This window comes from Elgaria multicarinata, chromosome 8, assembly GCF_023053635.1.
Source record: "Elgaria multicarinata webbii isolate HBS135686 ecotype San Diego chromosome 8, rElgMul1.1.pri, whole genome shotgun sequence".
NCBI classification, from domain to species: Eukaryota; Metazoa; Chordata; class Lepidosauria; order Squamata; family Anguidae; genus Elgaria; species Elgaria multicarinata.
Window position 1 is genome coordinate 71,599,466 of NC_086178.1, and position 112,911 is coordinate 71,712,376.

General features: G+C 39.7%; 2 protein-coding genes across 5 annotated transcripts; both read right to left on the reverse strand.

Annotated features, from left to right (window-relative positions):
- Window positions 1–1,586: 1,586 nt before the first annotated feature.
- On the reverse strand, window positions 1,587–88,581 carry ATE1 (arginyltransferase 1). 4 transcript variants are annotated; one of them, XM_063132759.1, is made up of 12 exons: window positions 88,377–88,581; window positions 86,773–86,836; window positions 84,629–84,691; window positions 83,543–83,646; window positions 81,674–81,928; window positions 80,021–80,244; window positions 75,388–75,516; window positions 63,259–63,291; window positions 56,573–56,754; window positions 51,405–51,504; window positions 17,177–17,297; window positions 1,587–2,683 (listed from the first exon to the last, which is right to left on the reverse strand). In XM_063132759.1, the coding sequence occupies exons 1-12, from the start codon at window positions 88,480–88,482 to the stop codon at window positions 2,505–2,507; spliced, it is 1,560 nt and encodes a 519-aa protein (XP_062988829.1). In that variant the 5' UTR covers window positions 88,483–88,581; the 3' UTR covers window positions 1,587–2,504. The 4 variants fall into 4 exon arrangements, with proteins under 4 accessions (XP_062988829.1, XP_062988827.1, XP_062988828.1 ...); XM_063132757.1 differs by having other exon boundaries at window positions 81,674–81,931; XM_063132758.1 differs by lacking the exon at window positions 75,388–75,516 and adding an exon at window positions 77,415–77,543 and having other exon boundaries at window positions 81,674–81,931.
- An 8,476-nt stretch (window positions 88,582–97,057) lies between these two features.
- On the reverse strand, window positions 97,058–111,540 carry NSMCE4A (NSE4 homolog A, SMC5-SMC6 complex component). Its single transcript, XM_063133259.1, has 10 exons — window positions 111,258–111,540; window positions 110,104–110,184; window positions 107,723–107,853; window positions 106,195–106,346; window positions 105,104–105,203; window positions 104,344–104,434; window positions 99,714–99,808; window positions 98,493–98,541; window positions 98,254–98,342; window positions 97,058–97,259 (listed from the first exon to the last, which is right to left on the reverse strand). Exons 1-10 carry the CDS (start codon window positions 111,538–111,540, stop codon window positions 97,182–97,184), a joined length of 1,149 nt encoding a protein of 382 aa, XP_062989329.1. The 3' UTR covers window positions 97,058–97,181.
- Window positions 111,541–112,911: the final 1,371 nt, after the last annotated feature.

Sequence of the window (112,911 nt, forward strand, 5' to 3'; positions counted from 1 at the left end):
ACAGGAGAAACTCCTCCGGCTTGTGTTCAGTACCCATAATGACATCATCACATTTTACACTGACAAGAATAAATCCAAAATATGGAAATAGTGAATGGATCTTCATCCTGCAAGATGAACAGAATGGAAAGGCAATGTGGACTTCAGAACAATGTGTTTGTTTAGGTTTTAATATGCAATTCCACATTAAGTGCCAGCTGCGTTCTCATGGTCCTCTGTCAGGCAGATTTTCACATTAGGAAGTTAGAAGACAAAAATCTGAAGGGTCTAAACATCACCTCTATCTTATCACACTGTTTAAAAGTTATTGGTATGTTAATACCATGAGTTAGATCCAGGCTTAATCATACTTAACTAGACCTATTGAAATTAATGAGACTTAAGCTAGTCATGACTAACTTAAGCCACATTGGGTCTACTAAGTCTGGTTCCAACTGATATGGGATGATCGGCTGTGAAATAATTACCTCTTTGGAAATGTCTGGAAAATCAAGATATTAAAATCTCGGAGAGAGCCTCCATAGACTGAGGTGTCTCTATTCTGCAGACAGTCAGCCTCCAAGTCTAGGACGTAGTAAGAACAGCAAGTTGGGGGGGGGGGAGGGAGAGAACTAGCACATTCTTCCCTGCTCTCCCTTCTCACATGTACAGCTTATGTAAATGGCACTTTGCAGAAAGAAAAAAAGCTGCTTCCAAAAGCAGGAACTTGATGTACAGTGCACCTGTATTACCCATAGACTGCCAAAGAGATTGTTAACACTGTCTGCTATGATCATGCCAACCACCCTCACTGGGGGACAGGACACAGATTATAGTATTTCTTTCCCACTTCCTACGTAACAGTCATCAGTACCTGTTTCGGGAACATGTTTAGTAAAGCAGATATTCATTGCAACAAACACGAACAGAACCCACAATACTATGCACGAAAATCTCTGAAACACGGTTCATGTCTCGAAGTGAGCTGAATACAAAGCATTGTTCCATCCAGAAATGTACGCAAATTTCAAATACTTTACTAGATTCTTATGGCATGTTCTAGCAGACAGTGCCATGGATAAAGGCTATCTATGAAAATTGGTTTACAACACAATTCATATCAAATAATCCTGTTAAATGTTTTTATATAGTGTCATGTGCATTGATGGTGGTGCAACAACAACAATAATAATAATGCCACCACCGGCTATTGAAGTTAAAGAACTAATGGCAACAGGAAAAGGTCACAATTATTCCATTACTCACATCAGTCACTGGCATCACATCAAAAAAGTATACAGAAAACCTCCAGAAACTGGGCCTACCAAAATACATCTACACCAACATCCAGAAAGCAGTCATACTTAAAACAGGTTCAATAGTCAGGTAATTCCTGAATCAGTAAAAGCCTGTCATGTCTGTCTAGAAAAACTGCCATGAGCAAGAAGAGAGAGATAATAATTTAGTTAAACATTTTAATGAAATTCAGAAGGCTAACATGAGTTTTGGATATCCAGCTAAAATAGCAGTAGTAGGTAAAATCCATTCTATTGATAGATTTGTGTTTTGTGTGTGTCTGTGTGTCTGTGTGTTTTAAATAGCATCCCTCAATGTCAAACTGTTTATTGGGTTTTTTGCTGGAAAATTCCACAATTTTTGCAATGAACACAAATAGACATTAAGACTACAAAACAACAATCAAAACTGGGATGTACATCAAGATGTATCCTGCTGTCTTATTTAAAGTAATCTCTTTGGTAAATTAACCATAAACCTATCCTTGACTTCAATTCTAATATTTCCCCAAGTACCAACTGAATTACAAAAATCAATTCAAATCTCCAAGTTCCTTAGTATTTTGAGACAGGTATAAACAGTATTTAAAGCAAACATAATTCTTTTTGCAGTGAATGTCTAAAATGTACAGTGCATAGATTATTAGATGGCTTTATGGTATGTCATATAGCATAGATTCTATAAGCCAGATCCACAATACAAAAGAATTTGGTTTTTGCCATTGAATGGAATAGAACAAACACATTCTTAACTCCAAGCACCCTAGTTTAACTGGGTTCTGGAATAATATTAACATGCAACTGCACATTTAATTCTCCTATAACAGTGAAAGAAGATATTAAATTTGTGGAATTACATACATTTAATGACAGCTTTCATACATTTCAGCACCCAAATGACTTTAAATCTTCTCCCTAATAGGTATCTACACAACCAAACAGAAAAAAAATGTTCCCATCACTTATGCACTTCACACCATGCACATTTCTCAGAAAGCAAGGAGGGAATTAGGATTATGAAATAAAACAAAAGATCATTATATTGACATAAATTGTCAAAAATGGTATTTCCTTTAAAGATATGGCAAAGCATTCATTTCCTATAAGCATAAAGAAGTACTTAATGTGCCTCTACTTCCAACAGGATGTCAATGTCAAACTGCAGGGCTACACAATCCAGCAGTAGTGCAATAAGATATTGTTCCAAAGAACACCCACAGAATGAACACTTCAACTTCTAAAAAGCAACATCCGCTCTGAACATGCCTGCCCCACCAAAGTTGCATATTGGCGAACACTTTCTTCATCACTTGGTCCCTTCCGTCTTCTCTTATACACACTGTAACGCATGGCTGTTCTCTTGTGGAGGATCCAAACTCGATCTAGTTCCTTCACATACCCTTCATCATCTGTAAATGGAAAAAGACATTAACCCAAGTGGCCAAAAGAACAGGAAACATATTTTGTTGTTTATTTATTATTTATGTAGTTATTTCGCATTTATATTGCCCAACAGCCAAGGCTCTCTGGGCAGTTTGGAAATAAAATCTGTTTTCCTAGGGAAGTCATTCAGAAACTTTTTTTGTTTGTAATCAGCCATCTGGTTGAAATGGTTCAGGGAAGAATGAATTCCTATTGCAATGCTACATGTTTTTTGAGAATTCTTTCAAAACTACAATAGAAAAGATTTATTACTGTCAGCTTAGGGTGCACAGGAAAGAAACCCAGAGTCGCAAAAATGTCTACTATAAATCCATTAATAATGACTGAAAAATAAGCTCACCTAGAGTGGTGTCTACATGCAGTTTCCACGACACATTAAAACCTAACATTTGAAGCTGGTATTATCTTAAACATTGGCTGAAAACTCACACCAGTGTCATACACTTTTATTTGAAGTCACTCTCCATTATTGCTGAATAAAGTGATATTTCTAGTGTTGCGTTTGGGCAATGTTTCAAAAACCATCCTGATTTTATTTATTTATTTATTTATTTATTTATTACATTTTTATACCGCCCAATAGCCGAAGCTCTCTGGGCGGTTCACAAAAATTTTAGGGCTTCTTTATTTATTTTTGGGGAGCCATCTTTGATTTTATCTTGACTTAGAATGAGCCAAGAAAACTCAAAATGCTCTGCCTTTTAATGTCATCTTGGCAGCAGCTGCTTCCTAACATCAACATACAGATCCAGTAACTTGTGTGGCCATTAGGGGAGAAAGTACATGCATGAGAGCCAGATCTAAGGCCTAGCTTAGGAGAGAGTTAAAAATCTTGATTCCACCTTGGACTCAGGATAGGCTGATACCTAAACACCTAGAGCAGAATGCTATATTATCACTGTGCTCCCCCTGTTTTTTGTTTTTTTTGCACCAGTGGGAGCAAGTTCTTGCACAACTATGAATTAGCAGTTCTACTAACCAGGATTGTTAGGGTCATTCCACAACTACATTAGAAGGCAGTACCCATATTTATTTATTTATTTATTTATTACGAGTACATGCAAAATTGCAAAGCATGAATCTGTGAGACCCTGTTAGTAAAGGCATGTTTTTATACAAAGCAGACTTATCAGGAAGGAGGAATAAGCCAAACACGTGATAATTTATTGAACACTGTCAGGCAAGTGCAGTCATTTTCTGGCAATGGGAAAACGGCTGTGTGATAAAAAAACAAAACAAAAACTGCATCTGTCAGTATGAAGAGCTCAGACTCAAAAAGATGCTGCTATCTTCCCAAACCTTTATTTGTAATGTAGAATGTTACAAATACTTGAAAATCCTTTCCATTTGTGAACATTTCCAAACTGTTTCAGTGCAGATATCTATAAAAACAGATTGACTGAGATTTATTAATTTTGTCTAGATATGTATGTTAAAACAGGAGACTGGAACGCCAAGGTGGGTAGTCAAATGACATCTGGAATTACAGGTAAGCATGGTCTAGGAGAACAAAATGAAGCGGGACATAGGCTGATAGAATTTTGCCAGGACATCTCACTGTGCATAACAAACACTCTCTTCCAACAACCGAAGACAGCTTTATACATGGACTTCACCAGATGGCCGACACCGAAATCTAACAGACCTAACAGAAACAGAAGAGATCAAGAAAAGGTGGCAAGAATATATGGAAGATCTGTATAGGAAGGATAATAATATCGGGGATAGCTCAGACGGTGTGGTCAGTGAGTTAGAGCCAGACATCCTGAAGAGTGAGGTTGAATGGGCCTTAAGAAGCATTGCTAATAACAAGGCAGCAGGAGACGACGGTATCCCAGCTGAACTGTCTAAAATATTGCAAGATGATGCTGTCAAGGTAATGCATGCCATATGCCAGCAAATTTGGAAAACACAAGAATGGCCATGAGACTGGAAAAAATCAACTTATATCCCAATACCAAAAAAGGGAAACACTAAAGAATGTTCAAACTATCAGACAGTGGCACTTATTTCACATGCCAGCAAGGTAATGCTCAAGATCCTGCAAGGTAGACTCCAGCAATTCATGGAGCGAGAATTGCCAGATGTACAAGCTGGGTTTAGAAAAGGCAGAGGAACTAGAGACCAAATTGCCAATATCCGCTAGATAATGGAGAAAGCCAGGGAGTTCCAGAAAAACATCTATTTCTGTTTTACTGACTATGCTAAAGCATATCATCTTGTCTGCCTCTTGAGGAATCTGTATAATGAACAAGTAGCAAAGGTAAGAACAGACCACGGAACAACGGACTGGTTTAAGATTGGGAAAGGAGTACAGCAGGGTTCTATACTCTCACCTTACCAATTTAGCTTGTATGCAGAACACATCATGCGACGTGCTGGGCTTGACGAATCCAAGGCTGAAGTTAAAATCGCAGGAAGAAACATTAACAATCTCAGATATGCAGATGACACCACTTTGATGGCTGAAAGTGAGGAGGAGCTGAGGAGCCTTATGACAAAGGTGAAAGAAGAAAGTGCAAAAACTGGGTTGCAGTTAAACCTAAAAAAACCCACCAAGATTATGGCAACCAGCTTGATTGATAACTGGCAAATGGAGGGAGAAAACGTGGAGGCAGTGACAGACTTTGTATTTCTGGGTGCAAAGATTACTGCAGACGCTGACTGCAGCCAGGAAATCAGAAGACGTTTACTTCTTGGGAGGAGAGCAATGACAAATCTTGATAAAATAGTTAAGAGCAGAGACACCACACTGACAACAAAGGTCCGCATAGTTAAAGCAATGGTATTCCCCGTAGTAACCTATGGCTGCGAGAGCTGGACCATAAGGAAAGCTGAGCAAAGGAAGATAGATGCTTTTGAACTGTGGTGTTGGAGGAAAATTCTGAGAGTGCCTTGGACTGCAAGAAGATCAAACCAGTCCATACTCCAGGAAATAAAGCCAGACTGCTCACTTGAGGGAATGGTATTAAAGGCAAAACTGAAGTACTTTGGCCACATAATGAGAAGACAGGATACCCTGGAGAAGAGGCTGATGCTAGGGAAAGTAGAAGGCAAAAGGAAGAGGGGCCGACCAAGGGCAAGATGGATGGATGATATTCTGGAGGTGACAGACTTGACCTTGGGGGAGCTAGGGGTGGCGACAGCCGACAGAAAGCTCTGGTGTGGGCTGGTCCATGAAGTCACGAAGAGTCGGAAGCGACTGAACGTATAAACAACAACAAAAGTGGTGCATAGTATGCTGAAATTTATTTCTCCATTAACAGTCACTGGCAGTCTTTTTACATACAACCAAGTCACAGAACTTGGATTCGGCTTGTTTACTGTTTTTGAAACCTATTAGCCTTTTGAAATGTAGCCAATTTTTCCTCCAGTGTTCTATCAGGATTGTGTTTTTTCTTTTACCAGCTCTACCATTCATTTGTACCATTTCCATTCTTTAGGGAAATTTTGCAAAAGATGTTTTCAAGTTCAACTCCAAGATGGGATATAATCATAAAATGAGTTTAGTTTCTTAAAAGGAAGCGGAAGACTTATATTTACAACACCTTTAGGCAAAATATTAGTTGCAACCTGAACAGTTCTGGCGCCAGTTCTTATCTTTAAACAAACACCCACACACAGACCTTATTTCATGGCTGCTCATTACTTTTCATTTTCATTCTTTTTATTGAACATTGAAACCTGATACTGGAAGAACATTCTTTTCTACAATACATTCCTGGATTAATGTTTTATTTGCTGTACTAGATGCTGCTGTACATCAAAGTTATTTTACTTCGATTTTGTGCCTCTGATTGAACATGAAACTATGCATACATTTTCCTCTCATCAGAGATAGGATAATTCATACCTGTGCTGGAATCAAAACCTTCTTAGCTAATTAGAACCTTCTTAGCTATAGTTTGCAAATTAACTAACCACAGGCTTTTCACTTAGATACCCAAGTCACAGATTTGTCTCTAGCTGGGTTCTGGATACATCTCTAAGTATAAAAAGTAAAAGATTCTCCCCTCTCCAATCAAACACATCAGAAGAAAGCAAAGATGGAATGCCCAGTTCAATATCGATATGAATTGACTCTACTGCAGGACAATTGTTTTCTAGTCCCTAAGGAACTGGGTTTGGTTGGGGACAGGTGCAATCTCTAAGGAAAAGGTTCCATCGTTATGTCATGGCAGAATGCCAGAATTCATATATGAGCAAGACAGTATATAAATATAAGCAACAGTCCGAGGTGCCAAAGCTCCAGTCAAGCGAACAGGATGGGTTTAGAGAATAAAAAAATGACACTAAAAATTCAGAATGCACTTTGTCCATGTGTATGAACGCACACACGAATGTGAGTGAATGGGGGGACAAACACATGGGAAATGCAGATCACTTGTCGCTGTGACCCCACGCACTGCTGGCATGCAGGCCTCAACATACTTCTCTAGAGTTAATTTGGCCCTTGGGCCAAAAAATGTTCCCCTGTTAAAAACATTAGGGGTGTGTGCTTTCCCAGCAAGTGCAAGTGTGTGTATGTGTGTGTGTAACACAGTTATACATTTTTGTAAAGTAATGGTTTACAGAATTATCAGTTGTTCCTGTGAACCCAACTCTATCAACTTTGCAAATAACTTCAGAAAAAACTACTAGTCTACTAAAGTGATCAATGCATGTTTTAATGTAAAAACATACTTTCTAATAATGAACTAAATTCAGACTTTAGAATACACAGCTATCCTGGGATTACAGTTTTTTGTTTCTTTTTAAAGAGCAGAAAATCCAAAAAGACAATATTTTGGGTTTGGGGTTTTTTTTTATACCACCTTGATGTAACTTCAAAGAATCATGAAAGCACATATAGAAAATCATAGTCACACTATCATACAGACTTTGGCTGGTTCCCCTTCACAGAATATAACTAATCAAAGACAAAACAAAAAATATTTCCCTTGAAACCAGAACCTCTTTACAACAAAATGGTGCAGGGTTTCGCAGGTGAGCATCTCTACCCTCCCTCCCACTTAAATTGGAGCCTGTGTTTGCTGGAACTCCAGCCAGGACTACTCTTTACTGCCAGAGCTCAACCCAAGAAAACGTGAAGTAATAAATATCCTCTGAGTGTTAGCAAAGTGCCTATTTTTACTAACGGTACACAAACGCCATACAAAAGCCATTGCCAGGCTATTTCCTTGTTAAGACACCTGCAATAAATGCAACAAGTTAATTAGAGTTCACTGCACCCTTCCTCCATGACTCAACTTCAGGTCAGGGCAAGGAAATTGATTTTAAAGGCTATTTGGGGCTCTCTAAGAACCTCTGGGCAATTTCTAGTAACCAATGGTGATATTTTATTCACAAGCCTGACGTATTAGCTGTGTGTTCTCTTTCTGTGTGTGTTCTTCCTATCCCACCACACAGAGAAATCTACTATGCATCATATCCTCCTTTCTCTACAGTTGACCATACTAAGAGACATTGTGATATAATCTTCCAGTGCAATGTGAGAAATGCAGCCATTTCAGTGTTACAGGCCATGTTTCTTATTTTGCAGAAGAAAAGACAGAAGCCATAATAACAGTAATTCTCCAAATATATAAGACATTGGTGGTCATTTGGTATGAAAAATTATAAGTTGACGTTCTATTTGAACCATAACAATAATCAACACCAGAGAATGTAAAGGTCACATTGATTTTGAAAATAAGTTCAAAGATATGTAAGATACACAGATATGCATAAGTTCAAAGATATGTAAGACACAAAGAAAGTTAAAGTATGCAACTTTGAAGTTCAGTACTTTAAAAAGTAATAGATTAGATTACTTTTAAGAAGTCCAGACTTCTTAAGACTTATGCAATAGTTTTCCATATAAATGTAAATTTAGGAATAAACTGTATGATCAGAAACCTGCTATAAAAAACTGATTTTCAAGCATGATTTATGCTGTCTGTCAAACAGAGCCTTTTCAGTGTGGTTTAATACACCAAAAAGAGATGTTATTTTCGTTACAGGAGACTGGAACACTAAGGTGGGCAGTCAAATGACATCTGGAATTACAGGTAAGCATGGTCTAGGAGAACAAAATGAAGCGGGACATAGGCTGATAGAATTCTGCCAGGACAACTCATTGTGCATAACAAACACTCTCTTCCAACAACCAAAAAGACGGCTTTATACATGGACTTCACCAGATGGCCGACACCGAAATCAGATTGACTACATCCTTTGCAGCCAAAGGTGGCGGACATCTATACAGACAGTAAAAACAAGACCTGGAGCTGACTGTAGTTCAGAGCACGAACTTCTTATTGCACAATTTAGAATCAAACTAAAGAGAATAGGGAAGACCCACAGATCAGTTAGATATGAGCTCACTAATATTCCTAATGAATATGCAGTGGAAGTGAAGAACAGATTTAAGGGACTAGATTTAGTAGATAGGGTCCCGGAAGAACTATGGACAGAAGTTCGCAACATTGTCCAAGAGGTGGCAACAAAAAAATCCCAAAGAAAAAGAAAACCAAGAAGGCAAGATGGCTGTCTGCTGAGACACTGGAAGTAGCCCAAGAAAGAAGGAAAGCAAAAGGCAACAGTGATAGGGGGAGATATGCCCAATTAAATGCAAAATTCCAGAGGTTAGCCAGAAGAGATAAGGAATTATTTTTAAACAAGCAATGTGCGGAAGTGAAAGAAGACAATAGAATAGGAAGGACAAGAGACCTCTTCCAGAAAATTAGAAACATTGGAGGTAAATTCCAGGCAAAAATGGGTATGATCAAAAACAAAGATGGCAAGGACCTAACAGAAACAGAAGAGATCAAGAAAAGGTTGCAAGAATATACGGAAGATCTGTATAGGAAGGATAATAATATCGGGGATAGCTCAGACGTTGTGGTCAGTGAGTTAGAGCCAGACATCCTGAAGAGTGAGGTCGAATGGGCCTTAAGAAGCATTGCTAATAACAAGGCAGCAGGAGACGACGGTATCCCAGCTGAACTGTTTAAAATATTGCAAGATGATGCTGTCAAGGTGATGCATGCCATATGCCAGCAAATCTGGAAAACACAAGAATGGCCATCAGACTGAAAAAAATCAACTTATATCCCCATACCAAAAAAGGGAAACACTAAAGAATGTTCAAACTATCGGACAGTGGCACTTATTTCACATGCCAGCAAGGTAATGCTCAAGATCCTGCAAGGTAGACTCCAGGAATTCATGGAGCGAGAATTGCCAGATGTACAAGCTGGGTTTAGAAAAGGCAGAGGAACGAGAGACCAAATTGCCAATATCCGCTGGATAATGGAGAAAGCCAGGGAGTTCCAGAAAAACATCTATTTCTGTTTTATCGACTATTCTAAAGCCTTTGACTATGCCAAGTTCTTGGTGGTATGGGGAGAATTGCCAGATGTACAAGCTGGGTTTAGAAAAGGCAGAGGAACTAGAGACCAAATTGCCAATATCCGCTGGATAATGGAGAAAGCCAGGGAGTTCCAGGCTGATGCTAGGGAAAGTGGAAGGCAAAAGGAAGAGGGGCCGACCAAGGGCAAGATGGATGGATGATATTCTGGAGGTGACAGACTTGACCTTGGGGGAGCTAGGGGTGGCGACAGCCGACAGAAAGCTCTGGCGTGGGCTGGTCCATGAAGTCACGAAGAGTCGGAAACGACTGAATGAACAAACAACAACAAAAGTAATCTCAGATATATCATCAAGTTTTTACAAAGAGCAAGTAAGGACCTCTGTCACCAACCACAATAGCACATGCAATTTAAGTCAGTTTGAAGCTGGCTATTGTTTTAATGCCAAGAGTCAACCAGAGGAGAAAAGTGTTCACTTTATTAATTTAACCCTTAAGTAGGCGGGGAAATCCACTTCCACCAGTCCAGTTTCACATGACTAAATCTGGATGAAACTCATTTGACTTGTTTTCCTTTACCTGGCTGAAGTGGAGAGGTGGGTAAGAAATAAATTATTATTATTATTATTATTATTATTATTATTATTATTATTATTATTATTACCCTAGACTATGATTTCCACCACCACCACCCTCCATTTTGTATACATTGGCTGAGGAAAGAAACTTTGACTCCATCCTATTTGGGGAAATGTACCACAATAAAGGAAACAGAGACACTTGCCTCTCCATCTCAGAACAAGTTACCCCAAGTAACTGGACAAGGATAGGATTGTGTTTCTCCTCGTGTATTCTCTTAGACTTGGACCTCTGGAATTCTGTCACCCCAAGCACTGCTTATTGGATTGGGTAAGCCCTATTATTAGCGTGAAGGACGCACAGAGAGTAGCATAACTTCCACTTCTATGTCAATAGAGAAAAAAGATAAGGAATGGAAAAGACATTAATTTGGTTTGTGTTTCAATATGAACTTACCAAATTTGCCGTTCCCAAACTTAAACACAAATTGGAACACAGTTCTCTGCCTATGGCAAAATAATGTTAAGTAACCTCATAAAAACACACAACTGTACCACCCCAATAGCACAAAAGTGCTGATGAATACCCTTCTACCACCAGCATGGCTAGCCTGCTACCAGTGCCAAGGGACAAGCTGTTTTATCACATGCTGACTCCATAATGCTTATGGTCCAGCCCTATGCATCACTGCCTTAGTACAGCAGCTGAAAAAGACTGCAGCCTAAAAGTTAAAGTCCTCTTAAAACATGTTAAAATTTAGTATTTTGCACCTTGTCCTGTGCAAACAATTAAGTTTCATCCTGTCTTGCTTTCCTTTCTTTAGAGGTGCAGAAATTAATTCTCGATTGCTTAAGTTATTTCTAGGCATAATCCAATAATTTTCTTTCTCTCATGTTCAATTTCATGGCCAATAAGACAAAATCACTCTCCTTTTCCCCATTCCCGTTGCAAAATTTTAAAAGCAGCAATGTTGCTTCTGGCACTCCCTGGAAGCCACTGTATTCAATTATGTTGTGTTGACTGGTGTTTAGTGGTTTGCTGTAAGTTCTGGGGCCAGTTTTTACTGCTAGTATAAGCAACAGGTCTTTCCACCATGCATAGGTTTGTGAAAGAATGATTAAATGTAAGATGGAAGCTCAATCTGATAAAATATAGAATCAGTCAAAGAGCAGGTTTTAAAAAGCAGAACATTTATATTCACAAATCAAATTATTCTGATTCAGGACCCAGGCAGGTAAAGAAGTAAACAGCACATTAGCTCCAGAAATTGGATGTTATACATTTTCATTCAAATTTATTCTGGATGTGGCCAATGCCAGCCAAGTGTTGTGTTTAAAGAGATATGGCTAAGGCTACTGATTCCTGAGGAATGGCTAAGGGCAGTGCTTCCTCAGGTAACAAACAAACAAACCCAGCATGATTGTATGTGCACTTTTGTTTTAGGTGTACATCCTTACATGAAAAAAACATGCGTTGCATTCTTGAGTGTGGCCTCCTGGTAGCAGATTCCCAGATTCATGTCAACTCAGCGCTGAACCAACTACAGGAAGCCACAGGGACCTCCTTCCCACAAAAAAACACAAAGTATCTATAAGAATGCCTTAGAATTACCCCTGTGCAGGCATACATTAGAAGCATTAGGTTGAAATCAGTTAGTCAGTCATCTTTCATCCTGGTGGAATGTACAACTCTGTAATTTTAAAGTGATCTTTAGACCTTTCCACATAGTTTGTTTCCCAAGAAATGCTTTAGAAGCAATTCCTGTGAAAGCGTACACATTGAACACATTACACTGATACTGGTTTCCATGTGATATTTTTTTTCAAAATAGATCTAAGAAGAGAAGCTAGCAGGAATTTGAAATCTTATGAAGTTACTACTAACATATTTACTTTTGCACACGCACACACACACACACACACACTTTATTTGGAGGAGGACCAGTTATTTGCAAACATTAACATATCTGTGCTTGAAGAACAAACATTCATTGTTTAGATAATGATGTTCTCTTCTGTCTACCATAGCTAAGGGCATAACTAAAATTATTTAACAAGGTCAGTGACTCAAAATTTCACCTACCTATTAGCATTTTCCTTCACATCCTTGAAGTGGAGTTGACAAATTTGTTTGGATTCAGCTCATTAGCACTATCTCTACTGTTTAAACATATTTTATGATCGAGGATCATGCTGGATTATGAACTTCAATTGCCTTCAAGTGTTTATAAAGTTAATTAAAAACAGATGCAAGTTCCAAAATGTACAAAGTGAAGCAGTTGCTGGGAATAATCAACACAGTTTCCCTCTTCGTAACATGTAGAGCAAGAACCTTCAGTCATGATAACTATGAGGACATAAGCCTGTTTCACAGCATTTATTTCTTGCATTCAATTTTTGCTTCCTATATACACCCATAAAAAGGAAACAAGCAATACACACTGAAATTGTCTATCAGAAATAAATCTACAAGTGTCCTACTGAAAACCAATGTATTCTTAAATACAATCCAGCCCCATTAAAATACATGGACTTTTCCTGACGAACAGGTATAGGCATGTATCTTTGGTTTATATTTTAAACTATTTTTATAGTTTGTATTTGAGTACACATACTCACCCATAGCTACATATTCCTTCTCTCAATTCCCAAATGACATTGATTGTTTTATGGTAGTGGGGATAAAATGTAGAAAATCATAAAATTGGGGCTTCTCTGGTTTTCTACAAAACCACAGAATAGTTTAGTCACTGGATCTTATTGACTTGTTTCAACATTTGAGAATTATGGCAATAGATTGTGTAATAGCTACACAATCTTCAAAGGAGTACATATCACTGTGCAGTAATTCTTTTTCATCTTGAAGATATGAATGAGGTTTCCTGGGCTTTTTACAGATCGTTGAGATTGCAATGCATCTCTCCTCCTACAGGATCTAATGTGAATTTAAAAGTTCAAGAACATCAGAATATAAAAGATCTCTGGGATCAGACCAATGGGGTCCATCTAGCTGAGCATCCTAGTACCCACAGTAACCAGTTAGATGCCTCCAGGTAGCCAACAAACAGGGCTGTAAGGTGATAGCCATTTTCCCCACTGATGCTCTCCAGTAACTGGCATTCAATGGCATACTACCTCTAATTTCTCAGGGAACACCTTTGCCATTTAAACCTCTGCAAAATTTAAGATCAGCTAACAAGGCCTTACTTCAAGTTTCAACTTATGGAGAAACCAGCCTGGCTTTCTCAAGCACCAAGGCCTTTTCTGTCCCAGCTCCAGAGATCTGGAAAGCCCTTCCATGGCCTGTTCATGCATCTACATTGTTCATGACCTTAGGAAGGCAATTTTGTTTTACTGTGCTTTTGTGGATTTTTTTTAATGCTGCTTGGCTCTTGATCTCTTTATGGTTTTATTGTTAGCATTTAGGTTTTTGATGTTGATGTTTTAATGATCAGTACACTGCTGCAAAATTCTTCCTCAATTTCACTCCTAACATTCAGTAGTGAATAATCATTAGAAGTAAAAATACTTTGGGAAGGAATCCCTATTGCTTGCTTTTAGCAAAAGTAAGACGGACAACAAGAAGGGAATCCACAGTATTTTATTTCAGTTTCCTGAAAGTCATCGTAAGAAGAACTCAGGCTTTCCAGCTCTGCCATGATCTTATTGAGCTCACTGAAAGCACAGCCAATGGTCCTTTTCCTAAAAATAACTGTTTTACACTTTACTCCTAGAGTTACAGATTAGAGGTTAGGCTCCTTCACCTTAGCCTTAAAAGGAACAGATTAATCTATCTTAAAGGACTTTGTTTGCCAAGCTCTCTATACTATTACAAGAAATTATTATCAGTAGGGATCAACTGCTGCAAGCCTGAGGTTACTGAAACTGGTATAGGAAGGATAGCTGATAGCCTGTCCACATGACACAGAAAAATTTGAAACCCCTGTTTCCGAATACCACTAGGTTGGCCCCACCATTAGGCAGAGTGAGGTGTGGCCACCTCTGGCAGCTAATTTGGGGTATCATGAAAGGCCATCCAATTGTTATTTACCTATTATCTCTTTCTCGCTCGTAGTGTTTTTTCTAAATGGACATGACGGGCTTTCCCAAGTCATGCTGTCTTTTACAGATTCAGTAATTTCTTGACAATTGAGCATGTTTTAATTATGATTGCTTTCTGAATGTTGGTATGGATGTATTTTGATAGGCCCAGTTTCTGAAGGTTTTCTGTATAGTTTCTTGATGTGATGCCGGTGACTGATGTGACTTACAGAATGTGATGATGATGATGTATTTTTACTGCTGGGGGGTTGGGGTGGGATGGGGAAGAGAGAGAGAGAGAGGGAGGGAGGGAGGATTTGGGGCAGAGAATGACCCTAGTGCCCAAGAAGTTGTCTAAACCTGCCTTAAGATTTTGCCTCCTAAAGACATTTTTGTACTCCAAAAAACCTTAGGTTAACCCTCAAGTCAGCTGATATCTCCACTGTGTGGGTCCTGCTATTTTGATTATATCTGCATGAGCAAGGTAAGACTTGAATTAGAAATAGAGGTAATTATGATTGCAGTGTACACCAGTTATACTAGAGTGATTTCATTACTCTCAATTCTGAAAAACTATTTCCCCTCCTTTACTGGTTGCTTGGTTTTTAGAATTCTTTAGCTGGCTGTTTAAATTACGTTTTTTTAAACACTGAGAATGGAAAACTGATTGTACAGTTTAAATCCATTACAGGAAAAGAATGTTCATCAGTTGCAGCTATAATGAAACACACACACCACCGCACCATTCTGGAGGGATGGCTTATGGGGTAGCCTGAAGAACTCATCTTAAAAGTATCACTTCTAATGAGGAAAGATGAAGAAGACCAAAAAAAATTTAAATAAAATAAATTCAAGCCAATAGAATAAGTAGCTCCTCTATCCAACCCACCTCTGCTAATGTGATGAAAAAAGTCATTATTTTTGAAACATTTTCTTGCTGTAAAAAATTTAAGACAAGCTAGAGAGTTGTAGTGGTATTTCACAGGTATAAATGAGAGAAAAATAAAATTCTATCCTCTTATCTGCTCAACTCTGGTGAATACTTCATAAACTGAGAGGTCTATCATGATAAATTATGAACTATTGCAGTATGATACCTACAGGCCTTGTTATGGATAACCATTTCATGTGAAACAGAACATACCATTGTCTGTCTAACCCGGTGTTTATACTCACTGTATTTTAATTAAAGGACTTATTTTACTGACAACTGTAAGGAGGTGTTCTGCAGGAAACTGGCCCTGGAATGGAGCATTGCTTCCTTAAAGCCAGCAGCAACACAAACCTCAAATGACTACAGCTCACAGCAGGGCTTCAGCATGTAGCTATGTTTTAATTTCCTTAAACCACAGGATACAAGACTGAATTCAGATTGTGTCTGGGCTGATGTATTCAGTATGGATGGAAATGCAGATTTTTATAGTTTATCATTTCAACTACGTATACTTATGAGATTTCATTTCTTTAGGCTACTGTTGCCTCTTTCCAAGATTATAGAGCTGCCATCTTGGGCACTAGCTTACTCATTCTGGCAGTGTTCTCTAGACCATTTATTAAAAGCAGCACAATTTATTTCTTTTTGATAAGCAAGGGCAAGTTTCAACAATTTCTTACTTTCAACCCATTCATTCCTTTTTCAAATTATGATGCCTTTTACACTTCCTATAATGTCCCCTCAAGTTCTATAATACTGTGCTGCCATTATTTTCATTTAAGAATAGATTCAGATTTTACAAGTCAACCAAAGTAATACACCTCATGAACACTGGTGCTACTCAAGATAAATTTCATGATATACAGTTCTTTGATTGACTCTGGAAGCTCAGCAAATTCATATTTTTATGGAGAAATTCTTCAGGGTCAAACAAGCATCTTATCGTTTGCATGAGGAACCATTTACTTTCACACCAAAATAATCTAGAAATCAGTACTGTCAGTACTGTGTTTACACACAGAAATTAATGTTTTGTCCAAAGAACAGTGGCTAGAATGATCTCAAATTTAAAAACAAAACCTTATATGGTACAAGTATGGCTTTTTCATATGGCATTGCTATTGTTTGATATTTTAAGATTGTGGCTTGGTTCATATAGTCCTCAGGGATAGATGCTGAAATAGTGCAGTGGCAGAGTGGTACAGGCTTCTTCTCCTGCATCCACACAGAAACTCCCAAGGTGCCCACCCCTCCACAGCAATGCCACATTGTGAAGATGATTGGTTGTATGATTTGGGAGATAAAAATTACTCCAAAGTCCATTTGCATGGAGGGATCAGTTCATATGGGAGATTATCTGTGTGCATGTGTGGAGGAGGGGGGAAGGGAGGGGCTATCACCACTTTAACACTGGTCTCTGGTGAATCTATGAACTGGACATTGAGTCTGTAGGATGAGTTAGAAATAGATTGGGTACTTAAACACTATTTGTAATGAAACAGACTCCACCTACATCATACTAGAAGGAGCCAACAAATGAAAGTTATATACCTACCTGCTTTTAAATCCTGATTGAAGCGAGAATATTTTGAATGCTCAAGAGAAGGCAGGCACTGCTCAATGGGTACCCAAGCATATGTCTCTGGACAGAGCAGCTCAGAAGGTCTATACTGGCCCTAGAAAAAGTGGAGAAAGAAATAGCATGCCAATTGTTAAAAATCAAAACCAAACAACTCCAAATGTTTTTTGCTCTACATCAACAGGATTAGAAAATCCTAAACAAAATAATCCAGCCACACACGATGGCAGACACACAATTTCTCTGAAATATACATATGACTTTTCTGTTGGTGTCTCTCTTCCCCCTCCTTAAAAAAAAGCTTTATAGTTTTATCACTAATTTCCTTGATCACTGATATTTTCCTATTTTGCTGAATTGGTACAAGCATTCACACACACACTGCACAGCTTTTTCTCTTAAGCAAATAGCTCAAAAATCTTTCAAACAGAACAGCCTTACTTGCTGTTAAATTTAATGCAATTGAGAAGAAACAAACATATCATTTTATTTCACCTGGCTTAATCATAAAAGCGAAGTTTTGAGCTGAAAGGAGTTAAGAATAGAAATAAAAGTTTTTTCTAAAAACTTAGAAATGTTGAGAGATGCTAGGACACTTACATCTCAAGAAAATAGCCATCAAGTACATAATACTGTTTAATGTTAGGGTGAAACTCTACTTCCTGATCACATTTAGAGGATTATTTGCAGAGTCAATGAAACTGGTACCCCCACTGATATATGAACATTGTTCCCCAAAGTAAAACTTAATCTCTTCTTCAAGCTTCTTGACATACTAAAACTTTGCTATATGAGATTACCTCCACATACAAATACACTGTTTAGCACAAAGGCTGCAAGATTGTTTCAGGTCATAGGTTCACCACACACAACTCATCACTTTTAGTGTTAAGTACCCAAATCATGATTCTCTGTACAAGAAAATGTGAAATAGCCCTTATTTTTTACTACATTCAGGTCAGCCACCCAAATCCAGAGAAGACAATTTGACTGCGGAACATATTTCTATATGATGTCCTGTTCATCTGTCCAGTGAAAGGTTGCTTTTTGAAGAAAAACTGGCCACAGCTAACAATGGCAAAAATACATGCATTACTGCACATGCAGCCCTGTACTTCATACTCATAAGAACATAAGATCGATCCTAGATCTGACCTAAGGTCCATCTAGTCCAGCATTTTGTTTATACAGTGGCCAACCAGTTTCCCACAGAAAACCTACAAATAGGACATGAGTGCAATACCATGTTCCCCAGCAACTGTTGTACATAGGCTTACCGCCTCTGATACTAGAGGTAGTAAATAGCCATCACGACTAGTAGCGATTGATAGCCTTATCCTCCACGAATTTGACTAACCCCTCTTTAAAGCCAACCAAATTGATGGCCATCACAACATCTTGTGGTAGTGAATTCTATGTGAAGAAGTACTTCCTTTTATCTGTCATGAAGCTCCCATCAATATGTTTCATGAGATGACCCGGGTTCTAGTACTATGAGAGAGGGAGAACCACTTTCTCCACACCATGCATTATTTGTACACCTCTATCATGTCTCATGTTGCTCATCTTTTTTCTAAACTCAACAATAGATGTTCTAACCTTTCCTTATAGGGGAGTTGTCCAGCTCTTTGATCATTTTAGTTGCCCTTTTCTGTACTTTTTCCAGCTCTACAATGTCCTTTTTTAGGTGTGGTGACCACAACTGTACAGCGTATTCTAAGTGTGGTCACCACTTATATTCTAAGGGGAGTATGATCTTGGTAGTTTTATTTTCGATTCCTTTCCTTATTATGCCTAACACCTGGATTAAGACAGGTACATTTAATAACAAAAATCTGTATTAAGGACAAATCTAGTTTATTTTCTATCAGTTTTCATTTAACTTTCGCTACATCAAGCTTTATATTTTCACACAAATGTAAATACATATTAAACAATAATCTAACATATGTATTTGAGTCATCAGCATGTACATGAAAAAAACCCTTCTTCTATTACCATACACAGAATGTCTTACATACTAATCTTTGACAGTTCATTATTTCATCAAACAGAATACTCAGGGATAAATTAATCTTCTTTCTTTGACTGTTTATATCTATGTTCACCGCTCTGAAAACTGTGTTAGATAATTGAGTGGTACATAAATATTGTAAATAAATAAATAAAATATTATTACTCTTTTATCCCATCACCAACATTCCATTTTGTATATTGCATACAAATTTGTTTTAAGCTGGATTCAAGTCACCAATGGTGAATTTACATATTGGCTGTGTCTGCTAACAGCACTACTATGAGTTATGAGGATGAGTTACAACAAACACTCATCTCTCTCTAAATGGTCATGAGGAATTTGGAAACTTTTGTTTCTGTTTCTGATTAATGTTGTCTACTATGACGTCCAAAACCAGACGATCTGTGATGGCTTGTTGAAACCAGCCAACTTCATGAGTTGGACATTGCAATGGATTTGGATGTCCCAATGAACTGCAGTTGTCAAAGACAAAAGCAAAATCTTTCAATCTTCTTCTCATGGGCATAATAGAGGGGTGGGGGGGACTTACTATGGCTCCACCTCATAATGCTAAAGGAGCATTCCACAGAAACAGGGACAAAACACATGAAATTTCAAAATGAAAAATTAGTTAATATTTTGTATTGTATTAGTTATATATAATGGAAAGAGGGTATTTTGATGATGAAATATATATTTTTTGCTATTATTATTGCACAACCTGGTTTTCGAAATGGCTACCATTGTCAAGATCAGTCACATGCTAAATGAGGTTACATCTGATTAAGTGTTAGCATTGTATTGTACAGTGAATTAAGTGTTGTTTTCATTCTGATAGCAAAGGTAAGGTCCTAAAGTAGCGGCCTACATGTTAAAATATTAGAAACTGTGTGTTTATTAGCAGATATATAGCTAATTATGCATATAGTTTTGCTGTCCCATACGTGACATGAAAAAGTGCACTTTTTAGGTTATATATGTTATTTGTAGCATTTAAAATGTAGTAAAGCAGATTTAAAACAAAGATAATGTTGTCCACAATGAAATACTTTCTTAATGTTAATTTTGTATTTTAAACAGTTTATACGTCCCTTTATTTATTGTCCCATACGTGACACTTATTATGCAGATAATGCACAATGAATGTGTCAACTGAAAATACAAAGAGCACCAGTGCTGAAAGAATGAAGAAAATGAGACTAAAGAAGAAGATAGAGGATCCAGAATTTCAAAAAAAAAAGGAGAATGAATGGTTAAAAGAACCGAGAAGAAAGAAAAATATGTCTATGAGTAGCAGAGAGAAGTTGCAGAGAAAGAAGTATGAAAGAGTTCAAAAGAGGTTGCAGAGAGCACGCAAGAAAAAAACCTAAATACATATGAAAAATGTTCCAGTGGAAAAAATATTCCATTTCCTGAATTGCCAGCAAAGCATGTCACATGGAAGCAGTGGGAAAAGGATGCTGATGGAAGACTAGTGTTAAGCATGAAAGATGGTTGTGCTGGTGAATTACACAAAGATATTGTTTCAAATTATGAAAACTTTCTGGGTCATGTTCACATAAAAAGAATAAAAGCAAATGCTTTCTTAAGTGATCAAAAACTGGAAAATGTAAGAGTGCTGCAAATTGATTTTGCTATGTCTTATAGCTGTGAGTATCGGAACGAGATTCAGAGTGCCCTTTGGTCTCGAGCAAGTGTAACACTTTTCACTGCAGCTGTCTTATTAAATGGATCTTGTAGAACCTTCCTCTTGTGCTCAGATATAACACAGAAGGACAAACACACTGTGTATGTAATGCTGATGAAACTCTATGAGATAATGAGTGAAGAAACTGGTGTTACTCAGGACATCATTTGGAGCGATGGACCTGCATCCGAGTTCAAGAACAAATACATGGTGCACGTGCTGAAGCTTCTAGCAAAAAAATACCAAAGAAAGTTCAGTTGGAAATATTTTGCCACCTCACATGACAAACGAATATTTGATGGTGTGGGAGGCAATGTGAAAAGGCTTGTACGACAAAAGACCATGAGCCAAGGCAATGTCAGTGTCGTACAGAATGCAGTGGAGTTTGCACAGTTAGCAAATGAACTTGCTCCCTCAACATGCACTCTGTACATTTCACAGAGTGAAATACATTCCCAAGTAGAGAAAGACAAGCCTTGGGAAGGAACTATCACTGTGCCTGGGATAGCATCATATCATATTGTGCAGGCTAAACCAAACAGTCTAATTTCTTTCAAACACCATGACCTGGAGAGTGAAGAATCTGTTCCTGTTACTAGGCTTACTTCAAATGTGAAACTCAATATAGGTGCTTGGTGCTTCTTTAGTTATAATAAGGTGACCTACCCAGGCAGTGTTATGGAAGTCTGTGGCATGGATGGAGTTAAAGTGAGTGTAATGGTTCCGGCCAACAAACATCATTATAAGTGGCCCACACTCCTGATTGTATTACATACTCCTTTAAGGACCCACCAACTGTGGCTTTGAACTCTCGTCACTGCACCATGTATAAATTTTCAGAATTATTCTAATGTAAAGGAACTTTTCAAATATCAATGCTTAAATGCTCTAACTACATTATTTGTTGATGCTAGTGTCTTAAATCAATTAATAATTCATATTTAGTAGTCCTAAGTGAGTTTTTTTATATTGTAGTGCAGACAGTGTCCCATACGTGACAGCGAATGTCCCATACGTGACATCAAAAAAACATTTTTTTGACTGAGCTAAAATGAAAAAAATTAGTCTAACATAGATATAAATTTGAGGTGATATCTCAGGAATTGTCAGAAAAAAGTTGAATTAGTTTCAAGTTCACAGTTCACAGAAATATTTAATTGAAGATAACCATGTGCACGAAGATGGAAATTCTTGTGTCCCATACATGAAACAGTATTAATAGTATCTAAGATAATTGTTTCTTCCTGAATTTAAAGTTACTAACCCTGTTTTGCTAGTAATGACCATTGTATTCATATGCTACAAAATAAATTGTTTCACTTTAAACATTAGTAGTATATGCAAAAGATTCTTTGTCCTGAACTTGAGTATAAATGTCCCATACGTGACAATGGAATGCTCCTAAAACATGGTCTACCCATCCATACTTTCTTCATTTTATGAGAGCCTAAAGAAGAACTCCCTGCTCAGGGGGCCTGTTCATATGTCACAACAGCCCACCATGGGTTATATGAGGATTGCCTTACCCTCAAACAGCCCCTGCATTCACACAACATGACAAGCGACAGCAAGTCAGATGCCTCTGGGTGTCTTGCAAAAATGGTGTTCATGGGCACTCAGCATGACACAACAGCCCACCTTGGTAAATTAGCCATGGTGAGTTGCTGTGTTGTGTGAACCAGGGTCTAGTTTCACAACAACTTCAGGTATGTGATTACTGTCAGAAAAATCCTACTTATGTTAGAGTCCCACCCCGTTTTCCCAACTTAAGGAGATCACTGTGATGCACAAAAATCTCAGTCCTGTACTTGGCTGTAGGAGGACCTCTACATGTGTTAAGTCCTAACATGGCCCGGGTTTCCCCCATAATGAAAAGAAGAATGAAAACAGAACATCATAGTTCCAAATACTACTTCCAAACAGTAACACAACTACATGCTTATTTGGCACAATGTGACTCCCACTATTCATGGAATATGCCACCATAAAGTAGCTCCCTCCTAAAGAGTTCTCTTAAGTATCCTAAGTATTTGCACAACTATTTCTTGTTTCAGCATTTCATCAGTATGAGAGGAAAAAGTAGGAAAGTCTATCTGAAGGCCAGAATACATTCTGGATGGAAACCCTGGAAGGATCTGTAGTTTGGATTGCACAGTACCCAATGTGTACACAAACCACAAACACTAACCATGACACTAGTCCATTGTAGATTTGTACGGGAGTTATATTATAGCCAAGGCCAGATAAGTGGCCATTTCTTCTCTCACTTGTTTCCATTTCTTCTCCTCCTGCCAAAAAGAAATTCAAGCAATCTCACTTGTCACTAGTTCACTCTTACAAAAAATACACTGAAAGAAAAATCGATACATATGACATTCATTCAGACCAATGTAAAGCATGGCTGGATTTTTAATTGGAAACTTCTGGAGGAATGTTTGACAGTTCTGCCTTAAGGTTCTCTAATTGAAGTATTCTCACTCTGCCTTGCTTTGAGTTCCACTTTCTGTGCTAAAACCAATCAAAAGTATCTCTGGACTTCTGTTCCAAGGCAAGGCCAAAGGTTTTAATGAAAGATTTACTTTTTAAATATTTTGGAAAATCTAAGGGATTTGGTGAGTATTTGAGATGAAGGTGCATCAGCAGAGTTTGTTTTCACAAACTAAGCCCAGTATGAAAAGTAAAAGCTCCAAGGAAAGATAATAGTTTCAAAAAAACAAAGAAGGTCAAGTACCAGTAGCATAGAACAAACAGAAAAGGTTAAACACACATTTAATTCTTTTATCAGGTAAAGCATACATCTGTGTTCTATTTTTCCACAATAAACCCATTGATCTTTTATTAAAAGTGAATTAAGGCAGCCTTCATCTCGGTTTCCAGCCAGCTGCTTAAAAGAGGAGCCCTAACATTACATAAACAAAATAACCCCAAATTATCTACAGCAATGCATTAAGGCAAAGGCAGCCCTGCCATGAGAAAAAAATGAGCCAGTCTAAAAGTTTATTAAATTCAGCCTTCTTCTTGAAAGGGAATACCAACGGAATCCTATCAGTAAAGTACTACAGCAGACCCTTTGCTCCTTGATTTCATTATATAAACAGATAGGCTTTACAAGGGAGTGCTTTACAAGTAAGTTCAGCTACTCTGTTTTCACAAACTCTGTTTAGACTACACAGAGCTGAATCAGAACCCAAGAAGGCCATAGCCCCCTTCATGCATACAACATGCGGAAAGGAATCTCATGTAAAATGGTACTGGAGTGATGGCCCAGCCCCCAATGCATTCTGGAATCCTACAAGATCGGGGTTCATGATGTGGGGAAAGTTCACATGTGTAGGTTGTCTGTTGTAAAGGTCAACATCTAATACATTGATATTGAAGGTTGGGGCCAGCAGTGCATTGCAACCTCAGGGGCAGGATAGCCACATGGTCCTACAGCCTCATTGTATGTACGATATGCCTCTTCATGTGTGAGTGAAGGGGACCAAAAAGCTAAGCATTTCCTCCACCGAACTGCCCCTTTCCCATCCCCCACCCATTAATATTCCAGAATTTACTTTTGCCGAGAATTCTGCCAGACCTAACTTGTGCCTGAAAGATTGTAAAACGTCCATTATTTTTGTTCTGGTAATATTGTTTAGGATATTTCCATTGTTACAAAATGTCAATCAGAAGTAAAATACTTATTTCTGAGCAGTCATGATGTGGGAAACTTAGCTTTATATTTTTCCAATAATGTGCCTCATTAGCCTATAGAAGGACCTCTGTGTATTAGTTATTGTAAGACAACACAGCTACAGTACTAATTTATTTATTTTTATTTTAAAATTGTGATTTGGTAGTTCCATCATACACACAGCTGCAGTTGTACACACTCCATTTCAAATGGCTACGCCTCACAAGACCAGCTAATTTAATTCACCCCAATTCCTCAGAAGAATCACAAAAGATATAACAAGTTTTCATATTTATTTATTTATTTATTACATTTTTATACCCCCCAATAGCCGAAGCTCTCTGGGCGGTTCACAAAATATTCTTTGATATGAGATGTTACTGGCCGGCAACACATTCTCAAGAGCATATTGTGGAACCCATATATTTGGAATAATTTGAATTTCCTTCCCATGGAGAATGTAGCCTTTGTAATAAAATTAAAGAACGTGAAAATGAAAACAACAACCCCTCCCATTCTGTTAATAATATTGGTCATGTTAACCAAGCAGGAGCACCACTAGGCTTGCATGCATACTCTTCCCTCACCCCCCAAGGTTCATGTGCTCCTCCCCATTCCCATCTCTGGCCACCATTTTCTGTGGTTTAGCATAATGTCTGAGCTGAGGTAATCAATTATTGTTAACCATTGAAAAGAGGAGGGAATGTATGGACGTGAGGACAACAGATGGGGAGGAGCATGGAACCCTCTAGTATACTCGTGATAGACAAACTAGGCCACCTCTTCCTCTTCAGGTCATTCTGCAAGCTCCTGCTTCACAAACATTTAATATTTTAAGTGGCAAGTTTTCTTTCAAACAATAATTTGAGCTGTCAGGTTTCTCCCAGTACAGAGTTTATACTGGGAGGGGGGAGGGGGGGAGATTAAAAGTGGCAGAGAAAACATTTAGCACATTTCCCCCTTATGCCTCTCCTTGACTAAATTTTATTTCACACCTCCAATACTCCACATAGTGAATAAAAGGGCTTAGATTGTACTTGTGGTAAATTGCCTGCTGTGATCTGTTGGGAGTCTGCATCCATGCAGCTGTAACAATGATCTAACTTTGTAATAGCAAATCCAAAACCTGATATACTAAGATGCAGGTATTTTTCTATACAAGTTGGAGTAATAACTGTACAAAGAACATTTTTCACCCATTAACATTCTTTAGGAACAGGGATTTCATTAAAAAAAGACAAAAAGGAAACTGCAAACATGCAGAAGGAAGGAAGGACTGATTCCCTATCGTTTTGAAGAAGATGCTATTAATTCTATTTCTGTCAAACTGACCTCTTCTTGAGAGAAATCTGATAGTGTAGAAATTCTCATTTCCTTTTCTCTGCAGCAAGAGTAGACACCACTGGACTATTCAATTTTCACTAGCTCTCCGGAGAACCCTAACAAGCTTTGCCCAAGAAAAAGAAGGGAAATCAGCTTATTATATGTGGAGCATGTTGACTTGAAAATATTGAACTGCTCACTAGAGACAAAATAACAGGCTTCCAAAAGATGCTTTAAGGTGTATTACCTATTTTAAATATAAGCATTCTTGGTTCTTGTAGGGATACACTGGCCTTTTACAAGCTTACAAAAAGTATCAATGACTGCCAGCTGAACTTTGTATAAAAACAGTTTTAACAGAAACACTGAAACAAGAGCTGGAACAGACCAGTTAATTCATTTTGTCCTGCTGGGGTAGGAAGTTCCCTACAGTAAGGGTCTCAATTTTGCGGTCTGTTCTATAGCTGTAAACATCTCAAAAGAAACTTCCTCCACAACACAAATTCTATTCTTAGCAACCATATTAGGATTTTCCACTTTCCAATTAATCAGCCAATTTGGACAGCATCTCGTATTACCGATAGTTTTTTAAAAAGTGGTGTTTTTTTTTATAAAACTCATAGTTTTGCATTCCCTCTCATAAGACTGCAAACCCATTCCCCCTCCCAGTTCTCATAATTTCACCTTTGAGTGGGGAAAGACTTCTTTTGAGGGTCCCCTCCAATGCTTCCTATGGAAACATCTATTAGACAGTCTGCAAAGAAAAGTATAAATATGCTACTACTTTGTGATCTACTGGGCTCTGAAATCAAAGAACAAATGTTGCATCATTCTAATCTAGCCCTAATTTTAAAAGGACAGTAATGTGGCTTTTAATATATACATTTATATTCCTTAAATTTTTAGACAAGCCTTATCAAAAGCTCGGGACAGTTTCTTTTTAGTCTTATCTGTATATTTACATGGCTTGTTCATCATTAATAGTAGTTGCCTATTCAAATCTTTTATCATTAAGATTTTTTAAACTGCTTTTTCATATAAAAGCCTTTAACATATATTTTTGCATGAAATCTCCAATGCCAGACATGGCTGGGGTGGGGTGGGGGAGCACTCAAACTGAATTTCTATTTTTTACATTTCTATTCCTCCCTTCATTCAAGGTATTATACATGGTCTCTCCACTGCCATGAACCATCCATTGTTTATCTTCAAAACAGCCCTTTGGTATAAGTTAGGCACAGAGAGTCAGACTGACCCAATGTTAACCATCAGCTTCATGGATGTGAGGCGATTTGAATCTGGGTCTCCCTGGTCATAGTCCAATACTAACATCACTATGGAACCATCTCAGATGTTCATCTCAGTAAGTGTATTTTAGAATCCAAAAGATGTACGTCATAACCATTCGAAGCACTGTTTATGGTAACTTTAAAAAGATCTTATAGATTTATATATTAAATGGACAACACTGTATAATTGCCCTATGACCATTATATGTCTTTTGAAGTACAACTTCCTTCAAGCAGCTAAACAGAAACCTTTATATGCTACCCATTGATGGCTTCTCATCTTTAAGTTCCATACCCTAAACCATGACCCAGCAGATTAAAAGACAGGACAATCACTCTAACAGATTAAAGATCGCTATGGGACTGACAGGGATAGCATGCAAGCTCAAGATTTTCTTTCTTGACCATCCCATGTGGCCTGTCACAAGTTGTATGATGCTGTTTTAATGGCCTGTAACATTCTTTGTTTTCTAATGTAACTATATATGTGTTAATGCTCCCAAGGCCCTGTTGTGTTCTTTCAAACTTCCTCTAATCATAAAAAATGCTTCTTTTTAACCCTCATTCAAACTAAGAGATATTAACCCAGTGTAGAGCAACAAACAAACAAACAGGTAGAGGACTTTAAGAGAAGAAAGAAAATCCGAACTATAGAAAGTTTAAGTGAGATTATTCACATTTTATGCAGCTGCATAATAAAGTGCAAAAATGTTTCTCAAAGAGCATCTGTCATGCTAAATGGTGAGCCTTTTTGAAATGTAGAGGACTTTCAAAAGGAGTTAGTCATATGGCATGAGAGTATGCTGTTCAAAATAAACTAAAATAATCCCTTGGACATGCGAAGTCTTTGGACATATCTAAAATAGATCTTGGGATCCCAGGCTTTAAGGTTGTGTTCACCATAAAATTTAGGGAAACAGATTGTGGATTCTAAGTAGTCGGTTGTCATGAAGACGCTATTTATAAATCTGATTTGGCGTCCTTGTTCTTCATTACTATTGCCTTCCAACTGTAGAAAGGTTTGTGCATTTGACTTTTTTATTAACTTATGTATGTATATATGTGTGTGTGTGTGTGTGTGTGTGTGTGTGTGTATATATATATATATATATATATATATATTAGTCAATGACAAAAAATATTAATTCTAGATCTTTTGTAATGCTGCTTGAGACACAACAGCTGTTTTCCCTCCAATTGGGTGGTTCACATGACACAGCTGGCCTATCATGACCAGCTGACATTTTGAATACGCAGCCCTCAATCAGGGTGATAGTGGGTTGCACCATGTCAAGTGAACCTGGCCAGCATGGGTTAATCACGAGTTAAACAACCGTCACATAAACCTACTACTAATTGAGGGTTATTTAACCCTCAAATAATCCACAATGGTTGGGTTCTCACAACATGGCACAACCACCAATAAGTAGTTATATACTGAAAACTGTGGCCTCATGTTGACCTGGCCATATCGTGCGAAGCAGGTAATTAACATTCTTCCTTTCCTCCTGGGATCTCAAGATGGTGTATATATGCGCCCTACATTTATCCTAACCACTGCCCTGTGAAGTAGGTTAGGTTGAGAGATTGTGACTATCTCAAGGTCATGACTAAGTGAGGATTTGAACCATTCCACAGTTTTAGTGCAACACTCTAACCACTACGCCATTCTAGCTGACTGGAAATACCTGAACTTCAAGGCTTAATAAATGCTGAGGAACAAAAAGAGTTGCTGATTCTAAGAGAGAAAGACACATTTCTCCTGACAGTTCCATGTGGGAACACTCCCAAATTATGAATAAGAGTAATGTTTCTGCCAGGTCAAGCTTAGCACTCACCCTGATCTTGCAAATTCTACTAACTAAATATCTCGTGGCAGGGCAGAAAGTATACACTTACCCTAGCCATTTAATTTTTGTTATATGCTCCATGTGGGCCTGGAATGGAACAAACTGTATGATGTATAAATAGACAAACATTTAAAGCATTTTGTTTATCATTATTCCTACAGAAATTTAAACATTCCTTATCATAATAACATTCCTCTTTCAGAAGCTGGAGCTAGTCCACAATGCATCAGCTTCGCAGTTGTTAGGAGCTTCCCCTTTTTCAATATGCAACTCTTTTGCTGAGGGAACTGCACTGGCTGCCAATTTTCTACCAGGCCAGTAAGGTTTAAGGTTTTATTACTGGTGTAGAAAGCCCTAAACAACGTGGGATGAGGATACCTGAGAGCACCTTCTCCCTTACCAACCTGCCCAGTCACTGAGGTCATCAGAGGGCATGCTCCTGGTGGTTCTACATGGACTTACGGACTGATTAGAGTCCATCAGAAGAAGAGCTTTCAGTGTAGTAGCCCCCTTTCTTTGGCATTCCCTGCCCCTGGAGGCCAGACAGGAGCCAACATCGTGTTGCTTCCGGCGCCTCTTGAAAACATTCTTATTTTAGGAAGCCTTCCTTGAATGACTAGCTGCGGTACATCAAAACTCAGTTTATCAGAACCATTTCTTTTTAAAAATATTAATAATTTTAATATGATACTTTTATTCTGCTGTTCCCTGCTCCAAAATTTTTGGATGTGAACTGGGATACAAATATTGCAAATAAATAAATAAACTAATAAAATCATAACCCTGCAGGGGGATTTATGGCTTTCTTTTACTGACTGGAAGCAGAAACCGAAAGGGTAAGATTGAGAATTATAAATCCATATTATGAATATAGTGGGACAGAATACATTCCATCTACTGTTAAATATGCTTACTTTCAGTTTAATCAATATAATTCTCTCTTATTTTGCAAAAGTTTATATAATAGGCCCAAAATATCTAAATGAAAACTTGCTGAAATCTTTCAGGATCTTTAATGGGAAGAATTATAAACAATCCATCATCATGCCATCATAAAGGTAACTACTGAATAAGTTTTCTTTTGAATTACTGAAAAAGAGTAAAAACTCTCAGAAGAGTATTTAGTGTTTCACCCCATGCTAAAACAATGGAATGAAAAGATTAGGCAATTAGTCCTTCAAGACCAATAAATATTATTTAGTCTGCAGCAGGCTTTGTACCTTGGTTCCAGACTGTTGATGACAGAAATAGAACGTTTTATGGATTCTCTATTGAGGTAAGATGTCTGAATGTTTATTCAAAGCTGAAACAATAATATTGAAGTAACTGACAGGAATAAAAAGAGCTGTTCTAAGAAACCAAATATTATAACTATGCACATAAGCGGGTTAAAAGAAACAAAATTAAGTAATCTTTTCCCAGATATTTTGTGCCTGCTACATTTAAACACTTTAGTTTGCCTTTGCATTTTCTCCTTTCTACTTAAGTCCTAGACTTGAAAAGTGGGAAAGGACAGTGGAAATGGTATTTGTGTGTGTATGTGGAGTAAGAAGGGGTGGGGATGTCATGCCCGTTATTATTATTATTATTATTATTATTATTATTATTATTATTATTATTATTTATATAGCACCATCAATGTACATGGTGCTGTACAGATTATACACAGTAAATAGCAAGACCCTGCCGCATAGGCTTACAATCTAATAAAGTTGTAGTAAACAATAAGGAGGGAAAGAGAATGCAAACAGGCACAGGGAAGTGTAAACAGGCACCGGGTAGGGTGAAACTAACAGTATAGAGTCAGAACAAACTCAATATTTAAAAGCTATAGGGAAAAGAAAAGTTTTTAGCTGAGTTTTAAAAGCTGTGATTGAGTTGGTAGTTCTCAAGTGTTCTGGAAGAGCGTTCCAGGCGTAAGGGGCAGCAGAAGAAAAAGGACGAAGCCGAGTAAGGGAAGTGGAGGTCCTTGGGCAGGCGAGAAGCATGGCATGAGGCGCTCATCAAAACACATGAATATGACTAGAATCTCCTGAAATTATATAAACAAAGAAAAACTGACAATTGCATTTAACAAAAAGATTGAGTTATCGACTGCCTCTGAAAGTTGAACTTTTCGCAACATTTTATTTGAATATGTCTCACCTTAATATGGCCTGATAATACAAGGAGGATTCTTGGAGAGGTGAGGCCTTATTTATTTATTACATTTTTATACCGCCCAATAGCCGAAGCTCTCTGGGCGGTTCACAAAAATTACCACACATGTACTGGACCCTTTCCCTTCCTGGCTTATAGAAGCAGCTGGGGGTGGTTGAATGCCTCTTTATGGCAAGGTGTAATTCCATTTTGTCTAAAGGAACCGGTGGTGAGACATCTGTTTAACCCCTCCCTGCCCCCAATCCACTGTACTGAATCATTTACAGCTAGTATTATTATTATTATTATTATTATTATTTATTTATTTATTTATTTATTTATATAGCACCATCAATGTACATGGTGCTGTACAGAGTAAAACAGTAAATAGCAAGACTCTGCCGCATAGGCTTACAATCTAATAAAATCATAGTAAAACAATAAGGAGGGGAAGAGAATGCAAACAGGCACAGGGTAGGGTAAGCAGGCACAGGGTAGGGTAAAACTAACAGTATAAAGTCTGCACAACATCAAGTTTTAAAAGCTTTAGGTATGTGCTGGCATCTCAGTTCCAGGGGTTTCTGGATCTTTTGGATCCTGCATTGGTTCCTGTCCTATGGGAAGATCCTTAGTTCAGTAAAGTAGAAGACATGATAGGTATTACTTTGTTTTTGCTTACAGCAATCTCCCAAAATGTTTCTCTATTGTCTTAAAGGGTTTCTCTGATGGCTTTGGGTTGCTCTGTTTTCTGCTGATACTGGTACACCTTTCCTAGCCCTTTCCCCCCTTCCTTTTTGTTAATAAACTTTACATCTTTTTTAAAGTTTGTTTGTATTTTATTCCTCTTAAGCCTCACTGCTAAATTCAGAGCCTTGTGCTTTGGTCTTGCTGGGGCTTAGAATTTTAGGTTTGAGGCCCGAAAAAGAGGGTGTTAGTTTGAACCCTTACTTCGGTGCCCCAAGACAGACCTGAGTAGTCTGCGTATTCCTGGCCCAGGCTGGGTTTGGACGTTAAGGGGTGGTGGACGTCTAGCAGGTAATTTGTTTGCCCGCTGCCTACACTGCAGGAAGTTGGGGGCAACCACTCTTAACCCCCTCCTCAAAGCCCAATATGACTTGGGACCAGGATACCCCAAAGACGCATCCTATATGAGACTGCCCAGATTTTAAGATCTGGTAGGAGGCCCTTCTCACTGTCCGGCTACCACACATTTGGTGGTGACACAAGAGAGGGTCTTCTTGGTTGCTTCTCTCAGGCTCTGGGACTCTTTCTGGGAGAGGATAGGTTGGGGAACTCTGTGCTATCTCTCTTTGCCAGTAAGCAAAGATATTCTTTATTTAAGCAGGACTTTGGTATGTAATCTTGTCTGTTGCTAAAATGGGTTCTATTGGATTGGGCATTTTACTAGGGGTGTGCACGAACCCCCCTGCTCAGCTTCTCTTCCAGATCCGCGATTTGCAGATCGGGTCGCTTCGCTCCGCCCCTGCTCCGCCTATGTCCGCTCCGCTCCGCTGCGGAGATCCGGATCGGAGCTCCGTTTCCCCCCCCCCCATAGGCTTGCATTAAGCTAAAAAAGTATACAACTTTTTTTCTGTTAAAGTTAGAAACCTCAAGTTTGGCACCATGACACCTCATGGATGTATACACACGCACGCCAAGACTCAAGGCAGTCCCATCATCCCCTGATTTTGGGGGAATTTATGAAAATCGGGCACCCCATTCACACCCCTTTTGATAGCTCCGTCAATTTGCACATCAGAAACCTCAAACTTGGCACCATGATAGCTTATCCAGGGATACACATGCACGCCAAGACTCAAGGCAGTCCCATCATCCCCTGATTTTGGGGGAATTTATGAAAATCGGGCACCCCATTCACACCCCTTTCGATAGCTCCATCAATTTGCAGGTTAGAAACCTCAAACTCGGCACCATGATAGTTTATCCAGGGATACACATGCACGCCAAGACTCAAGGCAGTCCCATCATCCCCTGATTTTTGGGGAATTTATGAAAATCAGGCACCCCATTTGCAGACGTGGACTGTTCTCTGACATTTGGACAGATAAAAAAAAGGGAAGTGGGCACACTCACAGATGCCATCTAGACCCACAATCATGCCAAGGTACAAGGCAATCCCATCATCCCCTGATTTTTGGCGGAGCTTAAACCTGCAGACAGCTCAATGGGGCCATTTCAAAGGAAATCCCAAGATGCCATAATTGGGGAGTAGAGATCAAGCTAAATATGAATCTTCTTCCACACTTGAAAAATGGATTTGGAACTTCCAAAAGTCTAATTGAGCGCAGGAAAGACTTCTCCCCTGAGTCAAAGCCAGACACAAACCATCCCTGCGAGGCGGGCAGGGGAGGAGGGAGGGAAGGCAGGCAGGCAGCAGACATTTCTGGGGGCATAAGGAAGTGAGCCAAGGAAGGATAAGCCAGTAATGCATATAAAATGGAATAAATAAATAAATAAACAAAGGAGGGGTGGAATTAAAAGCAGCAGTGTTGCTGAATAAACAACAAGAAGAACTTTTTTTAAAAAGGCTATATCTGTCTTTTACCAGTAAGAGGGGGGGTGGACGTGCCCAAAGGGGGAAGCATCTGCCAATTTGACTGGTCCTGTCTAGGTACAAGTCTTTAAGAAGCAAACGCTCACTTCAACTCATGATAGGCATTGCTCCACTGGGTTACTCTTTGGAGGGCTCTGATGGCCCTCCAAGTACAGGAGAGTGAGGGCATGTCCACATGCCCTAGGGGAGCTCATCCCCTTGCACCACATCTATTCAGTTGTTCCCCAAAGTTAGGGTGGGTAGCAGTGCTGTGTTTTTTCTATCTCTTATTATTGTCTTAGTATATGATTTCAGGTTGTGTTTGTGCATTTGGTGGGGCTACTGTTTTAAAAAACACTGGGAAAAGTCCGTTCAGACTAAGGAAGAGAAGTTCCCAGAATCCCAAGTTACCCGTTTTGCCTATCCCCTCCTCCAACTTTGGGATCATGTGATCATGACCGGGAGTTGACTCTGCCCCTCAGCAATCGAAAAGGTAATTTTTCCCGCCTTTACCCTACTTTTTAAAAAATTCTAGTAAGCGAACTGCACCATGCAGAGAGCTGAGAGTCGGCTCAAAATGACCCCCAGCCATGACTCTCTGAGCACAAGAAGTTTCAGAAAGATAGCTTCAAAAAAAACACAGTTATCCCCTTTTCTTTTCCGCAATGCAATCCTATGGGTGAAAAGTTTCAAAATAGCGATCGGATCGGTCCGCGGAAAGAGGATCGCTCAGAAAATGGGCACTTCTCTTCGCCTTGCTTCTAGGGGTCCGCAGTCCGCTTCTACTCCACCTCTGGGCAAGGCGGAGCAAGCCAATTCGCTTCTGATTCTCCGGTTCTAATCAGAGCGGAGCACATGCCTACATTTTACCTTATAGAATGCCATTAATGACACTTGGACTTCGTGATTTATCTATTGGCCCAATACAGAAATGGCACCCACAGATAAGTCACATTTTACCTGAATCCCATAAAGCAGGTTTTAATTTTCCTCATGGAACATATTCAAAAACAAACTTCCATTCATCATTTGGTCCTACTGCAGATTGGAGCAAATATACAGAAATGTATGAATATCAGGAAAGAACTGGATTCCCACAGTATGTTTTCTCTTAAAGTAAAGAGCAATGAGGCAAAAGAAGTTCAGAAATGCTTAAAATAGTTAGAACTGCATGTATTTAATAAGCATGAACAAAGGTTTTCCAACTATAATTTTACATGACACTTTAACTGACTAATGATAGTTAGGTCAGTTAAAATTTAAAATATCCCCGTTTCCAAAATTTCTCTTCACATGGATGAATTCTATATGGTTCACTAAAAAGATAGCAGAATTCTACGTATAGATATAATAAAAATAGAGTATGAATTGTTTGCCAAAGGCAGTTCCCCCCACCGCCCTCCTCCTTTCTAGGTTTGAAGTAACTAACTATTGATGGCTAAATTTACCAAGCTTACACATTGTTTTAACTGATTTAATTGGTTTTACTGCTTTTAAGTTCTATACTGGTTTTAGCTTGATTAATGGTTTAAGTTGGTTTTAGCTGTGTATATTTATTGTTTTGTTGTATAATTTTATCTGTACGCCGCCCTTAGATCCTGGTGATAGAGTGAGATACAAATGTTTTTAATAATAAATAAATATTTTTCCAAAACATTGCAAGGAAAAAAATTGTGGATCCATTGCAAGCCTATCAGAGTTCAACCCTACTCAAATGTGTTATGAACAAATTCCCTATTGTACTTTGCCATGACAGATATTGCTAGCTTAGATTGTATACATTTTAAAGCTGTTTCACTCCAGACTACAGTTTTCCTCAAGATAAACACTGCATTTTTAGCTTAATTAAGACTAAAGTATCCCAATGGCTAGTAAATCAAGATGTCACTGTTTTCTCTTAGTTAAACAGTTAGGGCATATGGTCCAATTTAAATTGCCAAAACAGATTAAATACAAAACGCAGCCAGAGAGCTGTAATTACCCTGTTCTCCTATGTGTTATCGATGGCCTCACTGAACTTCTCAAAGATGTCATGGTAAACCAACTGCTTGTATCTGAAACAGAACGCTAATGAATATATACTAAAAATTTAACTGTTGTGAAGAATTCGGAATAGAATTAACAAGTAGCAAACTGATCTGCTTCTTCCACTTGTTGTGTTAAGAGCTACTTTAGAAGTTGGCCCACAGAAATTATGTTTATGCAAATGGTGTTGATTTCACCTACTTTAAATATTAAAAATACATGTTGTAACAAATTATGCTGGTCTTTTCTAAGCTTCCCTTTATCTCAGGCATAGCTTAGGCACTAATATTGAATTGTCAGTAATAGCCAATCAGTGCAACCAATCTTGGCCACCTGGCTAGCCATCTCCAGAGTGGAAGAATATTCAGATAGACCTTCTAGGAGTAGCTGAAACATGGCCAAGAGTAGAGATGTAAAATATTTGGAAATTTTGAGGCCATGTTGCCGGGGGGTGGGGGTGAGCACGTGTTTTCCCCCCAGTTTTTCAGGGGGAAAAGAATTTTTTTAAAAAATTGACAATTAAGCAATACTTATTTTTTTAGCACACTTTACACATCTAAAGTGACTTTGTTGCTTTAAGGCAGCCTTCCTCAACGTGGCACCCTCCAGATATTTTGGATTTCAACTCTCATCAGCCTCAGGCAGCATGGTCAATGGTCAAGAATGCTGGGCGCTGTAGTCCAAAAACATTCAGAAGGAGCCAGATTAGAGAGAGCTGCTATAGGAACATAAAGCAGCCTTTCTGTTCCTTAAGTTATTTTATGTATAACTTAGTTTGCTCATAAAATTATCACTGCATTTTAAAACTTTCAAAAGTAAACTGAATTTGTAAAATTGCAATTATTGTCTGAATAGGTCAGAATGTCAGCCTCAGAAACATAGGACTCTGTGGAACAAAACCCAAGCTATCAAGAATGCACATTTACTATCAGTAATGTACAATGGTGACTCTACCCACAGAATAGAAACAGAATAAATGTCTATAAGTAAAATATACTTTAGATCAATAATTTTAATATGGAATGAAAGAAATATGTTGGGAATAAGTGATCTTATTACATAATTCTTAGAAATACTTTGGTGGGAAGTAAAAGCTGAATAATAATATATATATTTTGTCTTAAATTCTAAAACAAAATATTTCATAATTCAAAGCTGTTCCATTCTTTCAATTTTTTGGAAAAAACACAAAAACAGTCCTAAAAAAAACTTTTTCTCCTCAAATCTTTCTGTTTTTTTCCCAGACCTTCAAATATCTAGCCAAGAAGTTGGCAAAACCAATTTTAATGATAGCAGGATGCTGATGTTGTTTTGGAATGGTTACTAAATATATGTTTTCTTTCTCACCCACATAATACATGCTTCATTTTAAGCCTAAGAGAGAAATTGCAAGCTTGCTAGTGGCGAAGTCCTGTTATTAAAAGTGGATGTATGATTCAGGGATCGATGGCAAGTGATGTATACTATTGGACCAACTGTACTTCCATGTCTCCTTGATATTGTTCCACTGTTTCTTTCCCCACCCCACCCCATCGATTCTCTACATATATTTGCCACCATACCCACTACCATTTTTCCATATTATTGCTGTTTCCAATAAGAAAAATGGTGTCCTCTTGGACTTAGTGTTACCTTTTTTAACCTGTGGTACAGATTCTAGCTGAGCTTCTATTATTGTGGTTCTGAGTAACCTCCAAGCATTCTGAAGGGATTTAACCATCTTGATTTACTCTTTCACCAGTTCCCTTATTTTAGAGAAGCTTCCTCTCTTGAAGTCAAATGTGACTATGTTGGACTTCTTTGGACTTCCCTTGTTGGAACATCCTTGGGTCCTAGTTGGCAGTCTAGCAGAAAAGTCTAGCATGTTCCAAACTAACTGTTATTTTCAGACAGTCTTCAAATGCATCCACACATAGTACACATGACTACACATGACAGTAGGTACCCTGGAGTTTATCAGCACACAGATAACTGTGGCAAAACTATGGGAGCTGAACAGCTATTTCTAAAAACGGATTATTGAATCCAGGCTATATGTCCTCTCTTTGTTTTAGAAGCCTAAGCAATTATGCAACTAACTTCTCGGGCTTACAAAACAGGGATGGCAGTTTGCCAGTCTCTCCAATATTACAAGGCATGCCATAAGAAAAATACTCTATGAAAAGCTTTTTGGCTTTCACCATCAAAATTGTTTGGGAAACCGCAAACACACAAAAATGCTTAATAAAAACTGGTTCTTTTGTTTGGCACTTTGTTTAGTACAGCATCTCAAAACTCTATTAGACCCTAGACACTATTATTGGAAACATGGCACCATCCTAGAACCTACTTGATTCCATGCAATCTTGGACTAGAATATGGTACATCTAGGAGCCACCATAATTACTACTGACATGTTCCTTTCAGAACACATTGCATTTGTCTGAATCAGTTCAAGAGTTACTCTAAAATATTATGAAATAAATCCTACAACAGCTTCCAAACAGATTTTATGAGAAACTGCAGCATGGAGGTAAAAAGCATCCTGGATTTATTCTAATCCCTTCTATGGGATTTATTCTGAGAGGTAATAAGTGTTTAAAGATAAAAGTTGTTTAGTAATCATTGTGAATGATGGCTGGGGGGCGGGCAACTATCATCTGGCATATTTTACCCATCTAAATGAAATCTGCTTTTAACTAGAGTCTACAGACAACTGAAAACCTGATTTGTTGCAGTAAGTCTTAAGGGTGTAAGGATAGTGCAAATATAGATATTGTTTAAGAAAATATCAACATTTCCAGAGATGTTCAATAGATGAATAACTATATTATGAAAAGTGGGGAAATACTTGAGTTTCACAATACATAATATAGTGCATCCTAGCTCTACTTCAAACATAGTGGGTACAAGACTGCTGAGCAACTGTAAAAAAAAAAACTCTTCAGATTTCAGAGATACAAGGGTATGGCCAATTCATTCAGTTCTCAGTGCAACATCGGGACTGTGATATCTCCTACACTTTCTTGAAAAGAAGAGTATAAACTATAATGGGGGATGGCACAAGAAAGTTGATGCTCCATGGAAGATACATCATATTTACTTTAAATGATATGCTTCTAAAGAACACACACACACCCGGATGCTTTGGTAATGTAAATCATGGCACTCACAAGCCATTATATTAGCTGCCCTCTAGTATCGATATAATTCATGACAATCTTCTTTGTGTTCTGCTGTGATTAGCGAGTGTATAACTGCACTAGGGCATGAATTAGACATGATAAAACTCTCCCTAGCGTCTCATTCAAGAACAGTTTGTCTCAAGCTTGTTATGGGAATCTGGAATTAATCTTTCTGGCAGCTCTCTCTGACAGCAGTAGTCAAATTACCCCTAATAACTCAGGGGCTATTAACCCCTTTCCCTTCTCCCTCAATTGACCTGAAATTCAAACCTTTAAGCACACACAGGTTTTAAAAAATGGAAGGGTGGAAGGTTAATGTACTATTTCTACTGTTTATGTGTTAGATTATTAACAAATTAGCATTATACATTTTATATAAATGCATTCAATGCACTGCCTTAATGACAAAGCATGCAAAAGTTTCTATCCAGCCTGACTTAAATATGTACTGTTTGCATACAAAGCAATGAGCACATTTACATTTCCCAAAGCTAGTAAAGAGTTACATGCATACGTTGAAATGTCCCTATGGAAAGCAGACAATTTATTGCCTACAATCATGCTTTGCAGCCATTCCAATGTTTTGCAAACCTTACTGCCTGAAACTCAGGAATCTCTCAAGCTTTGATCCAGGGTACATCAACCATAAAAGGTCATCTTAGAAAAATCTGGATGGAACTAACACTTTGGTTTACGTTACAGAAAGTGAGCAAGGCCTGCCATTCCAAGTGAGAGGAACCATGCTGTGGAGTGTAACCATGGCTTTAGGGAAGAAAATGGAAAGTATTCTAGATGCCTCTAGGGACTGCCCTTGCCTGTTAAACACATGCACAGCCAAATTATATGGAAGCAAACTAAGCAGCATTTGTTCTCTAAAAGTACTTCACTGTGGAATTTGGGGCAAGCCTCTGTTTCTCATGTTAACTCACCCACCTCACATGGCAAGGCAGAGGACACAGTGAGATTACTGCTTTGTGAACTGCTATGAATACTTGGGATGTAGGGAGAAATCTAAATAGAGTAAAAGCAAAGAAAGCCATCTGTGTTTTCTAGAGGATGCATGTAAGAAAGAACTCTGCTTCTACCCTTGCAAGCTACCTTTCACTTCTGTAAACATGTAGCCAACAGTCTTTCACAATGCATGCATTCATCAAAACCTAACACTTTCCTAGTCCTGTTGCTTCCTAAAACAAGTGGAGATCACAACTCGTAGGATAGGTGGAGCCTCACATTTCATGGTATACAATGCAGTAAGTGATAAGCAACAAAGTTGCTTGAAATCAAAGTTCCTGAAAGCTGTCATCCATTTGAGAGTGTCAGTGGTAATACGCCTTTCAATAGCCAAGTGGTCTTTAGAAGAGTAATTTTGAAGCTTTAAAACAAGGTTTAAAGACATTACAAACGACACAGGAGCAGCTGCAATTGCTCCCAAATTTGTAGCAACTGGCAAGAATTTTCTTTCTCCAGGTCAGGCACTCAGTTTGTGGCATATTCTCTGGTCAGTTGAAGTAGCTTTGGTGGGATGTAACTGCTGAACTTTGCAACTAAGATTGTAGTGCCTGAATTTGCTTTCCTTTTCCCCCTCCTCCTCCTCCTCCCTCCCAATCCCCTTTCCTTTTGTGTCATGTCTTTTAGATTGTAAGCCTGTGGACAGGGACTGTCAAGAAATACTTTTGTAAGCCGCCATGAGAGCCTTTTTTGGCTGAATGGCGGCATAAAAATCCTTAAATAAATAAATAAATTGTGCACAGCCACTTTGGCCGTGTGCTGCCAGAGTTAGATATGCTGATATGCCTGGGGTTCAGGTGCCTGGCTTCTATGGGGGTGGGGGTGAGGAGAATGAGAGAGAAGCTTTAGTGTAGTGGCTTGTGGGTCAGACACTTCTATACTCATGGCAAAAATAAATGTGCATAGGGCTGTCCCCAATCAATACCATCAAGCAAGTCAAAATCTAATTGAGGATTTCAGAAGAAGTGTTTCGCTGGTAAATAAGGCTACTTAACAGCAACTGAAATCATCCTACAAAATGGAGGTTTAGTCTAATCTTACGATTGCTTTAAAAAAGTATATTCCCATATGGCTAAAGGGGGAAATAATCTAGTTTATTAATAATCTAAATAATCTAAATGCCTGAAAAATCCACAAATCCTGTGTTAATGGCTATCATTTTTTTTGCTTATTCAAGCTCACTGGGTTACAAAGAGTCAAAAATACATTTAGTTCATGATAGATTGTGTTATGTTTTATTTACCTTTTGCTTGGCATGATACAAAATCTATTGTACATCACTCACTCTCCTTGCAATGGGAAGGAGGAGAGCTCCCTGGCTAAAGCTCTGGAATGTTTTTGTAGTTGCCTGTGTGCAGATAGATAAATAACTAAAAAATGGAGTATAAACACACGTTAAACCGAATCACTACAGTCCTAAACATATATTCATAATATTCTGATCAGGGAAAAATGCTTCCCTAGATTAGGTCAAACAGTATTACTTCATATCACTGCACTATCTTCCTAGAACAGTTTAGTTCCTAAGTATTTGTTCCTTCTTACTAGCAAATCCAAAGTGGCCCTTCTTACACATTGTGGATTAAACACACCTGAAGCGCCAATAGTAGGCCAGTCACAATGCCATTTTTTTACTTGTGTCAGTGTCACCAAGTTAAAAGTAAGCATCCTTGCCAGATCAATTGTACATGGGGTAATTTTCAAGGTGACATACCACTGAACAGCATGATTTAGGCTACTTTTGGGAGAACTGTCACAGCTCTCAAAGTAATGAACTGTCAGACACTAGTGACCTGTAGATGCAAGTGATCTGGCATCAATGCCTGCTTTTCACACACTGACGCCAATAACTCATTTCTAAAGCATTTTCTGGATGTTGGCTGGCCTACTACAACCAACCTCTAAAGAAAGCTGCCAGTTTGAGAAGTCTTTATCCCAGGTCTTTATCAGCATAGGTGTCTGGCTCTGCCAATAAGTATCAATACTTTAGTGAATAGCTGATTGTCATCTAAAGGCAGCTAAAATAGGATGAAGTCGGGAAAATATTACGTGCCAGCTACGTTGTGTGTGGGACTGGCAAGAGATTTGCAATCCTTTCAGTGTTATAGTGGCAGACTCACAAGAGAATGTGGCTAAACAACATCCTGTTGGGATTTTGCTCTGCTGTGGTTTTCCATTTCTGCTTAGGCAGCGAAGCCAAGTTTACTGAAAAAGGTTAACTAAATTCCACAGTCAGGGAACTGTGAAAAAGCCAGAGCTCAGGGGATTTAGGCTGCCAAAGCTTGACTTTGCGGATGTGGAGTTGCAGGCTACTACTACACAAGCTTTCAGTGCTACTGAGAAGTTGCTGAATCCCCCAAAACCTAACCACAGGAACTAGTTCTCAAGCACTGCACAATAAAAAATACCTTCTGCTTATGACCACAGCCTATCAGAGGTATTTAGCGTAATGATTAATCACAGATGAATTGGCCTTTTGTTTCTTTTCTGACATTTTGGAATCCTTTCTGCTGTTCCATCCATCTGATATCATGCCATGCCATGAGAATGAAATGGCCTGACCAACTGAAATAATTACATTTCCTGTGGACTCTATGCAAATCTGGATGAAGTTTCCATTTAAACACCTTGTTCGTGTTTCAGAGAACGATCTCTCAAACATACCACGAGGAACATTTTCAGAAACTATAAGTTCTACTATAAGTTTCAAAGTATACGTTTCTAAAAAATTGCAAACTCAACAGAAAAGGTTTTGAGAAGGCAGACAGCTGGCCAAAGTAAAGCAACATTGTGGACTTAAATTGAAGCTAATTTGCATGAAAATGTACATGCCAAGAGAGCCTGGGAAATGCTACAGGGCAAGGAAGCTTAGCTTAAAAAACAAAATGAGTATCTTTTGACAACTTAAATACAGTGTAAGGTTAATGAAGGAGAAAACAAAAAGGTGTTCACAAACAAGAATATATTTTCAACCAAAAGAATATAAAGTAGAAGCTTTCTGACGGAAGCTTTTAGAGTTAAGGGACACAACAATATTGAGAGAAGAGGCATGGGAACATGGTTTGGCCTTTAGATGATTGTATAGTTCTTTTGGAGGGGCAGGTTGACAGAATACTAGAATGAGCTCAACCAAACCACAGCAAAAAAACCACCAAACCAACCAACTACTAACTGTCCAGGAACCAGCAGACCAAGTCCCCTAGATACATTCCATGCTGTGATCCGAAGATCTATGTGCTCTGAACCCATGTGGCTGCAGTGTGTGCTTTGATATTGCAATTACATGGGTGGGGTCTTTCCTACCTGATTGCCACCACACCAGGAAAGCTCAAGTTACAATGTATATAAATTAAGATTACCAATAGAGTGTGATATTCCAAGTATCTTACCATTGAGCATGCTGGAATCTTTCAGGCTATGAAGTTTACAGACTATTATAGTCAAGATGTTAATTCAGTTCCCTTGTCTACAGGCTAGATTAATTTAAATCAAAGTGATTTAAATCAGGAAGAAACCAGGTGGATTTGTAAATCAGTGATTTAAATCATGTTTCCCATTAATTCCCCCCTTACACACATATATTTCTTGAATAGTGCAAGTCCGATCACTCAAGCATGTTAATTTACAATAAAATAGCGGTTTCATACTTACAAGCAGCTTTTTATCACCTTTTTCACTGTAAGTTTTGCATAATTTTGTTCTTACCTATACAGGGAATATCTTTAAAATATTCCTTTATAGGGACTTCCTTATGACCAGCACCATATGTTCCTTTGACTTCAATGGTTTTTACTACCAGAGTAGTCATATTATTGCAGCCTAGGTATGGAAATACAGGAAGATGCACATAGGACAATTTTGTCTTCTCTTTTCCACCCCAATGTTGCTCTTTCCTGCTTCAGTCTGCCATGGCCCAGCCTCACCCACAGAAAAACAAAAATGAAATACCCATGTCTGATAGATTAAAATGAGATTTGATAGCTACTGGCCAGTTTGAGTAGACAACATTGGACAAATAGTTTAATTTGTTAAAAGCCATGTTCCTATGGACTACAAAATCAAGCTGAACTCCTTTGTCGTTAACTACTGAGTTGCGTATTTCAATTCCCTGCCAACTCTTTCCTAACTTAACATGTTTTTTGTAGTTCCAAGGAAGTCAAATTAAGGAAGACTGTATTTCACAAAAATGATATTTACTACAAGCTGGATCAGCAGATCTCCACAACAACTGGAACGAGAATCATATTTGTAGATAGAAAAAACAGGTGACCACTAAAAATGCATTCTGTCAGGATAACGTTCTGTCTTGCTCAGCACTTGGTAGCACATTTTGAAACATCAGAGCACTTTAGTAACTAGTGAGAGGTTCAATTTGGGCTGGAAGGAAGGAAGGAGGTATATTGTTTTAACTTGGATTATGGTTTGATTTGTTTTTAACTGTGTATATTTATTGTTTTATACTGTATGTTTTTATCTGTACGCCGCCCTGAAATCTTAGTGATATAGGGCGGGATATAAATATTTTAAATAAATAAATAATAAAAAAATCTTTCCTTCATCCAACGTCTAAACAGTGGGCATTCTTCAACATTCAGCTAATCAAATGTTTTTGGGGGGAAACAAGTGGTTTCCAAGCTTATATTATATTATTAATAATATAGTGCCTCTATTTACACGGTCCCTTCACTGGCTCCCTACCTCCTACAGAATACAAGCTCCTCCTTTTGACTTTTAAAGCTTGTCATGGTCTGGCTCCTCCCTATCTCTCATCTCTTATTTCACCTTACTGTCCTGCTCACACCCTTCGCTCTCCTAACACGATGTCTCTTACTCGCCCAAGAGAGTTTCTACTTCTCTCGCTTGTCTTCGCCTGTTTTCGCTTGCTGCCTCCTATGCCTGGAATTCTCTTCAAGTGCATCTGCGAACCGCGATGTTGATCTCAGTTTTTAAATCTAACCAGAAAACGTTTCTTTTCTCAAAAGCTTATAATCCGTAGTGTGACAATAGTAGTTTTTAGTATTTGTTTTATTGTCCCCCATGCTGGTTGGCCTTTCCCCCTCCCTGTTTGTCTGTTATTGTGATTTTAGAATGTAAGCCATATGGCAGGGTGTTTTGTAATCTGTTTTATTTTGTTCTGTACAGCACCATGAACATTGATGGTGTTATATAAATAAATATTAATAATTATTATTATTATCAAGAACAGTATGTCAGGTCCCTAACCCAAGGGGCTTACAATCTGAAACAGACACAGAGAAACAACAGAAATGGAGACACTGGTAATTATTATTATTATTAATTACATTTCTATACCGCCCAATAGCCGGAGCTCTCTGGGCGGTTCACAAAAATTAAAAACATTCAAAGTATAAAACAACAGTATAAAACCATAATATAAAATACAATTTAAAAGCTAAATAAAACACCATCAATGATAAAAACAGCAGCAATGCAAAATTACAAATTTAAAACACCAAGTTAAAATTTATTTATAGACTGTTAAAATGCTGGGAGAATAAAAAGGTCTTCACCTGGCATCTAAAAGCATATAATGTAGGTAAGCAGGTGAAGAAGGGTTCCTGGCATTATTATTGATCTTAATTGAACAATCTGATGTATTTACTGATAAGATTGTTTTAAATAATGGTAAGTGTAGAAACCCATTACGCATATCTATGAGTAAAATTGCCGTTCTGTTGTTCAGTAGTAATAGTACGGCACACAGAAGGAGTTATTCCAGATTAATAAATATAAATTGGATCTGTCTCCCACTCTTCTGTGTTGCTTAGAAACTATTAAATGAACCACAATAGAACAAAGACAACAGGACCTACAAGTGCTGGACCATTATAATAGAACTCACCACATCAACAAAAGTGATTAGTACCAAGACATACTTGAAATTTATTTATTTGTTTACAATATTTATATACTGCTCCCCATTCAACATTTCGGAGCGGTGTACAAAATAAAATACAATAAAAACAGTATAGAACACCTTAAAATAGATTTTTAAAAGCAAATTGAAAGGTGAACTGTGTCTGGTCATTAATGAAAGGCTTCCTGGAACAATGACGTTTTCAGGAGGCGCCAAAGGGAATACAAAGTTGGTGCCTGCCTGAGCTTCAGAGGCAGGGAATTCCATAGTAGGGGGGCCACCACACTGAAGGCTCTTCCCCTGGTGGACTCCAATCAGATGATGGGTCTATGTGGAACCACCAGGAGCAGGCCCTCGGATAACCTCAGTGACCAGGCAGGATGGTAGGGGAGAAGGCGCTCTCTCAGGTATCCTGGTCCCAAGTTGTTTAGGGCTTTGTACACAAGTACAAGAACCTTAAACCTGGCTTGGTAGCGAATAGGCAGCCAGTGTAGTTCCCTCAACAGAGGAGATACATGGTGGAAAGGGGCAGCTCCAGACAACAGCCGAACTGCAGCATTCTGCACTAGCTCCAGCTTCCAGCGCAGCCCCACATAGAGCGCATTACAGTAATCCAGTCTTGAGGTTACCAATGCCTGTACCACCGTGGCCAGTTTATCCCAGGAGAAGCCGTAGTTGGCAAACCAGCTGAAGCAGGTAAAAGGCACTCCGAGCTGCTGTGGCCACTCGACCCTCCAGTGACAGATATGGATCTAAGAGTATCCCCCAAACTACGAACCTGATCTTTCAGTGAAACCCCATCCAGAACAGGCAATGAGCCTATTTCCCAGACTCTGGAACCACTCACCCACAGGGCTTGCCAGGATTCAGTTTCAGTTTATTGGTCCTCAGCCAGCCCATTACTGAGTCCAGGACCTGCACAGCCTCACCTGATTCAGTTGTCACAGGGAGATAGAGCTGCGTGTCATCAGCATATTGATGGCATGTAGCTCCAAATCCCCTAATGACCGCTCCCAACGGCTTCATATAGATATTAAATAACATTGGGGACAAGATGGTGCCCTGTGGCACCCCACAGCTCAATTGCCAAGGGGCCAAGGAATGGTCACCCAATCCAACTCTCTGAAAACGAGCCCATAGGTAGGACCGGAACCACTGTAGCACAATGCCTCCAATGCCCATCCCATGGAGTCAATCCAGGAGGATACCATGGTCGATGGTATCAAAAGCTGATGAGAGATTGAGCAGGATTAACAGGGTTGCACTCCCCCTGTCCCTCTCTCGATAAAGGTCATCCATCAGGACGACCAAGGCTTATTCAGTCCCATAACCAGATCGAAACCCAGACTAGAATGGGTCTAGATAATCAGTATCCTCCAAGAGTGCCTGCAGTTGCTCCAAGAACTTTCCCTAAAAAAAAGGTGTTTGCAAATGGTCGGTAGTTGTCTAGTACCATCGGGTCCAGGGAGGGCTTCTTCAGGAGTGGTCGCACTAGTGCCTCCTTAACGACAGCAGGGACCACCCCTTCCCAGAGGGAGGCATTTATCACCTCCTGGACCCACCCAGTCAAACCTCCTCGGCTTGCTTTTATAAGCCAGGAGGGACAAGGATCGAGAGGACAAATGGTTGGTCGCATTGCTACAAGCACCTTGCAGTAAGAACATAAAAAGACCCATGCTGGATCAGACCAAGGGTCCATCTAGTCCAGCACTCCATTCACATACTGGCCAGCCAGCTGTTGCCACAGTGCAACAGCACCCTTCTGCCCATGTTCCCCAGCAACTAGTGCACATAGGCTTACTGCCTCTGATACTGGAAGTAGCACATAATCATCAGGACTAGTAGTTCAGCTTGAGAAACTCTAATGCTAAGTATCAGTATTAATAGTAGAAAAACGGTTTTTTCCTTTTTAAAACTATCTGTTTGACATCTAACCTGGAGTTCTGTGTAAGAAGACTCTCGTAATGCTTTAAGACTAACACATGATAGCGTCATAAGACGCATGAATTTTCCAATTTCCACCTGCTAATTGGGGGACAAAATGCCAAGCTCCACTTGGCTTTAAAGGCAAAGTTCATGAAATTCTGTCTTGGCCAGGTCCATAAGTCCTCTCTAACTTGCTAGCTGCCATCCCAATCCCAAAATGCCTGCCTGCTTGCCTGGAAGGCAACAGATTCTTCCCCTCTCATTCTTCACTTTTTTCAGAAAAAAACAATAAACAACGAGGAATTAAGAGTAATGAGGGGTGGATAAAAATAGGCTGAGCTATGAGAAGTACAGTGGGCTGGGATTGAGAGAGCAACAAAGATTTCAGTAAAGGACAACACAGATTTAAATGAAGCAATGATTGGCTTCTTTAATGACCAATCATCATGCTGGAGGAATGTGTGCTGCTAATCAAAGGTGTCCATAAAATGGCACCAACTGGGTATGCCTTTTAAAGGGCATACATTAAAATAGCAGGGCAGAGTCCCTTAGGAACTCTGTATTAATTCTATGGTATGCTCCTCCACTGTATGTTTCATTATACAACATACAAATTAATATCCAAACTTCCATTCATAAAATATAAGTATGTCTGTAGGCAATATGAACGTTTAGGCTGCAACTCTAAACACATTGACTAGGGAGTGAGTCCAACTGAACACAATAGGGCTTACTTCTGAATAAATATGCATAGAGCTGCAGTGTTAGAATATTAAACAAGCTTTAGAAAAATATTGCTGATACAAGCCACATTCCCAGGGGAAAAGACATCTTCAGTTAGTGCCTTCCTTTATCTGGTTGAGTACCCAGTAGTCACACACTAATTATGTATTTCGAGTTGCCCTGGAAATATTCTTCCGAACTTGCTCTAAGCTAATAAATAACCTCTATATCTAACCATCTGATGGATATCAGTGTGGTGGTTCATGTATTGTCAGCAAATTAAAGGGAATAAAGAGTAGCAAAAACCCAGAGACATTTGTTCATAGACACTGCACAATTCACTGATTAAAATATGTTAAACTTTTTACAAACCAGGATCCATCCAGTGGAATTATTGATTCCCCACCCCCGCCTTTTCTTTTTTTTTTATATATATATATATATATATATTTATTTTCTACAATACTTAAACATACACATTACATCACATAAAAAAAAAACACAACATACTACATAATTCAGTTGAATACAATATCTTATCTTAATAACATAATCAATACACCTACAGTGCACCCCCCACCACGGGATCTCATTCCTGATTCCAGAATCTCATACTTTCTTCTGCTGGTGGATTCCCACTCCCTTTAGAAAATACAAATATTAGGAACTGTTTCCAAATTCCTTCAAAATCATTTGATTTAGCTATACCTCTTCTCCATTTAATATTACTTGTTAATTTATCATTAATAGCTATATCCCATACTTCTTTATACCATTCTTCAATAGAATATTCCCCTTGTATCTTCCAGTTCCTAGCTATAATTAATCTTGCTGCAGTCAACAAATTCGTTATCAGTTCCTTAATTTCCTTTTTACATTTAAAATCTTCTTCAAATAGCGACAGCAATGCAACTTTTGGTGTTCTTTCTATCTTCATTTCAACAATTTCTTCAATTTCCAAAAACACCATCTTCCACAATTTCTGAACATAGTTACATTCCCACCACATATGCAAATACGTTCCTTTAACCCCACAACCTCTCCAACAATTTTCTGTTTGCTGATTGTTTATCTTGTTCAATCTAACCGGAGTTAGGTACCACCTCCATACAATTTTATAATAATTCTCTTTTATTCTTACTGACATATTTCTCAACGCTCTTTGTTTCCATATTCCCTCCCAACCCTGTTGTCCTATTTGTACCTTCAAATCTGTCTCCCAAACCGTTTTACCCGAGTTATCCATTGTCCCTTTCTCCACCAATATTCTATATATTTCGCTCATTAACCCTTTTAACACTGTTCTTTTCCCCCTTTCCTTATCTTTCTTATCTATTAATTCTTCAAACTTTGTTAATTCTCTACACTCTCCATTATCTCTTACCCACTTTTTAGTCCATTGTTCTAATTGCCTATAATTTAACCAAGTTAACTTTTTATCCTTCAAGACCTCTTCTATGTCCTCTCTTGTACCCATTCCTCTTAACCAATCTCTTAATTTCATTTTATTTTTTTCTATTAAAACTTTGCTTAATCTACTCTTTAATTCCTCCGGGAAATTCTTCAACAATATTACCGGTGACAAGGGAGAGCTGCTCGGAAGCAGCGCCCCTTTATATTTACTCCAAATTTCCCAGTGAAACCTCAAAAGCGGATTATTTATACCTTCCACCCATTTTTTTTTTCCTTCCATAAAAAAAACATTTTCTAATTTAGTCTCTATGTTACTCATGTTTTTTTCTTCCATCCAATCTAAGTTCCCTAATCCTAAAATTGCCTCCACAATATATCTTAATCTATTGGCTACATAATATAATGTAATATTCGGGAGACCCAATCCTCCCTTTTTTTGACTCAAATACCATTTACTTTTATTTACCCTCGCTTTCTTATCACCATTACAAAAGTTATTTATAATCCTTTGCCAACTTTTTAACTCTAGTTCTGAAATTTTTATTGGTAGCATCCTGAACACAAAATTTATCTTTGCTAAAATCTTCATTTTTATTAATGCTATTCTTCCAAACCAGGATAAATTTAACCTTTTATATTTTTCCAGTTTTACTAAAATCTCTTTTTTTAAAACATTTAAATTTTCTTTCTCTAAACTCTCTAACTTCTGCGTAATTTTTATTCCCAAATATCTAATCTGAGTCTTAACTCTCATTTCTCTTCCCCTTTCTTCCCAATCTTTCTCTTCTTTTTTAGTATAATTAAACAACATCAATTCTGATTTAGACCAATTTATTTTTAACCCCGTAATATCCTCAAATTCTCTCAGTTGCTGTTTAATTCTCCCCATCTTCTCTATTGGATTCTTTATCGTCAACAAGGTGTCGTCTGCAAACATGTTCAGTTTAATTTCTTTCATACTACCTATTCCTTCAATCTCCTCATCTTCTCGTATTGCATTCGCCAATAATTCCATTACCATTACAAATAGGACTGGTGAGAGCGGACAACCTTGCCTTGTCCCTCTGGCTAGTCGTATCTTATCTGTCACACCATCATTCACTACCACTACGGCACCCCCGCCTTTTCAGCAGCATACCCTTACCTAATATCACAAGCTGCTTTCAAAGTCCCCCCCCCCGGTCAATTTCAAAAGTGGGGACAGGCATTTGAGAAACTCAAACTCATAATTTCCATGGGCATACAGAACTAGTTCATTATATTCCTTATTTTATTTATTATATTTCTATATTGTGCATTAGCTAAAGCTCGCTCAGATCTTCAGATCCCATCCCAGCCAATGAATCTTATGCAGACAGAACTGTAAAATAGTCTGAGCACTTGAACCAAACCAAACAGTAGCCAGTCCCATTATGGCCAAGCAAAAGCAGGGAGGAAGTCAATGGGAATACACAAGCCTGTCATAACCACATGAAACACTTGAATCAAACATCAGATTGAATTCAGACTTGCTAATAAAGCAACTTCAGTCTTACCTTGTATCTCATTTTAGGGCACGAATGAATATAAAATCCCATGTAGTAATAGCTTAGGTCAGAGGCCTTTTCATGAAGTTGCCTAGTAAAAGCAATTTCCCTGTAAAAGAAGCAATCATTCTGAATGGATAAAAAGATAATACCAGATAGATGTGTTCACAGATGCAAGCAGCTCTTGAAATATAGCTTCCCCAAAATACATTTGAATGACCTAAATTTTGGCCTATGTTAAAGGGATGATTACATTTAAGTAAAGAATGAGAATAATAAGCACAGAGACAGTTCTATATAAAAACCCACTGACTCTTTACTTAAGAGAGCCAATTTTGCATTTTGTCCTGCCAAGAAGCTAATCTGAAATTCAAATTGCAAGTGATTAAAACCACCCTTTTAACAGGTTTCCTGTTAATATTCATGCACCAATGTGCTATAGACGTCTGGCGAAGTCATTGTATTGAGCCAGGCTAAGACAGTACAAGCAGACTTCAGAGAATTTTAAAATCAACAAGTTTCCAGGAGAAACTTCCAATGAGTTCTAGCAATTTACATGCAAATATCTATCTACACGCAGAAAATGCTATTTTCCATATCTAGTGAATGCTTATTTTGTACCCATCCTATTTATATATTTGAAAGAAAAATTGCAGGATTTTCTCTTTTTCTTATTCAGTCTGGAGGCAGCAAGAGACTAGAAGTTGTTCTATAGCTTTCCCCATTACATCAGTTATTTGGAGACAGTTATTTTCTTCTCACTTGGGACAACAATCACAGCGATGCGTGGGACAGTGAAGGATTCACAACTGCCAGTTTCTCCTCATTTTGTAGTAGCATTCTTACTTCACCTTCCACCCCTATCCTTTGTTTCAATTTTTCAGTATATGGTAATGAAATCTACATTTAGCAAGCAAAACATGGCCGAGTTCGGAGGGCATATTAGGCAATGGAGGGGGGAATAACACACTCACTGTGCATTATTTTGCATTACTCCCCACGCAACATGTTGCCCCTCCCCCTGACTGAAAGTCCCAGCGTCCTTCTGGGCTGCTGGTGCTCCTCCCTCCCTCCGTTAGTCCTCCTTGAACTTTCTTGTTGCCATTCTCTGTGCCTTTTTCAGCTCTACATGATCTGAGATCAAGCAACCAGAATGATATACAGTATTCCAAGTGTGGCTGGCCTATGAGTAGTATTCTATGGTGGATTTGCTACTCCCCATCAGGGCAGAGGCAAGTTGCCAATCCCCCGCTACTCAAATAAAGCCATCCTCCAAAAAGTTGTTTCAAATTGATGGGAAACTCCTGGAACAGAATGGGAAAAGGCATGGAGGGTGCAATAGGTAGGGGGATTAGAAAAATTGACAACACCAACATAAACAACCTGAACTACTTTCTTTTATGGCAGCCTTCCCCAACCTGGGTCCTTCCGGATATTTTTGCCTATAACTCTCTTCATCCCTGATCGCTGAGCATGGTGGCTGACGTGAAGGCAAAGCTACTCTTGGATACATTTCTACCTGTCTGTATAAGGGCACTGGGGTAGTGACAGTTTTATTTTTCATCCCTTTCCTAACAATCCCTAGCATGAAATTCACCTTTTTCACACCTGCCACAAACTGAGTCGATCCACCACAACTACAAGACCTTTCCTGATTAGTCACTGAGAGTTCAACAAATGCATACATGGTTAATTTTTTTGCTCTCGTGTGCATCATTTTGTTATCCCTTTATCTAATTTGAAGAGATCCATCTGGGGCTCTTCACTCTCTTTCGGCTTTCACCACGGATTGGGGAGTTTGCACTGCTGCACATCTGTGGCCAGGCCCACCTCTGCTTCCATTCTGCAAGTGACCAGCCCCACCAATTCCATTCCACACAAAAAATGCCCACCACTTGCAGAACAGAGATTTAGCCTTATTTAAAGGCTTGCCCCTGGCAAGCTGGCAGAGCTCCTTTTATGCATGCTCCACTGGCCTGCCACTTTCCAGGAATGAGCGTTTCTGCTTGTTTTGGGTTGTCCTTGGAAGCAGCAGAGGTGCCACTTGGGGAAGGGAATTAGCTGGCTGCTTCTGAGAGGTCTCCATTGGATAACATCAATTATTTAGTATCAGCAACAAAACTGACACTTGACTGCTCACCTCTAATTTCAGATGATTTATGAGTATGTTAAAAAGCACCAGTTCAATACACTTCTTACTTCCCTCCATTGAAGAAATAGCCCATTTATTCTATTTCCCTACTCCTTTTCCTTTAATCAGGTACTGAAAAAGAACCATCCTTCTATCCTATGACTGCTATGTTTATTCAGAAGCCTTTGGGGAAGGCCTTTGTCAAAAGTCTTTTAGAAGACCAAGCATACAAAATATATTTGATCATCTTTATTTACATGCTTAACACAGTCAAAGATGCCTAAAAAGTTAGTGAGGCAGGATTTATCTATATGCTTTTACTTTTAATAATGCTTTCCACCAATTTATCCAGAACAGAAAATAAGCTAACCATACTGTAATTTACTGGATACCTCATGATCCTTTTTTAAAAATTGGTGTTACATTCACTTCTTCCTAATCCTCTGGAGTGTAGGACAATTTTAGAGACAAGTTGCATATTTTTATTAGAGGAGCAACAATTTCACATTTTAATTCTTTAAATAAAAACTCTTATGTGGAGATAAGCCTTCACCATGTCTATTGGACTCAGTTCTTTAGACTTCCTCCTGCCTGGTAGTTCAGACACTGGCATCTGTGCTAAATCTTCTGTAAGACAGACACATATCTGCAATCTCCCCTAAAAATAGCTTGTTCAATCTCCTAACCCAAGCAAGTTCTTCCACTCATCAGCTCACAATCATTCCGATAGCAAAATGCCACAAACTGAGAGTGGGGGGGGGGGGGAACCACGGGCCACATCACATCACAGCAAAGTTGGCAGCTAGATTATTCAAGTATGTATTCTAGGCAAAAAAAATCCTATAGTCACAAGCCAATATCAGTCCAATCAGTAAAGACTTTAAGAAAATGAAATTAAGTCCATCAGCTTTCCTCTTTTAAGGAAAGGGTTACTATAAGCACAAGGCTCTTGCCAATTTCCTCTAATTTTTCCAGAAAAATCAAGCAAAACCCAAGGTAATAGATGAGTAAAAACAAAATCTGTGTGATATTACACATGTAATGGACCATTGGTAACTTTGGAACTTGGAGAAAACTCCTGCAGCACATTGGACAAAACCGAACACATCATTCCAGAATCAATTTCGCAGCCACCAATGTTTTGGTTTCATGACTTAAGATAGCATTTTGCATGCTAAAATATACAAGTTTTCCTTTATACACTCAAGTAGATTTCTTTAGAAAGCATGTAATCGTTGCCCTATAGTTGCATTGCCACATCATGAAATTACACCATATTGCATTATCACCTGGTCAAATGCCTCAGATTCTTAGATTTTGAGCCAATATTTGAAGCAACACATCCATTGGTAAATGTTTAAGTGCTATTTTAAAATAGGATTCCTTTAGCTTAATAAACAGTAATAATGCCGCCAAGCGTAAGCAAGGGCTTTTCAATCCTCTCTGAATAAAATTGGCAACAGCTTGTATGGTATCAAATTCCTTTAGTGCTTCATAAGAACCCTCTCTCCTAGCATTCATTAGGTAGTAACTTCACATTAGGACCTCTAATCCTAGAGGGAGTTCATATTTACTGCTTCTTATGCATGGTTTAACAAGCTAGCTTCTTAAATATGTGCCTCATGAAAGCATACTGAGCTTACCTAAACTTTACAGATTACATAAAAAATTAAAAGCATTTCAGGTTCTCCAAAATATTGTTCAAGTTAGCTTATTATCAAATAATAGGATATTAAAAATACAACAATTTGCAGCGTTCCTGATGGAAACAAGGCATTTATCTATAGGCAAGTAGATGTGAAACTGTGTAATTAACACCACACTAGCTGGTTCCAGTTTCAGAAACCACCAAACCATGATGTATATATGGCAGTGAAAATAAAGTGGAGAAAATGTTAATTTGAACCCAGGTTCGAATTCTTTAGACAGAGTAGTCAAGTTTGTTAGGCAACTTTGGCCGAGTTCATGGGTTTCAGCCTAACTAACCTCACAGAAATACTATGAAAATAAACAATTATTGTGCTCACTGAAAGGTATACTAAATTGGTTATTACAAAAGACACTTAAAAACCAGCTGTGTCTTGCATGCACTAGATGCCCCCCTTCAATGGCTAGCCAGAGAAGCAATAACTGTATGGATGGGCAAGAAATTTTGAATTTTAAAAAAGTGATGAACTGAGAAAAACTGAAAGACAAAATTACTTCGAAAGCAGAAATTGCAACCCTGTGAGCTTATTTCCCTTCCAAGCCCCTTCACTGCAGGGAGGAAATATTGCCTGATCTAGACTGTGCCAGTATTACCCTGATGCCATGACTAAAACATCCCATTCTTCCTGGAGATGGATCAAGTACTTAGGAAGACACCATGTTCACATAAATGACATGGATCAAGTGTTCATCTACCTTGCTTTCGGGATAAAGTGGTGGAGCATATATCCGAGATACCTGCTGGGTTGCATTTTTCCCCTGTTAAGCCATTTCTGAATGTTTAATATGAAAACTGGAACACATGATCAAGTAGTACAGTTTTTTCTGGGCTGGCTGTTCTGCCTCAAAGTACTGGTGGGAGAATTCCACACTTGAATGCTCCTTTATATTAATAAATAAATAAATCAACCGACACTCCCCACACGTACAGAAGCCACCTTGTGGGGAAACGTTCTAGTTTTGTATTTGCATTGTACTTGTTAGTATGGAGGAACATTCCAACATGTGGCTCCCACAACTGCAGTCTGAAATTGACGAGACCAACACAAGTTGTACCACAGGTCTGTTCTTATGACATCTTTCACTCCCATATGAAGTAGCCTTATCTTCCGAACCAGATTTGCACACTGAAATGCATTGAATACTGGTCAAATAAACGTAAACCCTCAATACGCTATTAGAACTTGTGAAGTAAAAATATTCCAACTATTTAAAAAAAAAAAGCTAACAAGCCTTTAATCTGATGGCTAGACTTTCATTCTATTTTTTTTTAATTCTATACTTCAAATACTGATAAGACATTCAAAAGATTACTGCATATTGTGAAATGTCTCCTTACCTTAATGCAGAGTAGACTCCTAAAGACAGAGAAGAATAATCAGGATCATAGTAGAGATACACAGAGGATACACACTTTGGAAGGATGTCAATTACACCCACAGCAATTATCTTTCCATCAAACCAATACTGTTGGTGGAAAGAACCATAGCCACAATCCGGACCATTAGGTAGATTTTCTGCCTAGAGAATACAAATCAAAATGAAATTACCATTTTAGTCAGTTTACTGCATTTTCCCATTACCTTTAGCGGAAAAAAATATGGGGGAAATGAAATTCAAAAAGGCAAACATATTAGGTAGAGAAATACTATTCAGAAAGAAAGCTCCTAGCCAATGAAATACACCATTGCTGTTAGCTAACTGTCCCAACCCAGATAATGAGTTTTCTGAAAATAAGCAAAATTACATTTAAAAACCTGAGATGTGGATTTTATGCATTTTTAAAGAGTGAGCTAGTTCTGCAAAGGTTTGCAATATATTCAACATGTCTGTTAATATTTATTTATTAATAACATCAAAGACTTGTTTTCTTTGCCTTGCAAATTTCCTTATATCAAAGACTAAGGGCCTCAGATATTATGCTTAACAATGAAGGGTTCACATTTCTCAGTTTAAGAACTAATGCCCAGGTTTGCTTTTTCCCCTCTTTCTTCCCCATTGACATGTCTTTTAGATGGTAATTCTGTGGGCAGGGACAGTCTTAGATTTGTTGATGTTAAGTAGGCCACACTGGAATCCTTTTTGGCTGAAGATTGGGGGTAAAAGGTCTCTAATTAATTAAATAAATAAATATATGCAAACAGTTATGGGAGTAATGTTGTAACTATATAATTTGGGGAACAAATCCATAAATAGAATTCAACAGAACAATTCAGATCCTGCTCATTAATTCTTCATTTTTAAAGGATGTGGGTAACTAGCCCCAGTGTTCTAAATACTCAAGGTAATGAATTGATGTTTCTAGAAAAGAACTGGAAATCTTATGTTTAGAGTATGCTTTCCCTGGTTACATAAATAGGCCGTTCTTTACATTCAGAGACCACATTTCCTTTTCCAAGAGCATGTTTATCCTTTTAAGAATTTGAGGGTTTTACATCTAAACTTGAACAGAAGTACTGGAGAAACCTTACTACTGCCAAGGGTGTTCTCTCTAAGTAGTTTATTAAGAATTTAAAAGACAACTAGAACACAGTCACATACGTTTCATTTTTGCTTTTCAAATTATTTGTGGTATAATGTACCACTTTGAAACCAGCACATGATGTTTGTTTTAAGATGTAGAATTTCAAAAATCCTTATGGCCTTGGATATGCAATCCTTTTTATTTAGTTTCACTTAATCAAAAACATGTGCAAGTGGTGCCACACAAAATTCAATTCAAGATTCAAAATGTCAATAAAAAAAACATCCCAGGGGAAAAAATGGCATTAACTTTACGGGGAAGGTATATAAGCATCTCTGTAGCCCTTCAAAATAGGGAAAACAATGGAAATCTGCTGCCTTACTTGACGAGGTGATAAAAGCTCTTTACTTATTAAGTCTAATGATCCCGATTAGCCTTCATAGCTTTCAGGTTGGTGGAATGTAAGTGTGGTGGGGGTCGATTCAGCAGAAAAAAACCTAACAAACTCTCCACACATGGCTTCATTCAAACAGCAACATATCAAATTACTGGTGCAATTACTATAACCTGACGATTTCATTGCACTCATGTGGTAGTTAACTCTTTAAGACCTACAACAAACGAAGTCATCTTAGCTGTTAGAAATGAAGTAATCTGAAGCCGTGACCCTAAAACCACCCAATTTACCCACCCTGGATATCTATTTTTAAGAAGCACAATTCAATGTTGAAAACTTTAGGCTTTCTTTCAGGTTTTACATTTGTAAAAAAAAAAAAAAAAAAAAAAAAAAAGGGCAAGGAACTAAGAATCTAAAATTTCTATACACTTTTTTTATTGTATTTTATATTATGGTTTTATACTGTTGTTTTATACTTTGAATGGTTTTAATTTTTGTGAACCGCCCAGAAAGCTCCGGCTATTAGGCGGTATAGAAATGTAATAAATAAATAAATACACTGTAAATAAATACACTTGTTCATGCACTGGTTATTTCACGGTTGGACTACTGCAACCTTCTTCTCTCTGGCCTTCCTTCTTCTCACATCAGCCCGTTGGTTTCTGTTCACCACTCTGCCGCAAAGATCATCTTCTTAGCACGCCGCTCCGACCATGTTACTCCGCTTCTGAAATCTCTTCATTGGCTTCCAATTCACTTCAGAATCCAATATAAACTTCTCCTGTTAACCTTCAAAGCTTTTCACGGTCTAGCTCCTTCCTATCTCTCCTCTCTCATCTCACACTATTGCCCCGCTCGTGCTCTTCGCTCCTCTGATGCCATGTTTCTCGCCTGCCCAAGGGCCTCTACTTCCCTTGCTCGGCTTCGTCCATTTTCGTCTGCTGCCCCTTACGCCTGGAACGCTCTTCCAGAACATTTGAGAACTACAAGTTCAACCACAGCTTTTAAAGCTCAACTAAAAACTTTTCTTTTTCCTAAAGCTTTTAAAACTTGATGTTGTGCAGACTTCTACTGTTACTTTCTACTGTTAGTTTTTCCCTACCCTGTGCCTGCTTACCCTTCCCTGTACCTGTTGGCATTCTCTTCCCCTCCTTATTGTTTTACTATGATTTTATTAGATTGTAAGCCTATGCGGCAGAGTCTTGCTATTTACTGTTTTACTCTGTACAGCACCATGTACATTGATGGTGCTATATAAATAAATAATAATAATAATAATAATAAAACAAATGTTCTGCTTTGATGGTTTCAAGCTTATCTTTTGCAAAGCAGGGTTTAGTACAGCAGGTCTGTTCACTCCTTCCCATCCAAATTTCCCTAAGTAATTTTCTCACAACGAAAGTGAGGACTGTTACCTGCAACCAAACCACACAAGGAGCACTGACAATACGAAGCACTATATAATGACAAATTAGCTGTGCCATCTGAATGCATTTCAAGAACTGGCTTGGGACTAAAAGCCTCTAGTATGCAGCGGTAAGGATGAGTTGAGACACCCACGTGAACAGTTGTGCATGTATATAATATAAACCTGCTTTTCTATGAACTGAAGCTCATTAGGGCCCCATCATGTGTTCTCATACTGCTCTGTCTTATGAACGGTCTCCACTGACGGGTATCGCAAATAGCAGTCTGTACTATACATTCTGCATCAGTGATTACCAGTAGGGATTAACCAGCAACTTGAGGCTGGGGGAAGAGACAAACTGCCTCAATAAATCCAATTTTGATGGGGTTTTAAATACTCATGTTAAGGCTAATTAAGGAGATCAGATGAACTAAATTTGATCAAGAATCTAAATACTGTTTTAAGAACAGAAGCAAGTAGGTAGCTGAGAAAGGAATGCATTGAAGCAGCTCCATATTCAGGGCAGCAGGATAGTTTAAAATATATCAATTTCCAATTCCAAGGCACTACTTTTTAAAAAAAAAAAGCGAAAGGAAATTATCCTTTCTGAATTTAAACCTTTTAAGCCACTAAGCTTTTGGAGTCTCTTGATGTCTCATTAATTGTTTTAAACTGATAACATATGTCAGGAACATCCATTTTTTCAGACTTCTGGCTTTTCCTAGGGATCAGTTATTCAATGTATACTGTATATGTAAATACAAACATTATCTACTGCTTAACTTTGAAGATGGGCTACCACATCCCCTACGTCAGGGGTGCGGAAGCTCAGACCCTGGGGCCGTTAAGAGCTTCTCTGAAATTGAAATTGGCCCCCAGGCTGAAAGATGTCCCCTGTTCCTGCCCTATATCCATCCCACTGCCAGAGTATCAGATTGCACTGGCTAGTTATGTCATAACATAATATGTCTACCAATAAGAATCCCAGTTCAGTGATCTGCTGCAGGCACAGAGTTTTGAAAACACACACAAAACCTCCAGAATATTCAAAGTGCCATTTTCACTTAATTGGAAGGGCAGCTCCTTGCTAGAAGTCCGGTTAAGTGAATGGGGATGCCCAACATGCAGGAATGTTGTAAAGCCACTGGAGCACACAGGAAATAGCCCCTGTCCAACAGTTATTAAAGGAATAGATAACTGCCAAATCACAAACAAGGTACATATCCATCTTCCTCATATTCATTTTCAGAAATCGAATTATAACATTTACAGTCTTCTATTCAAAAAAGATTTTTGCAAAGGTATGTGACATCTTAAGAAGAAGAAAAAGAAGTTGTTTTTTCACGCTTGTGGCAGTTTTTCTAGATAAACGTGACAAGCTTTGCCAAGTTATGCCGGGGTTTTTTACTGATTAAGGAATTTCCTGATTATTGAGCATGTTTTAAGTATGACGACTTTCTGGATGTTGGTGTGGATGTATTTTGGTAGGCCGAGTTCCTGATGCCGGTGACTGATGTGTGTGTGACTAACAGAATAATTGTGACATTTCCCTGTTGCCATAGTTCCTTAACTTCCATAGCCAGTGGTGTACATTTTTCTCTTTTCCTCTTCCTTTTCTACAACATTTTTGTCATTAGGTATTGCTATGACTGTTATGTCTGGTCGGTTGCAAGGTACTGTCTTGTCCATATGAATTGTTCTGTCCCAGTATATTTTATGATCTGCATTTTCCAAGATTTTTGGGGGGTGAGTATGTATAGTATGGTGTAGGTTGTTTGATGAGGTTGAATTTGATGGCGTTGGTGAATTATTTTGCAGCTGTATTGTGTCTGTCCGTATAGTCCATTCCTGCCAGAAATTTACATCCTCCCTGTTACATGGTCTATTGTTTCTTGGATGACACTTCCTACATGAATCTGTTGTTAAATTGTTATCTTCTATGATGTATTTTTGGTAGTTCTTGGTTGCTATGACTTGATCCTGTATAGCTATTAGGTATCATTCTGTTTCAGGAAATTGCTCGCCTTTCCTAAGCCATTCGTACGATAGTTCTTTGTTTATTTGTAGGTTCTGTATTATGTTGTAGTGCTTCCCATGTAGTGCTTTTTGTGCCCATTTTTCTTTTTTCTCTGCGAGTGTGGGCGGTCATGTTTGATCTTCGTTTTGTAGTGCTGGGTTGAGTGGGATGTATTTTTTATTTGCTTTTACTATGGCTTTATGAATGGGGGTGTTTTTAGTGCAAAAGAATTTTGAGTGATGATGATGATTTCATTTCTATACCGCCCAATAGCGAAAGCTCTCTGAGTAGTTCAGGTCACAGACAAAAATAGAAATTGCAAATTTTTAAAAAAATATACATTATAAAAAAAATAATCTAAAAATTATTGAAAGCACAAATTAAAAAACAATTTAAATGCCCAAAAACAATTTTGATATAATCCATAACCACAACTACATAAATAAAACAGCATAAAACCAATTTGAATGTTAGCATATGCAGGTATAGTAATCTGGTCGTCAAGTGGAAAGCATCATACTCTTAAGCATCATAGTGTAGATTTACAAATGATCTTGCTTACAAGGTCTGTACACGTATAAGTATTTACAACAAACTTTCCTATGATATCCAAGTCAACATAACCATTTGAAAGGTACAATTGTCATTTCTAAGTTACATTTATATACTACTCTGCTCCAAGGAGTTAAAGGTAGCATACTTGTTTCCCCACTCCCATTTTATCCTCATAACAACTTTGTAAGGTAGGTTAGATTGAGAGATAATGGCTGGGTTCAGACAACATGATAACCAACAGTGGTTTAAGTAGTCAGTCGTCAGTTGAGTGGTCAATGGTTGGTTATTGTCTTATCTGTCAGGCAAAAAACACCCCACAGTTGACTATTTCCCCAAAATAACCAACACTCTGCAGAGTTCACTATCTGCACAACCGTTCATTAGCGTGTTGTCTGTCGGGCTCAGTGGACTATTTTGCAGGGTTGAGTGGACTATTTCAGCTGGATGCAGAGTTCCTGGGCAAGAGTGGCCAAAACCGTGCTGGCCGCTCTGCTACAGCCAGCACAACTCGCAGAGGCTGCTGGGATAGTACTGGGAGGGTGGGGAGAGGGGCAGGGGCTGTGCCAGTCAAATGATGGGTTGACTATTAGTCCACTCAACGCCAGCCCCAATCACTTCACAGTTGTATAGGAACATTTTGGATGAGTTCAGATGTTGACCGGCCCAAGGTTACCTACTGAGCTTCAGAGCTGAGTGAGGATTTGAACCTGGGGCTCATTCAACACCCATATGTTTGGGTTTAACCCACTGCATCAAACTAAAACTAATTATCACAAATCAGAAACTCACAACCACCCAGCGTGTGTTTTTTTTAAAGGTATTCAACTGCATCTACCACTCAGTCTATCAGGTGCTCCTCCAAAAAGCCCACTAGCTGTTAAGAGGCAGCCAGAAATGCAAAGTTGAACAAGGACTGTGCATCTCAACCTTTAGCATTTTTAAATAGAATTTTAAATATAATTAAGAAAGCTTGTTCAAAATTCGTCTAGTATTTTCAAGAGCACCTCAAAGAATTCAGCAAATTACAATAAAATAAATAATATGCTGGGAATCAAATTTACTGGACTTTTGAAAAAAAATATCTCCTACATTATAAATAAAATTGCAGGCACCAGGTACAGGAGACAAACTTTGATTTGTATTAAAAACAATACAACTATTTAGAGTAAAAGATCATTACATACCTCAAGTGGAGAGTCACAGAGGAATCGTGTGAACTGTGTTTGGGATATTTATCAAAATTCCATATCACCAAGGATATATGTTCAACATGGAATTAAACACACACAGAACAGAAAGAAACAAGTTAGTAAAAAGATTTTTTATCTTAAATGCATTGTGCTATGTGATTTACCTAATGCTTGTTATAAGAAATTACGTCATTAAATAAATAAATAGAAGCTTTCATAAATTTAGCTCTTGAAGATTTAGTTTTGGTACTTTGCAGTATGAAAGCTGCTGCATTATAATGAACTAAACCCACTTGTTCCTATTTAACAAATTCATCAGAAAATAATCAGGTGGCAATGCTACGAGTTGGCTTTTAGCAACTTTAGTGTGAGAATTAGAAGATTTTAATTATTAGATATTGAAAACTGCAGCATAGTCTTATTGTTATTATTATATTTATTTGTATCCTGCCTTTTCCCCAATACTGAAACAGTTGTGGCAACAAGGAACCTTAATGGGCTCTGAGCAGAGGCAGGATAGTCATCAGATATCCTACATAAAGTGATCTAAGGTTATGAGCTATGACCTACTAATTGTGAAATTCAGCTTCCTCCTCACATTACCTTGGGTTGGGATTTTCTTTCAAATCAGAAAGTACTACCAAAAATACAGGATAGGAATCTGATAAACCAATAATATTTTGCTTGGAAATGCAGCCCTAGCTTAGTCAGCCAAGTGGCGTGTCCCACCTCACCCCTATGCACACGATACAGGACAGGCACGTCACACTTCCATTACCTCTCCCACCTCAAAAAGAGGAAGGAGGGAGAAATCATGATAATGGTGCCTTTACATGAGCGGCATGTACATTAAGTATCATGGAGGACAAGGGAATGCACCACTCTTCCACCAAAGAAAGGCTGATTATTTGAAACAGGTCTCAGTGACTTTTTTTTTTACTGACACTTCGGCCCAATCCATTTTCTCACATATGAGTATCTTACAGACTAGATATCCTAAGTAAAAGGGACCTTCTTTATGGGAAGAAGTTATATTACATGGTCTTTCCGTTTTTCCTAATGTGCAGATTCTATCGTGAACAGAACATGGGGAGAAAAAAGTGAAAGAGAAATGCAGTCACAACAGCCTTGCTCAGACTTCTTCACGTATACATTAAATGCATGGGGAGCAGGATCCCTCAAATGGGCCATCCCAACCTGTTGACTCCGCTCCCTTGACCTTCACATGTAGAGCTGAAGATCTGAAAAGGGGAGCATGCAGATCTCTACATGGAAGTCAGGAAGAGGCAAGTCAGAAGGGCACGCAACATTGGCGATGGCATGGTGCCCTATTTCCATGTATTCAGCCTACCTATGGAGAATGAACAGCAGGGTAAAGACGACCACTGAATGGAAGGATCAAGACAGATTCACTTCTGAAGGACAGTTTGCAACACTATTACATGTATGCTGTTTGTACAAAGTGATTGATTGCTCCTTGTCGATTACATATTAAAGAGAAGATAATCTAATACTAAAGTACTACTGACATGTAAACAATTCTATTAAACATAAGCCACCTGAAAACACTTTTTAAAAAATGAAAAAGAGGAGAGTTTTCAAAGCACACTGAGGTGCCACAAATAATTCCTGACAAACCAGAAGGAAGTAGCATACAAAGATTGTAGCTGTGATACATTTTGGACACGGATTCCAGCAAAAGGTGGAGAACAGAGGAAAAATTGTAAGAGATCAAATATCTAATTGTCTATTTGAAAAGATCCTGCTTTATAAAGGTTTAATTTTATTTCATACACACACAAGGCAAGTTTAAAAATAGAAACACAGTGGGTTTTTAAAAAATGAAATTAATTTCCCCCAAGTTAAATTTTATCATGCATTCTCATATATTAGTGCCTTGTAAATCATTCAACACATACTAAAGATGGCAGGCAGGCATTATTTTATTTTATTTATTTATTTCATTTCTATACTACCCAATAGCTGAAGCTGTATTTGCTGGTTAGCAATTGTGTGTAGGGGCTAGGAGCAACCAAGGCGTTGTTGAACCCCTTCCCTATACACCAACTTCTTCCCGACAGACTCTAATCTCAGGATCCCACCCCTGTCTCAGCTTGCAGAAGGGGAATAACCCAATAGTGAGTGGGAAAGCATTTTGTACTCCCTTCACATCCATCATTTCTCTTCGACATATGTTTTTTATCCATACACCAGTATTATATGGGAAAGGGAAGGGTTTGGGATCCATATCCCATTTATCTTGTAATGGATAGTACCACCCTCCGATTGTGGGTCATCCTACTGTTCTGAAAACTAAAACTTCTAAGAACAGGTTGATCCATAATCTGTCCTTGCATGGAGCTGTGCACAAACCAGGATAATCACACGATAACCTAAAGAATGTCTGTTTATATATATTTAAAAAACTTGTTTTTCTTGTGACTACACACACCTGATTCAGTAACTGCCCAGACTCTTGGATTCCCTGGTGAAGTTTCTGATCTTTACAGGAAAACATTGTTTTAAAAAATCTGAGGAATCTTGTTCATTTGTTGCTCACTTTCAGTTGATATGGAAGAATTTGTTTCTTAAAACCGACCGTAAAGTAATGCAGACATTAAGAACATGGAATCCACGAATTGCACCAATATTGCTAAAGCTTAGGAAACATATGCTTCATGCCCACATAAACACATTATACTCCTATAACTTTTCATAGGCTCTGACCCATGAAAGCTTATGCCACAACAAATTTTTAATCTTTAAGGTGCCACCAGATGCTTTATTTTAACTTGTGGTGACAAGAGAACCATGTAGCAGAATTTACTATTCTATCAAAAGAAAGCAACATGATAAGAAGGAAAAAGATTCCAGTGAATCGAGAACTTCCAAAAGACCATAATATGGTTTTCTTTTCCAATGCCATCTCATTTTGCTTTTGGTTCTGTTCCTGCTGCAATATGTCTGTAGCTGAAAGCAAGAACTAATTAACCTACAAATGGATGGTAAATATTTAGACAAGCCCTTTGACAATTAAAAAGGAGTCTTCTATAAGCCTAAGCCGTTGCCGGGGACAAGGGAACAGTGTGCCGTCTATAGTTAGTCCTTTCGGAGTCATTCACAACCAAGGTGTTCAAAAGCCAGCATAATCTGGAGCTTTACAACAGAGGCATGAGAAAATTGTTGGTTTCATTATTCTAATTATACCTCTGAATCCAAGAGCAGTAATGTAGTTTCCAAAGATCCATTCAGATTTGAGAAATAGGCCAATTTCTAAGCATCTGCACTTCTTTGCTTTTATGTAGACCTTAGTAATTCCTTAATTATAGTAAAAAAAATGAACTGGCATCAGAGGAAAAGTAATGCATTTTTGTTCTTGGAAAAACTTTCAGGAATTCTAATTCTAGCATGTCATTGGGCTGTAAATGCCAAAACATTTTCTAAATATTTAGTGACGTTAAAATAATTGTTGTGCCTTTTTTACTTGGAGCTATTTTCAAATATTTGAAGTTATCACAGATTATATCAAAGTTACAGGTTATTACACATAGACACTGCTCTGTGGTCCCTTGAGAATAACAAATATTGAACACCTTTAGCTGAAACAGCTTCAGTTGATTTGAAGCTTAAAACCATCAACCTTCAAAGTCCAAGAAGGCCCAACAAAGCTTGAAAATGGGACCCATTTTGTCACCCACTTGCCAGATGCCATACAATACTACACCCAGATATTCTGCTTGATGAAGGTTTGTTATTGCCAGTAATACTGCTTGATAAGAATCATAGAATTGTAGAGTTGGAAGGGGCCTATAAGGCCATCAAGTCCAACCCCCCTCCCCTGTGTCTGCTACCTGGTAACAGTCAAATAAAAAAATTGCAAAAAATGGATACTGCAATATAGCTACTACAACATGGCAACAATATCTGACAGTTCAACAATCATTGTGGAAAACAAAGCATGAGCTCTACAGCTGAAGCTAATTTGAAATACCTAAGCATGAGAACAAAACTGACAGTTCTTAGATATCTTCAGTGAAGTGAAACACTTCACTGATATTTAAATTTACAATTGATATGAAGTACTGAAGGTTAATCAGTCATAATATTTGGCCACTAAAGTACATATTGCTAAAGGGAAAGGTTAGCGTGAATACACATAGCACCAGATAGAAGTATTTTAGTGCACTTAAATTTCAGAATTTTTCCAGCATCACAATTAAATGTTGCTCAAACAGTACAGGTCAATTAATTTTGCTGATGCCTTAGAACACCTGGTTCCAAGTAATGGGACTATTGATTCCTAGCTTTTGAATGGGCCTTTTCGAGGGAAGTATTGCTTCCTGGCTTTTCAATGGGCCAGTCTGGATGTCACGATCAGGGCCTAGAGCCCACAAGTATCTCCTATCCTCAGCATATGTGCAAGGAGAAGACATAAGGCTTTGTTTCTGTTTTTGATTAACTACAGTTTAATAGCGCTTCCAAATCCGAACTGTGGATAGCCTTAACTATGGTTTGCTGAAACAAGCCAGCTTCATAACAGTGGGTAGGGAGGACAACAGAATAAATTCAAATTTGAATTAAAGTTGGCAAAATATTCCCTCAATTTAATACCTAACATGTACTTTAAAACGTAATACACTTATACGAAGAGGATTCCCCATTCATTTCAATGGCGGGTACAACATTGTCCAGATAGGAGCTCAATGAATACGTCAAGCTTCCACACTACTGTTTTAATAGCGTATAAATAAATAAGCAGAATATTTGAAGTTATGGATTTATTCAAGAGACTAATATCTCAATCTGGAAGGGGTTTATGGGTGGGGGAGGCAACAGATATGTTCTTACATAGATTAGTATATTGTTGATATGAACTGCTTACGTTTCCTTTATCTTCCATTTGCTTGAATCTCCAACCGAACACACAACTGTCATTTTGGAGAGTTAATAAAGAAAGGAAAGACTATTCGCAACCAGTTCAGTCACATTACTACAGTTTTTTAGACAGTGAATATTTTGTAGGTCTTTAAATAAAAATTCTTCCAAAACAAATATTTGACTAAGCCTAAGGTAAGGAGCCTGTCCAGTTTTGCAGTGGAAACTGAGCAACACGCTATTTTTTTCCTATAAACTTGTCATTATAAAATATGCCAAAAGCAGTGGAGTAGAATGCTTGCTTCAGTAAAGCTAAATAGCAATAAAATGGTTAACTATGGCTATTTGAGAGAACTACTGTAAGACTTATGATCATGTATGGAAATGTTTTCTAACTGGTGTAATTGCCACTTGGTTTGTTTTGGTTACCTTGCAGATGTAAACTATTTCTTCAGAAGACATAGAATACCATAAAGGGACTTAATAGCCAAAAGTTAGCTTTAACAAAAAGAGCATTATGTAAAACAGCATATGGCAGCCCCAAAATAGTAACACTGTTATCAAACGTGAAGACAGAAAGGTATTTTAAAGTTTAAACTTCACAATCTGACAAACTTGCAACAAACTTCGTTGAATAGCAGTGGCATAACTTTAGTTCTGAGTATTCAATATAAACAATTTAAAGAAAATAGCACTACAGTATAGCAATATAAGTTGTATATTCTAGATGTACACACTTAGAATGCTTGATGCTGTGCTCATCTCAAAGAAGGGGATATAAAAATAGTTAAGTAATTTTAATGGATTACTGTTAGTAGTGGAAGCATGCAAGTTTTTACAATCACAGAATATTCTTCATGAGGCAGAAGGGGAATGCTTACTCAGACCAAAAGTGCTTACTGGTGTCCATAAGTTGAGTTACTTGATCGAATAAAGCAAGCAGCGTTTGAGATGCATAGCACCCAATCTGCTGCAGATGCACATTCATTTAAACTAAGAATGCAAGTTTCCTATTTAGCCCCTGAGTATTACTTCCAAAGCACATCCCATGGCAAGTTTCCATTGTAGAAGTAGTGGAGAGGAAAGGTGGTGTGGTGTTCCTAACAAAGAAACACAGGAAAATTCTGAACATAAGTCTATCACATTGCTGGACTACAACTAATAAGATGTGAAGGCCCAGGAAAAAAAAACCTGGAAACATTGAGAAAAAACATTTTTCTCCTGTTTTTTCCTAAGGGCTGTTTTTGTTTTCCCCCAGAAAACTGGAAAAACCGTACAGCTTTAGACTATGAAATATTTTCTTTCAGAATTTAAGACAAGGTGTTTATATATTGTTCCCCCAAACGGTTTCTAAAAAAAAAGTAATAACACTTTTGTAGAAAGGCTAGAGATGTAAAATGTCTAGAAATAATGAAGCCATAGGGGGAAATGTTTTATAATGTTCTCTGTAAAATTCTCAGAATAGCTAGTTCTTCCATTCCTTATTAATATCATTGGTCTAATGATAAACACTTCTGGAGTCATGCTCAGTTTCCCAACACATGAATAGAGTCACCTTTTCATAATACGGAAGAAAGTATGCATTCTTGACAGTTTGGGCTTTGTTCTACAGAGTCCTGCACTTCTCTGGTTAGATGTGTAACAGTCAATTAATATAGTTGTAATCTAAATCCACATGCGGGGGGAAAAACATTGCAAATTATCCACCTACTGTCACCAGCTGAGATGAAACAGCATGTGGGTTATTCAACGTTTCTTTTCGTCTTCTTTTTAATTAATTTTGAGTCTTGAGTCTCAAAGAACTCACTGCCACTGTTTTTAGTAAACTTCTCAAGTAGACTTCACCACTAGGTAATGTTGCCATAAAAGTTTTTAACTTCTGCCACTAAAATAAAACCCTTCTACCTAAAAGAAACTCAGTAGCCTGGTTCCTACATAGGCATGGAACCGACACTAACACCAGAGACAACCTTTCAGAATGAACAAAAAATAAGATGCTCATTAACGGAAACTATTTACAAAAGCAAATAAAATGCCACTCTTCAAATAATAGGTTGGTTAAATGGTCTAAAATTAAATATGGTTGCTTACCATTCCCACCTGAATCTTAATCAGTTAAATAAAATCTAAGTGGCTTTTGCTTCAGATCAGATTGCTCTAAGCTCCATCCCACAAACAGGAATAGACACCAGTCTTTCCTCTGCCTCCAGTTCTCTCTGCTTCTTCTTCCTTCCAGGATGATTCATATGTTTCAGGGACTACTTGCTGAAGCCCCGTCAAGTCAGACATAAAACAGGAATCTAAAATATGTCACGTATAACTTTGCTCATAAAATTATCGTGGATAGTATATTAAATTTAACAGTATATTTTATTCAGAAAATAATTACAAATTTACTAATTTACTTTTAAAAGATTTTAAACAGAATAATTTGTGTGAGCAAACCCTGATATACCTTATATAACTTTAGGAACATAAAGGCTGTTTTATGTTCCTAAAACAGTCTTCCCCTACCTTTTGGACTACAACACCTAGTATTCCTGACCATGCTGCCTGAGGCTATCCTGAAGCAACAAAGTGACTTTAGATCTGTAAAGAGTGCTAAGAAAAAACATACTGCACATTTTTTATTTCCCCCCTCAAAATTTCCAGTCCCGTCCTACCCCAAACCTCCTCCCTCTCCCTCACCAGGAAAAAAAACCCACTTTGTTTCCATGGCTTCAATGTTTCTGAAAATTTTACATCTCTAAGGAACATGATCCAGAGATGCAATTTATGAGCTATTAACTTTAGGATTTACATTATGTGTGTTTTTTACTCCTAGGTTGTGGTGCAACCTTAGTGGTCTACAGAAACACCAGTGACGTGTGGGTCTGTTTGTACTGATGTAGCGATTCTCTATAGAGCATTAGATCCTTCCTGCTGCACACCTGCCTTCAGAGAAACATTTGTGAGGAACAGCATCCCCCTCATTACGTTCACTATTTTAAATCTCATTCAAGCTCGATCAATAAATTTAAAGAACTGCAAAAGCATCAAACACCACGTAGTTGCACTGATGGGCCTGCATACAGTGTGTGGTAATCCGGCAGAGGAAATTCCATTCCATTAAGGTACTACAGCAAGGACTAACAGCCTATTTAACTGTCAGGAACTCTGTATCATTGTCAGAATAGTTTTTCTTAGGGGACTGGGTAATATAAAATTCCATGTTCATACCCGCTCAGATTTCAAACTCTAGTTCTAAGATCAATGAATGGGAAGGTTGAAAAGACCAAAATCTGATGAATATAAGAAGTGGTTTAAAACAGGTGTGCATTGTGTAAGAAAACAGGGAAGATAATTTGGATACGAGACAGAAGGGCTGTTCCAAGGTCTAATAAACAAAATGCAAATGTGATCTGGCTTTTTACACATATTTTGTACGTGTTCATATGACTTGCTAAGGTGGGAGAAACCCATCCAAGCATTTCCAAGACATCTGTTGACCCCCACATTCAAGTGCTTACTGGTTTTATGCAGGGCATGTTCTCTCAATTCTCTCAGATAATTACATTTAGATACTTCAAGCAGATTGGTCCAGATGTCTTGAATTCGGGGGTCACAGAACATTCAGCACCCCCGTGTTTCCATCCCAATAGTCCCACACTTAGGACGCTTCTTCCCACTTGCTAGAAATCTCTTAAAAATCCATTTCTTTTCAGATTGCTTCAGCTGATATTGCATAGTGTGCTGCTGTCATATTTATTTATTTATTTATTTATCATACTTATACCCCGCTCCTCAGCCAAAAAAGGCTCTCGGAGCGGCTTACACTTAGCAAAAAAGACAGTCCCTGCCCTCAGGCTTACAATCTAATAAAGACATGACACACAAGGAAAAGGAGTCAAGGAGGGAGGGAGGGAGGAGAGAGAAAGAAAGAGAGAGAGAGAGAGTCCAGCAGGAGCAGGCCCCGATGTTACTTCTGCCTGCTCCTGTCCCCTCGGTCTTTCTTCTTCCCCACAGGGCCAAGATGGCAGTTTGCCCTGGGGGGGGGGAAGAGTCCAGCAGGAGCAGGCCCCGATGTTACTTCTGCCTGCTCCTGTCCCCTCGGTCCTTCTTCTTCCCCACAGGGCCAAGATGGCAGTTTGCCCTGTGGGGGGGGGGGAAGAGTCCAGCAGGAGCAGGCCCAGAAGTTACTTCTGCCTGCTCTGTCCCCTCTGTCATACATCTTACTTATCCAAACCTTACATGATAGAAAAGCTAGATTCCACCCCCACCCCCCTTTCGGTAACATAGAGTGGATCCAGACCAAGCTAGTTGCAGTTAAGTCCCACTGAAATCAATGTCAAAGTTAGTCATGGCTAATGTCCCTTGGATTCCAAAAGGACTGAAGTTCAGCTAATGTGTTTTGGATCAACCTATAGGGGTGTAGGAGTTGTCAGGTACTGCTTGCAATCAGGGTGCTGTTTCTCAGTGTTGCCTACCAGCTTTTTATAACCCTTCCCTCCGGTTTTATTTTTTTGTTTACAGAGCAATCCACTGTATGTTTATTCTGAATTAAGTCTCGTTGAGACTTTCTCCCAAGTAAGTGTGTGTAGAACTGCAGCCTTTACATTTGTTTTAATTCTTGGGGACTATGTGCATGCAAACGCAAGGCTGTCATGCATTTAGTTTAATGTATCTCAGTACTTGCCGATGAGTATTAAAATGATTATATGTAGTTGAGGTTTTTTATCTGAAAAGAATAAACATTGCAAGTAAATATCACAACATTATTATTATTTATTAGAGATAACATACTACAGAGCAGTGTAATGTTTTCAACTTTTTTTCCATTTTAGGCAAGAGGGAGAAGTACTGGCTTGGTTCGGAGGACACGTTAGTCAACGGTGGGTTTAGAACTCCGTGGTGGAGTTTTTACACCACCATTGAGAAACGTAGCATCTGGCGGGAAAACTTCACGCAGCAGTGGAGGTTTTTTGGAAAATCTTGATCCCCAATTTTTAATGTGTGTCATCCCACCCCACCCCAGATCTACCCATGCAAGCAAAAAAAATCAAGGCTGCATCCTATGCACATCTTCTTGAAAGTAAGTCCTACCAAACACAGTGAAACTTACTTCTGAGTATACATGCTTAGGATTGTGCTGTAAGGGTCAATAGGTGGAAAACAAGTCATCAATGTACTAAAAATGAAGATTAATCTAAGTATTTATTAACCTAGCTAGACTTCTTATTTAATAAAATAATAATAATAATTACCCATGACTTATATTTTCTATTCTGGCGCTTGGTATTAACAATTATCCCAGATGTTCATATATATGAATCATATAATTCCTAAAGTATTTGAGAGCCAAACATAGAAATGCTTGCACTTATTTAATGGGAACACCACATCTCTATCACCATGATTATTTCAGGACAAATTAGGTTTCTACAAATCCCAGAGAAAAAGGAACCCAAAAGACATACAAATCCATTTTTCGGTATGGGATAAGTATCTTATAAAACACAGTAAACATTGCTCATCAGGTGTTATTTCTTCAATAATCATTATCAAATACTATTTCCTTAATGTACTTGTCATCCCCAGCTCTTCAATGGCAAGTCTCCCAGAATGGCTTACGTAAAAATATTAAAAGAAATCACAAGTACAATTTTTAAAAAGCCCGTAAAACAAGACAATAATCAGTCAAGTTGATATGTGAAGTAACTTTGCTTATCCACCAGACACCATCTAAGATGGACTCATTCAGCAAGTCTCAAATCATGTCTCTGTGTTAGATACTGCCTCACTACTGTAAAGAAACAAAGGAGTGGCAAAAATTAAAGTCAGCTCTGATAAGCCAGGGATAAGGGACTGTAATAAATATATTTTTAGCTGTGGCCACAACTAATTTTATGCTTTAAAAATATTTATACAGAAGTTATGACAACTCGGGCATAGCCTAAAGACAAGTTGTAGCCTCTGTGAAGCTTAACACTGTGCCTTCTGTGACTTATTTTACAAGAAACAGATCTGGCAACTGGGAAAATGCAACAAGTGATTTTGCAGCAGCGGAGTCATTTAGGCTGCTGGAATGACCAAGATCCATAATACTGCTAATTACACATGCTGTAAATCTCAAATCCATCATGAAATTAGTTTCAAATGTCTTGAAGACATCATCATTATTTATTATTATTATCATCATCTTTAAACCTGAGCATACTTTTCTAAATAAATCCTAAGGTCTGGTACTGACGTAACACTGACTGATCTTGACCATAGCTAAGAGATTAAAAGTGTTTGTGAGTCTTTTGTGCTCCAGTCCACAACCTCCTTCTTCTCTTCCACTCAAATCCTTCCCCTCACTTTCAGAAATGGAGCACATGGGCCCAAGAGAGAAGGAGATGCAGGGGGAAAAGCAAACAAGACTGAAGGCTGCACCCAATCTTAACCATGGTTAAATGATTGGGAAACATTACACCTCAACTGACCTGCATCCAGTGTACTCATTCAGAGCAATACACATTGGCAGCTGAACAAGCGGTTTAGGAGAGCAGAAGCAAGATGGTTCCAACTGACTTAGTCCACAGGTAATGGAGTTTGTGATAAGAATATTGCTAGCCAATATAAAGCATATCCAAACCCTAAAGCATTTTCTCCACCATTCACACAAACTTCTAGTGTCAATTTCTGCTTGATTTCCTTTCCCAAGATCAGTATTTTAGATTATTGGGCAAAATCCAAACGGGGCACTTATGCCATTGTCAATTCTCTCACACCCTGTAGATTCCGTTGCGCAACAGGAATTACGCTGATTCCATTGCACAATGGAGATTTAGCACTTTCCAGAGGAAGCCCCAAAATGAGCAGAAACACTCGTTTCTCAATTGGGACAGGTTGAGCTCCCCTATGTGAATTTCACTGAGCTGCCCCATTCCAAAAACCAGTGTTTTGGCTTGTTTCTGGTTGCCCCTGGAACCTTTATTCTTCTAGTGATGGGTACCGCTTGCGGACAAAATTCGATGGGGCCATAAGCACCCCAATGGACTCTGTCCTTATCATTATGTCCCCTTACCAAACACAACTTGTTTGGTAAGGGGACATACCAAACCCGCCTGGGGTATCTGGCTCATTAGCTATCCAGTACAGAAACGTTTCCTCAAAGGTTGTAGTAATAAGAACTGATCTGTTGTGATGATTAAGAGCCCAAACATTGTACTGCTTTTCATACCACCACCAATAATATGGACAGAAAGTGCATGCAGTGAACTGTACCTGGTCCTCGTTACATTCAAAAGGAGAGTCCTTGTGTATAGCCATCTGATACTTGGCAAATAAAGAGGCAGACTGGGTGAAAGATGATTTGAACTGTGGGTCCTCAAAAGAAACTGGCACTAACCTCACCTTCAGAGCAAGGGAAAACACAGGGATTTTATTTGAATTTGTCCAAATGCTCCTGAAGGTAAGGCTAGCACATGATCTCCTCAAATCCATTTCAAAGCCTCTGCCAAGGAGACACACAAGGAAGCCCAACAACCGCAGAAATGTGCTACGATGGTTCTTCTCTATAGGAACATCAAAATACAGTTTTGTATACTAACTGAAACTGTATTGCTTGGTGCCACACTTCAATTTAGTCACTTCATATTTCATGCCAATTACCTCTTCATGTAAAATATGTAAAGGAATTCCAGGTAAGCCAAGGAGGATTTGACCATCTCATGTTCTAGAAAGATACGCTTGAGTTTTCAGCTTGTATTCTGGGGTTTCTCACTGAGATCGATACTAGAAGATCATCGTCCCTGAAAGGCAACTTGCCCACTACTACCAAATTTCCACTCCAGCATGCAGCTACATGAGAGTGTTGACCGGATTCTAGGATGCACTCTCAGTTCATGCGAAACAATGTCACTGCTCTGTGTGGACGGAGACTGCAGTTAAGGTATACTCATAACTGGCCTGGTGGGAATAGATTTAGATTATCAGATGTTCTCCATTAATCAGAGCTGATAAACTTACTTAAATCTCTTCCAGAGACCTTTCTCCTACTCTGAATAATTATGTGTGACAAATGCCATGACTGATACCCCTTAAAGTAGAGTAGTACAATATGAACATGCTGTAAGTAGAGATGTGGTTTTCACTGGGATATGGGGGTTTTTTTGGTGGGAGGGTGGCGGCTAGGAACCAGGCAGGAGAAACATGCTTCCTGACCTGTGCAGCAACTGAGGTATCAGTCACCATGGCCATGTTTTTAAGCTCTAATAATTCCTGAGCACCTAGATATTTGCACCTCACTGGCTGAGAAACCAACAATTGATCAGAGACTGGGGAAAAGGAAGAGGGACCAGGAGAAGGGGTCAAGGCCATCAAGGAAACCCTGAAGACCAGATTGGTACCCCAGGCTGGTCAGATTCGGCCCGTAGGCCTGATGTTCCCCAAGTCTGATATAGTGGGTATATAGTTCTGTCCAATATACCACATGTCTTGCCTGGCTCAAACTATGTGCATCTTCCAAAAGTTGCATAGTATCCAACAAAGGTGTGTGTGATTGTAAGAAACTTAGGTGAAAGACAACGGGAAGGGGAGTTGGGGAACCCTAGCATGGGACAGAAAAGAAGAACAGGTAAAGATTAAGTCAAAGAACTGAACTGGCTGAAGGCAGTCATCCCCAGCCTGGTGCCTTCCAAATGTTTTGGACTATTACTCCCATAAACTTCAGCCAGTACACCAATGGCCAGAGATTATGGGAACTGTAGTCCAAAACACCTACATTGCATTGGCAAAGGCTGGTTTAAGGGAAAATATTTCAGACAACGTACTGTTCCTCCACTGCCTATAACTTTGTTCTCCCTCCCCATCCCTTTTCAGAGTGCAATTTACTTCATGGAAAGTCCCTGCAGCACAAACGCAACACAGGTAAATGCTCCCACTGTCAAGCATTCTTTATTTGTAGTAATATTTATGAACCAAACAGATCCCAGTAGAAGCGTTCATTGTAGAAGTATCAACACGGATTCCTGAAACTAGCTGTTCAGGAAACATGCAGTGCCCTTCACTTCCTTTCCTATTCCTCATTATGCAACATCGCTAACATATATGCCAAACCCATTATTGCTTCCCTTTTTCCTTGTGTTTAATTATTTGTGGCAGCCATGAGATCTGCAAAACCTGCTTGTATTTCCAAGATGTTCCGTTTGGTTTAGTTCATATCATTTTTGAAGTTTCTTAGGGAATTAAGTATTTTAAAAGGATCAACTTTTGATTGTTTCAGAATAGACTAAAGCAACATGCTGTCTGACCTGACTGGCGGTTGGTTTATCAGGTGGGTCCTTGTGAATAACCATCTGGTAACGTTTATAGACCTGGTAAGACTCCTGAAATGTGGCTTTGAACTGGGAACTTGGTGGAGATGATCGCACCAGCCTCACCTTCCAAAGAATTAAAGATATTAATTATTGCAATAATAGTAATTAGATAACTTAGAACTGTAAAGTTAAAAACTACTTCTGCAGTGATATAGATTAATATTTAAACAATAATTCACCCCTTTAGCTCAAAATTATGCCACCAATGTTACTTTCTGCTCCTATACATTGATTTTTCAAAAACAGAATGTTTAGTCCCAACGTAACTATTCTAAATTTGGTTTCCAGTCACTGAACTGTAAATACTTCAATGCTTTGAAAAAAATCTGTAAAAAAATCAGACATTTAATGAGACGTATTCAAACATACATTTGTGTGTGTGTACAAACACAAAATAGACAGATTGTAGCAGTAACAAAAACATCAACAAAACAAGCCCCCATACAGGGAAATTTGGGTTGTGCAATTTCTCATCCTAAATGTTGGTCCCTTCCTGTGAACTAGATTTTCATATCAATCTTGGCTCTTGGGTGTTTTTTAATATTTATGTGCTATTTTGAGATGAGAGGATAAAAACATTGTCGAAGCTTCTTTAAATCTAACTGCATAGTCTACTTTTCTTAAATTCTATTAGCAAACTAATTTCATGTTTGGGTGTTGTAAATCATATGAGCAATGCAATGCTAAGCATAATTAACTCCAAACTTTAATGGGACTTGTGCCACATTAAGTATGCTTAGAAGTCCAGCCCAGGCCACAATAACCTATTTAGGCTATCAACTGGAAAGCAAATTGAGCACACAGAAATTCATGGTTTTGAATCTGCTGCTGTTAACTTACACCCCCAAAACATTTTTAGTTATGAATAAATGTACCAAATTCAACAGTCAATGTATGTTTCAGTTTCACTGTTGATTTCTCCTGCTAAATCTAATGTATCATGAACAAAGGGGGGGGGGAGATTTACTTTGAACCAGGCTTTGGCTATAGATCACGCATTGCAAGGGATCAAGTGAATATGTTGTCATGACCAGGTGCTACACAAAACAGATTCTGAATCACAAATGTATGGCAACTGGATAGCAATACAGGAAGAGAGTCGGAGGTCATGTTAATGCTAGGTAGCTGAGCCAAATGTGCCCCTGAGTCAAAGACGAGCTAAAACAGAAGCAAGGCTGGGTCCAACACAGAAAGTAGCATATAACACAGTTTCAAAGAGGAATGTGGCATGGGCAAAGTTCCAGGAAGGAGCAACACAAGATCAGAGATAGGAACAGGTCATATGAGTGTCCACGAAGTAGAAAACTGCACTTGGCCAGGATACACTCTCTGATCCACAGATTAAAGAAAATTGTTCTTTGACCATTTAGAGCTTTAGAGCAACTACTAACAAAATTTTACTTGTAATAGCTGCACATAAAAAGTTCATACCAATGAGTGGTATGAACCTCTGCCAGGGGAGGTATGGACAATTCCCAGGGCCATTGCCACAAGATGAACTGATTATGTGTCTGTCCAAGCATTTTACCAAGTATTCCCTGCCCAAGTATCACGAGAGAAGGAAAGCAGAGGGATTCCTGCTCACCTGAATATGCCCTGAAGAGCAACAAATTTAGCAGAAGAACATGGTCAGACTTTCTCACTTCTGAAGAAATAATAAAGAAGGGGGGAGAACTTATAGGGACAAATTTACAGCAGCAAGGACTGTTTCTCTGAAGCCAAAAATTGCTCTTTAGGGAGCTGTCTGCTGCACAAAGAAGCAACCAGGAGGATAAAGATGATTATCTGTTAATTACCATATAAATAAATCTTGGCACACTGTCCAAGATCAAGTGAATATACAAAAAGTTTAAGGAACTTTTAATAAGTGGTAGGCACTTAATAGGTACAATTTTGGTCTATTAAAGAAAAAATATTCTAAAAATATTTGGAATCAACTGAAAGTATGTATATGATTCAAGTCAGAACTCTTGTACTGGACTTCACCAAATTATTAAGACTAATTTGTGAAACAACAATTTCAGCCATATAAAAATACTGTTCATGGCCAATTCAAGATGTTATTTCAAACAAGACCTTAAATTTAGGCCGCAATCCTATGTTTAGACAGAAAAGAAGTCCTACAACTCCCAGAATGCCCAGCCAGCATGGCTAGCTAGAGCATGGTGGGAATTGTAGGTGTTTTTCTGTCAAAACTTGTATTGCGCCCTGAATCGCTCATTAAAGTTTTACCCATCATTATTTTGGTTCTGTAGGTGGTGCATTACGCTGTTCATTCAGATGGAACCACAGCACCCCCTTGTGTTTCTGCAAAGCTATTTTTAAAAAACACAACCCCCCCCCCCAGTCTTATAATAAATTGAAAAACACAGGAAATGCCAATAATGGACATTAAACTCTTTTCTAATACTACCAGTGCCTATCATTTCCCCTATTTTTACACTCAAAGTACAACATTTTTCACATTTGACAAACCAGTTGCCTGGAAAATTAATACAAAGCCTTCATTCATATGATAAACAATTTAAATATCTCAGTACCTCTAACTGGTGCAGAGCTTCAGGAAGTAAAGAGACAAAAATGAAGTCTTCCACTGATTTGGGCTGGTTTGTTTTAGGGTTAGCACTCTGACCAAGTATATTCTGAGCCTCTACTCGAAACGCAGGGTTCTGTGTCTGGTTCTGAAGGCTCCTCTGAAGCTTGTGTTCCTTCCGTATGTCCTTGGCTTTACGGCAAGGAGGTTTACTCAAGTCAGCTCCTTTGCCTAGAACAGCAATGCGGACATACTCAATGGGAAAAGCATGCATTGAACAAACAGTCACACTGATTCCCCTTTATACTTTTAAGATGACTGACTACAAGGAAGGGCAAGGCTATCATTAAGGACAAGGGCAAGAAGTTCAGGTAGTCTAGCTACATTTGACTACTGTGCTTGCACTTCCCACTTGCAATGTTAAGCAGCACAAATGCCTTCTTACTTGTGCATGACAATACAAGATTGTCCTTGAAAGTTATTCTAACCAATCTAGTTGGGCAGGAGACATGGGCTAGAAAATTATGATGGCTTGGATCCTAAGATGAGTTAGCTTAAGGGTGTTAATGGAAGGAAAGTTTCCTCCTCCTCCTCCCCTCTGCAAGCCTCTGTGATCACCCCAACAGCCTTTCAGGAAGCCCTCCTGAACAATGGGGCAGGAAATTATCTCTGCATAAACGTCTTTAAGTTAACTTGGCTTAGGATTCAAGCCTCTCATTCTTTCTCGAAAAACAACTCCAACACACCACTAGATCTAAGAATAAAACGACATATATTACTAGGGAGAAAAGTTGATCAGGAACTGGAAGGAACAGTAGAATAACCAAGTTACAGAAGAACAAGAATACCTAATCTTAGCTGGAAACGCATCTATTAAATAGGAACATTGTAAGAGTGTGGTTACTCAGGTACCTAGAAGTTATAATACCAAAACTTATAACATGGCTGCCACATAATTTGAAAGACACAATTATAACTGAAAGTTTCCAGTTCTCCCTGCCTTTCCATTGGATATGGCTGACCAAACGCCAATATGGATACATATCCAATCTCTTTTCTGTTTCACTTAAAAGTTATTGAAGCCCTAAGTGATCCCTTACAGTCTTTAAGTTGCCACAAGATTGTTTTGCTGCAACAGACTAAAACTACTATTCCTCAGGAAGTTAATACAAGCCTTCCTATAAAAGTTGGTCCTTCCAAACATTGTAGCAAACAAGGCCTTTGATTTAGCAGAGAAATACTGCTGGAAGAGGGGGAAGCATGGCAACTTTAAGAATAGTTTGAATGTGGGTTGTCACTGAGCTGTAGGTTGTTGTTGAACTATGAGTTGTTGTGTTGTGAGAACCCAGTCACACTAACAAGCCATGGTTTGATAACCAGAACCACAGTTCACAACCCAACAAACCGTGAGTTTTCTTTGTGAGTTGTTTGCGTGTTAAGACTGACAACTTAACACACAGCCAGTGTGTTAAGACTGGCGCAAAATATTAGTGTAAATGCAGTCTCAGTCCATTTGTTAACAAGCCCCTTGGATTGTTGATGGCTGAAAAATTCACAGACTTCTATTTACCAACCATTAGAGAGAGAAATTACAGAAGACAAAAGTATAAAAAGAGATGCAAAGCTAGCTTGCCATTTTCTTATATCAAAAAGGAAATACCTGGTTTGGGACTTGCATGATTTACTTTAGCTGACTGCAATGGCTTGCTGGAGTTGGCACTAGCTTTATCACTGCATGATTCAATATGTTCATAGTCTACTTCCGTCATACTTTTTTCTCCTTTTATTTCTTCATCTTCAGTCTCTACCTTCTCTGTATGATTGAGTGGTTCTAGTTCAGACTGGCTGGTGTCTGGTTCACTTTTGAACAAAAGACTGCAGCCATCAGCATCTTTGGTGTGGGAATCCATGGGCTCTACTGGAAATAATAATAATGAGAATGAACTGTCAACACAGGAAAAAGCAAAGTTAAAACATCTTGGTGCAGGGCAACTCTTACATCAACAAGAATCAAAACCATTTTGCAACTACAGCTACAAATACACATAAGCACTTGCATAACAGTTGAGCATTTAAATTTGAAAACGTGATTGGTAAAATCAGCTAATCAGCATGTTATTTTAATATGACTCTAAAACAGTTAAGATGATCTATCAACTACAGTAAATTAGTCATGATCATCCTGAAAGACCTTACCTTATCCAGAGGTTCCCAAATCCCAACCCCCCAAAAAAGAAAAAAGGGGGGAAATATTTCTAAGAAAACATATGAACATAGGTCTGCTGATGAAGTTCCTTAATTTGTAGGCTTCTATTCAGGCAACAGGACAAAACATTGGGTTCAATCAGATATAGCCACACATAATTTGTAGTACATACAGTAATTTGATAGTGGACATTCAGATCTAAGGAAAGATCTGAATTTGTGCAGACAACAGAAACTGATAGCTAACAGACCTGATAGCTAACAGCTAACTATCCCACAATGATTTGTGTGCACCTGTCCCTTGGCTATGCTGAAGTGAGAGTCTGAGTATCTGACTCAGCTGCTCCATATATAGCCAACTCCTTTAATCAAGGCAATTGCCTGCATTAATGAGTATGTATTGTAACTTTCATATGTAACTTTCATGAGTACTTTAAAGAGCAACATGTAATGGCCAAAATAGCCAGCATTAAGGGAAAATTTAATGCCTGCAGAATTCCACATACTTAAATGCTATGTGCCTTGTTCATATAACAGAATGGCTGAATGCATATCAGCTGAGAAATGTAAGACCAGCAGCATCAAGTGTTAAAAAGGCAGACTGATTTTAAATTGAGGTGGGATTCAAGTATAACTGATTTTAGATTCACATCAGAGAAATGAAGTGATTACTTCGCTCTAAAATCTTCTGGTTATGGATCTGATACAAGTAAATGTAGGAGATTTTTATCCTTTCAATGCCTCCTCTTTAGGTTTTTTTAGTTTGATTTTGCGAAGTCCACGGATACATCTTAAATTTACAAAGAAAGTAGGCATACTCAGGATCTCTGAACAGTTGATGCAAAACTAATCCCTGTTAAAAGGTCTTGAGCGTGAACTCATGCTTGATGTAAAAAAATGCCTTGCTGCACCAGACAAAGGTCCGTCCAGTCCAGCTTTCTTTGCAAGAAACTCAATAATCAGCAGGTTCTAGATGAGACACCATTGGACCGCATCCTTCTATCTGTATCTTTGCTTCACATAATGAAATACCTACACCATAAGTACAAAGAAGCAAGCAGGTTCATACTCCAGATATAAAAAGGCAGCACAGCATCTATGGAGCAAAGAAACCTACTTCCCACAAAGCAGAACAGGATTTCTTATAGGTTATAATTTTACCACACCAATGTAAACTGTACTATGAACTAAAACTCATAATTCATTAAGAAAGATAGCTAAGTCTCTGAATCATTTACACACTATTGACTCATTGATTTCTATCTGAAAAATAATGTTTAATTGTAGAACACAACAGCAGCTAATTTTAAAGTCCACTTGTTACCTTCGCTATCTATTTTAGAAAGTTCCCCTTTTGTTAAGAATTTCAGCATCTTCTTTAGAACCTTCTTATGAGATTTGGAAGGCTGGAAAAGTAACGCCTGGCATCTAAGAAAAGAAACAAGAATACAGTCAAGGTATCACCCAATTAATAAGATTTAAAGCTTCATAGAAGAAGCCCCCAAACAAGCAGAAATGCTTTTCTGGATCAGGACAGGTTTGCAGAGCTCTTTCATGTGTGCTCTGCTAGTCTACCCAGTTCCAGAAATGAGCGTTCGTTTCCGCTCCTTTTCAGTCGCTCCCAGAAAGAAGAATCAAACAGAATAACTTTGGCAGAAGCTTATAGAAATTTGTAGGACTCATGAAAAGAAGATGATTATAAATGAATGAAACAGGATAAATTAATATACCAGCCTGGAACAGAATCAGAAAATAAAAGATGGAAGAATTACGAAACTGACCAAGTTTGAGGAGGGGAAGGGGAAGGGCTGTGAATTAATACTAATATGTTTTTTCTGTTCTTTTTTCTTTGTCTCCTGTTCCTTTTTGTATTTTTTTTAACGTCAATAAAAAAAGTTCAAGTGCTAAATATTCACTTGCGGAACAGAATTAGCAGGGTGTAGCAAAATTGGTGAGGGTGTAGTGCCCCATTAGATATTGCCCAAAGTATTCTTTACAACGTGATGGTATGCAGAGCAGCCTTGCATTTAAGTATTCACCTGGCAGCCAGAGGCAACAAGGAATTGCATGCAGGTGAATGAGCAAGTTGGCAGAGTATGGAGCGAGTGTCCAGTCCCTCCTCTGTGTCCAGCGTAGAAATCCAGTTGACAACAAGAGGATGGAAGCCCCTGTCTGTGTAGTAACTTCTGTGGGCTTATTTACAAGGCTGGCATAGAGAGCTTCAGCTTTCTCATTTTATCCTCACAGTATTCACCAAGGCAGATTAAGCTGAGATACAGTGGCAACGCCAGCTGAAATCCCCCTTTAATATTCATAGTAAACAAATTTCTGAGTCTGTCTACTGCATAAACTAGCATTCAAGAAATGTTCTTAGAGAGAAGATACAGGAACAGTCAACATAAGTTCTTACCTTATTGTATATTGAGGACAACATGTTCGATTCATAGTGGGTTTGTAAACGTATTTCCCACTCCTGTAAGTTAAACAAAACCTGTTAAAATGCATTTTATAGATACTTAGAATATGCTTAAAATGTGTAACCTGAGGAATGTTTTATATGGGGGATTTTTATTTTTATTTTGCTGGGAATCCAAACCAGCCTCAGACCCAACTCTAACTTGCAATGTTAAGAGTAGACTACATCGCAGGGCTCCTTTAAGTTATTATCTCTCAGCACAGCTCCCCAAAACTGTAAGTTGAATAAAACCCTGGATCACTCTGCCATGTTGCTGCAGAGCACTTGCATACTCAGCCTGAAGTATACTGCACTCCCGTCGCCCAGCCACAACCCCTTCCAACCACCAATATACAGATTACAAACTGCGTTTACCTTGTATTTTGCAGTGGCAGGAGTGAGGGAGGGAAATTAAATGTTTCACACCAAGTAAGATTGAAGTTTAAAAGAGCAGTAACTCCTCTCTCTGCTACCTTTTGTTTGGGGGATGGACAAACTAGTGCCTAGATACAGCCATGTCAAGAACTTGGATTTCTCCATTTATTTCCAAGGATGGCTCTCACTTTAAAATTGGTTTCTCAAGGTGAATCAGGAATGTCCTACCCGGCAGCAAGACGGGTCACTCTACTTTTTATATGCTCCACTCACTCTGCTATGTAAAGCTCCCAAAGGAGGCTCCATTAGAGGAGTAGCAAGAGATTCCAGGTGGGACTTGCATCCCCTTTGAGGGCTTCTCTCTGAGGACTCAATGACTACTTTTACACACACACATACCCTTGCGTCAAGCACCCACTCCCATCCCTTGTAACCTCTGATGGAAAGAGATGCAGCCACTCCCCAGCAGGCTAACTTTTGTGTCTGTCTTTTCTGACGCTCTCCCAACTGGCCTCTCCTGACAACTGATCAGTGGCATTTTGAAGCTCCCTGCCCTAGCCACACACACACTTCCATGGTAAATTCCCCGCTGTTGGCACTCAGCTTCCCTGTGCCCACTGATTGCCAGAAGTGGATGACCATGCCTGTGAGGCCTAGCTGTGGGAGTGCTACTGGCAGTTCAGGGACAGCAGTTGGGCCCTCAGCAGATACCCCAGGGAGCTCACCCCTAATGGCAGCCCTGACAGACACAAAGGTTATCCAGGTCCCCAAAGCCAGGCTATAAACTTAACTAGAGGCAAGTGCATGGAAGAGTTGAAAGCCCATGCACCTTGTATAATGCAGCCTTCCCCGAACTCTCCAGATGTTTTGGTGCTCTCCAGATGTTTTAAACCACAACTCCCAGAATTCCTGGCCATTGGCCTTGATGGTTGGGGTTGACGGGAGTTGAAGTCCAAAATATCTAGAGGGCACCCAGCTGGGGAAAGCTGTTCTAACACAAAGTCATTGAAATTTTGTGTATTTTCAACAGGATTTTATCAGTTTTCCTAGAGGTGGCAAGCCACAATTTCAACATATATTTGAAGTGTCAGAGCCTTTTAGGGCACAATCCTATGCATGTTGAAACAGGAAGATGTCCTACAAAAGTCCATGACTGGCTGGGGAATGCTGTCTAAATATGCATAGAACTGTGCCATAAGTTGTCTGTTTACCTCAGTTTAGGAGTTGTAATTCAAATGACTATAGCTCAGTGGCAGAACCCAAGTACAAGGACCCAGGTTCAATCTCTGCCTCTGCCATTTCTAGTTAAAGTCAGTCCTACATAGCGAAGCTATCCGAAACACCTTAAAGAGCAACTCCTAGTCAAAAGAGGCATGAAGAAATGATGTTAAACCATACAAGGCAGCTTCTTATATCCTAGGGATATAAATCTGACTGCAGCCTCTCTGCTACCACACCCATTATCACAATTGTTGATCATCAGTATTTTTAAAAAAGAACAGGGATGAGGACTAAGAAGCCAAGTCTCAAGGAGCACAAGCTAGAAGCCCTCTGCTAGCATTACTGGAGATATTTTCTCTTTCAGTTTCTTCATAGTCCCATCAGAAGTTTATCAACACATTTTAAAAATTACAATACAAATTTACAGCTAAATCACTTTCATAACATACTCTTAATATGAATGAATGCAGCCACACCAACAGTGCTCAAAAGACATATTTTACCTTCGCCATCCTCTGTCTATAAGATCTTGATAATCTTGAACAGTCAGTGAATGAGCCCACATGCCTGGAACAAATATTCATATAAGATACTGAAAAAGCTTTTCCTCAAATAACGGGAACAGAAGCAGCCTCTATGGTAAGCTACTATCCGCATAATAAGTTCACCTACATTCTTTGCAACTCACACACTTTAGAAAATGCTATTGAACACCTTAATACTTAAGTTAAATCTTTTTGTGATCAATGTTAAAATCAGGTTCAGGTTTTGCTACCTTCACTCAAAGCTTCCCCAACACCCCATATTGATTATCTGCCCCTCAGTCCCACCCACCAGTCCTATTCGCCTTGCCACACTGCCTCATCAGTTACAAGGCAATGGTTGAGCTGAATCTTCCCAGCAATGTCCCATTCATCCCTCTCTATTCTTTCTATAGGCATTTAGAAACTCCTTCAAACCCAGCTCTCTATTTTATTTATTCACAATTTACTCTATTCCTTTTTCTCTTACTCCACAACTCCCATCCTTCTGCCCAACAAGTCCCATTTTCTTTCCTCCAAGTTTCTGAGCTTCCATCTCTACTATCTGTCTCCCAATCCCTCTTGCCCACACCTATGCTGCTACTCTTTAACTTGTGGCCCACAGCTCCCAGCATCCCTTACCATTGGCTACATTGGGCATGGCTGATGGGAGCTGTAAGCCAAAACAAGTTGCCCAGCCATGCTTAGCCCATGTTATCTCTATATCTGCCTCCATCCATGCTGTTTAGTTCCTGCCCCATAGGACTAATGGAAATATAAATTGGGGAGGGAGGAGAAAAGTGGCTACCAGCTATTCTGATGAAGTGGCCTCTAGTCCATGAATGCTTACACCCTAATTCAGTTGGAAACCCCCCCCTCCCCAGGGCTAACATCTTCACCTTGTGGGGAAGAAGGAGCTGTTGGTTTGCCCCTCCACTGGGAGATGAGAGGACGGAGCAGAGCCTTCCCACCAGCCTAAACAGTCTCCTTTATTTCTTTTTATTTTCTCCCTCTTCCCTCCCCATCCACTTTTCCTTGTGTGTCATGTCGTTTTTTAGAGCGTAAGCCTGAGGACAGGGTCTGTCTTCTTTATTGATACATTGTAAGCCGCTCTGAGAGCCTTTTGGTTGAGGTGCAAGATAAAAATACTCTAAATAAATAAATAAATAATACATGCTAGATTACTGTAAACACGTTTCTTATTTTAAATCCACGCTATGCTGAACCAAACTGCAGAGCTGAACATGTGGGTCAGACAGCACCTACCTTCAGTGATAGTTCCTTAGCTATTGTTTTTAGAAAGTTAGATAGGGACTGACTTGAGGGGGTGACAGGAGGTGGGGGTTGTGGATTCCTCCCACTACCTTTACCCCCTAATTTTGGCACTGTTGCAGACCTGTGCGTGGTTAAAAAGGGCAAATCCACGCCGCTTTTCTAACGGATGAGCTAAAATGTCTGGCTTCCTCCTTTTCAACGCTTTCCGACCCCTCTTGCTTCTCTTTTGCGCCTCATTCACCTCATTGATAGGGAACCCCACCCCTTTCCCAAAACTCCGCCAACGCCCCCCATCCCATCCCGACCCGCACCGTGAGAGAGGTTGCCGGTATCGTTCTTGCAATAGCCGCAACGGTAGCCTCCATCACCCCCACAGTATTCCACGATACTCGGCGAACTTCCTCCCATCGCTGCCATCTTGGCCGGCCGGCTGGCCTTAAATAACCCCACGCCCGAGGACCTTCCGCAAACCCCCAGTTTCGGGGCACCCGGAAGCAGAGGGGCGAGCCGCCGCCATCTTAGGAAAGGGCAAAAGACTGGGTGGAGCAACCGAAGGGCTACAGTCTCGAAAGGTTTTCAGCACGTCTTCCGGACGCAGATTGCAGAGCTTCCCATCCTCCATGTGCGGGGCAAAAATCAGTAGGAAGCAATGTATGCACCTGACGGGGAAGGCGGCAGCAGGGCTTTTTTTTCGAAAAACTTGTATCGAATTAAACTGTAAATTTTTTTGACTTATTTCCTATCGTGCCTTCTTCTCACCAACCACTCATCTAGGTTGTCCTTTTTAAAAAACAACAACCCGGAATTCTATCCCAACAAGCAACGAGGGCCCAGGATCGTCCACCACTGACCGAACTTGCAAGATTGTTTCACAACAGGACAACAAAAGGGCACCACCTCTCATGAGGTTTTTCTTTGAATCCTGTCCTTGAAGTGGAAAATCCTAATGCTACCTGCTATTCGAGGCATCCGCCACAAGCTTCTTTTTATTAACAACAGACACGCTCCGTGCCTCGATTGAGATCGAAAGCAGGCGGGGCAAGTGAGGCGGAGCTAGGCAAAACAGACGGGCAATGTGTGCCGCTTTCGCCATCTTCCTTTTGGGCTGTATTAGATAACCAAGAGGCGAAGAAGCCCCCGAACAGGTGGGCTAGCGGCCGAGAAGGATGCGACGCGATGGAGGTTTTTGTTTTGCGCGCCAGCCTTTCCCCCAGCGAGGGGGAGGCAGGGAGGGACCTGGAGAGAGGCTGCTGCTGCTGCCAAGAAGGGCCGCGTCATTCCACCGCCCGTCTCGTCCTCCGCACTTACCGCTGGATACTTTCCCCCGGGAACAGCCGCAGTAGCCGCACCGGTAACACGCCCTCGTCCCTTCGTATTGCACTACGGAGTTCATGATGGCCCGGCCCGTCTCCTCTTCGTCGCTTTCTCTCCCCGCTTCTCGGGAGCCGCTTGAGCTACAATGACGCCTCGACACGAGAAGCGCCGCCAGCTGCACTGGCCACTCGACCTGCACACAAGCCCTCCACCACCTACAAATAACGGTCGTTGCCCTCTTGTGTCGTGTGTGTCACTTTTTCCTGCTCTGGAGGCAGCCTCGCAAAGTGGCTGCTAGACGTTCACTTCCAGGCACGTGTCTCGGTGTAGCAAATCGTTTTGCCGTGCAACGGCTCGGGGTGTCTTAATGTCGGCTACAGCTGCTTTACCATCGCGACGACGGATTATTACAGTAATCCTTCTCATAGTCTGGATAGGGAATTCCTACATTTCCAATGGAAGGCTTAGTAGTGGTAATAATAAAATAATAGTGTGGTGTAGTGGCTAGAGTGATGGACTGGGAGTTGGGAGATCTGGGTTCTAGTCTCTACTTGACCATGAAGTTCACTGGGTGACTTCGGACAGTCAAGACTTTTAGCCCAACCTACCTCACAGGGGTGTTGTTGGGAGGATAAAATGGAGAGGATTATGTATATACCACCTTGAGTTCCTTGAGGGAAAAAATGGTAGGATGTAAATTAAACAAAGGTATTCATTTTCCCAAGTGGAAGTGAGAGCTAGCTGACTCTAGAACACAACAGAGAAAACCCATGATTTTAGCCAGCAGGGGCTCTAAAAGGAGGTACTTCTTGACACAATGCATAGTTAAACTATGAAATTTGCTACCCAAGACAAAGTGGTGGCTACCAATTTGAATGGCTTTAAAAGGGAGATAAATTCCTGGAGAAGGCTAACCGTGGCTACTAGTCCTGATGGCTATATGCCACCTCCAGTATCAGAGAGAGAAGGTCTATGTACATCAGTTGCCGGGGGGGGGGGGGGGGAATGGTCAGAAGGGTGCTGTTGCACTCATGTCCTGCTTGTGGGTTTCTCAGGGGCAGCTGGTTGGCTGTTGTGTGAACAGAATGCTGGACTAGATGGACCCTAGGTCTTATCTAGCATGGCTCTTATGTTCTGTATTTGGGGTGAATGAGGCAATGACCCTCTGCCTCTTCCTCATCCACTTGTGGCAGAGAACTCCCACCATAACCAGGTGCATTTGCTCCAATGCACGGGATGCAGATGCTGATTGTCATGCATAATCTTCTACTGCCCTCCTCTGACAATCTCAGTAGAATAATATGTATCTGCTCTGTCATCTGCTCCACCAGCCCCAATGGGCACCAACCATCACTGATTAGCATAGCTCTGATTATACAGCCACATGTCCCCCGCAAACAAGAGGGAGTTCATGTTTGCTCTTTGAGTGAAAAAGAATGCTTCCAACAGCCCTGCAATGTAGTAGGTCAACACTATTCAACACAGGGAGCTGCCTTATACTGAGTCCAACCATTAGTCCATCTAGCCCAGGATTGTCAACACTGACTGGCAGCAGCTCTCCAGTGTTTCAGGCAGATTTTTTTCCTTACCCTACCTGGAAATGTCGAGGTTCTCTACCATTGAGCTATTTCACTTCTCCTCCTACTCCTTTGAATTCACAGCCAAAAATTCCAGTACAGAACGCCACTCAGGTTGTGGCAAACACCAATCTGCTTAAATTGCCCCCTCCTAGCCAAAATACTGCACTCGATGGCATGCAGGAGCATTGTCTCCATTAACTTGTAAGTCAGTCTTAGAAATGTTCTTCCTTTAAATGTTTAATCAGTTTTTCACACAAAGTAAGAGCAAACTTAGAAAGAGCAAACTCCTGTCTTGTGGCTTCCTTTTTTCTAGGTGGACATGCTGGGACATTACAGCTATAGTATAATCCTGAATTTCTCTTGATTCCTGTCATTAAAATGGCAGGGGAGAGAGTTTAGATTAGAAGTTGAACGCTGTATGTCAGTCTATCCATTTAGGCTGCAATCATAAATATGTGTGTTTTAACATTCCTACAACTCTCAGCAGAGCCAGATAACATTTTCTTACCAGTTTATTTATTTATTTATTTAGAATATTTATATACCGCTCCCCATTGAAAAATTTCGGAGCTGTGTACAAAATAAAATGAAAAGGACAGAACAAAACCGTTAAAACAAAATTTAAAAGAAGCAAAAACAGAGATTCAAGGCTGCATATTAAGGAAAGGCTTCTTGGAATAAAGATGTTTTCAAGAGGCGCCGAAAGGAGTACAAGGTTGGCGCCTGCCTGACCTCCAGAGGCAGGGAATTTCACAAGAGGGGAGCCACCACGCTGAAGGCTCTTCCCCTGCTGGATTCCAATCGGAGGATGGATCTATTTGGAACCACCAGGAGCAGGCCCTCGGATGACCTGTGACCAGGCAGGATGGTAAGGGAGAAGGCGCTCTTTCAGGTATCCTGGTCCCAAGTTGTTTAGGGCTTTGTACACAAGTACAAGAACCTTAAACCTGGCCCGGTAGCAAATAGGCAGCCAGTGCAGTTCCCTCAGCAGAGGAGTTACATGCTGGAAAGGGGCAGCTCCAGACAACAGCCGAGCTGCAGCATTCTGCACTAGCTCCAGCTTCAAGGGAGCTGGAGCTAGTGCATAGAGCGTGTTGCAGTAATCCAATCTTGAGGTTACCAATGCCTGTACCACCATGGCCAAGCTATCCCTGTCCAGGAGAGGCCGTAGTTGGCGAACCAACCAAAGATGGTAGAAGGCACTCTGAGCCGTGGCAGCTACTTGAGCCTCCAATGACAGAAATGGGTCTAAGAGTACCCCCAAACTACGAACCTGTTCTTTCAGAGGCAGTGCAACCCCATCCAGAACAGGCAATGAGCCTGTCTCCCGGACTCGGGAACCACTCACCCACAGGGCTTCCGTCTTGCCAGGATTCAGTCTCAGTTTATTGGCCCTCATCCAGCCCATTACTGAGTCTAGGCACTGGTCCACGACCTGCACAGCCTCACCTGATTCAGTTGTCACAGGGAGATAGAGCTGCGTGTCATCAGCGTATTGATGGCATTTAGCTCCAAATCCCCTAATGACCGCTCCCAACGGCTTCATATAGATGTTAAATAACATTGGGGACAAGATGGTGCCCTGCGGCACTCCATAGCTCAATTGCCAAGAGGCCGAGGACTGGTCACCCAATGCTACTCTCGGAAAACGACCTCGTACGTAGGACCGGAACCACGTAGCCGATGAGAAATCGAGCAGGATTAACAGGGTTGCATTCCCCCTGTCCCTCTCTCAATAAAGGTCATCCATCAGGGCAACCAAGGCTGATTCAGTCCCATAACCAGATCGGAACCCAGACTGGAATGGGTCTAGATAATCAGTATCCTCCAAGAGTGCCTGCAGTTGCTCCGCCACAACCCTCTCAAGTACCTTCCCTAAAAAAGGGGTGTTTGCAACTGGGCGGTAGTTGCCTAATACCATTGGGTCCAGGGTGGGCTTCTTCAGGAGTGGTTGCACTACTGCCTCCTTAAGGACAGCAGGGACCACCCCTTCCCGGAGGGAAGCATTTATCACCGGCTTGCTTTTATAAGCCAGGAGGGACAGGGATCGAGAAGGCAAGTGGTCGGTCGCATTGCTCCAAGCACCTTGTCCACATCATCAGGCCGCAATAACTGAACTGATCCCACAAAATCGGGCAGATGGTGGCATAGGACACCTCAACTGGAGCTGCACTAACAACAACGTCAAGCTCGCTGCGGTGAGAATTGATCTTGTCCTCAAAGTGTGATGCAAAAAGGTCACAGCGGGTCCTCGACAGGGCCAGGGCCCCATTTTCTGGGGAGGATCTTAGCAGCCGCCGGACCACCCGGAAGAGCTCCGCTGGATGGCTACTCGAGGACACAATGGAGGCAGCAAAATAAGCCTTCTTTCCTACCTGCACTGCTACGCAATAGGTACGATTATGCGCTCTACTGCGTGCTCGGTCATCTTCGCTTTGAGACCTGCACCATTTGCGCTCCAGACGTCCAGCCTGTTTCATTGATCGCAACTCCTTAGTATACCAAGGAGCAGAGCGGGCTGTACAGGACTGGAGAGGGCACTCAGGTGCAATCAAGTTGATGGCCCTCCGCATCTCACCGTTCCACAGTGAGGCTAGGGCCTCGGCTGGATCACCAGCTCTCTCCACTGGAAAATCCCCAAGAGCATTCAGAAATCCATTGGATTCCATCAGTCTCCTGGGGCGGACCATCCGAATGGGTCCCTCACCCTTGCAGGAGAGTAGTAATGCCGTGAGTTCAAATCTCACCAGGAAATGGTCTTACCAGTTGGTCCAGTGGTAACATCCCTCTAGCCTATTGCACGTGTGAGGGGCTGAGACAAAATTGTACAAGGTTAGCAAGTTTGCATCCTCACTGACCAACAATAGCAACTAGAAAATGACTTTTCTGCTACCTAAATTGAGCTGCTCAAAAGAAAGCTTGGGATAACCAAAATTGGGTTTCTGTGTGAAATCAATTTTCTGCTACTGAAAACAAAATCCTAGGCTAAGATTGTATCAAATGACACTGAAACACCTTTAAAAAGAACAAAACCTGAGTGTACACCTTTCACACCTGACTGTTTGGTGGGTCTTTGTGGAGTTCTAGTTAAAAAAAAAAAAAAAGTAGATCAGGCAAGCCTGAAGTCTGTCCACCTGTGCTAGAAAGCTAGATAGCTGGCCTTCAAACTAGTTACAATAACCATCACATGCATAAAGCATGCACAGACGGCCCCCTACCACACACACAAATATTTGGCAGAATATGATGCATTCGCTTTAAGAAACTCCAACTAGAATAGAGCAAGTCAAGGCTCAAAGAAATTCCATGACAATTTAGCAAGCAACACCACCTAATCTAGCAGCACTAGATTAAGTGTCTCATAATTAGATCAGGTAGATTAGTCAGGCAGTAGATATGCATGCACTCCAAGGCACAGAGCGATTTCCCTCCATGTGTAGCATAATTGACTGGAAATTCCCCAATCTTAATCATGGCAACTTTGACTATGGCACTTCTTTGATGAGATTTTAGCCATCTTAAGCAAGCCCTTCCAGGACCTTTTGATAGCTTTAGCAAGAAGTCTCCTCAATATAACTTTTGGTAGTCCAAAACCAATAGCGACTTTCCCCAAGTTGTCTTAACATTTGTTTTATTGTCTTCGTTGGACCCAGGGACTTTTGTCCCTTTAAATCTTTGCTTGGATCCTATAAAAGCCCTGGGCTTCAAGCCCTCTGTGTTCTGGTGCCTCCAGCCAGTTCCACTTCACTGAAATTACTCATTTGGTTCCTAACCACCCAAGGCAAGGAAGGTACCACTTTGCTCCTAAAAATCACTGTGTCAAGTCCTGTTACATCCATTGACTCTCTCTCTTCACTGAAGTAATTCTAATCCACAAACCCAGGCTTCTGTCCAAACCTCACCTACTCTGGCCACCTAGATCTCTCCTCTAGCTGAAGTAGTGGCCCAAATGCAGCCTCTTTCAAGGATTGCTACACTGCAACGTCAGGAGTTTGCCCACACCCCACCATCATCTGCTGGAAGGATCTAATGAGAAACAAGGGAAGCTCTCTCCTGGATATTCTGCCTCCACCCCTGTATACCCATTCCTACTGTGTGCTTCCATGAGCACTCCAATTTTGAGCCAGTTTTTGGTCAGAAATCTAGCTATCTTGGTGCAGCCTGGCCCTGGTCATCCAGTGGGAAGAATTGCAGCTGGAAGCCCCTTTGGCATCCTTTTCCAGACAAAACATTTCAATTTTATTGCTGAGATGCCATTACAGTTTAATAAATAGAAATGGTCTGTAAGATGGTTGAAGCTTTGGCTATAGGATAGTATAGAAATGTAATGAACGAAGGAAAAAGAAACAAGGAAATAACACACAAGGTGCTGGAAATTGGAAGGGGTGTGCAGGTCGACTATGGGTAACACAAGGCCTGTCTTCCTCTTTCATCACTGTGACTGTGTGCAAGGACTAGCCTTGGTGCGCTTCCCACAGGTAAAGACATGAGCTCTTTCCAGCTCTTCCAATCTCACCCTCAAACCTTTCCTCTCTCCCCCGCCAGTATTAGGACCCCAATTTGCTTAGCCCCAACCTCTTCAAATCCCTCACAGCCATAGACCAGCCATTTACTCAAACATTCCACCCATCTCCATGGTCTAGTCTTCGTAGACCACAGCCCTAGACTTAGGCAATGAGCTGACTTTTTAGCTAATTCCCTACCACTTGAATCCAGTGCATGTTATCTTACATCCTCCATTTTGATTTTCCTACACTTGCTTAAAATGTATAGGTTTGTTTTTAGTATCTGAATTCTGCCATTCGTATAGTGCCTTTTGCCACCCACGGAATTCCAAGAGTAATTACTATGTGTATTTTTTCTATCCTTGTGTGTTCAAAAAAATGTGTGTGCATGCGAGTATCATTGGGTTATCTCTGCCAAGACAAGCTCTGACCAAAGTTCAAAGATCCCTTAGACAGGTGTACCTCTCAATATGTGTATGTTTGTGCAAACATCTAAACAAGACAATCAGTAACAAACACAAAGACCCAACTGATATGGAGACAGTACTTATATTGCACTCACAAAACCAAAATGGTAAAACATGTACAAACCTCTGGGATGCCCTTCAAGGGATTATAGGATTGCAAATGTAACAGTTCTTTTCAAAGCAAACTATCATTGTTACACACATTGAAAAATTAACTACACTACGTGAACACTAATAAAATTTGGATTAATACAAAGATGTGACTCAAACTATTTTGAAATGACTAACCTTTTAAAAAATAAACTGCCCATTGCAAGACACTGTACTAGGCATTATAGTTACCTGCACAATTTCATGGATTCCAATAGAGCCTCAGTCCTGAATGTATAAGGAAGCTTCCCTCAAACTTTCGATGAACACAAACATTCAAAAGTCTCCAGAAGAATGACTTAGTTCTCGCAGAGTTTTTATCACAGGTATGCTACTTCAGACTTCTTCCGTTCACCAGGAACAGCTTTCGAAGAGTGCAACACAACTGCATATAAATGTCTATCTTGAGATGCAGAAGCAACGCTGAAGCGGTATGATGGGAGACACTGAGGCACTTATTCAGCTAGCTGTGTAGGTTTCATGATGCAAAAAGATGGATGTATCAAGGGTTGCTCTTAGCCTTGCATTCCTGTCCTTCTCCTCTCCCCCCATACTCATACACAGATGAAATTCAAAATCTCATGTTGCTAAGCCAGCAGTGACCTCTGAGTAACAAAGATAGATCTTCCTATTGTGCTCATTTACAATTAACTTGTACTGAACACTGTAGATTAAAATGCAAAAGAGCTTAAATGGGGCAATTCTAAACCTTTGAATGAATGCAAAACAGAGAACAGAAATGCAAAAGGACACAACCTTTAATTTCAAATTAATTTGCTGTTACAGCATATAAACCCTACTGTATGTTGTATAATACAACATCATCAACTTCTAAAAACACTTCCCTTATTCAAGCACATATGCAATACTTAAACAGGAAGGCTTAGCTAATTTCCATCCTCCCATTTCTCCTGGTCAGGAAACTGGTCAACACTCAATACCGTTATGGAAATTTTGGGTACCTGCATTAAAAAAATTTGAAAAGATTAAGTCTTGCTCTAGAAAACAACTCACCACAAAGCAAGCTTTATTATGTTTGAAAGTAAGCAACACAAAGTATCATTACAAATAACATAATTCTGTGATTAGGTACCTTACATTCAGATTGGCGCCATTCCATGTGTCTGTGGGGCAGGTGGAATCAGGGGTTCTGAAATTTCAAAAGCCTCCACTGTCCTCTGGGAGAAGAGAAGAATTGGCATCTAATATATTTGTTTAATCCATCATCTATATAAAAATATGCACTAATAAGCATTCTGCCTTTTTATCCAGCAGCACCTAAACATACTACATTCTTAAAAGCAGAATTGTTGCCCAACATTCATCACCAGTTAGCAAAAACGCTTTATCTCATCACTAATTCACTTGTGAAACGTTATACAATTCAATGTAAGACTATGCAATGCAAAGAGTGGAACATACAGAAATCTTTAGCTATACAGTATGAAATACTGTTCACTGCAAATATTACCATTTTACTATTTCAGTGGTGTTATTTCAGGCCAAGTGGAATCATGGCATTAAGCACAAAACTGGATCCTACACTTAGGAAGCAATCCTATGTCCCCTAGACAGTGTCTGGGGTGACATAGGACTGTTCAGTTTCTTGGCTCAAAGCTCATAGGCAGGCTTCCAAAACTGCTCCCCGCATCTCATAGCCGGCATGGAGAGAACCGCGCTGGCTACTTCTCCACCTTCACAAAACAAAGTGTGGCAATGGGGAAAAGGAGGCATTCCTGGGAACAGGGAAGTGAGGAGACTGGTGGCAGCCATATGGATAATCCCATAGTGCTCTCCTCCCCCGCCTCCTTCCATACCCCTCCCTGAAGCCTCTGGTAGATAGGCGGAAACACCCACCTAGCTTAAATTTAGAGCGGCAGGTGCAATGGCACCTGTCGCTCTGCCTAGGATAGTCAGTAAGCCCCCAACTTTGAAGACTTACAAGAACCCAGGGCTTATCCCACAGGATTGTGCCCTTAAGCAATGTTGTATATGCTTAAAATGTATGCAGGATTTAAGGAGTAATGAAAAAAATGGGTCTCACATTTTCCTCCAAGCAACACAGGTAGGAAACTGGCTTTACCTAGTATCTCACCTGTACCAATTAAGTCTTAGAAACATGGCTCCTTAATATAGATTACAGGCCTCATTGGAAAAACAGTTTCATTATACCTGCCATTCTTGATAGCTCATTGATATAACTGCTTGTTTCCGGACTTGAGAATCCTGGTCATTTTCTCCTTCGTTTGGATTTAAGGGCTCTATCAAAAAAAATCACATTTTTTTTTTAAAAAAAGTTTATATTTTTAAATAAAAAAAGTTAATATACTAAAGCAATACAATGTACTTGTATGCAAGCTTAGTCAAATTTAGAGCAATAAAGTGTTTACAACAATTCTATAAACATTTACCTATTATAGGAAGCCTGTCCTGATCTATTGTTATTCTTGCATGTCCATCCTACAAGAAACACAACTCAATTTACCAAATATGGCTCAAATGTAAGTGATACATATGAATCTGAAATGTGGTAGGTTCAGACATATTCAGAAATCATCATTTCCATAATGAGAACAAGCTGCTCCCCTTTCCTCTTTCACATTTGAGAAGGACATGCAATGTTAAGCCAATGACATTTCTCATTATGTTCAAGCTTGAGAGTTGGGGATTCTCTATTCTATGCTTAGTAAAAACAAGCCAGGATAATCCATATTTAAAAGGCTTTTAAGAATAAGGCCGTGTTCCCTATGATTTGAAGTCTTGATTTCAAAACCCATTTGACAATTGGAAGAATGCCAATTCAGATATATGGTTCAAGCTTAAACACGTAAACAGGTTTTCAGGATCAGGAATGAAAGCACCACATGGGCAAATTACATTTGGAATTACATGCAATAGTCACCAGTCCAGTTTAAATTTAAACTGGTTAAATTATTAAATTAACTTTGACACCCAAATGAAATGTGATATTACAAAATTATAATTTGCGCTAACAATGTCATTCCACTAGTGTAGATGACGTTGTTCTAACAGAAACCAAGTTCCAAAGTATGCACAAGCAGAGAATCCAACTAAAGTTCCATTTGTAGAACCACTAGCAGATTTTAGGTTTACAAAGTCTGTCACTAGCGCTTGTACAATAAGGAAAAAACAGCGGAGCTCCACTAATACAGCAATTTCTGTTAATGGTATATTGGATTTACGCCTTAGGAAGCATACCTACTTTCTTTATAATGAGAGTTGGTAATAGTCACATCTAATACAAAATGTAGATGTCTATATAGAATTTTGCACACGAGGAGAGGGTACGTGGAATCACTTGGCCTGTTTCAATTTTTAGTGTGCTGCAGCTCAAAAGTGTTCCATATTTGAGGTTATCAGTCACAGAACACAGGTATCAGGCTCAAAACCAACTTAACAGCTTATGGTCATGCAAACTATTAGTTAATTACATGTAGCTAAAGTGAGAACTGACTTTCTAGCAGCCCTCCAGTTTAAAATGCAAGTCCTGTGCTTCTTTATAGATCTGCTTCAGGCAAAATGAAAAATGATGGCACTAACCAGAAGGTACAAAAATATATTTTGCTTTTTAACTGACTAACATTATAAGACTTCAAAATGTTTCTCCTTACCTTTATTAGGAATGATACATGAAACATGTTTTCCACAGTTCGTGCGAAAGAATTTGGATCAGTTACAAACTCAAGAAAGGGTATTGGATTATCAGCTATAGAAATAAGAACACGGTTAGAACATTTTGTGCTGCTGTTTCGATTTCTGTACTGCTTTCCTCTTTTGTTTTCCTTTCTCTGCCATCATGCACCAACATGATTCCTCCCAAATTCAGGAGAAATTTCTGTAATCCCTTATTTCCTTTGTACTGTCTTTTTAGAAGGTAAATGCCAACAGTTGCCAATACAAACAATCTGACCCATGCTTCACAAAGAAATGTATTATACTAGAGGACATCAAGTGGATGGAGCCAAAGCAACCTACTTGATGAACAGGTTTTTCTAGCCAAAGTAGCATCTGGAAAAGTTATCAGTTTACAAAGAGTGAAGGAGCAAGCTGTCCTTAACCACTTCTTAGTTCAGGCAAGACAGACTGACTACTTCGGATAGAGGCTTGCAACCAATTTTAGATGGTCCTTTAGGGGGACTGTAACTCCAATGTATGCAGTTTGGAAGTTCTCCTGGACTCGATGCTAACCAGGGAAACTCAGGTTGCAGCAATGGCTAGAAATGCATCCTACAAGTTTGATGTAGGATGCAAAATGCATCCTACATCAACAATGACCCTATATGGAAAGAACAGACCTTGCTTGAGTTATCCATGCTCTAGTGCATGAACTGTGAATCGCTAGTTCCAGGGGGGGGGGTCCCCTTGTGGTCTAAGAGCTTCTTCCCAGAACATGCCTATTCCCCTCAAACTCCACTCCTCTCCCAAGTCTCCAGTTCCTATCCACCCCTAAAAAACTTTCAGTACTGCCACACCCCTTTCATTTAGGTTTCTAAATGCAGCCAGGTGTATGTGATACTTCTGGAGAGGGCTCTATATAGGGCTGCCTTTAAAGATGATTCAGAATCTTCAACTTGTATAAAATGCAGCTGCTTGAGTACCAGTAGCTGCTAGACAATCAAGACGCTTATATTATTTCAACTGTTTGGCAGTGCATTTCCAGGCTCAGTTTAAAAACTCTAAACATTCCAATTCCAGGTTACTTGATAGACTCATACCAATCCACTCCCACTCTGACATCAGTGTTGGAAGTCCTGCCTGTGTGCAGGCCTGTAAGAATATTTAGAATGGCGACCACAAGGAATAGGACTTTCTCAGTAGCATCCCTCCCCACCACACACACACCTCTTATGGAACTCTTATGGAACTCTATTCCAATTGGGATCTACTAAGCCCATCATTACAAGTATTCAAGTAGGCCCTAAAGATTTACCTTTTGACCTCGGCCTATATTTGAGCTAGTTTATTGGGTGCCACTGTATAGATAGTGCTAGCTAGTTTTTATTGTAAACATTGATTTTCATTGTTTTATCACAGTCTCATTGATAAACCATTGCTTTATTTGTTTTAATTTTCTGTAGAACATAAAAAGAGCCATGCTGGATCAGTCCAAGGTTCTAACTAGGCCAGTCTCTGTTCACAGTGGCCAACCAGGTGCCTGTGGAAACCCCATGAATAGGACATGAGTACAATACCATCTTCTTGGTCATGTTCCCCAGCAACTGTTGTACATAGCCATACTGCCTCTGATACTGGAGGTAGCATTTAGCCATCAGGATTAGTAGCCAATGATAGTCTTATCCTTAGCCATTCAAATTAATGGCAATCACAACGTCTTATGGTAGTGAATTCCATAGTTTAACTATGCCCTGTGTGAAGTACTTCCTTTTACCTGTCCTGAATGTCCCACCAATAAGGATCATGGGATAACCCAGGTTCTAGTATTATGAGAGGCAGAAAAATGTCTCCACACCATGCCTTATTTTGTACACTTCCACTATGTCCCCACTTACCCTCCTTTTTCTCTAAGCTAAACAATTCCAGTTGTTGTAACTTTTCCTCATAGGGGAGGTGCTGCCCTTTTCTCACTTTTTCCAGCTCTACAATCTTTTTTTAGGTGTGGTAACCAAAACGGTACACAGTATTCTAAGTGTGTTTGCACCATAGATTTGTAGAAAGGCAGTATGATAGTGGCAGTTATTTTCTCAATTCCTTTTCTAATTATGCCTAACATGGAGTTTGTTTTCTTTACAGACTGGATTGACATTTTCATCAAGTTGTCCTCCACAACCCCAAGATCTCTTTCTTGGTCAGTCACTGCTAGCTCAGATCCCATCAGGTTATACTTGAAGCTGGGTTTTTTTGCCCCAACATGCATCACTTTACACTTGCTTAGACTGAACTGCATTTGCCATTTGCATGCCAATTCTCCCAGTTTGAAGAGATCCTTTTGGAGCTCCTCACAATTTCTTTTCGTTTTAACCATTTTAGAGAATTTGCTGTTATTGGCAAACTTGTAATCCTAATTCCAGATCATCTATGAACAAGTTGAAAAGCATTGGTTCCAATACAGATCCTGGTACCCCACTAGTTATTTCCCTCCATTTGGAGAATTTACCATTTATTCCAACTCTGTTCGTCCATAAGAGGATCTCTCCCCTTATTCTATGACTGCTAAGTTTGCTCAGGAGCCTTTGGTGAGGGACTTTGTCAAAAGCCTTTTGGAAGTCCAAGTAAACAATGTCTCCGGGATAACCCCTGTCTAAATGTCTATTGACACTCTCAAAGAACTCTAAAGTGAATCTAGTGAGGTGTTCTGAGCATAGTCTTGTCCAGTTTTCTTGGATGAATTTCAGTTGGTACAGCTCAAGGATGTTGACAAGGTGCTTGGACAGGTTCATGCGACCATTGCTGTACTGGATCCTTGCCCCTCTTGGCTAATAAAAGCCAGCAGGGATGGAACAGCCGGCTGGGCCAGGGAAGTGATTAATGCCTCTCTGCGAGAGGGAGTGATCCCAGGCTGTCTGAAAGAGGTAGTAGTGAGACCATTCACTCTTCCTTGGACCCAGAAAATCTTAGTAACTACAGGCTGGTGGCAAATGTTCCATTCCTGGGCAAGGTCCTTGAGCGGGCCAGCTCCAGACACTCTTGAATGAGACTGATTATCTGGATTCATTTCAGTCGGGTTTCAGGTCTGGCTTTGGTACGGAAACAGCCATGGTTACCCTGTATGATGACCTATGTCAGGAGAAAGACAGGGTGTGTGTGATTCTGTTGATTCTCCTTGATCTCTCAGTGACTTTCGATACCATCAACCATGGTATCCTTCTGGAATGACTGGCTGAGTTGGGAGTGGGAGGTACCGCATTCCAGTGGTTCCGCTCCTACTTGGCGAGAGGGCTCCAGAAGATGGTGCTTGGGGAACATTGTTCAGCCCCATGGATTCTCCAGTATGGGGTTCTGCAGGGGTCAGTCTTGTCCCCCATGCTGTTTAACATGTACATGAAACTGTTGGGTGTGGTCATTCGGAGTGTGTTGTCATCAGTACACTGATGATACACAGCTCTACTTCTCCTTCTCATCTTCATCAGGTGAGGCTGTGGATGTGCTGAACTGGTGCCTGGCTGCGACAATGGACTGGGTGAGGGCTAATAAACTGAAACTCAATCCAGACAAGACTGAGATGCTACTAGTGGGTGGTTCTTCTGACCGGATGGTGGGTGTTCAATCTGTTCTGGATGGGGTTTCACTCCCTCTGAAGGAGGTTCGTAGCTTGGGGGTTCTCCTAGGACCATCTTTGTCAATTGAGGCTCAGGTGGCCTCGGTGGCATAGAGTGCCTTCTACCAACTCTGTTTGGTGGCCCAGCTACGCCCCTATCTGGACAGGGATAACCTAGCTTCAGTTGTCCATGCTCTCGTAACCCCCAGATTAGATTACTGCAATGTCCTCTACGTGGGGCAGCCTTTGAAGACGGTTCGAAAACTGCAGCTTGTGCAAAATGCAGTGACCAGACTGAGACCTGGAACCAGAAGGTTTGGACATATAATACAGACTCTGGCCCACTTAAGTTTCCGAGCCCAATTCAAGGTGCTGGTTTTACCCTATAAAGCCTTAAATGACTTGGGACAATACCTGACGGAATGCCTCTCCCGACATGAACCTACCCATACACTGCGCTCAACATTTAAGGTCCCCTTCCAAGTGCCTACTCTGAGGGAAGCTCAGAGGATGGCAACAAGGGAGAGGGCCTTTTCAGTGGTGGCCCTCCCAATTATGGAATGATCTCCCCGAAGAAGCTTGCCTGGCACCAACATTGTTATCTTTTCGGCGCCAGGTCAAGACTTTTCTCTTCTCCCAGGCATTTAACAGCATTTAACAACATATGCTAAGTTAGTTTGTTTTTAACAGACCCCAGAACTGTTGTTTTTAAATGGATACTGTTGTTTTTATGCTTTTGATGGTTTTAAATTTTGTATACTTTTTAATGTTCACTGCTTTTAACTTTTGTAAACCGCCCAGAGAGCTTCAGCTATGGGGCGGTATATAAATGTAATAAATAAAATAAATAAATAACAGGTTAGTGAGACAGAACTTAACTTTGTGGAAGCCACGTTGATTCTTTTTCATGAGGGCTTGTTCTTCTATGTTCTTACTTATTTTGTCTTTAACAATGCTTTCAACCAATTTACCTGGAACAGGCCTAAGATCTAATTGGACCCACAATATGTCACATGTATACTTACGATCTTGCGCATGATAAGTTTGTAAGTATCCCAAGATTCTCTCTACTTCTTTTTCTGTAGCTTCTTGATGAGATTCCTCCATTTTCTTCAGCTAAAAAACCCCCAACAAATTAAGCTATCATTCATCGACTACATGATATAGTTACTAGCATTCTCCCCTCACCCATGATACAGGATATGATAGTTATGTAAATGAAAGAAAGGCTTTCTAACGATCATTAAAATAAGCTGTATTGTGTTCTCAAATGCAAGAGTTCTACTATAAAATTAAAGTTTAGAATTTTAATAAAAAATTAAAAAAAATAACATTTAAATCTTCCATGTGTGAAAGATTTTTTTTTTCAGGTGCACTTATTCAGTTTCTAGTAAGAAGCGAGTAGACACAAGTACAGACATATCATCTGAAATCTTTCTACTAATATGCAGGGAAGCTATCACAGCTCTCAAATATGGGACACACCCATCTGAAGAGGATTTTTTCAGTGTTGTCCTAACAGGATTTTAAGCATATTATACTAAGCATGACACTACAAACTCTTATCACATCAATACATGATGTTTCCTCCATCGCTGTAGGAAAAAAATAATTACAACCTGCTCCAGTAAGGCAGACCTGAAGTTCTGCATGCATTAGTCAACCTTTCATGGATACGAGATTATGCTTGCATTCTACTGTGTTACTATACTGTGAATTTCACTCTCAAATATTTCTAACCTCAAAAATGCAGCCTTAAGCTTCCTGTACCACACACATACAGACCTGTGCTGGCATTGCTCTTCCTTCATCTGACCCTGCCTTCTTTCGTTGCCTCTCAATTCGCGGCCTCTCCACAGGAGGATCAGCAGTAAAAGTTCCCAACCTACACCAATTAAAACATAATATTTATGTAACATTCCAATTAGTTTGAAGACCACATAATGCAGCTTCTACTTGTAAGTAGGGCTAAAAAAAATATGCATCTGGGTCACATAAGCTTCCAAAAAAATGTGGTGCTAGATCCTGAGAGATGAATACTTTGCAATTAGGCTTACAAATTCATCATTTGCTTGATTGCCTGTGGAATTGAAAGTACATCCAGGTGTGTAAAAATGAGCCCAATTTGGTTGCTCTGCACACTTTTTTCACTCTTCCTGCAAGCTTTAGAATGCTATTGGCTAGGAGTGACACCAGAAGAACCTCATGCAAGGTATTCACAGCACACCTGTGTATGAACAGAAGTTGAAAGTGGTATGTAAACAAAAGTACGAATATAGGGCTCTCTTCCATAACTCCAGTCTGGACAGAATTTCTTTTTCCCACTGTGAAAGAAATTAGAGACGAAGGCAATTCTTTGTCCTAGTTTAGCTTGGGTGGAAAGCAGCCACCTTGCCCCAACACAGTCTGTTAACTTCACCTCTGGACTCAGCATGTGACTGATGAAACATGATAGGAAGGGCAAGACAGTGAAAAGTCTCCAGTTCAATGAGGACCCAAATGCTGTGTTCACTTGGTTGAGTATTCAGGCAGCACTCAAAGGGCATATGGGGCACCATTCTACTGGTCATCTGAACTTGAGATAAGGAGTTCCAGCCAGATTTGCACTCGGTACAAAAAGGGTTTAACATAATACATGTAGTGCCCGGGACAGGAGTGTGGAAAACCCAGCCAATAGTGTATAAGCACTTTCCAAATAATTGCTTGCAAGGATGCCTTAAATATGTAACATTAGCGCCTAAGAATCACATATTTTTTTAGACCCATCTTCAAGGCATATTATGCTACTGACATCCCAAATATCAAATCCTTTACAGAATAGCACTTGTGAACATGTCACACAAGACAAATTTGAAGGAAACCTTAAATAAACTTACATGAAGTGGAAAACTGGTGCTCTTCTAAAGTATTTTTTAGCTTCATCACCAAGTTTATGCCAAGCATTACTTGGTAAAAATCCACCAACAACCTGCTCCTCTTCACTATCACTTCCGTCCCTTTCCAGGCGGTTTAAGCCCATAAATGTTAACTGTGGAGGAAACATATTGTGAATTTTTGCTCTAAGTGGAAACTCGTATTACGCACTTTCTAGAAAAAAAAGATTATGAAGAAATATCAAATTAGATGCTCCAGGCAAGAGAGGCAGACCCCTTTCTTTTCTCCTACAAGTAAAAGTTATCATCAGCTTCTTAATTCCATCTGAGGATTGTGTAAAGTTGTGCCTCTGTCTGTAGCTCCAAGTGGCCAGAAAAATCCTAAAGGCAGCTGTATACTGAAGACAAAGAAGATTGTGTCCATTCTCCAAACCCTGACAGTATAGTACAAATAAATTTATCTGACTCTGGGCACAAGGGGCATCAGGCAACAACTGCTGTTGGAGCAGAAGTGCATGTTAGCATATTAAACCTGTGACAAGAAAAGTTTACAACCGTGCCTGAATCCTGTCTGATGTACCAAGGTAATTCTGAAATACAACAGACACGTTTTAACTTGTTGTTGTCTAAAGCCACTGAGATCACTTCAAAGCTTTGATATGGTAACACACAGGGTAGCCTAACTGACAATACCGCAAGAGTTCTACAATCCCATGCAAGTGTGAGAAGACTGGGAAATGTGGGAGTGGGCACAGAGTTTGATTCCCCAAGTATCACAGCTTACATTTAAAGTAAACAGAAAGGTTCTAGCTTCTGTAGCTGTATAGATGTGAAGCGAAATACTTGAGTAACTGATCTTATTTAACTACCACTCTGATTTAGGGGACTCTGTATTACTTCTTAATCTTCCTCTCCATGACTAGCAAAACAGAAACAAAATTAACAAGCAAAGTCTACATAACTCGGAGAATTTAAGCAGGGTCCAGAATTCAATTTTTCTAGATGCTTAATTTAGACTATTAGCGGAAAGTTGATTTTTCAATTGTTTTCGGCACAGAGGCTAGGTTCAGACATAACGTAAAACTATGGTTTGTGCTAACCGTAGTTAAGAATAGGGCTGCGCACCCCCCGAACCACTTCGGATCCTGATCCAGACCTTCTGGATTAGGCCCGAACCACTTCAGATCGATCCAGTCGTCCCTCAATCTGCTCCAGAACCAGAGCGAGATCCGGAGGTACGGATCAATATTTGGCCCCCATTTTGGAGGCCCTTCCCCACTTACTTGCCTCCACGGCAGATGTAAGTGGGGACAAAATGGGGGCCAAATAAGCCTTCCTCCCCCCCTTACCTGGCCATACCTCCCCCCCTTACCACACCATAGTTTAAAGCTTGCTCATATAATGTAATACTAAAAAGAATTTTGCTAATAAGCTGTCTGTTACCCAAAAGAAAGTGAAAGAACTCCTATGTAATAACTCTTAAAAATAGAATAACTTTATATTACTACACAACTAATCATTGCAAACTTACTAAATCTTCAGCAAATGCAGATGGATCAAAAACTGTCATATCTGACTGCAACTGGCTTGCTTTTTCCTTTCCTAGATTTGAAGCCAAAACTAGGAATTGAGCATCCAAAGCAGCCTCCCTTGCCCGAGACACTGTTATGAAAAGAAGAAAGATATTTTTCTACTGTCAGAGGCAAATTAAAAACAAAAATGATTTGATTTTCATTAGAACCCAATTCTTGAAGAATGTCTGCTGCTTCTAAGAGCCCGAGGTTTTATGGCTTAAAGTAAAACTCATTTAAGCATTCTATGAGATATATTACATGAGGAAATTGCTATTCCTTATGGGAGATCCAACCCATATCTGGCTCTAAGTTTAAAGTTAATACAAACATCCTAATGTCACATATTCTGAATGGATTTGCCTATGCGACAGAAGGGCAGTTGAAAACTTATTATGTTAAACGTCATCTAGTATTTCTAAAAAGAAGCTGTTAGATGCCTTCTTTAATTAGATGCAGCTCTGGCCATCTCATCAAAATAATTGAATTGAATGAGTGCCAGATATGTTGCTTTTAAGGTTACATGATCTGCTGTACAAGTCTAGGGAAAAACTGTAATTATAATATGTAAACTACAAGGGTGACAAATTGATTTATTATGGTTGGTTCAGCCTGGTTATTTTATTATTTCACTGATGTGCTTTTGAATAATGGTGCCTATAACGTTGTGGCAGCTGGACAGTACAACAGAACTTGACTTAATATTATTGGAATCTATTATATACCTTAGGACCTGTTCAGAAGATACTAGGAGCAGGCCTCAGACTGACTCACCTGAACATAGGATTTTCTTGATCCTGGAAGATTAACTCTTTAAACCATCGTATTAACACTACCCAGCTTCATGCCTTCTAATCATCTTGCTCAGCGGCCTCATATTTGAACAAAAGCAGTGACAAGATGGATTTTTTAAAATACAACTGGGAAAGTTGAAGAAAGTTGAACACATCTTATCACTCCCCTTTCGGACTTCCCAAATAGAAATGAATGGAATCACTGAAGAGCAGTATCAAGAATGCCAACCAGCTTCCACAGTTACAGTCCCAATATCTTATCAGAGTTAAGATCAACAGGGTACAACAGCCTCAATCATCTCTTGGTGGAAGTTATCAATCAACCCACAACAGCATTCTAGTCAGTCAGGAAAATCATATCCAGATTAGGATTTGACTTATTCCAAGCCGGAAAAAATTGCACACTCAAAACTGCAGCCTCAAATTTGCAATTTATCCTCAGTCAGTAATGGGACCATTACCCCACTAATAGCTTTCTTTATCCAGGTATCCTACTTTGAGGTTATTACCTTAAACTGGCAGTTCCACACCAATCAAACCAACCCAGGTAGTTTTGTCTTTGACGTGCATGGCAAATTCATCATAACAGATATTACCATCCAAAACAGCAGAGCAGGACAACCATTTGCAAATGCAACAGCAGTAATAGAGAAGACCACTTTACAGCTATCACCACCACGACACATTACAATCTATGCTGCAACTGGAAAGATTCGGCAAGAGCTGAAAACTAATTGCATTCTTCAGCTGTTATCTCTGTGTGAGAGATAAACAGTCTGTGAGACCTGCAAAACCTGGTTCCTTCCTTTGTCTGGCACATTTCATCCTGGCCTGGGAGAGCCTTGACTGACTCCAGCTACAAAGGCTGCTGCTGTTATGCACCAATTGATTTTCTAGAGTTACATTTTGATTAATTATTTAGTGGATTGCTCTGACTTAATACCTTAATATTTGCAAGATACTATGAATTGTTTTCACTGTTGATTTCGGCATATTACTATTATATTTTGTCAATGTTTATGTAAAATGCTTTGGGCATTGAATAAAGAAAGGCACAAATTGACATTGACATTTGTAAATCAAAGAGAATTCTAGGCAACTGACACCACATTACTGGGGCTTGTCAACAGTTCAGGAGCACTTACTCAACAGATGTCAAAGTCCGTGAAAGTAGCCCCCAGAGACATTCTTACTGCTAGCAAAATTATAGCAGTTAAGTTGTATATCAGTGACACTATCAATAGGCAGAGAACCAGAGGAAAAGAGAATTATAATTGTATTTCAAAAAAAGAGACAGCGTTTCAAATGCCTCTTGACTAGAGATGTGAAAGCCAGAGAGAAAAAATCATTTTCCCCCATCCTGCTTTTTCTGGGTGTTCACATCTCTTCTCTTCACGCTTTCTGAAAAATCCAGGCTACAATCAGTATCAAAGAGCATAGGAAAGTAAAAGGTGACTTATAGCTTCTCTCATTATACCAGCTTCAATACTTCATACGTAAAAGCAAGGTAGAGAGGGAGTAAAGGCAAACATAGTGATAAATATTACCTCCAGTAAACAATTTATTAGCATCTTCCAGAGCTTCCGTCAATTTATCATTTCTGGTGCTCAGCATCATCTCACGATTCTCTAGAAAAAGAAACATATGTAATGCATACCTTTTAGGCAAAAAATAAAATAAAAAGAGCAATATGCAACTAAGGAAAATTACACCCCATACATCTGAACTACATATGGTTTAAACCTCTACAAGTTCCAAATGTGATCCTGTTTAGACAACATGCTAAGCCATGGTGATTAGGCAATTTGAGCTAAACATTATGGCTTAGCATACCGTGTGAAGTCCTTTAAGTTGCTATGATGAGAACAGCAATGGACACTACAGACCAAATGCAAACCAAAATAAGATGGACAAACTCTAGATCAAGATTTTTGGTTTCTTTGCCACACTCATAATGACTAAGTAACAACAGAACAGCAGATCTGAGCACCCTTTACACAGTGAGAAAGTGACAAGTCCACATTAGAGATGCAGGACAGGGCACTAAAATGCATTCATTGTCAATGGCATTGATTTTAAAATAAGGCACCCAATTTTAACATCTGCAATACAAAATGAGCAGAAAAGTCAAGGGATGCTTGATGGTTGACTAACCCACTGTTTTCCCTTCCTCTTTAATACCCTATTAGACACAAGACCATTAACTTTACTTCTACATCTGTGTAGGCAAATGAAAACACTTTCAGTTCTCATCTACAAGGGAGACTTAGAAGGTCAATCAGATGACTTTAAAAGGAGCTGATTGATGTAGACAAATTTGTTACTTACAAGGTGGCCAGCAAGTGCTATTTTCTTGACCCACAAAAGTGTTCAGTTATCAACAGAATTTCTTAAGGGTTCCTGTTCTCATGTGTTTAATGCATTACATTTTAATGTCCATTGGCTATAATCAATAAAATGTGATCTGGCCGCCTGTCACTTCTACCCTTTCTCTGCGGGAGAGCAAGGGCGGGGGGTGGGGGAGAGAGAGCACGATGACACCTGGCCGTATCCCACTGACCCCGGTCTCCGGGAGAGGACCGGGATCAAGAGACAGACAGAGGGGGAACGGGAGAGAGAAGAACTCGGCTCCTCCGAGAGCTGCGCCCGCTGGCCCTGCCTACCCCTCCAATATCCTGGGGAAGGGCGTGGGGGCACCTACGCTGGACGCTGGAGATCAGCTCCCGGTACTGCTGGCGGAGCAGCCTCCGCGTCGTCTCGTCGGCCTCGTTCTCTGAGCCTCTCCCGCCCGAAGGCCCCGGATCGGGATCTCCTGCTCCTCCTGTCCTCTCCTCGTTTCTTTCCTCGCCGCCATCCCGAGCCTGGCCCTCCTGAGCTGACCGGCGCCGACCATGGCCGCGGCTCCAAGCGGCAGGCGAGGCGAACGGTCGCCGCCGCGAGCGCCAAGATGCGTCGTCATCGTCGCCGCTGCCTCCATCCGCCATGGCCTCCCCTCACGGCGGCTCCCGCTGCGCGGCCAGTTCCCGTCCGTCTCTCAGTCTCTGCCTTCCCGCGCATCTGAACCACGGGCGAAAGGGGCGGGGATTGTGGACACGCCATGTACGACAAGGAAAACTTCCGGTTAAAAAGGAAAGCCGCCCTTAGCCGTCCTTTCCTATGAGAGCTGAGCGGCGTCGCTCTATCTTCCAGCAACTCTATGGCGGAAGCTTCATGTAATTTGCCTTGGACGTCACAGCTGGAAAGCCAACTCAATTTTAGAACAGAAAGCGCCGGTTAGGAGTGGAGTGGCATAGTCCACCGAGATTGGGGGAGTGGGGAGAGAGAGCAGCAACTCAATTTTCTAGCTGTGTGATCTAGAAGTAGAAAATGCTAAGGTAGATGAGTATGCGCCTCTCCACTTGCTTTTAGCTCTATGTTATAAGAGAGACAAAGAAATCGGTTCTCGGGTGTTTCTGGGATTAGATACGGCAGCTCGGCAGGTCCAAACCAGACCGCGAAGGGTCGCGAGCGCCGTTCTAGGTAATTAGCGTCAGTGGTTCTTCTGCTCCGCCGCCTTCGCCCAGGCGTCTTTTAGTGTTCGCGGGGCCCTTCCTTCTCACGTCGGTCTTTGACTCTCGAAATTATCAGGGCCGCGAGATGCAAAGCCCTTAACTACAAATAACAGGCAGTTAGCACCGATGCATGCATTGAAACTATTGTGTGCGCAACATAGAGTCTCTGTGCTTGTTCTTCAGTGAAGACATCCGCTAATACCCTATTTCTTCGATTCGAAGACGCACTTTTTTCCCCATGTAAACATCTCTAAAAATGGGGTGCGTCTTAGAATCGCGGGTGTGTCTTAGGGTTGTTGTTTTTTTCTGTTGGTGGTACTGAAATTAGTGTGCGTCTTACAATCGAATAAATACGGGTAGTACTCGAAGATGCAAATATTCAGTAATATATGCCATAGAAATGTCAGTGGACGATCTACAAGAACGAGAGCCTACCTCTCTCCCAATGTAGCTCAGTCTGAGTTGAAGATCGGGACTCAGAGCAGAAGAAATTTGCAGGCAATTAATGCTGCTCCCTGAACCCCATTTTTATTATTATATTATTATTTACATGAGAACTACCAAGTACTTAAGATTTAACAAATGCGTCTGATAAGAGACATCTCTTGTCCACATACTCTGATTTCTTGCTTGGAACAGGACGAAGAAGAGGCCTAACGTTATTCATCCAGCAGAGGGTGGTAGTGTGGTTTGGCTGGTTTAATTTAACTGCTCTAGTCAAGATAATTTACATAAAAGAAACAAACCAGAACGGGCTTAAGTTTTTTGTGAGATACCAGTTAACAACAGTGGTTAATTCTGTTT

What these genes read in the sequence shown, in the direction of transcription:
- NSMCE4A (XM_063133259.1), bottom strand. Translation starts at nt 111,540, where the DNA reads ATGGCGGATGGAGGCAGCGGCGACGATGACGACGCATCTTGGCGCTCG. An exon ending in GCTGATCTCCAGCGTCCAGC is followed by an intron (nt 110,185 to 111,257) that starts GTAGGTGCCCCC and finishes TTCTTTTTCTAG; the next exon opens with AGAATCGTGAGATGATGCTG. An exon ending in ATGTATCATTCCTAATAAAG is followed by an intron (nt 98,542 to 99,713) that starts GTAAGGAGAAAC and finishes TGTTTCTTGTAG; the next exon opens with GATGGACATGCAAGAATAAC.
- ATE1 (XM_063132757.1), bottom strand. Translation starts at nt 88,482, where the DNA reads ATGGCAGCGATGGGAGGAAGTTCGCCGAGTATCGTGGAATACTGTGGG. An exon ending in ATAGACAGAGGATGGCGAAG is followed by an intron (nt 84,692 to 86,772) that starts GTAAAATATGTC and finishes TTTAACTTACAG; the next exon opens with GAGTGGGAAATACGTTTACA. An exon ending in TTCTAAAATAGATAGCGAAG is followed by an intron (nt 81,932 to 83,542) that starts GTAACAAGTGGA and finishes TATTATTTCCAG; the next exon opens with TAGAGCCCATGGATTCCCAC.